The 144,179-nt window shown below is 45.3% G+C and overlaps 3 protein-coding genes across 6 annotated transcripts in view; 2 read left to right on the top strand and 1 right to left on the bottom strand.

Moving 5' to 3' along the window:
- The window catches only part of SGTB (small glutamine rich tetratricopeptide repeat co-chaperone beta), a 59,583-nt gene extending 15,262 nt beyond the window's left edge, over positions 1-44,321 (top strand). The window contains exons 4-12 of the mRNA XM_077286291.1: positions 15,062-15,140; positions 18,627-18,726; positions 23,137-23,241; positions 25,658-25,796; positions 26,370-26,432; positions 26,726-26,763; positions 39,297-39,380; positions 39,771-39,892; positions 43,734-44,321. Coding sequence (XP_077142406.1) covers positions 15,062-15,140; positions 18,627-18,726; positions 23,137-23,241; positions 25,658-25,796; positions 26,370-26,432; positions 26,726-26,763; positions 39,297-39,380; positions 39,771-39,882 — 720 coding nt within the window. The 3' untranslated portion in view covers positions 39,883-39,892; positions 43,734-44,321. The remainder of the gene's footprint in view (positions 1-15,061; positions 15,141-18,626; positions 18,727-23,136; positions 23,242-25,657; positions 25,797-26,369; positions 26,433-26,725; positions 26,764-39,296; positions 39,381-39,770; positions 39,893-43,733) is intronic.
- A 13,769-nt stretch (positions 44,322-58,090) lies between these two features.
- On the bottom strand, positions 58,091-110,333 carry TRAPPC13 (trafficking protein particle complex subunit 13). Of its 4 annotated transcripts, none has more exons than XM_077286232.1 (13): positions 109,995-110,273; positions 94,404-94,472; positions 93,656-93,755; positions 88,030-88,114; positions 87,531-87,658; positions 87,356-87,428; positions 80,508-80,552; positions 77,570-77,587; positions 74,965-75,098; positions 74,591-74,789; positions 74,258-74,358; positions 67,937-68,087; positions 58,091-59,571 (listed from the first exon to the last, which is right to left on the bottom strand). In XM_077286232.1, exons 1-13 carry the CDS (start codon positions 110,038-110,040, stop codon positions 59,464-59,466), a joined length of 1,257 nt encoding a protein of 418 aa, XP_077142347.1. In that variant the 5' UTR covers positions 110,041-110,273; the 3' UTR covers positions 58,091-59,463. The 4 variants fall into 4 exon arrangements, with proteins under 4 accessions (XP_077142347.1, XP_077142357.1, XP_077142367.1 ...); XM_077286242.1 differs by having other exon boundaries at positions 67,937-68,084; XM_077286252.1 differs by lacking the exon at positions 77,570-77,587 and having other exon boundaries at positions 109,995-110,333.
- Positions 110,334-110,553: 220 nt separating this feature from the next.
- On the top strand, positions 110,554-143,290 carry TRIM23 (tripartite motif containing 23). Its single transcript, XM_077286276.1, has 13 exons — positions 110,554-110,706; positions 113,589-113,751; positions 116,269-116,390; positions 127,299-127,577; positions 129,871-130,053; positions 132,419-132,634; positions 133,488-133,622; positions 133,953-134,082; positions 136,132-136,242; positions 137,231-137,355; positions 139,576-140,519; positions 140,562-141,658; positions 141,993-143,290. Exons 1-11 carry the CDS (start codon positions 110,605-110,607, stop codon positions 139,753-139,755), a joined length of 1,746 nt encoding a protein of 581 aa, XP_077142391.1. The 5' UTR covers positions 110,554-110,604; the 3' UTR covers positions 139,756-140,519; positions 140,562-141,658; positions 141,993-143,290.
- The last annotated feature ends 889 nt before the right edge of the window (positions 143,291-144,179 follow it).

Here is a 144,179-nt window from a genome sequence, read left to right as displayed (position 1 = left end):
AACACGTGATGGTGTCTCCGCAGTTATCCTACATGCATTTGCATGTTTCCCATAAGGGATGGGGGCAGTGTTCTGGATCACTGCGTTGAGAAACACGTGATGGTGTCTCCGTGGTGTTGGATGTTTTGGTCTCCCCGAGGCCAATCATCTGTGCCTTTACATCTTTATTTTTCAGTCCTAGAATTTTGCTTACAGGTTGAGGTATAAATTTGTCAAAAAATAATCTAAGTGATAGCAGATGATTCTGTAATGTTGTGTTTAGTTTGCCTTACAGGCATCACAGGGTAGCAGTTGTTGTTGGCAGATTGAATCTATTGTGGTATGTTGATAGATCATATTTATTTTGTCAGCTAATATACTGGTGGAGCACCCCCCACCGTCGCAGGGCCGTGGGGTACCCAGTACCGGGCCTCTCTGTCTCGGTTCTGGGATTGTCGCGGTGGCTAGACCCGGTCCGTGACCCTGCTAAGGGGCGTCCAGTAAAAGTTGAGAGTGATGATGTGTGGTGCAGGGTGCGAGGAATAACGAGGACACAGGGTTGCAGTCTCTTTACCTCTTTACTGAAGGCTTCAGGATCCTCAATCCAGAGTACGGTTAACAGGGCTGGCTGAGACCGGCCGGTCCGATGGCACCTCCAGAGTTCCCTTTGCAGGTGGAAATCTGTGCCTTCCTTCTAGCGCTTGTGTGTTGTAGTCCTTCCCTGCTGAGCACCACGGGATAGTCCTCACAACTGTTGTGTCTGTTCTGATGTTCCCTCACAACTGATTCTGATGTTCTTCTCCGTCCCCCAGATGATATGGCTAGGATGCACCCGTATGACGGGTAGGCCTGGAGTTCTTCCGGGACCCTAGAGTCGCCCCTCTCCCACTGTTGCCCCCTATGTCTGCTTAGGTGATTTAGGTGAGACAGCCCGCCTATAACTGACTGTCCTGCTGTTGGTTTGAAGTCAGGCTTGGAGCCAGTACTTCCTCGGCGTTTCCGGCCACCGGCTACACGCCTCAGTAGGATGTTGCCTCGTCTTACAGCACGACTCCTACTGGTGTTTTCTCCTTGTTGCTTTGATCTCGTTTCTCACTCTTCACAATAAACCTCGCTTCTTGTCCTTTCTTGGGGTACCGCCGCGATGAAGTGCAGGCGCGGTCCCGTAACGTTCTTTCTGTTCGCTAGGCCTCTGTCAGGATCCCACCCCTGACAGGGACTCCCCTGAATCTTCCCCTGCAACACCCTCTGCCACAGGATGTTGCCTGGTTCCAACCCAGTCAGCTTTCTGTCTCACTTTCTATCTAACCCCCAGTTTTACCAGATTGTGAGGAGTAGCCTAATGCATAGTGCCCTTTGCTCCCCCTGGAGGCCAGACTATGAAGTGTATTGGTGTCTGTGATACCTGGTCAGGTGAACTCCTTCAGTGCCATCAGACGTACCATCACTCCCCTTAGCGGCGGAGCGATGTTACTGCAACGACCAGGTCTCTGGGGCGCTGCACTGGCAGATGTTATTTATCATATTAAGGGTTTTATTGACATGATATTTATTATGGTGACTGCTTGTCTTTTGTCATAAATAATTAATGTGCCTACCTCCCAACATTAAAGTATGTAGTGGGGTTGGCAACTATCTTCCCCTATGTGACACTAAAGGCAAGATCTATTTGGACTCATGCTTGAGGAACCAAACTGGCAAACCACAGGCTCCTTGTGCCACAACTTGGTACCTGATAAAGGCATCTAATTCTCCCTTGGAAACAACACTTAACGAGGTTTTGCACTCGTTTTTCATTGATGACCTATCCTTGGGATAGGCTTTCAATGTCTGATCAGGGTCTGACATTGGGCACCCCCACAAATCAGCTATTTTCGGTGTCGGCGGCAGAAATGCTCGATTGCGGAGCTGCTTCCTCTTCTGATAGTGGTCGTGGCAGAGTACTGCACTTTCAGCTACTATTGATTTAAATAGGAGGCGGACATTTAGTACCCTGATGGGCCACTATCAGAAGACGGAGCAGCTTTGTAATCGAGTAGTTCCTGCCGGCGACCACCAACTCAGAGAACAGCTGATCGCCGGGTTTCGAACCCTGACCTGATGATGATATTGATGACCTATCCTAGGAATAGGTCATCAATGAAAAAGTATTGGACAATCTCTTTAAGTAATGCAGAATTCAACTGAGCAAGGGGGTTTTCTTATAGAGAATGTAATGAAGCCAGTCTACGATCCGACCCCTAGTGACGACTTGTTATACCAGGGCTATTTGCAACTCATTCAGGGGTAATGTAGTATTACATTATGGCTATTTAAATAAATATTCATCGATGTAGTACATGGTGGACCAGGTCTAGCAGACCAAAAGGAAATGGAATTCTCCATCTCGTAACTACTGGCACACATTGAATAACATTTCCACTTTATATATTTTACTTGAGTTGAAGCTTCTAATCTTATAATGTTTCATAATGTGTTGTTTGAAATCTGTATGCTATGTTTAGTTTAAATACTTTTAAAGGTTAGCATGTTTGATTGTTGAGTTAATCTTCATCAAGTCCAGAAAGCCTGAGGTTTTAGTCTCCTCCATGAGGTAAACCTTAAGATGTCAGAGTGTGTTTCTGTATTTGAAATGATGAGTGTTTGGACTGTTAACCACTAGAAGCGAAATCTCCACCGAATCAGATATAATCTGTGCAGTCTATATTTGTAATAATATTTTCTCATGCATGCTTGGGGAAATGCAGACAACAGGTTCTGGTTTTCTCTATAGTGGACAGTTACTCTTCTTTTTCAACCGACTTATCATGTTCTCTACGATTTTTGGTTCAGTGTCCCCAAAACTTATGAATCTTTAGCTAAATATTTGTGTATACATCTTTATTTTATCTATGACCCGGACAGCTTTTTATGGTTCTAATATTTATTTAATATGCGTTGCTTGTATAGCCCATCATATCCCACAGCACTGTCTCCACTGGGGCTCTTAATCTTGATTCCCTATCAGTATGTCTTTGGAGTGTGGGACAAATCCAGAGTACTCCGAAGAAACCCACAAAAACACAGGGAGAACATACAAACTCCTTGCAGGTGTTGTCCTTGGTAGGAAACAGTGCTAACCACTGAGCCACCGTGCTACCCATAATATGTTGGGAGACACACTTTGCTTACATAATCATGAAGAGAATGGTCTGCCATGGGTTGACCATGCCTCACTTTTGTTTCAGTGCTTCATTGAGGTTCACATTTGTAACGCAGCATGACTGCAGTCAGGAAAGTTTAGCATCCCTTTTCCTCATGGGTGGTTTGATGAACTCGCACCTCAACAACCCACCCGACGTCACTACTGCGTCAGATGGATCACGTAATGCGGTCTCCCCACTTTCACCAACGTGACGTTCCACACCCCCTGGGGACTCATAAGGTCAGCTTGGTTTGACACAGACACCGTCTGTCCCCACAGACCCAAAGAGGCATGAGGAGTGATAGGATGTGGCCCACGCAGTCACTGACGTGACACCACACTTGCTCATAACCATGACAGGCTGAGAGGCCCCTTTCAATAGCACCTGTTATGATCCTTAGTGGTTGAGGATCACAAATTACTCCAGCTAAGTAACAAACATAGGACAAGCTCTAGGGAGGTGGCAAACTGGACTGACCGCAAATCTGAACCTATCCAAACACACTAGAAGTAGCCGGTGAACGTGCCTAAAAATCCTAGACGTCTCGAGCCAGCCTGAGGAACTAACTACCCCTAGAGAGAAAGAAAGACCTCTCTTGCCTCCAGAGAAATAATCCCCAAAGATATAGAAGCCCCCAACAAATAATAACGGTGAGGTAAGAGGAAGGCACATACACAGGGGTGAAAGCAGATTCAGCAAATGAGGCCCACTAATACTAGATAGCAGAAAATAGAAAAGGGAATCTATGCGGTCAGTAAAAAACCCTTACAAAATATCCACTCTGAGATTTCAAGAACCCCCACACCAACTAACGGTGTGGGGGGAGAAACTCAGTCTCCTAGAGCAACCAGCAAGCGAGGAAATCACATTTTAGCGAGCTGGACTAAAAACATAATGAACGCTGATAATCAAAAAATTATCAAACAAAAACTTAGCTTGTCTTGGAGAGACTGGGAGCAAGGTAGACACAAGGAATCTGAAGAGCACTGAATACATTGATAGCAGGCAAGGAACTGAGTATCCAGGTGAGCTAAATAGGAAACCAACCAAGGATAACGAACCAGCTGATGCTGCAACCTGCAGAAAGACAACACTACACAGTACCGCTTGTGACAACTAGAGGGAGCCCAAAAATAGAGTTCACAACAGTACCCCCCCCTTGAGGAGGGGTCACTGAACCCTCATCAAGACCCCCAGGGCGATCAGGATGAGCCGCGTGGAAGGCACGAACCAAATCGGCCGCATGAACATCAGAGGCGACAACCCAGGAATTATCCTCCTGACCATAGCCCTTCCACTTAACCAAATACTGAAGCCTCTGTCTAGAGATACGAGAATCCAAAATCTTCTCCACCACGTACTCCAATTCGCCCTCGACCAGCACCGGAGCAGGAGGCTCAACAGAAGGAACCACAGGTACCACATACCTCCGCAACAAAGACCTATGGAACACATTATGAATGGCAAACGATGCTGGGAGATCCAAACGAAAAGACACCGGGTTAAGGATTTCCAAGATCTTATAAGGACCGATGAAGCGAGGCTTGAATTTAGGAGAGGAGACCTTCATAGGAACATACCGAGAAGACAGCCACACCAAATCCCCAACACGAGGTCGGGGACCCACACCGCGGCGGCGGTTGGCAAAGCGCTGAGCCTTCTCCTGTGACAACCTCAAATTGTCCACCACATGGTTCCAAATCTGCTGCAACCTATCCACAGAATCCACCCCAGGACAGTCAGAAGGCTCAACCTGACCCGAGGAAAAACGAGGATGGAAACCAGAATTGCAGAAAAAAGGCGAAACCAAAGTAGCAGAACTAGCCCGATTATTAAGGGCAAACTCGGCCAAAGGCAAAAAAGTCACCCAATCATCCTGATCAGCAGAAACAAAACATCTCAAATAAGTTTCCAACGCCTGATTAGTTCGCTCGGTTTGGCCATTAGTCTGAGGATGGAAGGCCGACGAAAAAGACAAATCAATGCCCATCTTAGCACAAAAAGTCCGCCAAAACCTGGACACAAACTGGGATCCTCTATCAGACACAATATTTTCAGGAATGCCGTGCAAGCGAACCACATTCTGAAAAAATAGAGGAACCAAATCGGAGGAAGAAGGCAACTTAGGCAAGGGCACCAAATGGACCATCTTGGAAAAACGATCACACACCACCCAGATGACAGACATTTTCTGAGATACTGGAAGATCCGAAATAAAATCCATGGAAATGTGCGTCCAAGGCCTTTTCGGAACAGGCAAAGGCAAAAGCAAACCGCTGGCACGAGAACAGCAAGGCTTAGCCCGAGCACAAATCCCACAAGACTGCACAAAGGAACGCACATCCCGCGACAAGGAAGGCCACCAGAAGGACCTAGCCACCAAATCTCTGGTACCAAAAATCCCAGGATGACCCGCCAACACCGAAGAATGAACCTCGGAAATAACTCTGCTGGTCCATCTATCCGGGACAAACAGTCTCTCTGGTGGACAACGGTCAGGTCTATCCGCCTGAAATTTCTGCAGCACTCGTCGCAAATCTGGGGAAATGGCAGACAAAATAACTCCCTCTCTGAGAATACCAGCCGGCTCAGAAACTCCCGGAGAATCAGGCACAAAACTCCTAGAAAGTGCATCAGCTTTCACGTTCTTCGAACCAGGCAGGTATGAGACCACGAAGTTGAAACGGGAGAAAAACAACGACCAACGAGCCTGTCTAGGATTCAGGCGCTTGGCAGATTCAAGGTAAATCAGATTTTTGTGATCCGTCAAGACCACCACAGGATGTTTAGCTCCTTCGAGCCAATGTCGCCACTCCTCAAATGCCCACTTCATAGCCAACAACTCCTGATTACCAACATCATAATTCCGCTTGGCACCCAAAAACTTTCTTGAAAAGAAAGCACATGGCTTCATCACAGAGCCATCAGAGCTTCTCTGCGACAAAACAGCCCCTGCTCCAATCTCAGAAGCATCAACCTCGACCTGGAAGGGGAGAGAGACATCTGGCTGACATAAGACTGGAGCTGAAGAAAACCGGTGCTTCAGCTCCTGAAAGGCCTCCACGGCCGCAGGAGACCAATTAGTCACATCAGAACCCTTCTTGGTCAAATCCGTCAAAGGTTTAACCACGCTAGAAAAATTAGCGATGAAACGACGGTAAAAATTAGCAAAACCCAAGAACTTCTGAAGACTCTTAACAGACGTGGGCTGAGTCCAGTCATGAATAGCCTGGACCTTGACTGGGTCCATCTCCACAGTAGAAGGAGAAAAAATAAAACCCAAAAAGGAGACCTTCTGTACTCCGAAGAGGCATTTTGAGCCCTTCACAAATAAAGCATTAGCACGCAGGACCTGAAACACCATCCTGACCTGCTTCACATGGGACTCCCAATCATCAGAAAAGACCAAAATGTCATCCAGATAAACAATCATAAATTTATCCAGATATTCTCGGAAGATGTCATGCATGAAGGACTGAAACACAGAAGGAGCATTAGAGAGTCCAAAAGGCATCACTAAGTACTCAAAATGGCCTTCGGGCGTATTAAATGCTGTTTTCCATTCATCTCCCTGCTTAATGCGCACAAGGTTATACGCACCACGGAGATCTATCTTGATGAACCAACTGGCACCCTTAATCCGAGCAAACAAATCAGACAATAGTGGCAAAGGATACTGAAATTTGACTGTAATTTTATTCAGAAGACGATAATCTATACAAGGTCTCAAAGAACCGTACTTCTTGGCCACAAAAAAAAAATCCTGCACCAAGAGGGGAAGAGGATGGGCGAATATGTCCCTTCTCCAAAGACTCCTTTATATAACTCCGCATCGCGGCATGCTCTGGTATAGACAAATTAAAAAGTCGTCCCTTAGGGAATTTACTACCAGGAATTAAATTTATAGCACAGTCACAATCCCTATGAGGGGGCAGGGCACTGGACCTGGGCTCATCAAATACATCCTGGTAGTCAGACAAAAACTCAGGGACCTCAGAAGGAGTGGAAGAAGCAATAGACACCAACGGAGTATCGCCATGAATTCCCTGACAACCCCAACTTGACACAGACATAGCTTTCCAATCTAAAACTGGATTATGAGCTTGCAGCCATGGCAGACCCAAAACGACAACATCATGCAAATTATGCAGAACAAGAAAGCGAATCACCTCCTGATGTACGGGAGTCATGCACATGGTCATTTGCGTCCAATACTGAGGCTTATTCTCAGCCAATGGCGTAGCATCAATTCCCCTCAGAGGAATAGGAAATTCCAAAGGCTCCAGTACAAAACCACAGCGCCTGGCAAACGACAAATCCATCAGATTCAGGGCAGCACCTGAATCCACAAAAGCCATAACCGGGTAGGACGACAAAGAACAAATCAAAGTAACAGACAAAATAAATTTAGGCTGTATAGTACCAATGGTGACAGGTTTAGCGATTTTTTTTTTTTAAGCGTTTAGAGCATGCTGAGATAACATGAGTAGAATCACCACAGTAAAAGCACAACCCATTTTGACGTCTATGACTTTGTCGCTCAATTCTGGTCAGAGTTCGGTCACATTGCATAGACTCAGGTCTCTGTCCAGAAAATACCGCCAAAGGATGAGCAGATTTGCGCTCCCGCAAACGCCGATCAACCTGAATGGCTAAAGCCATAGAATCACTCAGACTTGTAGGGGTGGGAAACCCCACCATAACATTCTTAACGGCCTCAGAAAAACCTTCTCTGAAATTTGCAGCCAGGGCACACTCATTCCATTGAGTAAGCACCGACCATTTCCGAAATTTTTGACAATACACCTCTGCTTCATCCTGACCTTGAGAGATAGCCAGCAACGCTTTTTCTGCCTGATTTTCAAGATTAGGCTCCTCATAAAGCAGTCCAAGAGCCAGAAAAAATGCATCTACATTAAGCAATGCAGGATCTTCTGGCGCCAGAGAGAAAGCCCAATCTTGAGGGTCGCCACGCAACAAGGAGATAACAATTTTAACTTGCTGAGCGGAATCACCAGAGGAACGAGGTCTCAGAGATAGAAATAACTTACAATTATTCTTAAAATTTAGAAACCTAGATCTATCTCCAGAAAACAACTCAGGGATGGGTATTTTTGGTTCAGACATAGGGCTATGAATAACAAAATCCTGAATACTTTGCACCCGTGCAGTAAGATGATCCACACTAGAAGTCAGAGTCTGAACATTCATGTCTGCAGCTGAGCTCAAAACCACCCAGAGTTCAAGGGGATAAAAGAAGCTAAACAGACTGCAGCAAAGGAAAAGCGGGAGGAAAAAAAAAATGTACTCAGGTCTTCTTTTTATCCCACTTCTGCGATGCATTAAACACTTTTTGGGCCTGCTATACTGTTATGATCCTTAGTGGTTGAGGATCACAAATTACTCCAGCTAAGTAACAAACATAGGACAAGCTCTAGGGAGGTGGCAAACTGGACTGACCGCAAATCTGAACCTATCCAAACACACTAGAAGTAGCCGGTGAACGTGCCTAAAAATCCTAGACGTCTCGAGCCAGCCTGAGGAACTAACTACCCCTAGAGAGAAAGAAAGACCTCTCTTGCCTCCAGAGAAATAATCCCCAAAGATATAGAAGCCCCCAACAAATAATAACGGTGAGGTAAGAGGAAGGCACATACACAGGGGTGAAAGCAGATTCAGCAAATGAGGCCCACTAATACTAGATAGCAGAAAATAGAAAAGGGAATCTATGCGGTCAGTAAAAAACCCTTACAAAATATCCACTCTGAGATTTCAAGAACCCCCACACCAACTAACGGTGTGGGGGGAGAAACTCAGTCTCCTAGAGCAACCAGCAAGCGAGGAAATCACATTTTAGCGAGCTGGACTAAAAACATAATGAACGCTGATAATCAAAAAATTATCAAACAAAAACTTAGCTTGTCTTGGAGAGACTGGGAGCAAGGTAGACACAAGGAATCTGAAGAGCACTGAATACATTGATAGCAGGCAAGGAACTGAGTATCCAGGTGAGCTAAATAGGAAACCAACCAAGGATAATTAACCAGCTGATGCTGCAACCTGCAGAAAGACAACACTACACAGTACCGCTTGTGACCACTAGAGGGAGCCCAAAAATAGAGTTCACAACAAGCACCAGTGAAACAGTGCCTGGTCAGCCCGGTAGGACTTCCACCAGTTCCTCGTTAGATATAAACCCGGTCCATTAACAAGATTATACAGGGACAGAAACCAGCTCTGGTAGCATGGAAAGTTAAGTCGAGAAATGGACGTGTGGATCTAGATAAAAGAGCTATATATATTTAATCATCTTAAGGGCACACTAGACAATACACTATATACATGATAGTTACACATATACACTCACCGGCCACTTTATTAGGTACACCATGCTAGTAACGGGTTGGACCCCCTTTTGCCTTCAGAACTGCCTCAATTCTTCGTGGCATAGATTCAACAAGGTGCTGGAAGCATTCCTCAGAGATTTTGGTCCATAGTGACATGATGGCATCACACAGTTGCCGCAGATTTGTCGGCTGCACATCCCAAAGATGCTCCATACAAGGCAGGATGGATCCATGCTTTCATGTTGTTTACGCCAAATTCTGACCCTACCATCCGAATGTCACAGCAGAAATCGAGACTCATCAGACCAAGCAACGTTTTTCCAATCTTCTACTGTCCAATTTCGATGAGCTTGTACAAATTGTAGCCTCAGTTTCCTGTTCTTAGCTGAAAAGAGTGGTACCCGGTGTGGTCTTCTGCTGCTGTAGCCCATCTGCCTCAAACTTCGACGCACTGTGCGTTCAGAGATGCTCTTAGGCCTACCTTGGTTGTAACGGGTGGCGATTTGAGTCACTGTTGCCTTTCTATCAGCTCGAACCAGTCTGCCCATTCTCCTCTGACCTCTGGCATCAACAAGGCATTTCCGCCCACAGAACTGCCGCTCACTGGATTTTTTTTCTTTTTCGGACCATTCTCTGTAAACCCTAGAGATGGTTGTGCGTGAAAATCCCAGTAGATCAGCAGTTTCTGAAATACTCAGACCAGCCCTTCTGGCACCAACAACCATGCCACGTTCAAAGGCACTCAAATCACCTTTCTTCCCCATACTGATGCTCGGTTTGAACTGCAGGAGATTGTCTTGACCATGTCTACATGCCTAAATGCACTGAGTTGCCGCCATGTGATTGGCTGATTAGAAATTAAGTGTTAACAAGAAGTTGGACAGGTGTACCTAATAAAGTGGCCGGTGAGTGTATAATGGTCAGATATGCAAATACAATGGTGGTAGGACAAAAGATATAAGCAGATGAATCATGTAATTTACCGTTTTGATGTTTGATCATATGTGTGTTGGGCCACAGGGGGCATGGGCTGCCAGCTGGCTCCTAGGTCCTTCACAGCACATTACTCGACACGGCCCCCACTGTCGAAGTGATCCTCAATCATAACAGAGAGAGAGAGACCACACGGCCTTACACTAGGCTTTATCCCCATTGGTCACTCCCCTCCTGCCCTCTAGGCTGAACCTAAACCTAAGATGAGTCATAACTCTTTTATGGACGTTCCTAGCAAGGCAGTTTAGACAACATCGGATGCAGCCAGGCCCCTGCTACGCGTTGAGACTAAACACATTTTTGTTACCTGGTTCCTACTAGCCATTCTACGTATCTCCCCTCCCTGTGGTGTTAGAACGGATGGAGACCCTGGAAGGCGTTCGCCATGTTGTGGAGATCTCAGAAATATACACAATCTACGGCATATGTGTATAGTATCTCCATAACTCTTTATGGAATTATGTTTCTAGAACGTTCTTTGGCAGCATCAGCATGACTCTATATTGCAAGCAAGCCTTTGTCCTGATCTGAGCTGGCTCAAGGTGTGAGGTCTGTCACTCACAGCCTTTGGAGGCTTGACCACCTGCTGAGCTAGATGCCAGCTTTCTCCTTAAGGCTTTGAGATTATTAGTGTGATGGTTCCACCCCTCAGGGTGTCTGGGATGCAGTTACTGACACCTCGGCGGTCCAATCTGGTACAGGGGCGTGCTGAACCTGTCAGTACTTTAATTGACAGCATAACCATTTAGTCTGGTTCAGGGGCGTGCTGAGCTGTCGGTGTGTTTATTGACAGATCAACTAGCCTATCTGTGACTGGGAGGTGTCGACTGTCTCAGGTGTTCACTATCCCAGGTAATTGTCATGCCTACTTAACTGAGCAGCTTCTCCCAGACCATTGCCAGAAGTACATTCATCTTGTGAGGTTTGTGCTTTGTGCTCTCCTGTGCCTTGAGTTCTATATGTTTGATCTGTTTCCTGACCTTGGACTTTGTTCTGACCATTCGCCTGTTTAACCCCTTCAGCTCTGGTCCGTTATCCTCCCGGTACTCTGACCTTGGAACTTTACCTGACTACTCTTTTTTCTCTTCCTTCTGTTTATGACGTACCCTCCTGGCTTCTGACCTTGGACTCCCTGACCACTCTGACTCACGGCTTAGCTGTGAGAAGTGACTAGTGTCACAATTGGACTTCCTTCTGAGTCCCTGATGGACAAAGGAAAATGTTTTTTTTTATAATTCCAAGCCAAATAGGATACAAATGATTGGCATGAAATTATATCTCCATTATTCTTCACAGGTGGGTTTTTATTTTAGCCAACAGCAATGAGGGATATGATATGAGAAATATCGTTTGAACAAGCTCATGATCCATGTTATGTTAGTTGGATCACATAGTGTGGGCAGCCATATAAGGACTCCATTTTGATATTTGTTATGAGACCTTCTATTTTTTCTGAAAACCTATGTAATTATTTGATGGGAAATATATACAAGACTGGACTAACATGCACCCCCCCCTTATTTCCTCTATCCCCATATTTAAGTATTGTAAGGAGGCTAATGGCTGTGTAATCAATGGAAGGTAGGTGTCGCAAGGCGATGGCTGCTCTCTGTGATGTAACCCGGAGTATTTTTGTTAGTGCACGTAAGCACTAAGATGTCGTTGTTGTTTTTTTATTTTAGTTTTATTACAGGAGATCGAGGGCTTTGGTGGAATTAGGCGATGTCGTAAGTATGGTTTAATTAAGATTATTAAAGGAGTCTGTGTCTTTCTTTCAATTAAAGGACTTTATTCTGGCTGTGTCTTTATTTACCATATAACTATAGGATTAGTAATGGATAGGTGTCTTATAGACGCCTCTTCATTACTAAGCCGTGGGCTTGATGTCACCTGACATTACAAAGGTGACATCAACCCCACAAATATTAACCCCACTTGCCACTGCTACAGGGCAAGAGGGAATAGTCAGACAAAGCGCCAGAATTGGCACATCTAATAGATGTGCCTTTTCTGGGCAGCTGCTGGCTGCTATTTTTAGGCTGGGGGAGCTAATATCCATGGCCTCTTACCATCCTGAGAATACCAGCCCCCAGCTGTCTGCTTTAGCAAGGTTGGTTGTCAAAAATGTGATGTAAATAAAAAATACGGCATGGGGACCCCTCTATTCTTGATAACTAGCCTGGGGGTTGCAGCCCCCAGCTGTGAGTTTTGCCTGGCTGGTTAACAAAAATCGAGAGGAACCCACGCCATTTTTTGTTTTTTAAATTATTTATTTACATCGCTGGAGTGACTGATGAATACTCCCATCTGCCGCTCCTGTTCTCACTGTTATTAGTGGCAGCAGGTGTCGGATGATGGGCTCAGTAGTCCCATCAGCTGAGCGCTCATGCTGTCATTTGACAGCGTGGGAAGTGCAGCTCTCTGACCGGTGGGGATGATTTCACCGCCGATGCCGATCAGAAGCGGTGTTTGCCGTGCACATTACAGCGTAGCAAACACTGAATGTTCGAGCCCTCCATTCATCTTTTTTTAACGTGGCCAACCCGCCGTACCCGAACATCCAGGTGTCCGCCCATCTCTACTAAATACAGAGAGGGTGGACAAATGAGGGGATACACTTGGCTTGCGAAGACCACCAAGACATCACACCAGCAATCCTCCAAGAGTACTCCAAGAAGACACTAGCTGACTGCTAATACTTCCAACCAGATATAGGGAAATTGAGCTAACATCAGCACCTTGCTGAAGAGACTGAAGGTATTTAAACCTTCAGCAAAGGTGTGTTAATTAGCAGCAGATGGTGAGGGTAACTGTTGGGTCATAGAGGGAGAAGGATATCACTCTATAACAGAGATGCAAAAATCAAGAAGGTGCTTGTAGATCTAATCGCCACGACCTTCTACAGCTGGATCCAGGATGACTGTTTGTCCTACCTGACACACCCGTAACACATGATGAGAAACATTAGTTTATGTAAGTAATAGTGGTAATTAAGGGGCAAAAAAAGCTGTCAGGTGCCTTAGATGCTTCTTAAGTGGTTAGTGGACCACAATCCTTATAGGGAAGGGGTCCTGGACTGGTGAAATAGGATGGCCCTTTTTCCAGTGTGGGTTCTGTCCCTCCCCCTTCTTTTATTTCCTAGTTGCCTGCTAGTCTTATTTGGCTCGTTTAGGGGTTAATCCCGGCTGTACCATTAGGTGATTTGAAAGGGAGGGTGGTTTGTTGGTTCTTTTCCGATACCCACTGTAAAGGAGCTTCCCTCCCTTTAGTTGATATGTGAACATATCAAGTATTTTTATGAGGTTTAATACTGTTTCTATTGTTTATTATGTCACAGATATTGACAGGTTTTGAGCTTTAAACGAACTGAAGAAGGACTTGCCCATCGGGTGTCCACTGGTCCATACCCTTTCGGCTCGATGATAGTTATAAAAAGAAATACAGTTTGGATAAACATATCTCTTTACAGATAACTTCTCTTCACATATAGTGTTGTCTTAACCTAAGCAGAACTGTACCTTGCTCATGCAGTGAGGTGGGGGGAGAGGGATGAGTCCAGTTCTGTAGCTCTCTCACTTCTATCTTGAAGTAATAACGATGCTCCTGGTTGTCCTCACTGTTTCTATGCTTACCGCAATCACTTCCCAGGAAGAATTGGTCTATACATCTTATATTTAAACAGAAAAAGGTCAGCACTTGGTTTTTATCCGTGAGGTGCTTGTAAGAAGGTTTGATACTGATTTTTAAAGATACAGCACTCTCATTGGTTGATACTCTTTACACTTTTTGTTCAAAAAATATTTCATCCAAATGAAACACAAATATATTACAGGAATAATTGTAACTCAGGAATACTGTGACTCTTTCAATATATAATGTTTTGGCTTTTCCCGAGCCTTGTTCACATATAGTCACAGTGACAAGTAGAAACAGTAAATCTCCAAGAAGAACACCAAAGGCTGCTAGCTCAGGATGCCTAAATACTAACAGCCTTTGGTTTTGCTCTTGGAGATTTCTTTGATCATCTGAAAATAAAAGTGTAAAGAGTATCAACCAATGTAAGTGCTGTATGTGGTCTATTCAGCTTGTCTGATTTCAGTCTGACAGGAGACTCTCTAGCACACACCTTCCTCTTGGATGTCCTAGACACAATAGGAACTTTCCCAGTATCCCCTGGGGCTGCGCTAACCACTCCCTGTCTGCTATAACCATTGTAACCCCCGTAGTTGCTGGATGATTCTGACACTCCAGCTTCTATCTGTCACAATAGTATTGTACATCTCCATTCCTCAGGCGATTTTTCTATTATGGAGGCATTCTCCGCTATATGCATTACCAAAGTGCAGCTTGAAACCCTAAATGACCCACAGGATTAATTTGTTCCTGAGGCCTGATGAGAACTAAATATTTACTAGCCATCATAATCATCTGAATATCTTTGCACTATTACTCACTGCCCTACATTAGGATTCATCATCTTGCTTCACAGAATGCACTTATCTGTAAGTTACATTTGCTGAGTCTAGAAATAATATGTATATTGTCTTTTCCCAACAGAAAGAGCATAGTACACCAGCAGAATCCCCTTTGTCAGCACCACCTGCCATAGAAAAAGCTGAACAGTTGAAAGATGAAGGTAAGTATTGAGTATTGAGTGAAGATGACCTGGTGAGATTTAACAAAAGCCTCCACTTCCCAACATTTTCATGTAAACGTAATACTGAATAGCAGAAAACTGATTAAAGGTGACAACAGAATAATCCATTCCATGAAAATCAATGTTCTCCCGTGTATTTTATACTTAATACCAGTACTAGCATTCATCTTCCAAGACCATTTTACCAAAAAACTGAAATCTCATTTTATTGCAAAACTTACATTAATCTATAGAAATGTGATTTAAGCCAAGTCCCAAGGAGGCATGAGGCTGCTAGACGTTATTCTTTTCTACAGAATGACTAAATTATATATATTGAAGTGGGTTCATCATACAATGGTTGGTCCCTGTCGTTGCCACCTAATGTGGGACGCTCTTAGACATTGTGCCTGTTCCAAATTAAATTGTAAATTCCAAAATCGTGCACGGAAGAGCCACTCTAATACATTAAGAATTAAAGCAGATCTCTCTTTATTAATTGGCTCATCTTATCTCTAAATATCTGCAGGCATTAGCATACATACTTCTAATTTGCGAAGTTAACACCCTGTTTGTGGTCTAGGGGACATACTAGCCTCTAAGTTTTGTTTCTCTCGCTTTTCTATGTTTTTTCTAAGTCCGTTACACAAAGACATTCCAGAGACCCCTTACCTGATCATGGACTCCATCTTGGAAGAAAAGAAATACATTTAGAAAGAAACTAAAATAAAGTCAGGATAGATTAAATATAAATCCTGCCCTCACAGTCCCGGAAAGAGACCTTACAACTGCAGCGCTGGGGTCCGGGGTTCAATCCCACCAAGGACAACATCTGTAAGGAGTTTGTATGTTCTCCCCATGTTTGCGTAGGTTTCCTCCAGGTTCTCTGGTTTCCTCCCACACTCCAAAGACAAAGTAATAGGAAATCTAGATTTCCAGGTCTGGCTAAGACCACCTGCACTCTGAGACTCTTCTATTAGTTTCCCAACTTGCCTTCCTGAGAAGTGATTCTACCGTCCCTGTTGCTTGTCTGTTGTAAGGCTTGCTACTTCTTTGCAATATTAGCTATCTTTCAGCACACACCCGGATACAGCTCTGAGAGTCCGATATTTTCTCTGGTTCACTACCATCTGACTACAAAACCAGGAATTAACACACAGGTCCCTATTACTCTTCCCCAACTATGGACTGGCCCTACACCCCTGACTAACAGGATCTGCAGCCTCCGAAGGATAAAACATGCAATAACATTTTGCATACTATTAAAATAACAGTGGTCTTCAGAGGAGTGTCATGCCATCTTCTCCACCTATACACATAAGTGAATGAAAAAAAGAAATAAAATTATGGCTTAACCTTAAGCATAGACCATTAGTGCTGTCTTTTCTAACAATTAATTACATGGGTTACAAGAAATATGGTTTCATTAGACCTCCATCCCCAGCTCAACCAGATCTGTATTTAATAACCCTGTCTTCTCTGGGGGTTGGAAGCACACACACATACAGTATTAGGTATTTTTTTAGATGGTATACAAATTGGGCATTTTTATCCAATCTAGCAAACTGAGACCCTTGACCTCTTTTCCTAGTTGACTGTTCCTTGAGATTTGATGTTTCAAAAGGACTCCTCCTGAAGTAGGGAGAGATTAAGACCACTATTCCATCGATATCCACTTGAGAAGCTGAGTCAGAAGTCAGTTCTCCAGGGACCAATGAACTATAAGGGTATGTTTCCACGTGGCGTTTTTCCTCAGCGTCCAATCCGCAGCGTCCATATGTTACAGCATAGTGGAGGGGATTTTGTGAAATCCCGTCTCCACTATGCGTACATAGACGCAGGCGGTAGACCTGCATATACGCACATGCGGCGCGTGTTTATAGACCACAGTATGTCTATTTACCTATCGGAGACGTTCTTTCTCCGCAAGATAAATACCACAGTCTATGAATATGATGTGGTGATTCCGCATGTGTTCAATGTACACATCCGGGATCACCGTGCATACAACAGGGAGGGTGCTTTGGGCGGAGCGGGGTATCCGCTGCGTCCACAGCGCAGAACTTCCGGACCGTGGAAACATGCCCTAAGGTTTTTGTCTTATTACACCAATCATCCATCTCTTGTAAATTACAGAAGACCAATCACAAAATTCTTTTTTATACTTTTATCATGAATCCTCTGCCCTCTGTTGGAGGTACAGTAAAGCAAGGGCCAAGTGTACAAGTATTTGGTGGAGTTGGAAAAAAATGTCAAAATGTTGGTCATTCAGTCTTTATAAGTCTACGTTCACATTTGCGGTCTGCGCCGCAGCGTCGGGCGCCGCAGTGTCGCCGCATGCGTCATGCGCCCCTATATTTAACATGGGGGCGCATGGACATGCGTTGCACTTGCGTTTTATGACGCATGCGTCACTGCGGCGCACGCGTCCGGGCGCAGAGGACGCAGCAAGTTGCATTTTTGCTGCGTCCAAAATCAACCAAAAAAAGGACGCATGCGTCGCAAAACGCAGCGTTGTGCATGCGTTTTGCTGCGTTTTTGTTTGCGTTGTGCGTTGCGTCGCCGACGCTGCGGCGCACAACGCAAATGTGAACGTAGCCTAATAGGGTGTGCTTGGAAGCTCTGTGTTTTGTCACTGCCAATGGCTCTTTTATCAGTTCTCCCAGGCTCCCTTCACTGAAGAAAGGACTACGGTGGTCCTTCATGAAGTCAGCATATCATGTCATTCCATGTCATTGGAAAATATCACAAAGCTTCATTTCATTTTCTTCTACTTTCCTCATTTTTAACTGTATAGAAAAATCCAATTGATTTTTTAAGTATGTCATGTTTTCTATGTTTTACTGTCTTTTATTAAAAAAAAAATTGAGCCATAAAGGTAACAAAGGGCTCCTGTTTAATTGCACATGTCCATGACCATGGTATGACTCGATGGTAACACCGCATTGTCCATGAGTAGCAAAAAACTTACACGGCTTGCATGGGTATTTTTTCGCCATGAGAATGATAAAATTTGCTGCATTTCTACTGAGACTCTTGGGCAATGTGGTATTACCACGGAGCTCAAATATTGTAAGTGTGAAACGCACTGTTTTCTGCTAAGTGGAAACTTTTTGAGAAAGGATGAAGAGAAACATTTTTTTTAAGTCCACATGTTATCCTAATGGTCTATGTGCCACTTTTTGTGCCACCTTTTGTTTCTTTTCCAATCACGTTCTGTAAGGTGTGACACAATCATACACCAAATCTCCAAACATCTTAATTGGAAGGATTGGCAGATATTTCTAAGAGTATTGTACAATCTAATTTTTGCACAGACATTAGATTTGGCCATAGTATAGTATATTTGGTTTCCGCATAATTATTGTTTCTTTCAATTCTTGACTGTTTATGTCATTTTGTTGCCCTTTTTGGTGAGTAGCGTCAATTAAATAAAAAAATATATTTTTGCAATTTTATTAAAAATGTGAATTTTTTTAATTTCAGGAAATAATTATATGAAGGAACAGAACTATGAGGCTGCATTGGATTGTTACTCACAGGCTGTAGAACTAGATCCGAACAATGCTGTGTATTACTGCAACAGGTAGTAATCTTTTACATTACTGTAGCTGGGACCCATAAAAAGGTTTGCCTAGGGACCTCCACCGATCTTGATTTAGTGCAGGAGTCCCCAACCTTTCTTACACTGAGAGCCACATGTAACTCTGAGATATGGTTGTTAGCCATATTCCATGCAAATACATTTTGGAAGCCCACTGTGTGCCACTTTTAAGTTTATAATTCCCCAGGTGCCTACTTATTCATTACTAATGTGGCAAATGCTGTTTAATAAAAAATAACAACTTTTTATTTTAATTCTGAAGATTTCTGTACTTATTTGCTTGCATGTATGAGGCCAGTTTCCAGGGTCAGACTGGAGAGTCTGGGGCCCACAGGGGAAATTGAGTCAAGAGGCCCACCCTACAGCTATATGCAAAAATCTGTAAGCCGTTATCACCGTTATAATAGAGCATCGATTGTAAACCACAGGCAGCTCCTGCACATCTATTGTGCGCACCCCATAACTGGGGTGTACAATGACAGTAGTTTACATTAAAGGGCATCTTTGGTTAAAACAAGTTATCATAATAGCACATACAAGGAATAAATACTGCCACACTATGACGACATAGTAACTGAATAATGCTACATACAGAGGAGTAATACCCCCACATCGTTATTAGACCACATATTACTGCCAGTGACCAAATACTACAATACTGATTATAACTAAAAACCACAATACTAAAAACACTGTTATTACCACCAGTGACATTATACACAGAAGCTCTGTATATAGTGTCAGTGTACAGGTAATACAGGGATCACCAGTGACAATATACACAGGAGCTCTGTATGTACAGTAGTTTCAGCGTACAGGTATTACAGGGATCACAAGTGACATTATACACAGGAGCTCTGTATATAGTGTCAGTTTACAGGTAATATAGTAATCACCAGTGGCATTAAACACAGGAGCTCTGTATATAATGTCAGTGTACAGGTATTACAGGGATCACCAGTGACATTATACACAGGAGCTCTGTATATAGTGTCAGTGTACAGGTATTACAGGGATCACCAGTGACATTATACACAGGAGGTCAGTATACAGTATTAGTGTACAGAGATCACCAGTGACATTATACACAGGAGGTCTGTATATAGTGTACAGGAAATGCAGTGATCACAGGAGCTCTGTATATAGTGTATAGTGTACAGGTAATAAAGTGATCACTCATGACATTATACACAGGAGCTCTGTATATAGTGTACAAGTAATGCAGTGATCACAGGAGCTCTGTAAATAGTGTACAGGTAGCACAGTGATCAACAGTGACATAATACACAGGAGCTCTGTATATAGTGTAAAGTGTGCGTGTACATGTGATAGAGTGACTCACCTAGTCCTTCATCTGGCACAGTCCACTATCACTTCTTCCTGTCGGGACTTGTCTTTGCAGAGAATAACACAGTAATTTATAGCTGATCTCTTTTAAAGCACATTCCCCACTTTTTCCCCGATTTCTACACTATGCCAGATGAAGAAAAAAGTGACATAGTGCCTCCCTGCATAGTAAAAGGACCTCCCTTGTGTTCCCTCCAATTGAAAATAGTCTCCTAAAAAGTAAACTATATTGCAGTAGTAATAATATCCCCTAATTGCCCAATACAGTAAATAGGTCCCCAACATGCCACCGTAAACTAATAATGTATGTTCCTCATTCTGGTCCCTGGCCTGGCCTCAGCATCATGCCGCATCCACAGAAGAAAAAAAATATATCTCTTACCTGCCTGCGCTCCCGTGCTGCATGGCGGCCTTTGCTTGCAAATCCAGCCCATTCATGGTAAAATGGACACCAACCTAGCATAGGCCAGTGGTGACTTGAGTGCTCCTGTCGCAGGCAGCGCATGACAGTGATGTCATATGCTGATAACGTCAATGTCATGAGCCGCCTGCAACGTCACTGTCATGTGTTGCCTGACGGTCTTGTTGCCTATTGGGGTGGGGCAATACTTTTCAACAGATGCACATTCAGTTGAAACCATTGGCCCCCTCTACGTCCTGCTCGAGAATCTGACAAGTACCCGGAGCCCACCGGAAAATGCACTGGTATCCCGCTGGGTCAGTCTGATCCTGCTGGTTTCACAGGTGCAATATTCACAGGCCAAGTATGGACCGCGATATCTGGATTGTCCACAGGTCTCGTCTCCCAAACTCAGCAGGCTCATAGGGATATATCTGGTTGCTAAGTTCAGGTCAGGAGACCTGTGTCCAGCCTGGACATCGTGGTTCGTACTCATACATAAACGTAATTTACAGAAATGTGAAACCAACCTCACTCTGCACATCAAAAGGAAGCAGTTATGTTATACAGTGCCTTGCAAAAGTATTCGGCCCCCTGGAACTTTTCAACCTTTTCCCACATATCATGCTTCCAACATAAAAATACCAAATGTAAATTTTAGGTGAAGAATCAACAACAAGTGGAACACAATTGTGAAGTTGAACAAAATTTATTGTTTATTTTACATTTTTGTGAAAAATCAAAAACTGAAAAGTGGGGCATGCAATATTATTCGGCCCTTTACTTTCAGTGCAGCAAACTCGCTCCAGAAGTTCATTGTGGATCTCTGAATGGTCCAATGTTGTCCTAAATGCCTAATGATGATAAATATAATCCACCTGTGTGCAATCAAGTCTCTGTATAAATGTGCCTGCTCTGTGATAGCCTCAGGTTTCTTTTTGAAGCACAGAGAGCATCATGAAGACCAAGGAACACAACAGGCAGGTCCGTGATACTGTTGTGGAGAAGTTTAAAGCCGGATTTGGATACAAAATTATTTTCAAAACTTTAAACATCCCAAGGAGCACTGTGCAAGCGATCATATTGAAATGGAAGGAGTATCATACCACTGCAAATTTATGAACACCCGGCCGTCCCTCTAAACTTTCATCTCAAATAAGGAGAAGACTGATCAGAGATGCAGCCAAGAGGCCCATGATCACTCTGGATGAACTGCAGAGATCTACAGCAGAGGTGGGACAGTCTGTTCATAGGACAACAATCAGTCGCACACTGCACAAATCTGGCCTTTATGGAAGAGTGGCAAGAAGAAAGCCATTTCTCAAAGATATCCATAAACAACAAGCCACCTGGGAGACACACCAAACATGTGGAAGAAGGTGCTCTGGTCAGATGAAACCAAAATCAAACTTTTTGGCAACAATGCCAAACGATATGTTTGGCGTAAAGGCAACACAGCTCATCACCCTGAACACACCTTCCCCACTGTCAAACATGGTGGTGGCAGCATCATGGTTTGGGCATGCTTTTCTTCAGCAGGGACAGGGAAGATGGTTAAAATTGATGGGAAGATGGATGGAGCCAAATACAGGACCATTCTTGAAGAAAACCTGTTGGAGTCTGCAAAAGACCTGAGACTGGGACGGAGATTTGTTTTCCAACAAGACAATGATCCCAAACATAAAGCAAAATCTACAATGGAATGGTTCACAAATAAACTTATCCAGGTGTTAGAATGGCCAAGTCAAAGTCCAGACCTCAATCCAATTGAGAATCTGTGGAAAGAGCTGAAAACTGCTGTTCACAAACGATCTCCATCAAACCTCACTGAGCTCGAGCTGTTTGCCAAGGAAGAATGGGCAAAGAATTTCAGTCTCTCGATGTACAAAACTGATAGAGACATACCCCAAGCGACTTGCAGCTCTAATTGCAGCAAAAGGTGGCGCAACAAAGTATTAAGTTAAAGGGGCCGAATAATATTGCACGCCCCACTTTTCAGTTTTTGAATTTTAAAAAAAATGTAAAATAACCAATAAATTTCGTTCAACTTCACAATTGTGTTCCACTTGTTGATTCTTCACCAAAAATTTACTTTTGGTATCTTTATGTTTGAAGGATGATATGTGGGAAAAGGTTGAAAAGTTCCAGGGGGCCGAATACTTTCGCAAGGCACTGTATGTGCATGTGGCCTCGTTATCCATTTGCACACTCATACGTAGAAGCACACAATTCAGCGAGTGCACTGATGATTTGTCCACTTAATGAAAACACCCCTAACAAGAACAATTATCATAAAACTAGGGCAAATCAGTAACTTTGGCTACAACAGACGATATGCATCCAAAGTTGGCAGTATGGCAATGCTACATAGCAACATAAGGAAAGTATCATTGCTGCAAACGTCAAAACAAATCCAAACCAGATGGACATCTTGCTACCTGCATGTCCTGCTCACGATAACCTGAGGATATTAAAGTGACCATATTTATTTCCTTTCTTTGCAGAGTAGAATTACCATACTGCAATCTGTTGCAGCGCTATGTCTGTTACAGAAAAGTCTCCATATAGCCCAGAGACTAACAAGACTCATCATCATTGTTCGGAGGTCATCTATTTGTCACGTTAACCCATTTATTCATTTTTAGGGCTGCCGCACACAGTCAGTTGGGCCGTCACAGTGATGCAATATCGGACTGTGAGAAAGCGATATATATTGATACTAAATACAGCAAAGCCTATGGGAGAATGGGGTAAGAAATCACTTATTCACAGCTCTGTGCTTTGACCTGTATCTTTTTCAAGGATTTTTTTTTATAGACAGTCAATGCAGTCATTTCATTGGGCAATTCATATTCCATTAGAATCACTAATAGAATCACTCCGGCTCATTTCTTTTGGTTTTGCTGTAGTTTCTTGTACTCTACAAACTAGGACCTGACTCCCCACTTTTTGAGCTAAGCATTTAAGCTACATAGCTTCCCATGGCCAGGTGGCTGAAAAGTTGGGCCCCTGTCCTTCTGACACAAGGTGAGGTTTTAATACTAGAGATAGGTTAGGACCGTCCCCGACTGGATACATCTTGTCGGGGTGGGCTGGCTTTTATGCTTTTTTAATCAAAATAGTGTTAACCAAGTACCCTATGTTATTTACATGTACTATTACTATTTACTTACTACTGGGTATATGCTCATTTTGTTCTTTTCTTCTTTTTTTTTCTCTGTAAAATAGGCCTTGGTGTAAACACATTGCACATACACCAACTTATATTCCCGCTAATTTATTTGGTTTTGTTTTATAGTAACATTAGTACCCTCATTGATTTCTTGCTGCTCCCACACTGATGCTGCCCTGTTCCACCCTTTTTGCTGTGTCTATCACGTCATAGGAGCATGTCACTGCTGCTGCCTATCAGTATACAAAAATGTTTCAAAATCCATGTTAAAGCACATACAGTACAGACCAAAAGTTTGGATACACCTTCTCATTTAAAGATTTTCTAACTATGAATTAACACATGTGGAATTATATACTTAACTATAAAGTGTGAAACAACTGAAAATATGTCTTATATTCTAGGTTCTTCAAAGTAGCCACGTTTTGCTTTGATGACTGCTTTGCACACTCTTGGCATTCTCTTGATGAGCTTCAAGAGGTAGTCACCGGGAATGGTTTTCACTTCACAGGTGTGCCCTGTCAGGTTTAATAAGTGGGATTTCTTGCCTTATAAATGGGGTTGGGACCATCAGTTGTGTTGTGCAGAAGTCTGGTGGAAACACAGCTGATAGTCCTACTGAATAGACTGTTAGCTGCTTTTTTCTTGCCATAATACAAATTCTAAGTAAAAAAAAAATGAGTGGCCATCATTACTTTAAGAAATGAAGGTCAGTCAGTCTGAAAAATTGGGAAAACTTTGAAAGTGTCCCCAAGTTCAGTTGTAAAAACCATCAAGCGCTGCAAAGAAACTGCCTCACATGAGGACCACCCCAGGAAAGGAAGACCAAGAGTCACCTCTGATTCTGAAGATAAGTTTATCCGAGTCACCAGCCTCAGAAATCGCAGGTTAACAGCAGTGCAGATTAGAGACCAGGTCAATGCCACACAGAGTTCTAGCAGCAGACACATCTCTACAACAACTGTTAAGAGGAGACTTTGTGCAGCAGGCCTTCATGGTAAAATAGCTGCTAGGAAACCACTGCTAAGGACAGGAAACAAGCAGAAGAGACTTGTTTGGGCTAAAGAACACAAGGAATGGACATTAGACCAGTGGAAATCTGTGCTTTGGTCTGATGAGTCCAAATTTGAGAACTTTGGTTCCAACCACCGTGTCTTTGTGCGATGTAGAAAAGGTGAACGGATGGACTCTACATGCCTGGTTCCCACCGTGAAGCATGGAGGAGGAGGTGTGATGGTGTGGGGGTGCTTTGCTGGTGACACTGTTGGGGATTCAAAATTGAAGGCATACTGAACCAGCATGGCTACCACAGCATCTTGCAGCGGCATGCTTTTCCATTCGGTTTGCGTTTAGTTGCACCATCATTTATTTTTCAACCTCCAGGCTGTGTAAGGGCTATTTGACCAAGATGGAGAGTGATGGGGTTCTACGCCATATGACCTGACCTCCACAGTCACCAGACCTGAACCCAATCAAGATGGCTTGGGGTGAGCTGGACCACATAGTGAAGGCAAAAGGGCCAACAAGTGCTAAGCATCTCTGGGAACTCCTTCAAGATTGTTGGAAGACCATTCCCGGTGACTACCTCTTGACGCTCATCAAGAGAATGCCAAGAGTGTGCTAAGCAGTCTTTGAAGAACCTAGAATATAAGACACATTTTCAGTTGTTTCACACTTTTTTGTTAAGTATATAATTCCACATGTGTTAATTCATAGTTTTGATGCCTTCAGTATGAATGAACAATTTTCATAGTCATGAAAATACAGAAAAGTATTTAAATGAAGTGTGTCCAAACTTTTGGTCTGTACTGTATATGACAGCCCCATACTTATATGTCATCATTTATAAGCAGTCAATGAAGGGTTGTTTGTACAGTGTGGTGCAGATATACCCTCTGTCTTCATCTCCTCTTACCACAATCCAGTTAGGCCATAATGCATCAATGCTTTCTGTGTAGAATATAATTATGATCTACTGCTATCTCCTTCTGTAGTCGAGCCCTGGCGGCAATGAATAAATATAAAGAGGCAATCAGCAGCTACCACAAGGCCTTGGATCTTGATCCTGAAAACGAGTCCTACAAGTCCTATTTAAAGATTGCAGAACTAAAACTCCGACAAGTTCCCAGTCCTGTAAGTCGGCCTGTTACCAGTTACTGATATTTGTTGGTTTTAGGAAACGCTGTTTTTTTTTCTCCACATCATTTTCTATTCTTCTAGTGGTTGGCTTTAGCCAATGTTCCCATTGTATGTAATTTTCTGATATGTCTGTATTAAAATACACAATAGTAATCTGTTCTGTTTAATTTTGCTTCTTTTTCATGCATTTCCCTTTTTTTATGCAATTTTGGTTTGTATTTGATGCAGTTATTCTATTGCATATTTTTAGTGCAAAAATGCTGCGGTTTCACAATTAATAACATAAGTGCAATTTTACATGTGTTTTTCCAGGGTCCCAATATAAGTTCACGTGGCATAAGGCAGACCCACAAATTCACAGTTCACAGCATCTTTACACACACAATATGCATGAGTTTTTATAAAGTCACGTCCACTTTGCTTCAACTGTTAAGCGCAGATTTCGTGGGAGCGCTGCCCATTCATGAATCTGTTGTGATTTCTGATAACTATGGTATGAGGTAAAGTTGCGTCCAGTTGTATTTTACTTTTTGTCAGCCTTTGATAAATTCCATTTTCCATTTGTAGACGAGTGCAGGATCAGGATTTGACATGGCCAGTCTGATGAATAACCCAGCATTTGTGAGCATGGTGAGACACTCCTTTACTTCAGCCTATCAGGCCGTAGTTGGCTCCACTCGGCACTGCAGGATGTGCGCACACCTCCTCTCATAGGCACCAAATCTGCCCTGTTATTCACCCTTGTTCACTCCTGGCGCACTGCTGGCACAGTTGACATCTTCCCTTTAGCTCTTGCTCTTTTTCTGATGTTAGATTACAAAAAAAAACTTTCAAACTGGCACCAGATCTCGGCCCAACAGTTTTCATGATCCTCATCAGTAACTATGTCATTAACAAACCTTCTCATTTCTCATATCTCCTAGGCAGCTGGCCTAATGCAGGATCCACAAGTACAACAGCTGTGAGTTTCTATTCTAACTTGTTGTTAAAGTGGTTAAAAACACACATGGCCTCTTCCTTCCAAAAATCGATCCTCTCAGACCCATTTGTTTTGTATTGGAGCCTTTCAACTCTTCTTGAATGGGGCTGAGCAGCAAAATCAGACAAAGACCACGGACAAGAGCAAAATTCCTTTCAGGCCGGATTCACACATCCTTGTTCAATGGGCCAACTATGGAGACCCAAACTCAAGTCTCATAGGCATATATGAGGCTTTTGAGTTTGTCTAAGGAGACCTACAGCTGTTCCGTGCATTGCAGTCTGTACTCCGACCACTGAACTCGGATGTGTCAAATTCATCAAGAGACGTCTGCCACTCAATGAATTATGCACATCAACATCTTTCAACTGGCATAAGCCACTGCCAGAAATTTTACTTCAGTAGGGGACCGAAGTACATTTCTGTTGTTTTAGGACAGTGAAAATGTCTATGAAAAACACCTGTCCTAGTCATGTGATGGACACACAGGAGCATGGGTCATTCCAATTATTAGGGTATGTTCACAGTCTTTTAATTAGTGTTTTAGAGTTGGTCTACTTCAAAAAAATGTTTGAAACACTCTATCTACTCATTCCTCATATTCTAAAACCACTTCATATGTTCAGGGTTTTTTTTAGCATTTTTTTCTCCCTCTTCAAGTTTTAACAAATGCTATGTCACATAGTGATAAGGGACTGTGAGCACCTACCCGATCCCTCAAATTAGAGGTACCCTAGGCTGACCTTGATGGTGGAGATGCCAGGGTCTCGTACCTTGCTATGCTCTTATCTTAACCCTTATCTGTTCCTTTCCCCACCCAGAAAGATGTGAGGCCAAAGTGTATTGGAAAACAGTATCCAAACAGACAGGGGTTAACAAACAGGGATAAAAGAAAACCACAATCATATAAATACACTCACAAAACAACAGAGTGGGAAACGGGAGGAATAGGAGGCACAAACCAATGGGAGATGATAAGGATAAACACACAAACCAACTCTACACAGAAATCCTGTGAAAAACTCTCCAACCGCCTACTCCAAATACTGAACTTCTCCTTCAACTCCAAACCAGGAAGTAAGAACTATCACTGGCAACTCCCAAGTGCCAGTGGTGAGCATATATACCAGAGGGGAGTGGCCAACCAAGAACTGTTTGGAGGACTATGTGGTGCCCATTATTCTGTATGGGGGACTATATGGGGCCCATTATACTGTATGGAGGGCTATGTGGGGCCATTATACTGTATGAAAGACAAAGCAGGGCCCATTATACTGTATGGAGGACTATATGGGGCCTTTATTCTGTATAGAGCATTACTTGGGGCCCATTAGACTGTGCGGAGGACTATGTGGGGCCCATTATACTGCGTGGATGACTATATGGGGCTATTATACCCTGTGGAGGACTATGTGGGGCCATTATTCTGTATGGAAGGCAATGCAGGGCCCATTATACTGTATGGAAGGACTATAGTGGCATGTAAAAGTTTGGGCACCCCTGGTCAAAATTACTGTTAAGCAAGTTGAAGATGAAATGATCTCTAAAAGGGCTAAAGTTAAAGATGACAGATTTCCTTGGACTGAGAGGGCCATTGTAAAACCTTCCACTTGCACCTTTTGAGGTAGTCTATTGTGGATTTTGACATTTGGCAAAGTTGAAAAGCCATCATCTTTTCAACTTTGCTGAAATTTCATTGAATCCATTCTTCCTTCTACCTGTGAAATGTTCCCCATGCTATTGTCTGCAACACAACCCCAAATCATGATTGATGCACCCTCATGCTTAATATTTGAAGAAATGTTCTTTTCCTGAAATTCTGTGCCCTTTTTTCTACACACATACCTTTGATCATTGTTCAAAGAGTTCTGTTTTAACCTCATCCTTCCACAGGACTTGTTTCCAAAATGCATCAGGCTTATTTAGATGTTCTTTTGCATTCTTCTTACCCTCAATTTTATGGTGAGGATGAAGGAGAGGCTTTCTTCTGAAGGCTCTTCCATGAAGGCCATATTTCTGTAGGTGTCTCTGAACAGTAGAACAATGTACAACAACTCCAGAGTCTGCTAAATCTTTATGAAGGTTTTTTGCAGCCAAGCGGGGATTCTGATTTGCCTCTCTCCTCTCTAGCCATCCTAGGAGCAGGTCTCACTGAAATTTTGCTTGGTCTTCCAGACCTTACCTTGACCTCCACTGTTCCTGGTAACTGCTATTTCTTAATTACATTTCAAACTGAAGAAAGGGCAACTTGAAAATGCTTTGCCATCTTATAGCCTTCTCCTGCTTTGTGGGCCTTCACCATTTTCATTTTCAGAATGTTAGACAGCTGCATAGGAGAATCCATGGCTGCTGTTTTTGGCACAAGGTTATGTCGAGGGAGGATCTAAATTGATCCTTCACGGTTGACTCAGTGATTTCCAAATTAATCTACAGGGCGTTGCCGGCAACTGAAAATTACCAGACGGAGACGTGTGTCTCTGTTTGGGGGGATCGAGCAGATATCTGGCCCCTGTTTATTGTGTATCACTTTTCATAATCATAGAAATTATACTTCAACCAATCAACATAAGAACATGCTCACAGTTCTTAACCTATAAGAATTCAGGAAAAACTTAACCCATGAGGATACAGAAAAACCAGAAACTACATATATGGTCGTGTCTTCTTGGCATAGAAAAAGCATACCAACAGATGCCTCAGAGTCTTGTATAGCGATACACCCCCAAGTCCCTTATCTGGTTCAAGAGAACACTCTGGCCTTGTAGCAGAACATAAACAATAGCCTAGTTGAATAACAGACTTGTGAACAACAAGATAAAGTTACTTCATTGCAGCTATAACCTTTTACCTAATTAAATAACAGAATTTATCTTTAAGCAACAAGAAAATGGAGTCAAAAGCACAAAATGGAGAATCTTTCTTAATTTGTTCCTTCACAGTTAGAGGAGGCTGCGTTTTTATAAAGCTAGAAAATTTGCATCACCTGGCCTTTCCTAACAATGAAGGTGAACAAGCCATAATATGTCACCTTTAAGTTTAGCCCCTTTTACAGTTCATTTAATCTTAAACTTGCTTTACTGTTCACAATAACAGTAATTTTGACTTAAATGCCACGTCTGGAGGAAAGAAGGTTTAAGCATAATAACAGACGCGGGTTCTTTACTGTAAGAGCAGTGAGACTATGGAACTCTCTGCCGTATGATATTGTAATGAGTGATTAATAACTTAAATTTAAGAGGGGACTGGATGCCTTTCTTGAAAAGCATAATGTTACAGGTTATATATACTAGATTCCTTGATAGGGTGTGGATCCAGGGAACTAGCCTGATTGCCGTATGTGGAGTCAGGAAGGAATTTTTTCCCCAGTGTGGAGCTTACTCTTTGCCACATGTTTTTTTTTGCCTTCCTCTGGATCAACATGTTAGGGCATGTTAGGTTAGGCATAGCTCCCAACAGTCCCTCTATGTGCGGGACTGTCCCGGTTTTGAGCCTTTGCCCCGCACTCCCACAGGGGACGCTCTGATCCCGCAGACAGCAGGAGATTGGAAGCAGCCGACACGCCCCCTTGTGTTAAGCCATGCCCCGGGCCCTTACCCTCCCGTATGGCTGCCTGCTTTCTGCGCACAGGACCTGTGATGAGGTCACAGGAGGGGAGGAGTCAGAGGTCACATGATCGGGACCTCCGTGGATTGCAGGACTCGGCTGTGCTGGTTGCCACATGGTCCTGCACGATGATGAGTGTTATGGACCTGGTGGTTAGGAGCACCCAAAATGACCTGATGAGTAAACTAGTAATCGGAACAAGCTCTGGGAAAGTGGGAACTCTGCTGACCGCAACCCCTACTCCTATCGCACAACCTAGAAATAGCCGTGGAGCGTACCTAACTCTCCCTAGACGCCTCTTCACAGCCTAAGAGCTTACTACCCCTAAAGATAGAAATAGAAGCCTAACCTTGCCTCAGAGAAATTTCCCAAAGGTAAAGGCAGCCCCCACATATATTGACTGTGAGTTAAGAGGAAAGTCACAAACACAGGAATGAAACAGGTTTTAGCAAAGGAGGCCAGACTTCACTAAATAGTCAGAGGATAGAAAAGGAAACTATGCGGTCAGCACAAAAAAACTACAAAAACCACGCAGTGTATGCAAAAAGACCCCCACACCGACTCACGGTGTGGAGGCGCAACACTGCACTCCCAGAGCTTCCAGCTAGCAAGGAAATATCATGATAGCAAGCTGGACTAGAATTAGCAGTACTAAGAAATATATGCAAGCAGCAGTAACAACAAATGAAATAGCAAAGACTTAGCTTCTGCTGGAGTAGACAGGTCTTCAGAAAAGTCCAAGAGAGATCTGAACCAATACTGAACATTGACAGCTGGCATGAAGTAACGATCTGAGTGGAGTTAAATAGGGAAACCAGCATAGCAATAAACGAGGGCAGCTGATAAAGCCAACCTCAGTGACCAGCAGTTCCGCTCGAAGCCACCAGAGGGAGTCCAAGAGCAGAAATGACCAAAGTACAATTCATGACCACAGGAGGGAGTCCGAGAACGGAATTCACAACAGTACCCCCCCCTTGAGGAGGGGTCACCGAACCCTCACCAGGGCCCCCAGGCCGATCAGGACGAGCCAAATGAAAGGCACGAACTAAATCGGCAGCATGGACATCGGAGGCAACAACCCAGGAATTATCCTCCTGACCATAGCCCTTCCACTTAACCAGGTACTGAAGCTTCCGTCTCGAAATACGAGAATCCAAAATTTTTTCCACCACATACTCCAACTCCCCCTCAACCAACACCGGAGCCGGAGGATCAACGGAGGGAACCATAGGCGCCACATACTTCCGCAACAACGACCTATGGAACACATTATGGATGGCAAAAGAAGCTGGAAGGACCAAACGAAATGACACAGGGTTGAGAATTTCAGAAATCTTATAAGGACCAATGAAACAAGGCTTAAACTTAGGAGAAGAAACCTTCATAGGAACATAACGAGAAGACAACCAAACCAAATCCCCAACACGAAGTCGGGGACCAACACGATGACGGCGGTTAGCGAAACGTTGAGCCTTCTCCTGGGACAACGTCAGATTGTCCACTACGTGAGTCCAAATTTGCTGCAACCTGTCCACCACAGAATCCACACCAGGACAGTCAGAAGGCTCAACCTGCCCCGAAGAAAAACGAGGATGAAAACCAGAATTGCAAAAAAAAAAGGCGAAACCAAAGTAGCAGAACTAGCCCGATTATTAAGGGCGAACTCAGCCAATGGCAAGAAGGTCACCTAATCATCCTGATCAGCAGAAACAAAGCATCTCAGATAGGTTTCCAAAGTCTGGTTGGTTCGTTCGGTTTGGCCATTTGTTTGAGGATGGAAAGCCGAAGAAAAAGACAAATCAATGCCCATCTTAGCACAAAAGGACCGCCAAAACCTAGACAAACTGGGAACCTCTGTCCGACACAATGTTCTCCAGAATTCCATGCAAACGAACCACATGTTGAAAAAATAATGGCACCAAATCAGAGGAGGAAGGTAATTTAGGCAAGGGTACCAAATGGACCATCTTAGAAAAGCGATCACAAACCACCCAGATGACAGACATCCTTTGAGAGACAGGAAGATCTGAAATAAAATCCATGGAAACATGCGTCCAAGGCCTTTTCGGGACTGGCAAGGGCAAAAGCAACCCACTGGCACGAGAACAGCAGGGCTTAGCCCGAGCACAAGTCCCACAGGACTGCACAAAAGAACGCACATCCCGTGACAAGGAAGGCCACCAAATCTCTGGTACCAAAAATCCCAGGATGACAGGCCAACACCGAGCAATGAACCTCAGAAATAACTCTGCTAGTCCACCTATCAGGGACAAACAGTTTCTCCGCTGGACAACGGTCAGGTCTATCAGCCTGAAACTCCTGCAGCACCCGCAATCAGGGGAGATGGCAGACAGAATTACCCCCTCTTTGAGAATACCAGCCGGCTCTAGAACTCCTGGAGAATCAGGCACAAAACTCCTAGAAAGGGCATCCGCCTTCACATTCTTAGAACCTGGAAGGTATGAGACCACAAAATCGAAACGGGAGAAAAACAGCGACCATCGAGCCTGTCTAGGATTCAACCGCTTGGCAGACTCGAGATAAGTCAGATTTTTGTGATCCGTCAAGACCACCACGCGGTGCTTGGCTCCCTCAAGCCAATGTCGCCACTCCTCGAATGCCCACTTCATAGCTAGCAGCTCCCAATTGCCAACATCATAATTACGCTCAGCAGGCGAAAACTTTCTAGAAAAGAAGGCACATGGCTTCATCACAGAGCCATCAGAACTTCTTTGAGACAAAACAGCCCCTGCTCCAATCTCAGAAGCATCAACCTCGACCTGAAAAGGGAGCGAAACATCTGGCTGACGCAACACAGGGGCCGAAGAAAAACGACGTTTCAGCTCCTGAAAAGCCTCAACGGCCGCAGAGGACCAATTCACCACATCAGCACCTTTCTTGGTCAAATCAGTCAAAGGTTTAACCACACTAGAAAAATTAGCGATGAAGCGACGGTAAAAATTAGCAAAGCCCAGGAATTTCTGGAGGCTCTTCACAGATGTAGGTTGAGTCCAATCATAAATGGCCTGAACTTTAACAGGATCCATCTCGATAGTAGAAGGGGAAAAAATGAAACCCAAAAAGGAAACCTTCTGTACTCCGAAGAGACATTTAGACCCCTTCACAAACAAGGAATTTGCATGAAGGACCTGAAATACCATTCTGACCTGTTTCACATGAGACTCCCAATCATCCGAAAAGACCAAAATATCATCCAAATATACAATCATGAATCTATCCAGATACTTTCGGAAGATGTCATGCATAAAGGACAAACACAGATGGAGCATTTGAAAGCCCGAATGGCATTACCAGGTACTCAAAATAGCCCTCGGGCGTATTAAATGCTGTTTTCCATTCATCGCCCTGTTTAATACGCACAAGGTTATACGCCCCTCGAAGATCTATCTTGGTGAACCAACTAGCCCCCTTAATCCGAGCAAACAAATCAGACAGCAGAGGCAAAGGGTACTGAAATTTGACCGTAATTTTATTGAGAAGGCGGTAATCTATACAGGGTCTCAGAGAACCATCCTTCTTGGCCACAAAAAAGAACCCTGCTCCCAACGGTGATGAAGACGGGCAAATATGCCTTTTCTCCAAGGACTCCTTTATATAACTCCGCATAGCGGCGTGCTCTGGCACAGATAAATTGAAAAGTCGGCCCTTAGGAAACTTACTACCAGGAATCAAATTTACAGCACAATCACAATCCCTATGAGGGGGTAGGACACTGGATTTGGGCTCATCAAGTACATCCTGGTAATCCGACAAAAACTCAGGGACTTTAGAAGGAGTGGAAGAAGAAATTGACACCAACGGAACATCCCCATGTACCCCTTGACAACCCCAACTAGACACAGACATTGATTTCCAATCCAATACTGGATTATGAACCTGTAGCCATGGCAAACCCAACACGACCACATCATGCAAATTATGCAACACCAAAAAGCGAATATCTTCCTGATGTGCAGGAGCCATGCACATGGTCAACTGAGTCCAGTACTGAGGTTTATTCTTGGCCAACGGCGTGGCATCAATTCCTCTTAATGGAATAGGATACTGCAAAGGCTCCAAGAAAAAACCACAGCGCCTGGCAAACTCCAAGTCCATCAAATTCAGGGCAGCGCCTGAATCCACAAATGCCATAACCGAGTAGGATGACAAAGAGCAAATCAGAGTAACAGACAAAAGAAATTTAGGCTGTACAGTACCAATGGTGACAGACCTAGCGAACCGCTTAGTGCGCTTAGGACAATCAGAGATAGCATGAGCGGGGTCACCACAGTAAAAACACAGCTCATTCTGACGTCTGTGTTCTTGCCGTTCAGTTCTGGTCAAAGTTCTATCACATTTCATAAGCTCAGGCCTCTGCTCAGAGGACACCGCCAAATGGTGCAGAAGCTTGCGCTCACGCAAACGCCGATCAATTTGAATGGCCAAGGACATTGATTCATTCAGACCAGCAGGCGTGGGGAACCCCACCATAACATCCTTAAGGGCTTCAGAAAGACCCTTTCTAAAAATTGCTGCCAAGGCACACTCATTCCATTGAGTAAGCACAGACCATTTTCTAAACTTCTGACAATATACCTCTGCTTCATCCTGACCCTGACACAAAGCTAGCAAGATTTTCTCTGCCTGATCCACTGAATTCGGTTCGTCATAAAGCAATCCAAGCGCCAGAAAAAACGCATCTACATTAAGCAATGCAGGATCTCCTGGCGCAAGGGAGAATGCCCAGTCTTGAGGGTCACCACGTAATAAAGAAATAATAATTTTTTCTTGCTGAATGGGGTCACCAGAGGAGCGGGGTTTCAAAGCAAGAAACAATTTACAATTATTTTTGAAATTCAGAAACTTAGATCTATCCCCAGAAAACAAATCAGGAATTGGAATTCTTGGCTCTAACATCGGATTCTGAACTACATAATCTTGAATGTTTTGGACCCTTGCAGCGAGTTGATCCACACAAGAGGACAGACCTTGAATATCCATATCTACACCTGAGTCCTGAACCACCCAGAGATTAAAGGGAAAAGAGAGACAACACACACTGCAGAGAAAAAAAAAATGGTTTCAGAACTCCTCTTATCCCTCTTTTGAGATGCATTAACACTTTGTGGGCCAGCTGTACTGTTATGGACCTGGTGGTTAGGAGCACCCGGAATGACCTGATGAGTAAACTAGTAATCGGAACAAGCTCTGGGAAAGTGGGAACTCTGCTGACCGCAACCCCTACTCCTATCGCACAACCTAGAAATAGCCATGGAGCGTACCTAACTCTCCCTAGACGCCTCTTCACAGCCTAAGAGCTAACTACCCCTAAAGATAGAAATAGAAGCCTAACCTTGCCTCAGAGAAATTTCCCAAAGGTAATGGCAGCCCCCACATATATTGACTGTGAGTTAAGAGGAAAGTCACAAACACAGGAATGAAACAGGATTTAGCAAAGGAGGCCAGACTTCACTAAATAGTCAGAGGCTAGAAAAGGAAACTATGCGGTCAGCACAAAAAAACTACAAAAACCACGCAGTGTATGCAAAAAGACCCCCACACCGACTCACGGTGTGGAGGCGCAACACTGCACTCCCAGAGCTTCCAGCTAGCAAGGAAATATCATGATAGCAAGCTGGACTAGAATTAGCAGTACTAAGAAATATATGCAAGCAGCAGTAACAACAAATGAAATAGCAAAGACTTAGCTTCTGCTGGAGTAGACAGGTCTTCAGAGAAGTCCAAGAGAGATCTGAACCAATACTGAACATTGACAGCTGGCATGAAGTAACGATCTGAGTGGAGTTAAATAGGGAAACCAGCATAGCAATAAACGAGGGCAGCTGATAAAGCCAACCTCAGTGACCAGCAGTTCCGCTCGAAGCGACTAGAGGGAGTCCAAGAGCAGAACTAACCAAAGTACCATTCATGACCACAGGAGGGAGTGCGAGAACGGAATTCACAACAGATGAGGACCGTAAGTAATGCCTAGTGTGGGGTCAGGAGGTGTACAGTGTGGATGTAGCAGAGCCCTGTGTGTGTGTGTGAGGTGTATGGAGTGGAGCCGTGTGTGTATGAGGTGTATGGAGCGGAGCCGTGTGTGTGCGAGGTGTACGGAGCCGAGCGCGTGTGTACGGAGCGGAGCCGTGTGTGCAAAGTGTACGGAGCACAGCCGCGTGTGTAGGAGTAGCTATGTGTGGCCATTATATGGTACGAAGTATCATGTGCGGCCATTATACAGTATGGAGCATCATGTGCGGTCATTATACAGTATGGAGCATCATGTGTGGTCATTACAGTATGGAGCATCATGTGCAGTCATTATACAGTATGGAGCATCATGTGCGGTCATTATACAGTATGGAGCATCATGTGGGGTCATTATACAGTATGGAGCATCATGTGGGGCCATTATACAGTATGGAGCATCATGTGCAGCCAATATACAGTATGGAGCATCATGTGCGGCCATTATACAGTATGGAGCATCATGTGCAGCCAGTATACAGTATGGAGCATCATGTGCAGTCATTATACAGTATGGAGCATCATGTGCAGTCATTATACAGTATGGAGCATCATGTGCAGCCAGTATACAGTATGGAGCATCATGTGCGGTCATTATACAGTATGGAGCATCATGTGCGGTCATTATACAGTATTGAGCATCATGTTGGGTCATTATACAGTATGGAGCATCATGTGTGGTCATTATACAGTATGGAGCATCATGTGCGGTCATTATACAGTATGGAGCATCATGTGTGGTCATCATACAGTATGGAGCATCATGTGTGGTCATTATACAGTATGGAAAATCATGCGGGGCCATTATACAGTATGGAGCATCATGTGCAGCCAATATACAGTATGGAGCATCATGTGTGGCCATTATACAGTATATAGCACTGTGTGGCCATATTTTTTTGTTTAGAATTATTGTATATGAAACAGTGTGATCAGCAGTGCTAAATGGGTATGGTTGGGACGTGGATATGGGTGTGACTAATTATGAATGGGTGTGGTCAGAGGCGTGGCCTAAAATTTGCCGCGGCGCACGTTGCGTGCCGCAAACTATGTGGAGTCCATTATAATATATGGAGGGATATGCGGGGCCCATTATACTTTGTAGAGGCTGTGTGGGGATCACAGTTGGGGAGTCATACTGTGATGGTGTCACCATACTTTTCTGGGGTTACAGGGTTGTACAGTAGGGTCATCATACTTTGAGTGTGGAGGGTACTGTGGAGGAATTCACTGTGGGGTATCTTACTATGTTTGGCAGGCACTTTAATTAGCATTATATTTTATTATCTGTATTATTCAAGGTTTTTATCCTTTGTTACTACCTATTTAAATTAGGCCATTTGCTTTTACAGCTCTTACATAACGTATAATATTCCAGTATGCCTCATTTGTGTTTAGGTGTTTATTTTAGTCTAAGATCTTTTAATTAAAATGTACTTTGTCTATAGGCCAACCCCTGTAAGTTTATTTCCATATAAAAAGGTTCATCGTTATATTTGATGACAAGGCAAAACATCCTCAATCGTAGACATTTTATTTAATAAATCTCAAAGTTGGCCCGCGACTTTGTCCAAGTTTTTAATTTTGGTGCTCTGTGTATTTGAGTTTGACATCCCTGAAGTATTATATTAATTCTTCTGGCGTTTTCTGCTAGGAAGATGCTCAGTACTTTACAATACAAGTCAATGGGAAGACTAAAAAACAGTTCCCAAAATACTGGAAAAAAAACAACAAAAAAACTCAGGAAAAAACCTGTCGTCTTTGACAACTGAGAAAAGATGCAGTGTGAACATACCCATAGAGTTGTGTCTTGTAACCTGGCCGGCCGATGTGTGACCATCACATGATCAAAACAGACTTACCGTATGTCAATGGGAAGTAAACAGTGAATGACTACATTGTTGCAGAAAGTGTATTAGAAGTTCAATAACCCCTGGTCCCAACATATCACATGCATTTACATTATATTTGTTTGTGCTATGTAATCTGAGGACAGTGATAGGTTGGGGATAAAACACAAAATTCAATCATGTGTCACTTATCAGGCTGTGTGTTGTTTACTTACAGTAAAAGTTATATCATCAGAACATTATCATTCATTATCAGTAGCGACTGCTATCCTGACTCCACCCTCTCCTGTGACAAGGCCTGGTGTGGGCGGGGTTAGCTTTCTCAGCTCTGCTTCATTCTCAATCCAAAAGCTCTGATTGTGTCAGAACGGCTGCACACTGTAATCTAAGTGACACACCGTTGGATTCAGCTTCTCTTTGTCTACATCATGCTGCTCTCAGATGAGGTGGCAAAAACCTGCAGGCAGATTCCTTTTAACTTATATTCATAAATTTGTATGGTCAAATGTATTATGGATCTGTCTTCAGATTTTACATTACAGACAATATACATTATTAAATAGAATTTGTATCCCTGACAAGGCTGGTGTACTTACTTAATAAAAAAGAAAACAATCCATGTCAAAACGGCTGTATTATCATTATCATTTTAATAACAACCAGGAAAACTTTCATAAAGGATTATACCAATGTTCTGACATGGATTCTTTTTCAATGTAATTGCACCAGCCTCCTCAGGTCTAATATCTATTTAATAATGTATAGCGTTCGTAATGTAAACTACTCTTAAAATTACAAGAAAGAATCCCCCCCCCCTTAATTTATCCAGTTTTCTCCAACATGAAACTTATAAGGCTCCGGTTCTCACCTAGTAGCACATTAACCACCCCCCCCCCCCAATGTACCCTCCATCTATTATAATGTCGGCCAGTTCTGTGTGCACAGGGCTTTTCGAACAGCAGATGCATAGTGCTATACGAAACGTCTTAGGCAGAACATGATTTTATCCTGAAACCTTTGTTTCCTACCTTGCAGCATGTCTGGTATGATGTCCAATGCTGGCGGGGGCCCAGCTGCAGGAGTCGGGGGCCTTACAGACCTTTCAGGTCTCATACAAGCGTGAGTATGTTAGCTCAGCTTATACATTTATGACACGATCCACAGGTTTTGCCCTTTGGTGCCAGGTAGCAGGGGAATAACTATAGTGGTTGGAAGGGTGTAGCCATGACCCCTTTGGTCCATATGAGAAGACCAGCACTATAAAGGACCCATTATCATTGGGGGCTATGTTTGAGATTTTGCACTATGGCGCACAAGCTTCATGTTACGCCACTGCCTGATAGGTGTGGGCCACTGGATTCTCACCAGCAAAGTAAAGGTTGCATGATACCCAGGGGTAGCTATTGGGGGGTGCAGTTTTATATTTTGCACTGTGGCCCACCCTTTATGAGATCCAGTTATGACAGCTCTAGCTATAGAGGTGCAATGGAGAATCTGTGTCTCTTGCAGCGGACAGCAGTTTGCACAACAGATCCAGCAGCAGAATCCCGAGCTCATCCAACAACTGCGAAATCATGTGCGGAGCAGATCTTTTAGTGGAACCACTGAGGAACATTCGTGACGCATAACAGGTATGTACCCCGTCATTCATGTGCACTCGGCGTCTTGTGACAAGTCTATTAGAGCCGGTCGCAGGGCTGCCACTAGGAATTTCGGGGCCCCATACTGGCAAAAGTTTCAGCCCCCCCGAGATTCCATCCAGGCTCCACCCCAGCCCCTCCTCCACCCCTCGAACTGTTCACAGCCCCACCACTCTCTCTTGGAAAAACTCCACTTCTCACCTATCACACATTAACAGTTCCCATCAACAGCTCACACATATAGCCAGCAGCTTTTGTTTTGGCCAAAAGATTTTTTAAGCCGCCACCATGACAAGGTACTCTTTTGACCGAGCTCTGCTCTACTCTATCCTATTAATCATTTGTTAAAATATACAATACAATTTAGATATATTTTTATTTATTTTTCAAATGACCAATAATATCAAATACAAGGGACAAATACCACCACACCATGACCAGACACTATATTACCACCAAATAGAGACCAGTAATACCACATATATGGAATAAATACCGCTACACCATGTCCAGACCACATATTACCACCACAGTTACCAAATAATATCACATACAAGGAACAAATACCACCGCTCCATGGCCACACCACATATTACCACCACATGGTGACCAAATAATAGCACATACAAGGAACAAATACCGCCACACCATGACCAACAACATATTACCGCCACATAGTGACTGAATAATACAATACTGATCATTAATAAAAAAAACCCACAGTACTAATATCACCATAATTGCCATTATACACAGATCTGTACTTAGTATGCAGCGTCTGTGTAGAGGTAATACAGTGATTACTGGTGACATTATACACAGGAGCTCTGTATATAGTGTCAGTGTACAGATAATACAGTGACCACCAGTGACATTATACACAGGAGCTCTGGATGTAGTGTCAGTGTACAGGTAATACAGTGATCACCGGTGACATTATACACAGAAGCTCTGTATATAGTGTCAGTGTACAGATAATACAGTGACCACCAGTGACATTATACACAGGAGCTCTGTATATAGTGTCAGTGTAAAAGTAATACAGTGATCACTGGTGACATTGTACACAGGACCGCTGTATATAGAATACAGTGTCAGTGTACAGGTAACACACTGACTCACCATTGATGTCTCTAGGTGAAGTCCTTCATCTTTGCTTTTCATATTCATCCAGCACAGACCACCATCACTTCCAGCCAGGGTTCGTCTCTGCAGGAAATAACACAGCTAGAGCACCGCTTGCATAACACATTACTTCTAAACTACACCAGATAAAGAAAAAAAGGCAACTTAGTGTCGCTCTGCACAGTAAGAGGACCGCCTCCCGCATTTACAACAGTATCCTCAAAAAATAAAATAAATACATCACTGCAGTAATAATATCCCTTAATTAGCCCTTATGGTAATATCCCCCATCCTGGTCCCCGTGTGTCTCATTCCTGGCTCCAGCCATATGTTCTCCCATCTTGACCTCATGAGTATCCATTCTGCCCCATGTGATGTCCATGATTCTGCCCCATCTGTCCCATGATCTTGCCTCATCTGTCTCAATTGTCTCCATCCTGCCCATGATCCTGAACCATTTGTCTCCATCCTGCACCATGATCCTGCACCATGTGTCTCCATCCTGCCCCATGATCCTGCACCATGTGTCTCCATCCTGCCCGATGATCCTGCACCATGTGTCTCCATCCTGCCCCATGATCCTGCCCCATCTATCTCCATCCTGCCCCATGATCCTGCCCCATCTGTTTCCATTCTGCCCCATGATCCTGCCCCCTGTGTCTCCATCCTGCCCCATGATCCTGCTTCATCTGTCTCCATCCTGCCCCCTGTGTCTCCATCCTGCCCCCTGTCTCCATCCTGCCATCAAAGCATATTGCGGCTTGCCACTTTCAATTACCTGACCACACCATCTCTCTCCATCCTGCCCCCTGTGTCTCCCATCCTGCCCCGTGTCTCCCATCCTGTCCTGTTTCTCCCATCCTGCCCCCTGTGACTCTCATCCTGCCCCCTGTGACTCCCATCCTGCCCCCTGTGTCTCCAAACTGCGCGATGTGACTCCATCCTGTCCCCTGTGTCTCCCATTCTGCCCCCTGTGTCTCCCATCCTGCCCCCTGTGTCTCCCATCCTGCTCTCTGTGTCTCCATTCTGTCCCCTCCTGTCCCCTGTGTCTCCCATTCTGCCCCCTGTGTCTCCCATCCTGCCCCCTGTGTCTACATCCTGCCCCGTGTCTCCCATCCTGCCCCGTGTCTCCCATCCTGCCCCCTATGTCTCCCATCCTGCCCCCTGTGTCTCCCATCCTGCCCCCTGTGTATCCCATCCTGCCCCCTGTGTATCCCATCCTGCCCCCTGTGTCTCCCATCCTGCTCCTGTGTCTCCCATCCTGCCCCTGTGTCTCCCATCCTGCCCCTGTCTCCCATCCTGCTCCCTGTGTCTCCCATCCTGCTCCCTGTGTCTCCCATCCTGCTCCCTGTGTCTCCCATCCTGCTCCCTGTGTCTCCCATCCTGCCCGTGTCTCCAATCCTATCCCGTGTCTCCCATCCTGTCCTGTGTCTCCCATCCTGCACCACGTCTCCCATCCTGCACCTTGTGTCTCCCATCCTGCCCCCTGTGTCTCCCATCCTGCACCCTGTGTTTCCCATCCTGCCCCGTGTCTCCATCCTGCACCCAGTGTCTCCATCCTGCCCCGTGTCTCCCATCCTGCCCAGTGTCTCCAATCCTATCCCCTGTGTCTCCCATCCTGTCCTGTGTCTCCCATCCTGTCCTGTGTCTCCCATCCTGCACCATGTCTCCCATCCTGCACCCTGTGTCTCCCATCCTGCCCCTGTGTCTCCCATCCTGCACCCTGTGCCTCCCATCCAGCCCCGTGTCTCTCATCCTGCCCCCTGTGCCTCCCATCCAGCCCTCTGTGTCTCCCATCCTGCCCCCTGTGTCTCCCATCCTGCCCCCTGTGTCTCCCATCCTGCCCCCTGTGTCTCCCATCCTGCCCCCTGTGTCTCCCATCCTGCCCCCTGTGTCTCCCATCCTGCCCCTGTGTCTCCCATCCTGCCCGTGTCTCCATCCTGTCCCCTGTGTCTCCCATCCTGCACCCTGTGTCTCCCATCCTGCCGCGTTTCTCCCATACTGCCCCCCGTGTCTCCCATCCTGCACCCTGTGTCTCCCATCCAGCCCCCATGCTGCTTTCAATAGAAATAAAAAAATCTTTCTTCTTACCTGGTTGCGCTCATGTGGTAAAGTTCCCTCAACGCAGTCCAGGCGCGCACTCTCAGGCGAATGACAATGACGTCATACGTCGGTGACGTGCACGCTGACGTCAGCTGCCAGCCTCCGATTGACTGGCAGCTTTTAACTACTGACGTGTGGGCCCAGGCCTGCATAGCAATAGAGTTTAACTGAAAGTGAATCTCGGACGCAGGTTCAGTTACTGCATCGGCAGAATCCTGCCGCTGGGGCCCGATGACCAGAAGAAAGAGGGCCGATGTGGTGGTTCTCTTGATATGTGCTTTTTTGCGGTCATTGCGTTTGGATGATAACTGAGTGCAGTCCGATTTTCCTCAGAATAGCACAATGGAGAAGATGGAGACCTTTTTTTTTTCCTTCACCTTCTCCTCATCAAAGAGATCACTCTATGATCACATTCTAATCAAACTCTGATTTGAGTGTGATTTGCATAATTTACCCAATTTTATCAGATGTGAGAATACACGGTCATGTGACCCTAGCCTCAAGAAGTGAATATAGGACTTTCTTAACCTATTTTCTGCGTGTGGCCACATTTTTCCAAATCCTAAACAAACCCCCTTTAACACTGACTTTTTCACTTTTTCAGCTGGACAGACAGATGACTGAAACCTAACCAACCACTGCGCACGTGTTAACGGGAGGAGCTGGAGTGGCGGGACTCCCATCAGACTGCATTACTCCAGTACGCTCCATTGTCACCCTCATGTAACTACGGCAGAACATGGGTACATGCCACATGGTGTAACGCGGCTCATGATGTGTAGGACGGAATTCAACCCCACTTGCATCCTATCGTCACATTTATGTATCTATTGATAAGGAAGGAGAATTGTACTGAGCTAGAGCTTATGGAAGCACTTTGACACGACCTAGGACTCATTACTACATCTATGGACTGGATCACTATGGGCAATGCAGAAAGTCGTTATAAAAAGAACTTCTGGGAATGGATTTGCCCATGTTTCGTCACCCCTCGGCGCAGAGGTCATTACATAGTGGGGGATGGGCACTTTATGACTTTATATTAAGTTTACTCCTTTTGCAGAATAACGTTGTGTTAAAATCGTAACTATCTTTTGTGATTTTACGTAGGTTTATCATATCATTAGTTGTTTTGTGGCAAGTTTAATTGTCTTCTGCTTTGCTTCTGTATTAATATACCTTTTCCACTCTGTATTACTATAAAACTGTATCGCCCCCACCCACACACAACAACTGAATTATGTCTAGTAGCCCAGGACTGAAATGTCTCACTACTCACTCTGAACATCATCCTTGGATGATAAATATTTGACCCCATCACTGTACCCTTTCCCATTTATTACATTGGAATCCAGCGCTGCACTTACATCTTTGTCTGTAGGCATAAGTTATTTGGTGCCCATCTTGTAGGCCACACCACGTCCATCACCCTCTGCAGCCGTCCCCAGGTTGCTCCTCGGGGTCCTGCTTTCACTCACGCAATATTCTGAGTCCCTAACATAAACACAAGCAACATTCAATCATTTTATTTTCAGTAAATTTTACCTTCACCAGATCCACCTATAGGCACATACATGTATAGGAAGTGGCGTACTGTCCTTAACAGGAGACCACGCGACTGCTTCGGGCCTATCCCTCGCCTCCTTGTCACAATTTTAACAATATTTTCATCCCCGTGATGAAGATACCATTGAACAGAATGGTGTAACAGAGAGCTGTCTACTCATTGTCCCACCATTGATTCTGTACGCAACTGGCATGATGACGTTGCTAGACTAAAGTGGGTCCTCAGTCCACACACTGCACAGACGAGGGCAGCATGTCAGGGGAACGGGGCAAGGTGAGATCATTTCTGACATTATTAAAATAAAATTAAAGGCCTGTGGGGACTCTGATATTGTGTGTGGGGTTAAGGGGGCATCATACTGTGTGGGGGCCATGATGTGGTGGCAATGATGCTGTGTGTGGTGGATATATGGAACATCATACTGTGTGGGGGGAGATTGTGGGGGCCATCATGCTTAATAGGGGCCATTATTCTGTGTGTATGGGGCTATAGGGACCATAATATAGGGCAGCACGGTGGCTCAGTGGTTGACACTGCAGCCTTACAGCGCTGGGATCCTGGGTTCAAATCCCACCAAAGACAACATCTGCAAGGAGTTTGTATGTTCTCCCTGTGTTTGCTTGGGTTTCCTCCAGGTTCTCCAGTTTTCTCCCACATTCCAAAGACATACTGATAGGGAATTTAGACTGTGATACACAAGTGAGTAAAATAAACAAAATACTGTAAATACTCGAGTATAAGCTAAGCCGAGACCCCTAATTTTGCCACAAAAAAATGGGAAAACTTATTGACTCGAGTATAAGCCTAGGGTGGAAAATGCAGCAGCTACTGGTAATTTCAAAAATAAAAATATATACCAATAAAAGTAAAATTAATTGAGACATCAGTAGGTTAAATGTTTTTGAATATCCATATTGAATCAGGAGCCCCATATAATGCTCCATACAGTTCATGATGGGCCCCATAAGATGCTCCATACAATATATGCCCCATATAATCCTGCATAAAGGTTAATGATGGTCCCATAAGATGCTCCATAGAATAATATGCCCCATATAATGCTGCATAAAAGGTTGATGGCCTCATAAAATGCTCCATTGAATAATATGCCCCATGTGCCGCTCCATAAATGTTGATGGCCCCATAAGATGCTCCATAGAATAATATAACCCCATATGCTGCTCAATAAAAGTTGATGGCCCCATAAGCTGCTCCATAGAATATAACCCCATATGCTGCTCCATAAAGGGTGATGATGGCCCCACAAGATGCTCCATAGCATAATATGCCCCATATGCTGCTCCATAAAGGTTGATGGCCCCATAAGATGCTCCATAGAATTATATAACCCCATATGCTGCTCCATAAAGGTTGATGGCCCCATAAGATGCTCCATAGCATAATATGCCCCATATGCTGCTCCATAAAGGTTGATGGCCCCATAAGATGCTCCATAGAATAATATAACCCCATATAATGCTGCCCAAAGGTTAATGATGGCCCCATAAGATGCTCCATAGAATAATATGCCCCGTATGCTGCTGCTGCGATTTAAAAAAAAAAATGACATACTCCCCTCTCGTTGCTGGGGGAGAGGTGCCGGGGTCCTGAGCAGGCGGGGACCAGGTGCGGGAGTCGCCTCTGACTCAGGAAACCGGCACTTGCGATATTCACCTGTCCCCGTTCCACCGCCGCGCAGCTGTGTCTTCTGAGTCTCTGCAGTGACTGTTCAGGCAGAGGGCATGCACTAAACACATCATCGCACCCTCTGACCTGAACGTCACAGCGTTCACAGCGGTGGAGCGGGGACAGGTGAGTATCGCATGGCTCACCCTCCACCATCATACTCACCCTCCCGGTGCAGTCTCTGCAAGTCCCTGCTTCTCCGATGGTCTCCGGCACGCACCGGCAGCTTGTTCCTATGTTCAGCGGTCACATGGTACAGCTCATTAAAGTAATGAATATGCGCGCCACGCCTATGGGAGTGGAGGCGCGTCCATATTAATTACTTTAATGAGCGGTACCACGTGACCACTGAACACAGGAACAAGCTGCCTGTGCTGAGACCATCTGAGAAGCAGGGATGTGCAGAGACCGTGTCAGGAGGGTGAGTATGATGTGACAGCCGCCGCTCCCCCTCCCCGCCGACCCCCTGGGACAATGACTCGAGTATAAGCCGAGAGGGGCACTTTCAGCCCATAAAAATGGGCTGAAAATCTCGGCTTATGCGTGAGTATATACGGCAAATACTATGGAACATTATAGTGTGTCGAGGGTATTTTAGGGGCATCATACTGTGTTGTAGACACTCTAGCAACATCATAATGTGTGGGTGGGAACTGTGGGGGAATTCACTGTGGGGATATACTGTGTAACTGTGTATGTGCAGAGGGGGCATTTTGTAGCTCATCATACTCAGTGGGGGTATGAAAGGGGTATTGTAGAGGGTGGTTCATAATTACTTTGTATATGTTGCAATATATGTCCCTCCCCCTGTTTTTAAAAGTTGGGAGGTATAAGCCTGCATTTTTGGGGGGTGTGTGAAGAGGCAGGGGGGCCCAATTAGTACTTGTGCTATAGGGCCCCTTTATGTCTACGTGCGCCCATGCCTCGCTCTGTGTGTGAAGCAATCAGTGTCATAGCCTCTTCCTTGTGCAGCTAGACACCATAAAGTTACCATGTTTTTTTTTATAGAACGTCCAAGGAACAATGCAGAATTTTTACATGGGGATTTTCCTTTAATTTCTGGTGCTCGAGAAGGGGATGGCAAAATGGTCATCCATTATATTCTGCCGACTTTCTACATTTAGAAGAGTGTTTTACATAGGGTAGCTTTATTATTGGTAAAATCCCTACTGGTCTATGGTTTGATACCTTTAATCTCCGATGGTCCATGGTGGTGAAAGGGTTAATGGTGTTACCCATAGTGCTCCATCCTGTTAGAGAGCTCCAAATCTCCTGTCTCCCCTCAAACAGCCATGGATAGGTGATGATTTGCTGATCGCTGGGTGCCCCACTGCTGGGACCCACACTGAATGGCAGAACGGAAAACTGTTATCCCTGCTATAAAATGGAGGAGAGGGTTGGCCGCCCCTCCATTTTTTCTCTTTATGGAGCTGTGGGAAAAAGCCGAGCACAGCTTTTGGCAGCCCCATAGTGAATGAATGGAGCAGCGATCAAGTATACGCAGTGCCGCTGTATTATAACAGGGATAAAAGTGCCGCATTGTGCAAAGCGGTGCAGTTCCCATGGATGGGTGATAACTAGGGAAGAGCGAATAGCTTCAGATATCTCCTTATCCGAATAGCTATAGCGCTTACTGAATAGATGCATCGGAAACCGGATGTCTGGAGAGCTCCCGATAATCAGCTGTCCGGCACCACAGGAATTTGAAATACAATCTTGCTGCCATCGGGCATCACAGTGAGTGGAGCCTCAGATGCATGCTGCCAGGCACGGCCTGCACAATTGTGCTCGCTGAGCAATGCACGGCAGAATTATCGCAGAAATTGTGGTATGCGGTGGTGTGTGCCAGATTTACTCAGTGTACAGGTTTGAAAATTGTCTAGAGAAGTGTATGGAGTGAGAGGAGTGATGAAAGGAGGCAGTTTTTGTGTTGTAATGAAGCTCCTCTAAAGTAGCAGTGTGTACACTGTAAATGGAACAATCAGACACAAAGTGACTTCTCAAGAGTGTAAATGTGTATGGACGACTGCTGTGTACTGTGGAGATTAGCAAAACTATTAAAAAGGCACGATTCACTAAATGATTGTTCAAAAGATTGATCTTCAGGAGCGCACTGCTCCTCTACCTCTCTGCTTCCTGCTGGTTAGTTCACTCCTGATGTCCGACAGTCGGGGTTGGTGGCATTGATTGAGCCACTGGATTGTGCGCCCCCAGATAATGCCAGCACAGGCAAATTTACCACTACAGTATTGGAGGAACACAAGGGAACTGAAGCTGGCAGGATCCAGCCAGCTTCTGAGCAGCGCTTACAAGCTGTACAGTAAAGAGTTTGCAAGCGTTGTGCTCCTTCTTGAGAACACAGAGGACTTGGTAAACTGCAAAGCTGCTAGCTTTCACAATTTTCTCAGTTATCACGTTGAGATAATTACTTTAATGATTCCATTGTACTATTATTATGCATTTTACTCATTTATATAGCGCCATTAACGTCCACAGCACTTTACAGACATCATCACTGTTCCCATTGGGGCTCACAGTGTAAACTCCCAGATTGACTTTTGCGATGTGGTAGGAAACTGGAAAAGCTGGAGGAAACACACACAAATACGGGGAGAACATACAAACTCCTTGCTAAGATCTAAACCCAGAATCCCAGCGCTGTAAAGCCACAGTACCAACACAAGCCCCAGCGCTAACACTAACACCGAGCCACAGCACTAACGCTAACACCTAGCCACAGCGCTAACACCTAGCCACAGCGATAACACTAACACCTAGCCACAGTGCTAACACCGAGCCACAGCGCTAACACTAATACCGAGCCACAGCGCTAACACTAATACCGAGCCACAGTACTAACATTGAGCCACAGCGCTAACACTAACACCGAGCCACAGCGCTAACTGAGCCACAGTGCTAACATTGAGCCACAGCGTTAACACTAACACCGAGCCACAGCGCTAACATTTGAGCCACAGCACTAACGCTAACACCAAGCCTCAGCGCTGCCCTACTAAACTCTAACCCAATAAAATAAGGACGGCTCTTTTTCTTTGAGTTCAGTCTTCATTAGATTGTCACCTTCTAGAGTAGTCCTCTATATCACAACCTCCCATTATATTTAGCTATCAAGGCACTTTTGTGTCCCCCAATTTTTATTTTTAACAAGCTCTGGTTTTGATCTAAATGAGATCAGTTTCTGAAGCCGAGACGATTAACTCCAGCAAGGATTATATGTTGAGGAGACCAAAGTGGAGTGGAAGAGAGCAAATTTTACATTCCTAACTTTTGCTATTTCTGTGGGCCCATAGATCCAGAAATTGGCAAGGCGCATGGGTGTCCAACACTGCAGTTCTTGAGTGAGCAGGAGTGAGGAGCTTTGGACTCTTAGCACTCGCTCGCACAAGCTTATTAATCAGACGAGTGCAATCTGATAAAAAAGGAATTGCACACGGACAAATGTTTTTGTACGAGGCCGTGCAGATCTGCGGTTTTTTTCCCTCAGCTGGATGCGGAGCATTTCAGAACCCAGTTTGGTAGCGGTCCCAGTTGTCGGCCCCCCATGGATCCTGCAGATTAGTGATATCTTGCCAGTTTAGGACAACACTTTTAATTTAATAATTAAGTAGTGGCCATATGGGAATAAGTACTGTTACCGAATCCCGAAAAGGACTGACTGGTGCAGTACACTTTGTTACTTGATGTTGGATTGTTGTGGCGTTTCGTTATGTTTTGTAAAAATAGCGCTCATCAATGTTATTTCCATGAATGCCCATCTCGTTTTGGCAAATGTTTGACTTTTTTTCCATTATCTGTGCCAAATTAAATATACATTACAGTTCTGATGTTTGCCAATTTATTCACAATTCTATAGAAATGTACACTGAGATGGTTGTTTTTGTTGTTATTTTTCTAAGGGAATCTGCCACCAGGTTTTTTGATACCTATTCTGTTCACAGTAGAATATAGAGACAGGGACCCTGAGGCCGGGTGCCCACGATCCAGAAATAGCAGAGTAACATCCAAAGTGCTGCTGTCTACTGAACGCAGGTGAATCCGCACGTGTTCACAGAACCATGCAGATTTACCAAGTCAAATACATTCTATTGATGCAATTTCTCTTGGGGGAGACTCGCGCCTCTGCAAGATAAATAGACATACTGCAGTCTGGAAAGACGCGCCGCATGTTAGTGTCCACCGGTGATCCGCAGGCATCTGTAGACATGGGATTTCACTATGCTGTAACATCTGGACGCTGCCGGTTTCATGCTACATAAATACACAGCGTCATACCCGCAGCAGTACCTGATCGGGGGCACCTACCCTATTTCCAGCGAACTATCACTTACTGAGCTGTTTGCTGAAGTTGGGTGACACATCGCTGGCATCGGACTCTCAGCCTCTACGTTATGCTGCTCTCGGATGGAGTAGCAAAAATCTGGTGATAGATTCCCTTTAAGAAACCAAAATTATTTTAAACAATAGAAAACGATTGATGTTCATAATCTGCAATGTGTTACAGAAGCTCAACCAGCAAATTTTTTGTACTCTTAATATATTGCAATTATTATATTATACAGCACTGTGTACTTACAATTGCTCATTTCGCCATTCTACTCAGCTAATGCTTTGCTCATCTCTGCTCTATGTAGAAACAGGAAGTCTCTTGTCCCTGCTTTTATCATTCCTCTCTTAAACCCAGCTACTCCCACCTCCCCCTCCCCACCATGGACACTTGCAGTGACCTACAGTTGTGCTCAACAGGTTACATACCCAGCCGAATTTTTGCTTTCTTGGCCTTTTTTCAGAGAATCTGAATGATAACACCAAAACTTTTTCTCCACTCATGGTTAATGGTTGAGTGAAGCCATTTATTGTCAAACTGTGTTTTCTCTTTTTAAATCATAATGACAACCCAAAACATCCAAATGAACCTGATCAAAAGTTTCCATACCCTGGTGATTTTGGCCTGATCACATGCACAGAAGTTGACACAAATGGGTTTGAATAGCTACTAAAGGTAACATCCTCACCTGTGACCTGTTTGCTTGTAATCCATGTGTGCATAAATGCTGAGCGAGTTTCTGGGATCCAGACAGACTCTTGCATCTGTCATCCAGCCACTGACATTTCTGGATTTTGAGTGATGGGGAAAGCAAAAGAATTGTCAACGGATCTACGGGAAAAAGTAGCTGAACTGTATAGAAATAGGAAAGGGATACAAAAAGATATCCAAGGAATTGATAATGCCAGTCAGCAGCGTTCAAACTGTGATTAACAAATGGAAAATCAGGGGCTCTGAAAAAACAAAACCATGGTCAGGTAGACCAACAAAAATGTCGTCCACAACTGCCAGGAAAATTGTTCAGGATGCAAAGAAAAACCCACAAATAACATCAGCTGAAATACAGGACTCTCTGAAAACTAGCGGTGTGGCTGATTCAAGATGCACAATAAGGAGGCACTTGAAGAAAAATGGGCTGCATGGTCGAGTCACCAGAAGAAAGCCATTACTGCGCAAATGCCACAAAGTAGATCACCTACAAAATACAAAACAGGACAAAGACAAGCCTCAAAAATTCTGGAGCAAGGTAATTTGACATGATGAGTCCAAAATTGAACTTTTTGGCCACAAACATAAATGTTACATTTGGAGAGAGGTCAACAAGGCCTATGATGAAAGGAACACCATTCCTACTGTAAAGCACGGAGGTGGATCGCTGATGTTTTGGGGATGTGTGAGCTATAAAAGGCACAGGAAACTTGGTCAAAGCTGAAGGAAAGATGAATGCAGCACGTTATCAGCAAATACTGGAGGCAAATTTGCTCTCATCAGCCCGGAAGCTGCGCATGGGACATACTTGGACATTCCAACATGACAACGATCCAAAACACAAAGCCAAGTTGAGTGTCTTTGGCTACAGTAGTATAAAGTGAAGGTTCTGGAGTGGCCATCTCAGTCTCCTGACCTCAATATCATTGAGCCACTCTGGGGAGATCTCAAGCGCGCAGTTCATGCTAGACAGCCCAAGAATTTACAGGAACTGGAGGCTTTTTGCCAAGAAGAGTGGGCAGCTTTACCATCTGAGAAAATACAGAACCTCATCCACAACTACCACAAAAGACTTCAAATGGTCATTGATGCTAGAGGGTGAATACACGGTATTAAGAATTGGGGCATGTGAACTTTTGATCATGATCATTTGGATGTTTTGGGTTACGATTTTAAAAGAGAACACACAGTAGTAGGTCGCTAAGGGGTTAAATATATTGATGATCTCTATGCCAGTTTTCATTCTGTAATGCATCTCCCAAACTACCCTAAGAGACAGGGAGAAAGGAGGGGGGGGGAAGTGAGCAAGAGTAGTGGAGGTGGGGATGAGGGGTCATGCAGAACAACAACAGGGCTACTCTCGCCTGTCCCAAAGAACCAAAATCCAATCTTCTGCTCCATACAAACACGTGTACAATGTGGGAGCAGACGAGCAAGAGCTAGCCGACTTGAGGACTGTTGCCCCAGTATGGGACCAGACAGTGTTAAGGTACTCTGGTCCGGCCATACTGATGCAAGAGGATACAGACTGCACAATTACAGCCTGTACCCTCCATCACAGTGTGGGTGGAACAAAGCTCAATTACACCCTATTATCCTGAACACGATATAGTTGGCAAAAAAAATTAGAGACATTTAGTGCCTAATGACCAAGATAGGTCTGAGACAGAACTTACCTCCAACTGACACTACACAAAACTAAGTGAACCTGAGCCTAACAGGCGAGGTATAGTCTGCTAGGGAAGAGCCAATGTTATTTAGAATGTAATAATAGCGTTAGTCTCCGGTGGCAGCTGGCTGTCCTCATGCTCAGTAAGTAGGGAGGACAGGAGCTTGAAGCTGTGAAAACACAGGAATCGTGGCAGGCAAATAAAGCCAAAAAATTCAAGAGATGAAAGGGTGATTCCACCAACACATCCACTCGGGTAAAATAAAATCTTTTATTACAACAGTTTAAAAATGTTTAAAATAAGAGGGGAAAACCCTCCAAGCCTTACACTTTAGCACCCTTATTCATAGGATGAAATGCCCCAGAAATGTGTAAGGCTTGGAGGGTTTTCCCTCTTATTTTAAACTGTTCTAATAAAAGAAGATTTTATTTTACCTGAGTGATGTGCTGGAATCACCCTTTTATTTCTTCTATCCCCATGATACTCTGTGTCCCCACAATGAAGCGGCAGAGAAATATTAATTTTGCATCACCATGATCACACTATGTACTAATCCATTCTGGAACGAGTCCACCTGAATATATAATTCACTTAATATTACTGTATTTAATTGTTCCATTCTATATGGGAATCTATGACTTTCTCATGGGATATCATGGAGACCTCGTGGAAATTACTGTACATGATTTTATGATCTCATGTCAGTCAACAGAACTTGGTGCATAATAAAACTACATTGAATAAATACCATAAGTTCTCCACAGGGGAAAGGTCAGAAACTTCTATCACAGTTACTGATGATAATAATAATAATCTTTATATAGCGCCAACATATTCCACAGTGCTTTACACTTTAACAGTTTCAAACATAACAGTCATAAGTAACAACATTAACAATACAATAATTAAAGCAACATAAGACCCTGCTCGTGAGAGCTTACGATCTACAATGAGGTGGGGGAGATACAAAGTACAGGTGTGTATTTACAATGATGTATTTACAATGAGGGTCCAGCCATCTTCAGGGAGAGGGGGATAGATGGAAGTAGTGAATTGGCTACACACAAACATAAAATGACTGATTAGTGAACGTGGTAGGCCGCTCTGAACAAATGTGTTTTGAGGGAGCGCCTAAAACTATGCAAATTGTGAATGGTCCTAATATCTCGGGGTAGAGCATTCCAGAGGATTGGCGCAGCACGGCAGAAGTCTTGGAGTCAGGAGTGGGAGGTACGGATTAGTGCAGAGGTTAGTCGAAAGAGTAGAGGTCGGTTAGGCCGATAGATAGAAAAGAGGGAGGACATGTAAGGGGGTGCCGCATTGTGAAGAGCTTTGTAGGTGAGAACAAGTACTTTGAATTGGATTCTATAATGAATGGGCAGCCAGTGTAATGACTGGTGAAGAGCGGAGGTGTCCGAGTAACGATTAGCTAGTTAGCTAGATAGACAACCCTGGCTGCTGCATTAAGGATAGACTGGAGAGAGGAAAGTCGAGTAAGGGGAGGCCAATTAATAGAGTGTGGCAGTAGTCCAGGCGGGAGTGGATCAGGGCAACTGAGTGTTTTTGTTGTTTCCATAGTGAGAAAAGGGCGGATTCTGGAGATGTTCTTTAGGTCTAAGCGGTACGAGCGGGCAAGAGATATGTATATGGGATATGAAGGAGAGATTGGAGTCAAACGTAACACCCAGACAGCGCGCCTGCTGCCGGGGTGTTATTATGGTGCCACCCACGGAGAGGAAAACATCAGGTTTAGGGAGGTTGGTAGATGGCGGGAGCAAAAGAAGTTCAGTTTTGGAGAGGTTGAGTTTCAGATAGAGAGCGGACATGATGTCGGAGACTGCGGACAGTCACTGGTGTTCTGTAGTACAGCGGGAGTAAGGTCAGGGGATGACGTGTATAGTTGTGTGTCGTCTGCATAAAGATGGTACTGAAAGCCAAATCAGCTGATGATCTGTCCAATTGGGGCTGTGTAGAGAGAGAAGAGAAGGGGGCCAAGGACTGAGCCCTGAGGTACCCCAACAGTGAGAGGAAGAGGAGACGAAGTGGAGCCAGAGAACAGAACACTGAAGGAGCGGTCAGAAAGGTAGGAGAACCAGGAGAGGGCAGTGTCCTTAATGCCTAGTGACTGGAGCCTAGAGAGTAGGAGAGGGTGGTCAACAGTGTCAAAAGCTGCAGAAAGGTCGAGAAGAATGAGCAGAGTGGTCACCGTTACATTTTGTTGTCAGAAGGTCGTTGGTCACTTTGATGAGTGCAGTTTGTCGAGTGTAGGGGGCGGAAGCCGGACTGTGAAGGGTCTAGGAGGGAATGAGTGGAGAGGTAATGGGTAAGGCGGGAGTAGACTAGGCGCTCCAAGAGTGTAGAGATTGAGAGGTTGGAGACCGGTCTGTAGTTATTTGTGCAGGATGGGTCGAGGGCGGGTTTCTTTAGTAATGGAGTAATGATAGTGTGTTTGAAGGAGGACGGGAAAATGCCTGAGGAGAGGGAGAGATTAAAGATTGTAGTTAGGTGAGTAGCGACAACTGGAGAGACTGGAGGAGATGAGAGGGAATGGGGTTGGTAGTGCATGTAGTCGGACGAGAAGAAGAGGAGCCTGGAGACTTCTTCTGTGATGGGATCAAATGTGGAGAGTGAGCCAGGGGAGATGCAGGGAGGGATGGGAGTCACTGAACTTGGTGACTGTCCTGACGGATATTGTCTATTTTCTCTATAAAGTGGGAGGCCAGATCATCAGCACAAATGTCTGTGATAGGGGCTTGTGCTTTTGGCCTGAGGGGGGAGTGAAAGGTGTCAAAAAGTTTCTTGGGGTTGTTGGATAGTGAGGAGATCAGGGTGGTAGGTCTGTTTGGCAAGGTGAAGGGCAGAGTTATAGGTTTTTAACATAAATTTGAAGTGTATGAAGTCTTCTGGTGTGCGAGTTTGCCCCCATAAGCGTTCAGCACTCCTAGAGCATTGCTGGAGAAATCGGGTTTGCGATGTGAGCCAGGGCTGTTTTACTCTGTGTTTGGAGGTTCTGATGGTGAGAGGAGCTACTTGGTCCAGGGTGCTTCGAAGAGTGTCATTGTAGTGATGTACCACCAGATCAGGACAGGAAAAAAGAGGAGATTGGGGACAGTGATGAGTGTAAGGAGTCTGAAAGTGTATGAGGGTTAATGGCTTGTAGGTTTCTGACTGAATGGTAGGTAGGAGGGTGATGGGGTGAGCGAGGATTTGTGAGCATGGAGAGAATGTTGTGGTCAGAGAGGGGAAGCGGCGAGTTATTTAGGTAGGAGATTGAACACAGCCGGACAAAGACCAGGTCAAGGGTGTTACCGTCCTTGTGTGTCTCAGAGGTTGAGAGCTGTGATAGGCCGAGCAAAGTGGTTAGTGATAGAAGCTGGGATGCAGATGTAGAAGTGGGGCTGTTAATGGGGATGTTGAAGTCTCCCAGGATAAGGGTTGGGTGTTCTGAGGACATAAAGTGCGGCAGCCAGGCAGAGAAATGGTCCAGGAAGTGCGTGGGTGACCCTGGGGCCGGTATATGACCGCTACTCTAAGGGAGAGGGGATGGAAGAGCCTGATGTGTGGACCTCAAAAAGGAGGGAATGAGAGTGATGGAGCTTGGGGGGGGGGGGGATGACCTGGAAGGTGCATTGTGGGGAGAGGAGTATGCTGACTCCACCACCAGGTCTGTTTGTGGGTCTCGGGGAATAGGAGAATTGTAGGCCACCATGGGAAATGGCAGCAGGGGAGACAGTGTCAGAATCCTGGATCCAGGTTTCAGTGAGGGCCAATAGATTTAGAGAGTTGTTCAGAAAGTAGTTGTGCAGGAAAGGAAGCTTGTTACATACAGACTGTGGATTCCAAAGGGCACAATTAAAAGAAGGAGATGAGGGAGTGCAAGTAATATTAATAAGGTTAGAATGGTTTTGATGTGAGGTAGGGTAGCAGTTGAAGTTGTGGGATGGTGGACCAGGGTTGGGGGGAGATGTCTCCTGAAATCAGTAGGAGTAGGAAGATAAAAAGCAAGACGTTTTTGGAATTGTAAGAAGTTTTTTTGTGCAGTGCGTTTGGGCAAGACGGGCTGAGGTTTTTCAGGGCATGAGAAGTGCATGGGAGCGGGAAGGAAAGATGAGCTGATGTATATGAGTGATGATGGATGGGGGATTGGGTGGTGGATGTGGATAGTAAGGGTATATAGGATAGGAATAAAGCACATGGATAGAAGGGAGAGCAGAGTGTGGGTTACCTGACTCCTTACCTGACTAACTGCCATGGAATAACTGCCCTATAACTTAGCTAATGCGATGCTTTGCTGAATGCGTGCGACCCCACACATGAATGCAGCCCTAAGAATGAGTCTAAATTTATAGGCCCCCAGTGCAGGGAGAGGACAGCGGGATTATGGGAGCTGGTTAGTTATAAATTAGGGACAGGTGCTCAACACATCCTGGTGTGGATAGATGATCAAAGATGCAGTCCTGATTACATCTCTATACTAAACAACTCTCCTGTGATAAACATCTACAGAGACCCCCCCCTGGAGCTACAACAGTGAGTACTGAAAACCATGTAACTAAAGGAGTTGAATGACACGAAATTACCATTCAGGGTGCTTGCTGACACACAGAAAATCATTGCAATATACAAAGACATTCAGGATCCAGGGAGAGCTGATGATGACTAGACAGCTCCTGTAGCAAAGTCATAATGAAGATCACAATTCAGCCTCCTGGCTGTATATTTCTAATGTATTCGCTTACTTCAGAAACTATATACTAGAGAAGAAACATCTCAACAGACAGAGATGGTACTGACTCTAGCCTGTCATGTAATGCAATATGGGTTTATGGCAGATGATATTGGAAGACAGTTGGGTAGAAAGCAAAGCTGGTCAACAGGGAAGAGCGTAAACAATATATCAATTAGGGAGGGTTAGAAAAACAAACATTTAACTGCTTCTTGGAATGCAGTCTGAAACAACACAAATCCAATAAATTGTAAGAAAATTGATTGTTTGAATCCTTTATTTACAGATAAAATAACATAATTACAAATTCTTTAGCTTGGAGGGATAAATTGTTTTTTGCCCTGACAATATAAATAACTGGTTCACAACAGGCATTGGTATTCAGAATTAAGTGGGCGAGTTTGATGTGAAATATTGGAAGCTCAGCAAAAATAATGAAATAACCAATACTTTCCAGTAAATATAAATAAAATGGGGAAAGAGAAAAGCATTGCAGTCGAGGTGACAACATTGTTGACAGTTACAAAAATGTTATAAACTTTTTTCCTCCCTAGAACATTTGTTTTTCAGAAACAGCGCCACATCTGTCCACAGGTTAGGTCTGGTATTGCAGATCAGTCTAGTTTAAAAGTGTTTTTTTCAAAACTAGAAAAATAGGTCTCGCTTTTCATTCCAAAGGCAATGCCAAATCTGCTCATAGCTGTGAGATATTGCCTATAGAAAGTCAACCGGTCTAACCGAAAATGGTACTGATCTGCAGGCGGGATGTTATAGAGCAGGAGGACGGAGCAAAATAATGGACTTTTTTCTGCCAAAAGTTTTATTTTATTCATTGACATCCCTGGTGTTTGTATGCATACGAGTCCAATGGGTGTTCATACTCAATGATTGACAGTCTTCCCCGTGTGACTACAGATAGCTGTCAATCACTACACCTATTACATGACAGGTTCCCTTTAAGTGAATAATCAGGTGAATGAGGCTGAGCTGCAATACCCAATACAGAACATGGACAAATGTAGCAAGATTTTTGGAGATGGGCAAAGAGAACAAAACAAGACATTTTATCCTAATCTTCAACACTTAACTGAATAGGAGCATTGCAGATGGGGTAGGGGTTGGGGGCTGCAATTCTGACACAGACAATTGACAAAAATTGCATTAATTTTTATATTTAAAGAACCCCATAGATCTTTTCTGACTCTTTATAAGTATTTACAATGTGAAATGGATTAAAACAAGAAAAAAAATATGATTGGATTTTACAAGTAGACCATAATAAATGTAACTATACAGCATAAAATTATCACGTGACCACCAACCGACCCCAGTGATATACCTGGTGCCAAAATATGGGATCACCAATTATTTTTTTTATTTATTTATTTTTGGCTGACCTGTCATATAAAATAAATAAATGGATATGTACACTTTATTTCCTGGAACGCGACATAAAATACAGTATAAGCAGACACAATATTTCATTTTCAAAATGAAAATGGAACAGACTGCGGAAAATGCTCAACAATAAAAGGGGCCTCATATTTGGGAAGGTACGACCCGGGCTCACTCAGCTTGTGAATTTGGAAATATTGGTCTTCAAAGTTGAGAAAAAAAAAAGTCTCAAATGAATCAACTTTCAACCTGGATGGTTGAAGACACTACGCAGACTTGTGCGATATCGTCGTATTCATAGGTCCTCTTCAGAAACGTGTCCGTCAGCCGCAGGCCAGAAACGCTCTGGTGAAATGAAGCAGATGCAGAAGAGAACGTGTTACGCTGCACAACAGATTTTCTTTAGGGGATTTTTAATTTCAGTTATATCTGTAAGGTACGTTCTCACCAGTGTTATTGGTTGCCACTATGTTTAGGTCAAGACCAGGCATCAACCCTTATCTAAAATCTCAGGACCCCAATGGAAGCCTCATGGACCCTAAAATAAGTAATTGGGTAAACCAGGATGTCTGTCTGTATTCTATTCTGAAAAGCGTCCAATAGCGCAGTCATGATGTCTTTGGCACGTAAAGCCATGCCATTACAGTGAGCAGAGCCTTAAAGCGAGGAGTCTGTCAGAACAGAATGACTGTTCAAACCAGGTACAGGCGCTCGGTGCACCCTTGGTGTGGCCAAACATAAGTGCACGTTCCAAACCTACCGTATATACTCGAGTATAAGCCGACCCGAGTATAAGCCGACCCCCCTAATTTTGCCACAAAAAACTGGGAAAACACCGGATTACGTACCGGTAATGCTCTTTTATAGAGCCACGACAGCACCCACTGAGAGAGGGGATCCGCCCCTAGGAACAGGAAACCCTACGGAGAGATAAAAGGGGCGGTCCCCCTCACTCCCACAGTTTGGGTTACAGAGATTGCGAGGAACCGCCCAACAGTTTTAGTAGGTAATTCTTATACCATCATTTATCTTAACGTAATTACGTATATTTACAAGAACCAATCACCCTTAACAGTGCTTATATGCAAACTAATATATATAAGGGAGGGAAGTGAAGGGGTGCTGTCGTGGCTCTATAAAAGAGCATTACCGGTACGTAATCCGGTGTTTTCTCTTCGCCACGACAGCACCCACTGAGAGACTTTCAGAGATAGCTATTTGAGGGGGATTATCGTGTTAAGAACTGATCTACCGAAACACAAGTCAGTAGAGGCAGATAAATCTAGTCTATAGTGACTATAGAAGGTAGTAGGAGAAGACCAGGTTGCGGCCTTACATATGAGTTCTATTGGAACCTCTGCTCGTTCAGCCCAAGATGATGCTATCGCCCGGGTGGAATGTGCCTTTACAGTCTCAGGTGGATTCTCCCCTTTAGACGAATAGGCCAGGTATATCGCTTCCCGAATCCATCGGGATAATGTGCCTTTTGAAACACCAGCTCCTTTTCTTTGACCCTGGAAGGAAACAAAGAGAGCCCTGCTCTTCCTCCAGGGACTAGTCCTGACTAGATAAGGCTACGTTCACATTTGCGTTGTGCGCCGCAGCGTCGGCGCCGCAACGCACAACGCAAACAAAAACGCAGCAAAACGCATGCACAACGCTGCATTTTGCGCCGCATGCGTCCTTTTTTTCATTGATTTTGGACGCAGCAAAAATGCAACTTGCTGCGTCCTCTGCGCCCGGACGCGGGCGCCGCAGGGACGCATGCGGCGCAAAACACAAGTGCGACGCATGTCCATGCGCCCCCATGTTAAATATAGGGGCGCATGACGCATGCGGCGACGCTGCGGCGCCGACCGCAAATGTGAACATAGCCTAAGTTATTACAGCCCTTCTCACATCTAAAGTATGGTACTTTTCTTCTTCCTGATTTGTAGGGTTATTATAGAAGGTAGGAAGAAGAATTTCTTGAGATCTATGGAATTTAGTACACATTTTAGGTAGGTAGGATGGGTCTGTTTTCAGGACAATTCTATCTGGAACTATTGACATAAAGGGAGGATCTACTGATAGTGCCTGCATGTCACTTACTCTTCTTGCCGATACTAAAGCGACAAGAAGAGCAGTCTTGAGGGAAACGTGTTTAATGTGAGCCGAGTGTAGAGGCTCGAAAGGGTGATCTGTCAAGGCTTCAAGGACTAAATTAACATCCCAAGGAGGTAAGCGGGGAATTTGAACTGGTTCTGATCTTTTGCAGGCTGAAATAAATCTGCCTATCCACCTATCACCCGCAACGTTGTGACTATACAGGGCCCCTAGTGCAGAGACTTGTACTTTTAAGGTACTAACTGAAAGGCCTAAATCACGTCCTTTCTGGAGAAACTCTAAAATAGTAGAGACTGGAATTTCATTCGACAGGGCCGATGGATAGAGGCTTAGGAATTTTCTCCACACTCTTACATAGATAGATGTAGTGGATTTTTTCCTACTTAATAATAAGGTATTGATCACGTTATCAGAGAAGCCTCTTAATTTTAACAGCTGCCTCTCAAATTCCAGGCTGTCAACCGTAGTCCCTTCACATGAGGGTGGTTGAAGGGCCCCTGGAAGAGAAGAGCCTGATCCTCTGGGAGAATCCATGGATCTGAGATGGACATGGCTCTGAGCAGGGAGAACCATGGTCTTTTCGGCCAAAACGGAGCAATAAGGATTATATTCGCTCTGTCCTCCCTTATCTTCCTGATCACTGTTGGAAGAAGTATCAGCGGAGGAAAGGCATATGCTTTCTGAAATGTCCATGGAACCTGGAGAGCATCGAGAATATCGGGATTGTCGGTTCGGAACACTGAAGCGAATCTTTTTAACTGCCTGTTGTCTCTTGTAGCGAAGAGATCTATTTCGGGTATGCCCCATTTCACGGCTATCATTCTGAAAATCCGATGATTTAGAACCCACTCGCCCTGGTGGAGGGTATGACGACTGAGGAAGTCTGCTTTTGAGTTGTCCACTCCTCTGACATGAAGCGCTGATAGGGACGGAAGATGTTCTTCGGCCATAGTTAGGATGTCTTCGGCTATAGACATGAGAGTGCCTGATCTTGTTCCTCCTTGATGATTGATATAAGCTACTGATGTCATGTTGTCTGATAGAATTCTGGTATGTGTTCCGTGTAGCTGCGGACGGAATTCACATAGGGCATGATAGATAGCTTTTAGCTCTCTTTTATTAGATGAGTCGTCTGACTCCGTAATTGACCATAGTCCTTGGACTAACTGGTCCCCTAAGTGTGCTCCCCAACCACTAGGACTGGCGTCTGTAAATATTGTGTTCCAGGGTTTGATTACCCAGGGAACTCCAGTAACCAGATGATTTGGTTCTAGCCACCAGTTTAGAGATTGGATTACTTCACTAGAAAGGGAGATTTTACCGTCCAAATGACCCTGTAATTTTACCTCTTCATGTAAAATTGCATATTGTAAACGCCTCGAATGGAACTGAGCCCAAGGAACAGCTGGGATACATGATGTGAAGGAGCCAAGAAGGGACATGCCTTCCCGCAAGGAAATTAAAGGTTTATTTATTACCGACTGAACCTTATTTCTAACCGTTATTTGTTTAGTTTCTGGGAGAAAACATCTCTGGCTTATAGAGTCTAATATAATCCCCAGAAATGTTTGCCGAGTTGTTGGGAATAGCCTAGATTTTTCCCAATTTATTAGCCACCCTAATCTCTGTAGAGTTGAAATCATATCACTCAATCGTTGCCGACATTGAGAAGGGGAATTTCCCACTACCAAAAGGTCGTCTAGGTATGGGATTATTAGGGTGTCTTTTAATCTTAGATATGACATTACCTCCGACATTAGTTTAGTGAATATTCTTGGGGCTATTGATAGTCCAAAGGGCATTGCTGTATACTGAAAGTGCCGGATACATCCCTTCAATACAATTGCCATGCGGAGATATTGTTGGTGTTCCATAAAGATTGGTAGATGATAATACGCATCTTTAAGGTCAAGAACCGTCATAAAGCAATGGGGAAACAGGAGTTTTATGGTGGATCGGATAGACTCCATCTTAAAGGTTTTGATCCATCCGGTTTTGGTATTAAAAATAAAGGGGAATAAAACCCTTTACCCTCCTGAAGAAATGGAACTTCCACCAAAACCCCCTTGGATAGAAGATTCATTACTTCTTGCTCCAATGCCTCCTGTTGCAATTGAGATTTTAATGAAGTCAATAGAAATGAGTCCGGAGGGACTCGGGAAAATTTTAATTTTAAGCCAGAGGTGACGAGATTATTTGCCCAACTATTTGATGTTATCTGCCGCCATTTATCTGAGAAGGAGGACAATCTACCTCCCACAGGTAGATCCGCTCTAACGGGGTTTGTCCTCAGGTTTGAAAGGGCGCTTCCCAAAGAATGCACCTCTTTGTTTGGTGTCTCTAGTGGCCCAGCGGTCTTGGTTTTTAAAATCTTTCCTTCTATTAAACACGGGCTTCCGGAACGCTCTCCTATAGGACGGAAGGTAATTAACATTAGGGAAGCCCTTCTTTCTCTCTCCCGCTTTGGTTAAGATCTCGTCCAGTTTAGTACCAAACAGGTACTCACCCTGACATGGGAGGCCACACAATTTGGATTTTGTCTGGGGATCACCCTTCCATCCTTTAAGCCACAGGGCTCTACGTGCTGCATTCGTGAGGCCCGCTGACTTGGCTGCCAAGCGTATGGAGTCAGCAGATGAGTCCGCCAGGAAGGCTGTAGCCCCTCTGATCAGGGGTATAGAGGACATTAATTTGTCTCTAGAGAGACCGCTTTTTAGTCCTTCCTCCAAGTCATTCAGCCAGACTAGCATGGACCTGGCGGTGCATGTAGCCGATATTGCCGGCCTAAAGGCTCCCGTACATGACTCCCAGGCTCTTTTTAAAAGAGAGTCAGTTTTACGGTCCAGTGCGTCTTGCAATGAGCCCGAATCCTCCACAGGCAGTGAGGATTTTTTGGATGTGGATGCCACTGCTGCATCCACCTTCGGGGCTTTTGACCATGATGAGAATTCTTCATCATTGAAGGGATAACGCCTTTTTGAGGTTGGTGGTAAACCCCTTTGCCCCTGGCTTTCCCACTCTTTTTTTTATTAGATCTTTTACCGCTGCTATTACAGGAAAGGAGGGCCTTTTCTTTTCTGACAGACCAGCGAACATAATATCTTGCTGCGTTCTAGGGACCTTAGAATCTTCAATGCCCATGGTGTTGCAAACAGATTTTACCAGGTTATCGATGCTATCGGTGGGAAAGCATGTATCTTGATCCTCATCTGAGGAAACGTATTCGCGGGAAATGTCAGAGTCTGCATTTTCTCTATCAGAAGATTGGTCAGAGATAGGGGAAACGTACCCCTTTCTTCCCTTAGTACGCGGCTCTTTGTCAGAACCACGTAGGGCTTGTAATTCCTCCCTGATCATGACTAATGTCTTCTGATTTAACCAAGGCTTCTTCCCGTAAGGTAGAGTCAATACACGGTTTACAAAGCCTCTTTTTGTGACTATCCGGAAGGGGCTGGAGACATAACGCACACTGCCTGTGTTTCGTTTTTTCAGTTCTTTTGGCCTAGGGTGTATAGAGGGAGAGGGAACAATAATCAGCCTAATAGGGTAGATATACACTCACCCCAGTGAAGCTGTCTGTGGAGGTACCGGCTGATGAGGAGGAGACTGAGGCACAGGTTGAGGAATAGCTCAATCCGACTTGCTCCTCCTAGAAGATCCGCTCTGTTTAGAGTGGCTGGTACTGGCATGGCTGCGTGGAGTGGATGCGGTGGCTTCAATGGAAGACATCACAGGGTCCTGCGCAAAATCCATAGTGGACGCCGGAGCGATATTGCCGGCGTCTTTTCACATGGGGGCCGCCATCTTCTTCCGGTTGAACCCGGAAGTGCTAATCACCTCCGGGTCACGGCCATACTCTATGCGCCTGCGCTGCCACCGGTATCAGCGCAGGCGCCGTCCTCCTCCTCCATAACCCCGGAAGCTTACCTGTACTTCCGGGGGAATACATTGGGGCTCCACGCGGTCTATGCGCCCGCCGAGGACGGCGCGACGCTGACCGTACCACAGCGCTTGCTCCCGCAGACGATTCCGGATGGCACTTCGTGAGCCAGCAACCGCCCGTCCTGGCCTCACGACGTCTGCCAGCAGAGGGGGGAAACTGAGCCAGGACCCCCGACGCTGCTTCCAGCTCTGGAGCCCTTGCCGTCCTCAAAGGTAAACTTGCGCAAGCGGCATCCAGGCTGGGTATCCTCTTCTCTCCGTGGATTCCCGTAGGAACAGGAAACCAAACTGTGGGAGCGAGGGGGACCGCCCCTTTTATCTCTCCGTAGGGTTTCCTGTTCCTAGGGGCGGATCCCCTCTCTCAGTGGGTGCTGTCGTGGCGAAGAGAAAACTTATTGACTCGAGTATAAGCCTAGGGTGGAAAATGCAGCACCTACCGGTGAATTTCAATAATAAAAATAGATGCTCCATACCGTTCATTATGGCCCCATAGCTGTGCCATATAGTGCTCTGCACCGTTCATTATTGCCCCATAGCAGTGCCATATAGTGCTCTGCACCGTTCATTATTGCCCCATAGCTGTGCCATATAGTGCTCTGCACCGTTCATTATTGCCCCATAGCTGTGCCATAGAAAGCTGTGCCATTGCTGCTGCTGCAATAAAAAAAAAAATGACATACTCACCTCTCTTGCTTGCAGCTCCTCAGCGTCCCATCCCGGCGTCTCTCTGCACCGACTGATCAGGCAGAGGGCGGCGCGCACACTATATGCGTCATCGCGCCCTCTGACCTGCACAGTCAGTGCGGAGAGACGCCGGGAAGATGGAGCGGTGCCCGGCGTGTGGAACGCGGACAGGTGAATATGTAATACTTACCTGCTCCCGGCGTCCCGCTCCTTCCCCCGGACAGCTGGCCTTCGGTGCCGCAGCCTCTTCCTCTATCAGCGGTCACCGTTACCGCTCATTAGAGAAATGAATATGCGGCTCCACCCCTATGGGAGTGGAGTCCATATTCATTTCTCTAATGAGCGGTCCCACGTGACCGCTGAACAGGGGAAGAGCTGCGGCACCCGGAGACTGTGGGACTGCAGGGACAGCGCCAGGAGCCCCGGAAGCAGGTAAGGATGCCTCAGCGCCCTCTCCCCCTCACCCCCCGACCCTGCCGCCGACCGTGACTCGAGTATAAGCCGAGAGGGGCACTTTCAGCCCAAAAATTTGGGCTGAAAATCTCGGCTTATACTCGAGTATATACGGTACTTGTTTTCCTTGTTTTTGCCATTCGTTAGCTGTATAAAGTTAGAGCTGTCAATCAAAAAAAAAAAAAAAGGGCGAGATAGATGGAAAACTAGTAGGTGCGAAGGTGTACCAAATTGTTTGGCCACACCCAGGGTGCACCGAGCACCTGTACTTGGTTTGAAGTGTCATTCTGTGCCAAGACTCCTTTTAATCTATGACAATAAATATATGCTGCTATAGAAAAATACTCGGGCATCTGTAAATTTATACACATTTTATGTAAGGATAGAAGTATTAGGATACACCGCTTTATAATTGAACTTTGGTTTTCCATTCCCCAGTATATGACATTCAGCCCTAGTGTGCAGTCTGGCTTTACTAACATTTGTGGTAGATCTCACTGATCCCAGTGCGGTCCTGTAATAGGACGTCACCAATGTAAGTCAGTTCATTACATTTTGTCCCTCCTATATATTCCACCATCACCTGAGTAGTACTGTTGAAAAGCGGAAGCTTTTAGGAACCGCAGCTACCATATTACAAAGTGGGGTCACCGAGGTCTGCAGTGGCTGGTGCATGAATGTCACCAAGTGCTTACTCTATTACTGCGGAGTCCAGACTTCCTCTCAGCACAAAAACTGTCAGGAGCTGTATTTCCAGCCGAGCAGCTGCATGCAAGTCTTACATCACCAAGCACAAGCGTCATACGTAGTGGTGTAAGGCATGAAGGCGCCACTGGACTCTGGAGCAATGGACTGGAAATGTGCTCTGTGCAGTGAGGTGTCCTACTTCATTATCTGTGGAAATGAGTTCTGTGAAAGTCTGATAGAGAAGTGTTTGGTGAATCCCAGGAGAAGGTACCAGGCCTCACTACACTCTGCCATCTGTAAAGTTTGGTGGAGGCAGAATAATGCTATGTGGGTTTGTTTTTTTTAGGGGTCACCCTTTACCTCCCTAGTTCCACTGAAGGGAAATCAATCTTAATACTTCAGCATACAAGACACTGTGGACCATTGTAGCTTCCAACTTTGTGGGAATAGTTTGGGGAAGGCCTTTTCTGTTCCACGATGACTGCGCCCAGTGCACAAAGATCCATAAGGCATGGATTGGGGAGAATGAAATGGATTGCCTGCACAGAGTCTTGTAGCAAGCCTGTGGGAGATATCATAGCTGCAAAGTGGGGAGCAACTTCTTACTAATAGAAAGGTAGGCATCATAGGTCCCGTATGTGTATGTGTAGTGTCCCAATACTATGCTCCATACAGTGTATGTCTTATTAATCAGCACTGGGACGCGCTGTATGTTTAGTAATTGACTCAAACCCAGGCTTTCAGATCCGAGCTGCACATTATAACTTTGCCAAGTGTAACGGTGTTTCCCACCCAGCTAGAAGCCTGCAAAGCTTTTCATTGTGGCCTCAATCCTCACCTGCAATCCTTGCACCGATGACAGCAGTGTTAGTGTTAGAAACATGGATGAGCTGGGGTGCAGTTTTCCGAGCTCTCGCCCCGATACGCCGCACCAGTGGATGGAGTTTGTGTTGCACATTTCCAGAATCAGGTCCATAGTCCTCTCACTGCTGGAGGGGATGGAGAAGGACGGGTCACTTACCAAAATGTCACTTTATCATCACTTTATCTTTATTTCTCTAATCATTTTTTGATCTAGTTCATTCACCTTCACTATTATCTTTCAGTCATATTTGAAATTTCCCTTTTATTTCATATACCAACATTTTCCCCATGGTCCACTTTTTCCCACTCCATCCATACCATTACTTTCCCCTTCTTGCCTCACCCATGGCATTCTGCTTCTGTGCGCTGATGCCTGCGTCACTGTCTCATTGACGCTTCCTAGCGTTCTACTGCGCATGCGCGCAAAGCGCTTTGCAACCCTACATACTGCGCAGGCTCCCACCGCTCCCAGTCCTCCTACTGCGCATGCGCACCTCCCCCCGCTCCCCTGCATTTCCGGTCTCAGCGCTACATTAACCCACTGACCACCAATGTCGGCGCTCATCCCCACAGGCGTCTCCATGCTCCAGACCCGCAGGTACACTTCATGGCACTACTACCCCGGCAATTTTGGTCACATTCTGAGGCTTTATCCAGTATCCATTAATTTTATATATATATATATATATATATATATATATATATATATATATATATATATATATATATATATATACTAGCTGTACTACCCGGCTTCGCCCGGGTTAATGACTGCTGTTAGCAAAATAGAATGTGTTAACAAAAATTTATTCTGCACACAAAAACCACAAAACAAATAGATAGAAATGTAATTATTAAAAGGCAAAAACTAAGCAAATAGAAGCATTTCACAACATATATTAGCTTTGTTATACTGAGAATGTCTTTGTTGCCTATATTAACCAATCAGAGCTCAGGTTAATTAACTGTAGCAAAATAGAAGCTGAGCTGTGATTGGTTGCTATTGGCAGCCTGATAAATCCCCAGCCAACAGGAAGCCCTCCCCCCTGGCAGTATATATTAGCTCACACATACACATAATAGACAGGTCATGTGACTGACAGCTGCCGTATTTCCTATATGGTACATTTGTTGCTCTTGTAGTTTGCTTATTAATCAGATTTTTATTTTTGAAGGACAATACCAGACTTGTGTGTGTTTTAGGGCGAGTTTTATGTGTCAAGTTGTGTGTGTTGAGTTGCGTGTGGCGACATGCATGTAGCGACTTTTGTGAGATGAGTTTTGTGTGGCGACATGCGTGTAGCAACATTTTGTGTGTTGAGTTGCATGTGACAGGTTAGTGTAGCAAGTTGTGTGCAGCAAGATTTGTGCATGGCGAGTTTTGCGCGTGGCGAGTTTTATGTGTGGTGCATTTTGAGTATGTGCAAGTTTTGTGTGAGGCAACTTTTGCATGTGGTGCAACTTTTGTACATGTGGCAATTTTTCTGTGTGTGCAAGTTTTGCATGAGGTGAGTTTTCCATGAGGTGAGTTTTGCACGTGTGGCGAGTTTTGCGTGAGCCTAGTTTTGCATATGGCGAGTTTTGCATGTAGCGAGTTTTGAGTGGTGACTTTTGTGTTTCGACTTTTATGTGGCGAGGTTGGTGTGTGTGTGTGGTGAAATGTGTGCTGAGGGTGGTATATGTGTTCAAGCACGTGGTAGTGTGTGGCGCATTTTGTGTTTGTGTTCATATCCCCGTGTGTGGTGAGTATCCCATGTCGGGGCCCCACCTTAGCAACTGTACGGTATATACTCTTTGTCGCCATCGCTCTCATTCTTTAAGTCCTCATTGTTCACATCTGGCAGCTGTCAATTTTCCTCCAACACTTTTCCCTTCACTTTTTCCCCATTATGTAGATAGGAGCAAAATTGTTTGGTGAATTGGAACGCGCGGGGTTAAAATTTCACCTCACAACATAGCCTATGACGCTCTCGGGGTCCAGACGTGTGACTGTGCAAAATTTTGTGGCTGTAGCTGCGACGGTACAGATGCCAATCCCGGACATACACACATACATACATACACACATTCAGCTTTATATATTAGATATACCTGTATGTAATCTCCTGTATATAGTATATACCTGTGTGTCATCTCACCTATATATAGTATATATCTGTGTGTCATCTCCTGTATATAGTATATACCTGTATGTCATCTCCTCCTATACATAGCATATACCTGTGTCATCTCCTCCTGTATATACTATATACCTGTAGGTAATCTGCTCCTGTATATAGTATATACCTGTGTGTCATCTCCTCCTGTATATAGTATATACCTGTATGTCATCTCCTCCTGTATGTAGTATGTACCTGTATGTCATCTCCTCCTCTATATAGTATATACCTGTGTGTCATCTCTCCTGTATATAGTATATATCTGTGTGTCATCTCCTCCTGTATATAGTATATACCTGTGTCTCATCTCCCCTGTAAATAGTATATACCTGTGTGTCATCTCCTGTATATAGTATATAGCTGTATGCCATCTCCTCCTGTATTAGCCCTCGTTCACACGTTATTTGGTCAGTATTTTTACCTCAGTATTTGTAAGCTAAAATGGCAGCCTGATAAATCCCCAGCCAACAGTAAGCCCACCCCCTGGCAGTATATATTAGCTCACACATACACATAATAGACTGGTCATGTGACTGACAGCTGCCGGATTCCTATATGGTACATTTGTTGCTCTTGTAGTTTGTCTGCTTATTAATCAGATTTTTATTTTTGAAGGATACCAGACTTGTGTGTGTTTTAGGGCGAGTTTCGTGTGTCAAGTTGTGTGTGTTGAGTTGCGTGTGGCGACATGCATGTAGGGACTTTTGTGAGATGAGTTTTGTGTGGCGACATGCGTGTAGCAACTTTTTGTGTGTCGAGTTGCATGTGACAGGTTAGTGTAGCAAGTTGTGTGCAGCAAGTTTTGCGCATGGCGAGTTTTGCGCGTGGCGAGTTTTATGTGTGGTGCCTTTTGAGTATGTGCAAGTTTTGTGTGAGGCAACTTTTGCATGTGTTGCAACTTTTGTGCATGTGGCAATTTTTCTGCGTGTGGCAATTTTTCTGCGTGTGCAAGTTTTGCGTGTGGCGAGTTTTGCACGTGTGGCGAGTTTTGCATGTGGAGAGTTTTGCGCGTGGCGAGTTTTGAGCGGCGACTTTTGTGTTTCTACTTTTATGTGGCGAGGTTGGTGTGTGTGTGGTGAAATGTGCACTGAGGGTGGTATATGTGTTCGAGCACGTGGTAGTGTGTGGCGCATTTTGTGTGTGTGTTCATATCCCCGTGGTGGTGTGATTATCCCATGTTGGGGCCCCACCTTAGCAACTGTACAGTATATACTCTTTGGTGCCATCGCTGTCATTCTTTAAGTCCCCCTTGTTCACATCTGGCAGCTGTTAATTTGCCTCCAACACTTTTCCTTTCATTTTTTCCCCATTATGTAGATAGGGGCAAAATTGTTTGGTGACTTGGAAAGCGCGGGGTTAAAATTTCACCTCACAATATAGCTTTGACGCTCTCAGGGTCCAGACGTGTGACTGTGCAAAATTTTGTGCCTGTAGCTGCGACGCCTCCAACACTTTTCCTTTCACTTTTTCCCCATTATGTAGATAGGGGCAAAATTGTTTGGTGAATTGGAAAGCGCGGGGTTAAAATTTCACCTCACAACATAGCCTATGACGCTCTCGGGGTCCAGACGTGTGACTGTGCAAAATTTTGTGGCTGTAGCTGCTACGGTTCAGATGCCAATCCCGGACATACATACATACATACATACATACACACACACACACATTCAGCTTTATATATTAGATATATATATATATATATATATATATATATATATATATATATATACACACACACACACACACACACACACACACACACGTGTTCTTCCAGCTCTTACTGGGACCATGGTCCCTCCCCGTGCTCTGACGGACTCTTGCATTCAATACCTATAGGTATGTCCCCTTATCCCCTCCCCCACCCACAGTATTGTTTTCTGCTTACATTCAGTATACTTCCTTCCTCCACAGCTATCTAGGAGCCCCTACAGTTTTTCTACTGCGGTGTCTTCTCCCCTTAATTCCCTCTACCTTGAAGGTCAGTCTCCATGTTTACACCTCCCCTATATCAATGAGACAAAGTGTTTTTTTCCTATGTCTTATACTATACACGTTGCTGACCATTTTCGTTTTTGCCGTGTCAAACCTGTACCTGCACTTTAAAACGCAGCCTTGTGAAAAAGTTTTCTCTACAGGCATGGTGTATATATTTTTTGTATATTTCTGTATATATCTCTATATGTATCTCAGTAATTTTGTATTTGACATATTTTGTGTTATCACTGGGATGCCTTTAAGTAATGACTCCATGTGCTTTACATATTTCTTGTGTAACAATCTTTCTTTCCATTGGTTCTAATTTATTGTATGTTTATGATTTTTTTCAGTGAGTTTTGACAAAGACCCATTACGGGGTCGAAACGTTACCTCGACACATGAATATTGCTGTGGTGACTTCAATAAATTTAATTTATGCTATGCATTTGAAAATCCATATTTGGAGTGCGGCTGTTTCTTCAACCATATGATTTGCCGGGATCCACTCCAGGTTCGGCCTGCACCTGCCCTATCCAGCAGAGTGCACGCCATTTCTCTATGTATAGCACAAGGGTTCAGCATGAAGCACATGTCTGACGGCTTCTGGTGGCAGTGCCGCTCCTGTCCGCCAGCTGCGTATAGGATTGCTGACAATCACGTAAATTGGATTGTTGCAAAGCTACATGGCCGTACCCTAATGGGTTACTGGAGGAAATGGTGGATGTGCCAAACACATAGTCAACTTGGAGGCCAAGGAATAAGAGCAAACTGTAAAAAGCTACAAACCATTTACTCTTTAAAGGGAATCTGCCACCAGGTTATTGCTATGCAATCTGAGAGCAGCATGATGTAGGGGCTGAGAGCCCGATTCCAGCAATGTATCACTTGCTGGTCTGCATGTTGTCATTTTGATACAGTCACAGTTTTCTCTGCGGCAGATCTAGCGGAGCTCAGAATGCCGAGCCGTGTATACCCTGCCCACACCACCGATTGGCAGCTTAATGTGTACACTGTATAGTAACAGAAAGCTGCCAATCAGTGTTAGGGGTGGGGTTATAGAGAGCAGCTGACTAGGAGGCACAAGACACCTAGTCCTGTAGTGATAATCTCCTGCTGATAAAAACACTTTTTACTGAAAAAGCAAGCCAGCTTACTAAGTGACTTAGCTGGAATTAGGGTCTCTGCCCTACAACATGCTGTTCTCAGATTGCACATCAAAAACCTGCCGATATATATGCCCTTAAAGGGAATCAAACCACACAATTATATACACAGGATAGAGAAGAAATAACTACGCACTATGAATTATAGGTCACCATCCAAAATCATGACATTATGCGCGATAGCTGTATTCTTAAAGGGTTTGTCTGGCCTTAGGATACAAGTCTGCAGTCACACTGCGACTGCAGACTTGTAAATCCTCACATTGCACATACTGTGAGAATTCCCTGGTGTCGGAAGCGGGCATGTATGTGATTCGCATACTCCGAGCAGCCACATTCCGACTAGACATGTCTGGCCTCGTTCAGTACACCTGTATTAAGTGAGGCCATGCACATCTAGTCTGCATAGGACTACAAAAGGCATACTTACGTCACCCGCCAACCACTCTTGGCACCAAATAATGCGAATGGTGTGCAGTGCGCGTGACGTGAGGATTCATAAGTCTGCAGTCACAGAGTCACAAACTTGTACCCATAAGGCCGGACAAAATCTTTAATAACAAGCGATAGCTCATGTTAGAGCTGAGGAATGGGACTGCCAAGCCCAACTCTTCTATCATATCATATTAAACGTATAGCTACACTAGAAATATCAATGACCTTTCATGAAGAACGCAGAACAGAGTTCACCATAGGCGTAACTGGAGAGGAGTAAGCACCAAAAAGGCGTATGGCTAGGTGATCAAACTAAAGGCACACTATCTGGGCAGAAATCCCAGCACACAGCCGTGATCCATGACAAGGTTTTAAGCTTCAGAAAAGAGGAGATCAGCTGTCAAGTAGTTCAGCCAATTGTAGGCCTTAATAAAATTACCTTTAAAGGTTTGTCGTGGTGCTTAGGGAGGGGCACAGATGACATGGCGTCTAACATACGTGCCGAGATACAAGTATGAGACCTGAAACTAAGCTGCTTGTGAACAGGGGTGGGGGGCTTACCTGCAGTTAGTGATTTTACATGTGATCTCAAATGGTTCCTCCAGACTGACTGTATCCGGAATGGTCTCCAATGAAAGCCTCACGTCGCCATATCCTGGAGCCTGAAGAACAGAATGTAGCACAAGTTTGGCATTAGTTTGTGATCACACACTAAAAAAAGTTTCTTACAAGTGGGAACAGAAATATTAACATTCTCCACAAGGTCACGCAAGAACATACAGTATGGAACAGATCACTGGATTGTCTATGAGGCTTTATATTAGTCTGCAGAGTAACCAAGGTTTAGGTGCGAGAAGCTTAGTGCAGATATTGGGCTCTGGAGCCAGGCTATACCATTCTTTGCAGCTGGCTGGTCTGAAGTCGTCCTCTTTCCCCTAGGTTGGTTTTCCATACGATGTCCAACTTGCCGATCACGGTGACCCCTTTGATGACACCGGCTTTCTCAGCAAACTCAGGCTTAGGTTTCAGGCAATACAAATACTGCCGTGTGTCCAGAGGCTGCAAGTAAGTCTTCAATCCAAATGTAGATAACCTGCATGACAGAGATTATTCTTAGTCCGAATGTGGAAAAAAATAGGCTAAAATAAATATATTTGTATATATCTGTATATCGAGAGCTGAGAAGTATCTGGCGTGGGTTTATAAATGTTAATAAGTACCGTATGTCCAATCTGAGCGTTATACGGCATTACTGTGGCAGTCCTTACCCCTCGCCATTGTTGACCACGCTGTTCAGCTCAGACACATTGTACATCATGGACGGCTCCAGAGAAACCTTCTCCATGAACATCGGGGACGTGGTAATATTCTGAATCTGCGCTTCCAGAAACACTTCATCTGTCTGCAAAACCAAACCGGTGTTAGACACCAAACCCTCGCCCGCTACAGTCAGCCATAATGGAATCAGACCATTAGCAGCGGCACTATTACTGAAGGTGATTAGTGTCATGCCTGGAAAATCAAAGTTACCACAATTAAAATGGACGTTCCAACCGGCATCCCAAACGCAAGAATCAGAAGCAAAGTTAGTTATATGGTGTATTGGAGCAAGCGATGGATGCGGGATAGGATTCTAATAGTTCCAGAAAATCCTAAAGTATAAATATGACCACTGCAGCCAATCACTAGGCTCAGCGGTCCCGTGCTGTATACGTTGGCATGACTGCTGCAGCCAATCACTGTGCTCAGCAGTCAGGCTGAAGTGGACATGCTGTTGACCTTTCTACACACTTGTAGGCCATGACATACACTTTTAGGTCTCATGCACACAGTTGTACAATGAATCCAATTTTAAAATTCTTTAAAAAAAAAAAAAGAAGAAAAAAAAACGTGACATCTTAAGTCATATGTTTAGCAATCTCTAGAATATAGTGGACAGAAGCCTATGGAACTACACATGAGCCCTTTGATGCTATAAAGGTCCTTTTACATTAACCAACCGGTTGTAATAAACTAAGACCAATCGATGGTCATTTAATAACCGGATCACACTGGCAGACAGCTCTTAGGCTACGTTCACATTTGCGTTGTGCGCCGCAGCGTCGGCGATGCAACGCACAACGCAAACAAAACCGCAACAAAACGCACGCTAAAACGCTGCGTTTTGCGACGCATGCGTCCTTTTTGGCCGAAAGTTGGACGCAAAAAAAAATGCAACTTGTTGCATTATCTGCGCCCAACGCTTGCGGCCAAAAGAACGCATGCGTCGCAAAAAGCAGCACAACGCATGTCCATGCGCCCCCATGTTAAATATAGGGGCGCATGACGCATGCGGCGACGCTGCGGCGCCCAACGCTGCGGCGCCGAACGCTAATGTGAACGTAGACTTAAACTGCACTGAATGATCTGTAATGGACTGTCCCTGTGCACATAGGCTGCCATGGTTCTCGGCAGCGCGGTCCTGTTATACAGGATGATGTGCTGCCGAGAACAATGATTTTTCTGTGGTGCACAAAAGATCGCTTCATTCATCAGCGAGCTATTAATACTTAAAGGATTATTGTGGAACGAGCAGTCTTCAGAACACTCACAATAATCAGTCAGCTCGAGACATGTGTCTACACGGGAAACACGTTTTACGCCAGATACAAAAGAACATCCAAACGAGTTGAAGGTAACACAGTGGCCTGGTGCCAAGTGCCTAAATTTGGCTAATTATTTGCAAATTATACCACAAACTTGTAACGATGGCTAAAAAATATCCAACACAATATTGGGTTGTTTGTCATTTTTGAGCAATTGTTGCCTGAAATACTCAAAATTGGTACAGACAAAGGTTTATCAACAAATTTGGCAAATCATTGCACCCAGTCTGTGGGATCTCATTATGAGCACTTTATTTTTCCTACAAAAAAAAAACAAACAAAAAAAAAACAAAAAAAAACACAAGACGGGCTTGTGAGGATTTTTTTTTAAATTTAGTATAAAGCGTTGAAAAGAAGAATGCAGTCGGGTTATAACAGCAGATGAGGAATCAACTCAAAATTAATGCATGTGTTTTTTTTTTTTTTAAATGGGTTGTATTCCTCATGGTAATAATCCACGACCATCTAAGTTTTTCTCTTTCCCATGCCATTATTAATGGATAAAGTTATTTCCAAAAATTGGCATGTCCAAACACTGCTTACTATCCCACCATCCATTGCTTTGATAATTGTTGAACCAAATTTGGGGTGAATCTCAATGAAGCGATTTTCAGCGTAAAGTGAAAGGGCTTAGTGGCGCTTTAAAAAAGTGGCGTTAACAATAAGCATCGACATGGAAAAGCAGGGTCCCCAACAAAACGTGTAGGTGCCACCAATCCTGGGGTCTTCGGATATCGTTTTGGATTTAGCACTTGATCCCGATTGAATCAAGTCATTCTAAAAACAGAGCCGTTTTCACACGGGCACAATATGGGCAAAATATGGGCACAGGTTATGGATGAGCGTTCCAGATAACTCTGGGTTTAGTGTCTCGAACTGCCAGTGTCACAGATCCTTACAAACTGCCAAGCTTTTAGTTAATTAAACCCAGTCAGAACAGAAATGTTCATCCATAACATGGTTATAGAACGGCAAAAATATATATATTGTAGGAACATGGGCAGTTTCTAATAAAACCACTCCACAAAAATATAACATTAACCATAAGAAAATATAACGCAGCGCATTAGTGTCTGCTGGCGAACGGCAACAAATTTGGTTGTGACCTTGCTTTTCCATTAAGCGGCAATTTCAGGATGAGATTTATTTGTTAGACAGGCACAAACGTCAGATTTAGGTAGCGCTTCAGAATTAAATAAAATGATGGAGAAAAAAAAAAAAAAATTACCACAGAACTGAGGTCACTCTAATGGGGGAAATAAAACAAAAAAAATAAATTAGAGAAAGAAATGAGGGTTAAATGTTAACGAACAGGAATGCTAGAACGAAATAAACATATTAAAGTACGGCGTCACATAGCATTAGTACAAGCTAGAACGTGTCCCGTCTGTGCGACTCAAGCCCAGAACTGCCGGGAGGCGGCCGCCTGCGCACAACCAGCTCAGGATTAGATCTCTTCTGAACGAAGGGTGAATTCACAATTCACAAATGGTTATCCAGGACCTTTTTTTTTTTTTCTAATTATGGGCCTAAAAATTAATAGGCAGGTTTTTGCTACCCACCTACCTGTTGTGCCCAGCGCCAATCTCTGTCAGCACAGAGCGGCCACAGGCAGTTTCAGCGGCTTCTGCTGACGTCATATTGACAGCGCAGCAGCTTCTCTTCCGCTCCGATGGGGTCAGTGACTGCTGACGTCATACTGATTAACAGCTAGCTCCCCACTGCCTAACTGCAGGGAGCCGGCTGTCAATAAGCATGATGTCAGCAGTCAGTCGACAGAGCAGAACGGAAGAGGAAGATATGCTCTGTTGACATTGTGCAGCTAAATCGCCGGCAGGAGCGGTCAGTGACTACTCTGAACAGTCACCGGGTAGAACGGGCAAGTAGTTAGCAAGTACCTGCTAGTTTTTAGGCCCATAGTTACAAAAAAAAAAAAATAATTAAGTTCTGGATAAACCCTTCAAAGATATGGGCATCCAATAATTCTACTGCTTTCAGGTGGATAAAAAAAACAAACAAAAACTAACAGATGCATCCCTGGGAATAAAATGGGGCTCGGGTATAGTCGTTTCCTTTCACCACATAGCAGAATTAATCTTTCCTGTGTAAAGTAGAAAGAAAAAAAATCTCTAAAAATTCCAAACGAGGAGAGGCTTGTTGACTTCCTGAGAAGCCATTTAAGGTCCCACATTTTGGAAACCTTAAGGCATGTGTGTGTTTAAATCCCCCATATAAAAAAAATAGAACATATAACATTGGCTGTTCCCATAGGCGATGGTACGCACAGCATTAAAGGGAACCTGACAGCTGACGCCCTAACCACGGGCAATAGGGATCAGAGTCCGGCTCTGTTATTGCAGCCATGTATATATAAAGGCCTCATTCACATGTCAGTGATTGTTATATGAAAATAAACTGAGATTGTCAGCAGGGTTTCGGATCGGTTTTTCATCAGTGTCAAGTTTAAGGGTATGTGCACACGATGCAGATTTAGTGCAGAATTGGTGCAGAACTGCAGCAGATTTTTCTGCTGCAGAAACGCTGCAGAACTGCACTGTGATTTACAGTACAATGTAAATCAATGGGGAAAAAAAAAAGCTGTGCACATGGTGCAGAAAAATCTGCGCAGAAACGCTGCAGATTTCAAAGAAGTGCACGTCGCTTCTTTTGTGCAGTTCTGCAGCGTTTCTGCTGCAGATTTTTCTGCACCATGTGCACAGCTTTTTTTTTTCCCCATTGATTTACATTGTACTGCACAGAAACTGCACAGAAACTGCATAGAAACTGCATAGAAACTGCATAGAAACTGCACAGAAACTGCATAGAATCTGCGCAGAAACTGCATAGAATCTGCGCAGAAACTGCATAGAATCTGCGCAGAAACTGCATAGAATCTGCATAGAATCTGCATAGAAACTGCACAGAAACTGCATAGAAACTGCATCAAATCTGCATAGAAACTGCATCAAATCTGCAGATGCAGATTTAGTGCAGAAAATTCTGCACCACATTTCCTACGTGTGCACATAGCCTTACTATTGCTCCCCTAGACTGACAGTGGGACCAGCCTCTTGGACTAGTCATCCCCGGCTGCAGATGTCCTCTCTGAAATGATCCAGAGCTTCAGAGTAAAACATGTGGCCACAATAACTCAGCCAGACTGATCCTTACTGTGTGGTTTGGGCAGCGTCAATCAGACACCCTCTAAGTAGCCACCAAACACCTCACCCCATCAGATACTGATCGGATATACCATCGCTGTCTGAGTAGGGACCAAAGTGCTAGGTACCATACTGGCCTCCTTCCACCCCGAAGGTGGGGGGCCTGGGAGGTCGTAGACTAGTGAGGTGGGACGCCACCTATCAGACATTTATGTAAGTCAAAAATAGAATGGTCACTGGACTGCCTAAATTAGTAGTAACCCACCACCACATTTACATACAAAAGCAGGTTACTAACAGTCACTTAGTGGCTTACATACCCCGCTGCAAAAGTAAAGGATGCTACTCCATTAGTAAAGAGACAAGCATGCATTCATAATATACAGAGTGAGGAGCCATAAAGACATACATGTGATATCACAGAACTGCTGATACACCTGTATAGGATTAGCCCCGCTGGAAGCACGAGGGCTGCAGGGTCCTTACATTAGTCACATTTCCAGTACTAGCTGGGGGTAATATATAGATGGATCTGGTAGAATATGGCCACAGTGAGGTATGTTGAGCACAGAGGGGTGAGAAAGGGATCTGTACACTTTATAAATGGAGCCCTGCATGGTATGTGATCAGATTTACTACCTGCGCCAAGTATCTAAATCCTGGATGTATTGGTATTCTGCACTTGAAAATCACATTACAAAGAGAAACATGGAAACATGGCACCTGCCATCAAGTTGTGAGGACTCTTACGGTATTCATAGACTTCTATGGGCAGCTGCAATAACTCCAGATGCCACTGCTATAAGAAAGCATGCAGAGTTTTTGGACTCCATATTGCGGAGCTAATCTCCTCTAATGAATCGATTTGGCGCTATACTGGTGTAATTTTATGCCACGCTGTACCGCCATGGAGCTCAGTTTTGCTCAGTTGAGGATGTCATTGATGTCTGCTATAAAGTCACCGCTCCTTACAATTATACGTCAGACTATACGGCGCTCACTCACCTCTGCATTATAAAATTTGGTCTTGACGTCGAGAGGTTTAAGAACCTGTGATAAGACAGAAGACGTGTTATAAAGTGATCACTCCCCCATATCATGGAAGGAACCCGGACGTCCATGTCTGTAGGCAGCTTTATACAATCCCTACATGTGTGTCTCCTAATAGGGGATATGGATAAAATGGAGGGGAATCCTCACTGGAGACATCTCTATGGAGGACCCCCCAACTAAAGCCCAGAGAAAAGGTTTATTTCTTCTTTAGGAAGAGGACTCATGTGAAAAGCCTTAAAGGGCCACTGTCACCCCCCTCCAGCCGCTATAAACTAAAAGAGCCACCTTGTGCAGCAGTAATGCTGCATTCTAACAAGGTGGCTCTTTTAGTTTTTGGTTCAAGTATTCCCAAAATAAAGTGTTTTGAAAGTTAGCCAAAATACCTGTCGTTAGCCAGGGAGGCGGGTCCTCACTCCCCAGCTTGAACCGCTACTCTGCCGTCACTCCAATCTTCAGTGGCTTTCGGCGCCGCCCCCTCCGCGCTTTTTTCTCTTCAAAACCGGCGCCTGCGCTGTGTGTAAGCTCTGGCCGTGTGACGTCCCAGCCAGGCTTGCACACTGCGCCTGTGCGGGCATTGCGGCCACCCACCTTGGGAATCCCGGCCCCGCAGTGTGTTATGCATTATGCACAGTGCGGGGCTAGGATTCCTGGGCATGCGCATTGCGTGTGTCAGCCTGTCACCCAGGTCCCCAGCCTTACAGCGTCTGTATACTGTACTGTATACTGTACGAGGAGGCACGATCAGCTGAATGCATTACTGCTGCACAAGGTGGCTCTTTTAGTTTATAACGGCTGGAGGGGGTGACAGTGGCCCTTTAAAGGAATGGTCTACTTCAAAATGATTGCCTGTAGTAGCGCTCTGAATAAAGATAAGGAGATTTTTGTGTACTCACCGTAAAATCTTTTTCTCCGAGCCACTCATTGGGGGACACAGGTCCATGGGTGTTATGCTGCTGCCACTAGGAGGACACTAAGTAAACAGAAAGATTAACTCCTCCTCTGCAGTATACACCCCTTCACTGGATACAATTTCAACCAGTTCGGTAGTAAAGCAGTAGGAGCATGAACAAAGACAAACTATGTCAAAACCAAAGAAGTAACAACAAGCCAAAACAGGCTAACAGGGTGGGTGCTGTGTCCCCCAATGAGTGGCTCGGAGAAAAAGATTTTACGGTGAGTACACAAAAATCTCCTTTTCTCCTACGCCTCATTGGGGGACACAGGACCATGGGACGTACAAAAGCAGTCCCTGGGTGGGGAGCAATATGCTAATACCCCATGTACCACCAGCTTACTGAGGTACCGATGTGTGCAGAATGCGCCTGCCGAGGGCAGCGTCTGCCGAAGCCTGAGTATGGATGAGGTAGTGCTTCGTGAAAGTATGCAGACTGGACTAAGTCGTAGCTTTACAAGCTGATGTGCGGACGCCTGGTGCCGAATGGCCCAAGAAGCACCGACCGACCGGGTGGAATGCGCCTGAATCCCAGGTGGGACAGGAGTGTTCCTGACACGATAGGATTCCTGAATAGCGGAACAAATCTACTTGGCTAGAGTGGCCTTTGAGGCAGGTAAACCCTTCCTATGTCCCTCCGGAAGCACGAAGAGGACATCCGACTTACGGAAGGGAGCCGTGCGAGATATGTACCTCCGAAGAGCTCAAACCAGATCCAGAGTATGGAGAGCTTTCTCGATACAATGAGTAGGTGCAGGACAGAAAGACGGCAAGACAATGTCCTCGGGAGGGGTTCTCAAAACCACCTTATCTGGGTAAAAAATTCAGAAAAGGGGGGGGGGGGGAGGTCAGCAAGAGAGCCGCCAACTCAGAAACTCTCCTAATTGCCACTAGAAAGACCACCTTCGATGAGAGGAGGGTGAGAGAGATGTCCTGCAATGGTTCGAAAGAGGCCTCCTGAAGAACTCCGAGAACCAAGTTAAGATCCCATGACGCCAAAGGCAGTCTATAGGGAGGGACCACCCGGGAGACTCCTTGGATGAACGTCTTAACCGGCAGTCTGGAAGCGATCCTTCGTTGGAATAGAACAGACAAGGTGGACACTTGTCCCTTGAGCGAGCTTAGGGCAAGGCCTGACTCTAAACTTGATTGGAGAAACTCCAGAATGGATGGAATGGAAAAGACTAAGGGCAAACGTCCATGGGTATTGCACTATGAAAAGAAGATACGCCAGGTGCGATGATAAATGCGCATGGATACGGGTTTCCTAGCGCGAATCATGGTAGAAGGACCCCCGGAGAGAATCCGGCTTGGGCTAAAATCCAGGATTCAACGGCCACGCCGTCAAAGACAGGGTCCCAGAGTTCTGATGGCAAATTGAGCCCTGGAAGAGAAGGTCCGTGCGATCTGGAAGGCGCCAGGGGGTGTCGGCGACCATTTGGACGAGTTCCGCGTACCATGCTCGGCGCGGCCAGTCGGGCGCGACGAGAATCACCGGTCTCCCCTCTGCTCTGATCTTTTTGATGACTCTCGGAAGCAGAGGAAGGGGCGGAAAAATGTATGGCAGCTGGAACGGATGCCACGACAGAACCAGGGCATCTACCCCGATGGCGCGAGGATCGTGGGAACGGGCAATGAACTGGGGAACCTGGTTGTTGAACCTCAAGGTCATGAGATCCACATCCGGCGTCAGCCAGCGAAGGCAAATCTGCTGGAAAACTTCCGGATGGAGGGACCACTCGCCCGAAGCAAGACTTTGGCGACTGAGGAAGTCCGCTTCCCAATTCTCCACGCCCGATATGTGGATCGCCGATATGAGCGAGTGATTGGTCTCTGCCAAGCGCAGGATGTGGGAGACTTCGCGCATGGCTGCTCTGCTGCGGGTTCCCCCTTGTGGTTGATGTACGCCACGGCTGTGGCGTTGTGGGATTGAATTCTGATGGGATGACCTGCGAGAAGGTTGGTGAAAGTTGTGTAAAGCGAGAATGATCGCTCAAATTTTCAGGATATTGATTGGGAGACGTGACTATCTCGTGGACCAACGACCCTGTGCCGTGTGGTGAATAAAAATTGCACCCCAGCCAAAAAGGCTGGCATCGGTAGTCACCACTAACCAGCGCACAGGAAGAAAGGATTTCCCTTGGTTCAAGGAAGACGGTAGTGTCCACCACCTGAGGGTCTGCCTGACCTGTGGGGGTAGATGAAAGCGACGGTCGAGAGGAACCGGGCTTCTGTCTCAGGCTAAAAGGAGCGCCTGTTGCAAGGGACGGGGATGGCACTGCGCAAACAGAATGGCTTCCATCGCCGCAACCATTTTTTTTTTTTATGATGCGCATCGCAAAGCGAATGGAGTGAGGGACTGGGCGGAAGAGCCTGCGCGCTGCCTGTTGTAAGGATAGAACCTTCTCTGGAGGGAGAATGACCAGACCGCGGGAAGAGTTCAAAATCATGCCCAGGAAGCAGATTTGCTGGGCCGGCACTGGAGATGATTTCTCGAAGTTGATCTTACAACCCAGGCGAGAAGGAGAATCCACCGTGATGCTCACCGACTCCTCGCAGGTAGACTGGGACGGACCTTTGATTAATAGGTCATCCAGATATGGCAGGACTACCACTCCCCGAGCATGAAGAATGGCCATGACAGCCGCCATGACCTTTGTGAAGACTCTGGGGGCGGTGGCAAGTCCGAAGGGCAAGGCCACAGACTGGAAGTGTACTTCTTGGGCTGCAAAGAGCAGGAACTGCTGATGAGAGGGAAAAATTGGGATGTGTAGATAGGCATCTTTTGATGTCTATGAATGCAAGGCACTCTCCTTTTTCCAGGGACGCGACAACGGAACGGAGGCGGTCCATCCTGAAGTGTCGGACCTGTACGAATTTGTTTTAGCAGTTTGAGATCCAGTATGGGCCGTAGAGTCCCGTCCTTCTTTGGGACCACGAAAAGGTTGGAGTAAAACCACGTGAACCTTTGGTCACGAGGGACTGGAGTGATGACACCGTCCTTTTGAAGCGCCTGTATGGCGTGAAGAGAAAAAACTCGATTTTGTATCCGGAAGACACGAGCTCTCTGACCCACTCGTCGTGAACGACCGAGAGCCACTGTTGACGGAACGAAAGAAGGCGTCAGCCTACGTTGTCGGTGTCAGCCGGACACGCCAACGAGTCATTGTGAAGGTTTAAGGGATGCGGACGGCTCAGGGGCAGAGGGCCTGGGTCCGGGTTTCCAGGAACGGTTTGGTCTGTATGAGACCTGGGAAGTTCTGTTGTCCCGACGTCCCGAACCAGGGGAAGAGTACGACAAACTGGAGTTGTTACAAAATGACTGGAATCGAAACTGCTGCTGATTCCGTGCTGGGGAAGAAATTCACTTTTTTTTTTTTTTTTTTTTTTAAATCTGGTAGCGTCAGAAATGATTTGGTCTAGGTTTTCCCCCAAATTAAACGACCCGCTTGGTAAGGAAGAGAGGTCAGCGACTTTTTGGAAGCAGAGTCTGCTCGCCAATCGCGGAGCCATAGGGCCCCCCCGATGGAAATTGCGTTAGCAGCCGCTTGCGCTGCGCAATTAGCCGCATCTATGGAGGCGCTAACGACAAAATCTCCGGCCTGAGCAAACTGGTTAGCTAGTCTGGCCGTCTCTGGGGGAAGATTACTCAACACCTCAGCCCAGGTCACCATTGCCTTAGCTACCCAGGTAGCTGCAAAGGATGGAAGGAGGGCTGCTCCTGAGACTTCAAAGACTGAGCGAGCCAAATAATCAATCTGGCGGTCAGAAGGGTTTTTGACTGATGAATCGTCTGACAGAGAGAAGATTGTTTTGGATGCAAGCCGCGACACGGCAGGATCCAGAAGGAGAAAGAAGTAAGCCCTTCACCAGATCCCTTGAGAAAGGATATTTAGCTTCCGTGGCTTTTTGAGCCGTAAAGCGCTTTTCTGCTCCCTGTGTTTTGGATAATATCCTGAAACTCAGGGTGATTATGGAGACTTCTTAAAAGATACAACGTGTTCCTGAGAGGAAGCAGATTCATCGTCCACCATTAATGCCTGACCAATAGAGGAGTCTGGGTTAAAGATTCCTCCGACTCATATACTGAGCCCTGTACGCTGCGACCCTCAGGGGAGGGGGAGCGAGAAAAAGAGCTTGCAGAAGCTGAAGCGTGTACGGGAGACGGGGAAAAGGTCTTTTCCTGGAACCCTGGGAGTCCCGTACAACGGTGCGCCCCCTGTGGTCGGACAGCCCCGCGCCGTTATCAGATTCCGTCGCAGCCGACGGAGGTGAATTCTGGTTTAAGGAGGACCCAGGATTCCACTGAACGTGCGCGGCCCACTCAGGAGACGACATAGGAAGTGGCGGCAGAAGGCGGCTGCGCACTGGCCAGGTCACAGTTCTGGCACAAGGGGGGACTGTGGGTACTTGGCAAGGCAGACTTGCAAGTGGCACAAATGGTAAAAAATACAGTGTGCTTTTTTTGTCCCCTTTTTTCCATAGATTGAGACATAGTGAATGTCTATCTCCGATAAACCGCAGTAGCAGTTATGTGAGCAGGGAAGGGGTTAAGCTTTTCCCTATGCAGCGGAGCAGCTTACCCACGGTCCTGAACTGGTGTCCCCAGGGAGGAAGAGAGGGAGGTAGCATTTTCGGCTGTATTTCCCTGTAGCAGTGGAGTCCCAAGATGGCGCCCGAGATTTGCAGGGCTCTTCTCATTCAAAACGAGAAGCGCCTGAACAGTGGGCGGGGCTCCGGCGTGGGCAGGTTTTTTTTTTGAACTGCGGCCTAGTCCGGCTGGAGAAGCCGGGGACTAAATTAGTGGAGCCGGCCGACGAAGCGCTCTGGCGGCCGCGACGCCGCGCCTAACGATCGTCGCTGGCATCTAGCCAGCGGTACCTCTCCCCAGGGACCCGGACCGCTTCTTCCCACGCCGGTAGCGTGAGGAAGATAGTACTCACCAAAGGAGGGACCACCTCCAGCTCAATCGATCCTCCCTGTGTCGGGGGACGGAGAGCCTCCTGAAGCATGCTTGCCTTCTCAGGGGACTTACAGCTGTGCCTGCCGCATGGAGATTTTTGCAGGGTTCTTCTGCACCTGCCACAGGGGGCTTACGGCTACTGTGGGGACTATGAGACGCCAAGATGAGGGCTTGAGTGCGGTGGAGCCCGGGAGATGCACATAAGAGGTAAACTCCATGTGCTCGCCATCTTACAGGGGGGAGATCGGGACCGTATATGAACCGTCGCTCTAGCGTAGATTAGGCGTGCCCCATACGTCTCAGGAGAGGGACGGGGAGGTATACTCGCCGTGCTCGCCTGTTGATGGTTCGGGGGAGAGCGGACCCTATAAAAAAAAAGGAACCCGTCGCCCCCTTCACTCCGTTAAGTAAAAAATTAAAAATTTACAGAAAACTAAAAACTTTAAAATTAAAATAAGAAAGTTGGGGCCTGAAAACAGACCCAAGTGCCTCCTACAGACACTAAGCAAGAACTGGTTGAAATTGTATCCAGTGAAGGGGTGTATACTGCAGAGGAGGAGTTAATCTTTCTGTTTACTTAGTGTCCTCCTAGTGGCAGCAGCATAACACCATGGTCCTGTGTCCCCAAATGAGGCGTAGGAGAAATCCAGTTTATTAGCATATATATTCCCAAAGGTGCCCCAAAGTACTAGGCATAAAGGGGGCTGGGTAACTCATTTCAATAGCTAAGCCAGACCCCCTTTTTTATCCCTTACTGCAATGGTCACAGAGAAGGGGTCTGGCCCAGCTTCCGAAATGATCCAGTATGTCAGCCCTCTTTCTGTTCAACACACTCCTGTGTTGAGCAGAAGCACATTCAGAATTAGGCATTTTTGGACTCCTCACCTGGAACTTGAAGAACTTCCTAAAGTACATCTTCTCCCCGGTCTGTGTGGTATAGCTGACGGCACACACCAATCTGAAACACGGAGAGCAGAGAAGAGCATGGATGCGGCTCCCATCACTGACGCACACCTTTTCGAGCAGGGCGCCTGCCCTCGGGCCGTTCCCCTATACCCACATGTGTGTGCCTATTTCCTTCACTTCATGGTGGATGACGTCATCTATACAGCTGTCCTGTTTGAGCTCAGACACCACCGCACTGGACGCAGACAGGTTTAACCTCTGGGAGCTCGTCTGGAGGTCCGCCTGTAAGGAACGAGAAGTGAAGTACTACAGCGCGGCTTCCCTAGTTTATAGCAAGGCTTCATATGCAACAGGGGGCCCCTACCAGAACAGCTACAACCTAGGATCCCCCTAGAATAATACCAGGCAATGGGATCTATACTCACTTGTAGATATTTATGAACAACATTTATACTAGATTCTTAGCACTTTTTGGTTATGGTTTTTACAAATCGGGTTGTGTGCATTCCTATAAAACGTCGCCATCTGAGATTGACAGCGGCCCTTAGCTGCGGCGAGAGACAGATGCTGGCTATCCAATACAGCCAGCATCTGCCATGTCTGGCTATCCGCGTCCACAACTCATCAGTCACACGGGGGAAGGAGCGACTTACCTTGACTTGGATGTCTTTCACCGTTTGGTTGCTGTCATTGTGTACACTGATGTAGCTTGAAAAGGTTTCGCCCAGAAAAATATTTCTGTTACAAGTAGAATATCGTATCAGACACAATGATAAGAAGCTCCAAAACCCCATATGTAAAAATATAGGTGTGGTTCCCTTTATAAAAGCAGGATAAAAAATTAAAATAAATATTTTGAATTAGATTAATGCAAACAAAAATGATAGAAAAGGGTTCGATCAGGAACCCAGAAGGAGCCATTCACTGCAATGAAGCCGTGGGAGTCACTGCCTGGCTCCATCCTGGCAGGATTCGTCTTTTTCAGACATTATCAAAAACAAATCTAATCCTATTTTGGGGGCTTCTGACAAACCCCGGCATGGTACGGAGCGGTGGGCACTGTATTAAATGTGAACCTAGCATGTCTATTTCTCCTTTAGTTGTGTTGTGGGCATCTAGTCTATTTAATGAACTACATTGTGAAATGACACAAATCAGTTTTCTTAAAATCCCAATCTATCTAATAAATTACATTAAAAAGGAGATTTTTGTGTACTCACCGTAAAATCTCTTAGCCTCTAATTGGGGGACACAGGACCATGGGTGTTATGCTGCTGTCCACTAGGAGGCGACACTATGCATAATCTGAAAAAGATTAACTGTGGCTCCTCCTCTGCAGTATACACCCCTGGACGGCATCAGCCTTCTCCAGTTTTGTGCAAAAGCAGTAGGAGGAACGTAACATGAATAACATAATTATGCCTGTAAGAAGGCAACTATGTACGAGCTCAAGTAAACAATATGAGAACTCAACAGTTACAACGGCCCGGAAAGGGCAACAGGGTGGGAGCTGTGTCCCCCAATTAGAGGCTAAGAGAAAGATTTTACGGTGAGTACACAAAAATCTCCTTTACTCTGTCGCCTCATTGGGGGACACAGGACCATGGGACGTCCTAAAGCAGTCCCTGGGTGGGAAGCAATGGACGAATATTGTGCAGACAGGCCCCTATACTTAGGGCACCGCCGCCTGCAGGACACATCTACCCAGGCTCACGTCCGCTGAGGACTGGGTATGATCCCTGTAGTGTTTAGTAAACGTGTGTAAGCTAGTCCAAGTGACCGCCTTACACACTTGTTGTGCCGAAGCCTGGTGCCGAATGGCCCAGGAGGCCCCTACCGCCCGTGTAGAGTGTGCCGTAATACCGGCTGGAAGAGGAGAATTCTTAAGGCGGTAGGCCTCTTGTATGGTGGATTTGATCCACCTGGCAAGGGTAGCTTTGGAAGCTGGCAGACCCTTGTGGCCGCCTTCCGGAAGGAGGAAAAGAGAATCAGACCTCCGGAAGGACCCAGTCCTAGACACGTATATACGCAATGCCTTGACGAGGTCAAGCGTATGCAGAGCCTTCTCCACTCTATGAACCGGAACCGGACAAAGGGATGGTAGTGAAATTTCCTCATTGAGGTGGAAGTTGGACACAACCTTCGGGAGGAAGGATGGTACCGTACGAAGAACTACCTTGTCCTGGTGAAAAGCCAGGAAGGGCCGTCTGCAGGAGAGTGCTGTCAGTTCAGACACCCTGCGTAGCGAGGTGACTGCCACCAGGAAAACCACCTTCTGGGAAAGAAGGCAGAGCGGGACCTCCTTAAGAGGTTCGAAGGGTGGTTCCTGCAATGCTGTCAGGACCAGGTTGAGGTCCCACGTTCCTAGTGGTCGTCTGTAGGGGGGAACCAATCGGAAAACCCCCTGAAGGAAAGTCCTTACTTGCGGCTTGGTAGCAATGCGCCTTTGAAAAAGCACTGAGAGGGCTGGCACCTGGCTCTTAAGTGAGCCCAATGACAGCCTGGCCTCCAGACCCGATTGGAGAAAACCCAAGTACTTTGGGTAGGGAATAAGGGAGTGGGATCTGGCCACGAGATTCGCACCAGGTAAAGAAAGCTTTCCAGGTACGGTAATAAATCTTGGCAGAGGCTGGTTTCCGTGCCCTGATCATGGTTCCAATGACGTCCGTCGAGAGCCCTGCCTGGGTTAGAACCCAGGTCTCAAGGGCCACGCCGTAAATTGAGAGCCCCTGAGTTCTGGTGGAAGAACGGGCCTTGTGATAGAAGATCGTGGTGGTCGGGGAGACGCCAGGGGGCGTCTGCTGTGAGTTGTACGACGTCGGCGTACCATGTGCGTCTGGGCCAGTCCGGTGCAATTAGGATGGTTGGAACTCCCTCTTGTTTGATCTTCCTCACCACTCTGGATATCAGGGGGAGAGGTGGAAAAATATACAGAAGCTGGAACTGGGTCCAGTCCTGAACCAGAGCGTCTGCTCCGAGCGACCACGGATCGTGTGTTCTGGCCATGAAGTTGGAGACCTTGGCATTGAAGTGGGATGCCATTAGGTCCACATCCGGGGTCCCCCAGCGGAGACAGATCTGGTGAAAAATTTCGGGATGGAGAGACCACTCTCCCGAGTCTATTCCTTGTCGGCTGAGGAAGTCTGCTTCCCAGTTGTCCACACCCGGAATGTGGACCGCCGAAAGAACCGACCCTGTGTCCTCCGCCCAGCGGAGGATGGGTGACACTTCTCGCATCGCCTGGGTACTGCGGGTCCCCCCTTGGTGATTCACATATGCCACAGCCGTGGCATTGTCCGACTGTATTCTGATGTGAGAGGCTGTCAGTAAGTGATGGAAGGCCCTGAATGCCAGAAGGATGGCACGAATTTCCAGGATGTTGATGGGCGTGGTCGCTTTCACTGGGGACCACTTGCCCTGTGGTGTAGGTGCACCGCACCCCAACCCGTCAGGCTCGCGTCGGTGGTCAGAAACTTCCATTGACCTGTGAGGAAGGATTTCCCCTTTGCTAGCGAGGTTGGCTTGAGCCACCAGTGCAGGGAGCTCCTGGTTGACGACGTTAGCTGGAACTCCCTGTCGAGAGAAAAGGGATTCCTGTCCCAGGACTTGAGAATGGCTAGTTGGAGAGGTCTGAGGTGAAACTGGGCAAATGGGACAGCTTCTATTGCTGCTGCCATCTTGCCGAGGACTCTCATGGCAAACCGTAGAGATCGAGGGGGTTTGCGGAGGAGGGTGCGAACTGCTAGTCGGAGAGCCAGTGCCTTGTCCTTGAGAAGGAGCACTAGACCCCTGGAGGTGTTGAATAACATTCCCAGGAAGTTCAGGGACTGACTTGGGGTTGGTGATGACTTTTGTAGGTTGATTAACCAGCCCATGCGACTGAGAGTATCGGTTGTGATTGAGACGCTGAGCTCGCAGTCCTTGAAGGTGGGAGCCTTGATGAGTAGATCGTCCAGGTATGGAACGACTACTATGCCTCTGGAGTGCAGGACATCCATGGTGGCTGCCATGACCTTGGTGAACACTCTGGGAGCCGTGGCGAGTCCGAAAGGGAGAGCCACGAATTGGTAGTGGTCCTGGCCTATTGCGAACCTGAGAAACCTCTGATGGGCAGGTGCAATGGGTATATGCAGGTATGCGTCTTGTATGTCTATAGAGGCGAGATATTCTCCCTTCTCCATGGACGCAATGATGGACCAAAGGGACTCCATGCAGAAATGACGGACCCGTACATATTTGTTTTAGGTCTAGTATGGGCCGTACGCTGCCTCCTTTCTTGGGAACTACAAACAGATTGGAGTAGAACCCTCGGAAGCGGTCGGTCGTGGGTACCGGTGCTATGACTCCTGCTTGAAAAAGCGAGGAGACCGCTTGGTGGTAGGCACGAGCCTTGGCTGTCGGTTTTGTGGCATTAGACACCGAGGCATTGGCAGGGGCATCTTGGGGCTCTGACACATTAGTTTGTATACAGTTCTGACAATGCGGGTACGTGCTACTACTGGGGAGAGCGGTCCCGCAGGCTGTGCAGAATGCATAATAGCAGTTCTGCCTGGTTCTCTTGGACCTTGAGCCCGGCATAGTGCACAGAGTGCAGAAGGGCTGCCAGCAGAGGACCTTACAGGGGTAGAGAAACCTATAGGGGAGCCTTATAGGTAATATGGATTCACAGCTGAGTAAAAAACCCAGCTGTGATCTTACCCCACCAGTGTGCCCCTAGGTCCAGCGCCAAAGATCCACAGTCCTGTGCCCCCCGGAGACTGGCTGCCTGGCCCTGCAGACCGGGAGATGCAGGGTTAATCTGCAGCAGAAAAATGGCTGCTGAGAAGGGAGAAGGGGGCGGAGAGCTGGAAAAAGGCGGCAAGGCTGTGTAAAAACGCGCCCTTTCTGTCTCGGTCCACCCCCTTTATGACACTGTAGAGTGTCATATTTGTCATCCGGGGGGCGGAGAGGAGGCAGCGGCTTCAGCTAGGCCGAAGCCGGGGCCTAAATTAGATGCCTGAGGCCCAGAAGGGCTCCAGGCCGGCGCGAAAGTCCGGGAGGGGGTCGGATCTGAACCGGACCCCTCCGGATTTAAAGGCAGGATGGCGGTGGGGCTATAAGCGGAAGGGGGAGCCCGGTTGGGGTCTCCCTGAGGCAATATAGAGCTGGTGCTGCCGCAGAGACAGGGGTGCAGGGGACCCTGTGTCTGTATGTGCCATGCCTGCCTGCACTCCCCCCGGCCCCAACAGGAGCCCGCAGCTGGGCTGGGGTCCCTGGATGCAGGCGCAGTGTGCTGGCCCATTGCTGGGAGCTGTAGAATGCTGCCTGTACAGGCCCTACTCAAAGGAGAAAAATCCAGAGCATTGATTTTTTATCACAAATTTTTATTCCATATATAGTACAAAAAACGTGTAAATAACAAATTACATTAATTAATGACTGAAACACAGGATGAATGCCCGAAAAATGCTGATACAGCCCCCATCCCCACACTCCCCCAGATGTCACTGCCGATGTGTGGGCATACCAAAAACCACTGCACCCACCCCCTATACCATAAGTATAAGAACCGGGGAGAGCGCAATGGAATACTAAGTAAAGGCAAAACAAGGGCCACAATGTGCCAAGCCTTAAAAAAGACACCTATATGTCCAACAGAGATCTCCCAAATGGGATTCTACAATAACGCCATTAAATATGGTGGTTGGAGAAGGTGCTTACACTTACCAGTAAGGGAGGTAGTGGGGAGACAGTCGGGAGGTAATCCCCTCTGTACAGGCCCTACCTGAGGTGTCTCAACCTAATACCCCCAGAGGGGGATTAGGGAGGGTGCTGTTGTCACCTTCAGGGGCCTTTATCCTCACCTCGACCTCAACCCAGAAACCAAAAGGAATTGGGGAAGGAGGGGGGGGGGGGGGGGTCTCGACTTCGAACCAGCACCTGAGGGACTGGGGAAGGAGCAACATGGGGAATAGCCATCTCTACTTCAACTGGGCACCCCGTAATAGGGGGCCGAGGAAGGAGCCATGCCGGGAGTCTCACAGGAGACCCTCTTTTCTTCATCTGTAATCCCGTTGGAAAAAACGTAGTAAAAATCTTTTAGGTGTGCCTGCTATGCGACACTAAGCAAAAACTGGAGAAGGCTGATGCCGTCCAGGGGTGTATACTGCATAGGAGGAGCCACAGTTAATCTTTTTTAGATTATGCATAGTGTCGCCTCCTAGTGGACAGCAGCATAACACCCATGGTCCTGTGTCCCCCAATGAGGCGACAGAGTAAACAAACAAAAAAAAGTTTTACCCAAAGTTCTGCGGTAACGTCAGCATTTCCCCCAGCATTAGGATCTCCGCTCCTTTCACTGTGGAAGGATCTTCCTTCATGAGATTATTAAAAAGATCACCTACGAGCCGAAAGATCAGAAAAATCATCAGAATACAGATGGCGCAATCACTGGACTGTAGAACGCGTGGGAAGTGTTGTTAGGGTATGTGCACACGTTCAGGAATGTTCGCTTTTTTTAGCTATAAAAACGCATACATATGCATCCTATCATTTAGAATGCTTTCTGCAATTTTTGTGCATATGATGCATTTTTTTTCCACGAAAAACGCATGCAGATTTCTGGCAGAAATGTCTGTTTTTTTTGTCAGGAAATTTCTGCAAGAAATCCTGACGTGTGCACATAGCCTTAGAGCCGAGGCCGTGATAGACGAGCCGCGTAGAAGGGCAACTAACATTTTCTATTCCCGCATGAAGGGGACCTGCAATAACGACTTGGAAATTATCTGATAGATAAGATTTAACCCAAAACATACCCAGAGGACCTGATACAGCGCATGGATAGGAGGATATTAGTAGCACTGTCACCCATGTTTGTTTTTAGATCACCCCATGCACACAAATGGGGCATCGCTTGGGGACAGCACTGAAGAGGCGCACGGTGTGGGCATGTACGTTATTCATTCCAGCAAGCTTTCAATGATCCAGATCCAAATTACCCAATTCCCCTGGTACCATCAGCCAAGACAAAACACGAAGTATCGCTTACCGGGAAGGTCCCGCCCTTCACAGGTCACCGGGATATTGGTGAATAAGGTCGGTTTCGTAAGACGCATCACTGAAGTGAAACAAACAAAACATGGTTTACGCTTCTAGGTTTAACGCCAAACTCATTAAAGCAATTTAATAAGTTGAGAACACCCCTTTAAATCTGTAGCAACCTAAAGAGAGCCATACACAAAACAAAGGTGAATGATTTGTGATCGGTTGGACAAATGGCGATTTACTGGTGTAGAAAAGGATCTCACACTACAATGGCCGTCTTAGATATTTATATTAAGCCAATGATGCAGCCAGAGCTCATCATTGACCACCAAAAAAACCCCCAACATGCCCGATCAGGGTTTTGGATGGAAATGATCAATGATTAGTCAAATATCAGTCGAAATGAACGATTGTTACAGTCATTTTACTTATGTTTTTTTGGGATCTTAAAATTAGATTTAATTTCACAATCATAAATGTATGCTGCCTTATGTGATCACTTCTAGCAAAACTTTAATAAACTATTCAAAGTTGTTAAAACACAAAACCAAAAATACCAAATATCTTTATAGGTTTACCTTGTTATTTCTTTATGTTTAATGGGCGAAAAGAAAGGCAAATGAACCTTTAGGGTATGTGCACACGTTGCGTATCGGCCTGCGGAATTTTCCTTATGTTTACTCTATTTTTAGTCTCTTTAAGGGACTTGAACCTGCCATAATCCGTTTATTTTATATTTTCTGCAATGCCACAGTGTTGCAGTCTATAATGAAAAAGATGTTCTCCTATGAAGTTCCCCCATAGGATAAGCTTCACAGGAGCATCAAGTTGGTGGTGACAAGGTCTTTCAGCAGGCCCCCAGATGCTATTAAAAAAGAACAACGCTCAAAGCCTCCCCAGAAACGTTTCGCCAGACCAGTGTCTTCAGGCAATAACACAACAATTAATGCTTGATTGTAAACTCATTTATATACATAAGTTCTGAAAAAAATGTAACCAGCCAAACATTTGAGTATGTAGTAAATGCTTTTGAATTATTATTATTAATAAGATTCAATGACAGCCCCCTCAATCTGCACCAGATCATCATGTTTTCAGGATTTTCTTAGTATTGTACATGTGAGGGAACCTGTGGCAATACCTGATGCCTTAATAATAATTCCCTCACCTGTGCAATACTAAGGAAATCCTTAAAAAAAAATAAAAAAAATTACATGTTGGTGGCCGTGAGGACTGGAGTTTGGGAAACACTTGACTAGAGGGACCCTTTAAACGACAAATATTCAAGAAAGGTAAAAATTAAGCCAATACACCATGTAGGTAATATCTTGTGAATTTCTTTTTTTTATTTGATAAAAAAATATAGGCATTACAGAATTCATATGTATTGTTAGAAGTGCAATTCATAAACTGAGCAATGCATCATAGAAGGAAATACAAGTGTAACTAAAAAAGGCAAAAATTATTTCCTAAACAGTCCTGGTTACTCCTACCGTCATGTCTATTTTAATAAATTCCTACATTCTTCATTACAATACAGTCCTGGAATATTCTGCTTTGTGCTGTTCCACTGTTATACCTCCTACAAATGTATGAATAATTTGACAACTGGGTGTTACCAGCTAGGGTTGTGCCCATGCACAGTCTAACCTCAACCAATCAGAACTCATCTACTATGTAGGGACACGCCCCTGAGCAGCTTGTAATCTAATGCACAGTTATGAGAAAGTATTCTGAAGAATTAGGATGATGAATGCAAATATTTACTAGAACAGACATGACCTCTTTGAAAGGAATGTGTCATCAGAAAATGTCTATGGTTTTAAAATCTTTTTTTGTGTTACACATATTAAAATAAAAAAGGCCTTTTTTATAATTCTGTGATCTTTAATCTAAAAACAAAAATTATTAATCTTGCAATTTTCACACTGACTACTGGGACTTTGTTAGACTCATAATTCCTGTCCTTTCAGGAAGGGTTTTCAGCAAGCTCGCTATCACAGCCAGGATTACAGTGACTAACACCTCTATACTCCACCAATCGCAATAGACGATGTTACAGCTCCTCCTGCCTCATAACCTCTTGAACATCCTGGTTACACACTTCAATACAAGAGACAGGGTCAGGGTCTGACCATTTCTGGTAATGGCCATGTGGATTTCCTGAAACAACAAGTTACTGTCTAAAAAATCTCCAGTTGCAGTGTGAACAAAATTGTTTTTAATATATAGAATGTTGAAAAGAAACTGCCATTTTTCATTATTACAATTAACACAAAAATCTGATTTAAACAATGGCTCACTTTTTGATGCCATTTCCTTTAAGTGTCGCCTAGGCCATAAATAGCAATAGGAAATCGGTCCCCAATCATCCAGGGTTCCTCCATATTTCACAGGTTAGACAGGATTACTGTTGGAATGATTTTTCTCTAGTAAACTGGACATATTGTGATATGAACAGAGACGCGGGTGAACTTGAAATATAAGAAACAAAAGGATCGGTTCCCACTAGTATCACGGCCTTAGTTTATACCTGACACCTGCAAGGAAAGCTGGATCCATTACCGAAATAAAACCAAAACACTAGCCAGGTATAAAATGTTCACCACCGAGTGCACAAAAAAAAAAAAAAATAATAATACCAGAAGGCCTGGCACTGGGCACAAATGAAGAGATTTCTTGGCAAATATAATTGGCAATAAACGAGCTCTTCATGTTGTGCAATTCATGAGGCAGCAAGTGGCAGAAGTCAATGGCACTGGGCCGGACCAGCTCCATGACAAGTCATGGAGAACAGCAGAAATCTGATGGATTGGACCTTTGACGTCAGGAGGAATAGAGCATAAAAACTGCTCTCTCTTTTTTCTGTGTGTCGATGTTGGATAAAAAGCATATGGACATATGATCGATAAAATGCATGAATTATGCGATTAATAGTATTAAAATATTTCATGTTAAATTATAACCTACTTAAAAGGACTTTCTAGTTTGGAAAACCTGGCACCCGGCTGCAATTTGATTTGAAAACCAAAAACTGTGCTTCGGGTCAAGTGTCGACGTTACACAGCTGCTCCATGTGTCTGTAGTGCGGACGTCACATCGACAGCGCTGCAGCCCGTAACGGAGCTCAATGGCTCTTTGCCGTCATCTCGGGCCGTTCACCAATTGGTTGCAGTGCTCTTGTCATGAAGTCAGCGCTGCAGACAATAACACACACTAGAAGCAGCAACAGAGGCATAGTGCTGGACCTGGGGAGGGCAAGTAAGGCTTTATAAATAAATAAAAACAGTAGCCATTGGGGAGGAGTCATTCTGGGCTCAGGAGTCCTGTGGGCGGTCCTACTAAACAACTGAGTCACTCGATGTATGGGTGTACATACAGAAATAAGGGTAGGTTTTGTATTTAACAAATGTCTAGGGAAAAAAAAGAAGCTTTGCTGCTCACTGAGAGCAGAGTTCCTTCAAGAGAAAAGTAAAAAGATGACAAACCGGCTGCTGAGGGCAAAAGTAAATTAAAGGGGACCTGTTAACAGGAAAATACGGTCCAATCTGCATGCACCATGTTATACCGCAGGAGGAGCTGAGCACATTGATCTATAGTTTTGTGAGATGAGATTCAGTATACCTGTGTTTTATTCATTTAACCCTCTGCTCTTTCTGGGGTTTTCAGTCCAGTGGGTGGTCCTATCAGTGACTGACAGCTTTCTCCCTATGCACACATACACAGAAAGCTGTCAGTCACTGAGTCCAGTGAGCGGTCCTAACAATCCCACAAAGACCAGAGGACACAATGAATAAAACACAATTATATATGAATCTCTTCTCATAAAACTATCAATCTGTTCATTTCCCACAGCTATATAACATGGGGCCTTAAGATTGGAAGCGTTTTCCCTGTGGCAGGTTCCCTTTAAAGTAGCTTTTATACATGAAGTCAATTGGGCCCAAATTTATTGAAGCCACATATTAAAAATATAAGCAATAAACACAGAACATGCAAGTGGTTCAGGCTGACCTTATTTCGAGCCAACGTTCAAAAGCAGATGGTGGGCAAATAGAAGGATCAGGCATGTTGGATTTCAACATGCCCAACCAACTGCTCCAGTGGAGCAAAAATCACCATCTGAGGGTGGTGGTCAGTCTCTTTTTCACCAATAAAAACCCCTGAAAGCCTTGGTGGAGAGTGCATGTTTATGAGAGAGATGGTAGGAATAGATGCCAGCTGAACATACGTCTGACAGAGGCATCTGTATGAGGACCCTTATTCTTGGGCACATCTCTATTTATCCACCATAGTAAAGCGGTATCCTGGTAATGGTGGTACATCCACTTTTTGGTTAGCACTAGATTTCATACATTACCCTAAATGTCTGCACGGTTAGTGAGATTTTACTGTATACAATTCAGGAAAAGTCACATACGTAATATAACCCCATGTTTGCGAACAGTGAAGTCGATTTTGCCAGTCGGTTGTAAGTGCGACCTCACTAACTGGCCAATATGCTCGCAGTAGCGCAGGTCACAGAATATCCAGATCTCCCCGATGTCCCGCTGCACTGTGGCGTTACAGCTTGGGAGGACGCCACGTCTGGTCATTCGGCTCACCTTATCCCAGACATCTTCTAAACTCCGACTGCCACAACCTGAAGGCAGAATCGTCCATCTTCCCCTATGATACAGATTCAGCTGGAGCTTATCCAAGATGGATTTCAGCTCCGGGGAGGAAGGAACGACTGAATCTTTGCTCCCACCTCTACGGCTACACACGCTCCATGATCGCACATACGTGTTCTCCGCGACACATACAATGCTGTCCTTTTCTGCCTCCTTGTCATCATTACTATGTGTATTTGCCTTAAACTCTAACAGATTCGCAGTAGGATCAGAACATATAAAAGGATCCACATTGACCGGATCAAAGGAGGCATGACCAGCTAGGGTAGACGGATCCACTGGAATAAGCGGAGGACATTTTTGAGGTTTTAGGGTAAATGTTGACAAATGATTGGGAAACCATGGAACAAATTTTGGCAAAAGGCGGAGAGGAAATTCTTCCAGTGAGCCGGTGGCTAGCTTCTGCAAACTCTCAGAGGCGATTTGCTCAGGCTGGTAATGTAAAATGACTTCCATTTGTAGTATATCCACTGAGCACGACGTTACTGCCGATGCACAAGGCCACTAATTTCCAAGTCAGAGTCACAAAGTTTGCCGGAGTGCATAATATCCACACAACTGTCGGTAGGACTTCTCGGGCCAGCCGCAGCTCACCGTCTTCCACGTCTTCGAGGACCTGAAGCAGAAGCATGGCACAAAGTAGTTGGGATAATGGTCAGCGCCGCTTTACCCATGGCACTGCAGGGGCAGGTACTACTAATACTAAATATGTATACAAATTTACACATAAAAGGATACAAACGGAAAGTTAAGGAATAAAACAGAAGTAATTATTGAAAATGCTCGAGATATCAGGCTCTTTTCAGATGAGGATGTATATTTAGAAGCGGCAAGTGCATGGCCTGGCTTCCTTTATCAAAGAACATGACCCATCTAGTTACACCATGGCCTCCTCAGACCCTGCTAATAGAGAAGCCTTGTCCACACCAGTGAGTTTGTACTCATTCCTGTCTTGGCTGTGCAGCAAAACATGCAAGACTGAAGACTGGCAGGATCTCGTCATTGCAGTGGCTTTACTCTGCAGAGAAAAAAGTTAAAGGGGTTGTCCCCTTGCTGAAAAGTTTGTCCTTTTATAACAGTAGTAAAAAACAAACAAACAAAAAAAAACTAAAACCTTTATTCACTCTCCCCAGGTAGAGTTGGGCATCACTGCCGCTGCCCTTGTCTGTTTGCAACAGCCGTGATATAATGTTGACAGCGCTGCAGCCAATCAGTGAGCTTGGTTATTGCCTGCAGCGCTGTCAACGTGTCGTCAGCTTTGCAGACAGATGCTGTACTAGAGAGGGCAACTAAGGCTACGTTCACATTTGCGGTCAGCGCCGCAGCGTCGGGCGCCGCAGCGGCGCCGCATGCGTCATGCGCCCCTATATTTAACATGGGGGCGCATGGACATGCGTTGTGCTGCGTTTAGCGCCGCATGGCCGCAAGCGTTGGACGCAAGAAACGCATCAAGTTGCATTTTTTTTGCGTCCAACTTGCGGCCAAAAACGACGCATGCGGCGCAAAACGCAGCGTTTTAGCGTGCGTTTTGCCGCGGTTTTGTTTGCGTTGTGCGCTGCGGCGCCGACGCTGCGGCGCACAACGCAAATGTGAACGTAGCCTAAGCCCTGGACCCAATGAGGGAGAGTTAAGGTCAGGTTTTTTTTACTACTAAAAAGGAGCTTATAAGGAAAACATGTGAATGAGAACAACCCCTTTAAATAACTGTGTAACCACAATACATTACTTGATCCTAAGTTACAGCCTTTATTATAGCCCAGAGCTGCAGGTACCGGTCTGCAGGCAGTTTACAGGCACTCCAATACCAGCTCACTAATGTTGGGGCTGATCGCTTTCTTGGAGCTGAAGGGTTAAGGCCAATTTACACGAGTTGCCTGCAGCCATTAAAGGCCCTTTGATCAGCAGTCGTATACTGGCCTGTTTAGGCGGGCGGCCCCAAATTCTAAGAACACAGAACAATCGTGGAAAACTAGACCGGAGACTAGCCCTAGCCGCATGGTGAGTCCAAGAGGCAGCTCCACACCCCAATCCATTTGACTGATAGGTCTCTCCCTATTTACGCACACGTTGCTTGGGCAGCATGCACCAGATAACAATTTCCTTTAAAGAAGCGCTCCCATCAAAATTTGTATCCCCATAATGTATTGCATACATCATATTGCACTGTGTTCTTACAATTGCTCATTTTGCCTTTCTACCTTTCTAAGCTCTATATAGAAACAGGAGGTCAATTTTCCCTGTATGAGTCATGAGTTACCCAAAAGTCTCTGGCAGGAGGAGGAGGGAGCAGCTGGGTCAGGAGGTGAAGAGGGGAATGATAAATGCAGGGACAACAGACTTCCTGTTTCTATATAGGAGCAGAGAAAAACGGTAATTAGACATACCGGTAATTGTATTTCCAGGAATCCATCCTGACAGCACCATTGGAGGACGTCCTTCTTACCCTCAGTGGGACAGGAACAACAAGCGGTTAAAAGGATCCTCCCCACTCCACCCGTGATTTTCCAAGTACCACATCTGGATGGATGCAAAAAAAGAGTTTATTCAACAAATTTATACCAATGTTACATCACATTAGTTTATTAATACATCTTTGCAGTGGGAGGGAACTAGTAGTGCTGTCAGGATGGATTCCTGGAAATACAATTACCGGTATGTCTAATTACCGTTTCCAGTTCACCACCTGACAGCACCATTGGAGGAATACCAAAGAATGGAAAACTACGGTGGGACTACTGCATGTAATACTTTTCTACCAAAAGCTAATTGCTCTGACGAAAGATCTAGTTTATAATGTTTGGCAAAAGTAGAAAGTAGTCCAAGTTGCAGCCCTACAGATCTGCTCTGCTGAAGCTCCCCCTTTCTCTGCCCATGATGTAGCAATAGCTTGGGTCGAGTGGGCTCTAAGGGTATCTGGGGGATCCTTCCCCTGGACTGTATACGCTAGTTTTACAGTAGCCTTAATCCACCTAGCAATGGTTGACTTGGCTGCCTTACAACCTTAATTTGGTCCCCCATAAAAGGCTGGATTAAGTCTTAAGACTATTCTGTCGTCAAAGAACCGGAGGTACGGATCCTGAATGGATAGAGCCTGCATTTCCCCTAATCTCTTAGCTGAAGTGATGGCCACTAGAAAGGCTGTTTTAAAAGAGATTGGCTATGTCCATGTCCTCTGATAGTAAATATGGGGATCTGCACAGAGCATTAAGGACCAAATTTAGGTCCCAAGGAGGAGACAATTTCCTCACAAGAAGCCTCATTCTTTGTATGGCCCTAACAAATCTTGCTATCCATGGATGTGAGGCTAATGATGAGTCAAAAAACAAACTAAGGGCCAAAATCTGTTTAAATCCAAGCTGTAAAAAGTCAAGGATTTTAGGAATGTCTGGTTTTGAGGTATCTATAGGAGTCTCTCCTAGAAAGGAACAATACCGCTTCCAGATCTTGTTATAGATCGCTGGGGTTACCGGTTTCCTGCTTGCCTGCAGTGTGGTGATAACCTCTTCTGACAGGCCTCTGGCTCTTACAGTCAGGCGTTCAGGATGCAGGCAGAGAGCTGTAGTGAATCCGGATTGCTGTGTAAAACTGGACCTTGGGCACAGAAGGTCCTGCCTCTTCGGCAGGAGGATAGGTGTTTCTGTCGTCATTCTGGATAGAAGAGAAAACCAGCTCCTCTTGGGCCAAAATGGAACCACCAGGATTACAGTTGCTCTTGTATCTTCCTGAGTGTTCTTGGGATCAGAGGCAGGGGTGGAAAGGCGTACAGAAGACCTTCTCCCCAATGTTGAGACAGTGCGTCGACTCCCGCTGCTCCCTCTAGAGGATTGAGAGAGAAAAATGCTCTGGCGGCAAAGAGATCCACTAGAGGTGTCCCCCACCGCTGGCACAGATTGCTGAACACTTCTGGATTTAATTCCCATTCTCTGGGATCTACTGTAGTTCTGCTTAGGAAATCTGCTACCTGGTTTCTGGCACCCTCCAGGTGAACTGCTGAGATGGACCTGACGGATTTTTCTGCCCATCTGAAAATCTGGTCTGCCAAGTGTTGTAGAGATGGATGTCTTGGCCCTCCCTGGTGCCTTAGAAATGCCACTGCTGTTACATTGTCGGACAGAATCCTCACGTGTCTGTCTCTGACCAGAGACTGGGCCTGGTAGAGCACTTTCCAAATTGCACACAGTTCTCTGAAGTTTGATGACTTGGCTGATACTTCTGGACTCCACTTCCCCTGGTAGTATGTCCTTCCTATGTGCCCGCCCCATCCGTACTGACTGGCGTCTGTGGTAACAGTGACACAGGGATAGAGGATCCATGGAACTCCCACCTTCAGGTTTTCCGGGACGGTCCACCAGGTTAGGGACTTCTTTACCGAAGGAGAAAGAACCGTCTTCTTCTCCAGAGAATTTTGCCTTCTGTTCCAAGATTTCAAGATTTGCTTTTGTAACCCCCGTGAGTGAAATTGGCTCCATTTCACACAGGGAATACAGGCCGTCATTAAGCCTAGGATTCTTATTGCTTCCCTTATAGAGGGAGTGCTTTTCCTGAACTGGTATATGTTCTTGATTAGCGACATCTGTCTTTCCTCTGGTAAAAAAGATGTTCTGGTGTTGGAATCTAATATGACCTCCAAAAATTTTATTCTGGAATTTGGAACTAGGCATGACTTTTCGTAATTCACAATCCACCCCAGATCTTGTAGAATGGAGAGTGTGAAGTCGCGGTCGATTTTGAGAAGTTTCTCGGACCTCGCCATTATCAAAAAGTCGTCCAGGTATGGTACTATGGCAATACCTTGATTCCTTAGATAGGCGACTACTTCTGACATTAGTTTGGTAAATAGCCCTGGGGCCGAGGCTAGGCCGAATGGGAGACACTTGAATTGAAAGTGATAAACTACCTCTCTGTTCGTCAGGGCGAATCTCAGGAATTTTTGGTAACAAGCGTGTATTGGGACATGGTAGTATGCACTCTTTAGATCCAAGGTGCACATCACCATGTTCTTGTCTATGAGAGGAATTGTGGACTTTATGGACTCCATCCTGAATTTCCTGAACCTTAGCCATTTGTTCAGGGGTTTCAGATATATAATCGTCCGGGAGTCCCGATGGTTTTTTTTTTATTGAAAATGTGAATAATGGCCCTAGCCTTTCTCTGAAATGGGTACTGGGACAATTGCTTCTATTTCTAACAACTCCTGGATGTCTGGCCACAGAGTTTAAGAGGGGAGAAGATCTGGTTATTACGAACCTTTCTGGAGGAGGACTAGTGAATTCTAATTTGTAACCGTGAGCAATCACCTGCAGAATCCAAGGGTTTTTGGATATTTTCTGCCAACCCCCAGAAACCTTGTAATCGACCTCCCACTCTAATGTCATATATTCGGTTTCCCTGAGCCTGATCCTTGGAAGATGGAGTCTCTACCTTTTCCACCTTTGGGATAGGACCATCTCCCAGTCTTCCCTTTCCCCCTGTAGTCTGTCTTCTGACTAGGCCGGGATCTACGAAAGGGCTGGTATTTTTTAGTATTTTCCTCAGGGAACCCTTTCTTTTTGTCTGAGGCTTTTTCTAATATGTCGTCTAGAATAGGCCCAAACACTTTACCCCCTGAAAACGGAATACCACAAAGTTTATTCTTTGACTGAATATCGCCTGCCAAGTTTTTAGCCAGATTGCTCTTCTGGCTGCATTGGATAAAGATTCACTTCTGGCGGCAAATCGTACTGATTCCGCCAAAGCGTCCGCCATAAAGCCTGTTGCCAGCTTTAGTAATGGTAGGGATTTGAGGATAACATCTCTAGAAGTTTTAGCCCTGAGATGTTCTTCCAGATCGTCCATCCACAAATGCATGGACCGGGCTACTGAGGTTGCTGCTATATAGCGCGTATTATTGCAGCCGAGGATTCCCAAGTTCTCCTCAACAGTCCATCTGCTTTGCGATCCATCGGATCCTTCAGAGAGGAGTCTTCGAACGGAATCGCCGTCTTCTTTGCCACTTTTGCTAATGGCACATCTATCTTAGGAACTTCATCCCAAACCTTTATATCATCTGGATTATAAGGTAAACGGAGTCTAAAGTCTCTAGGTACCACTAGCCTTTTCTCCGCCTCCTGCCGTTCCTCTAATATCATGGAACGGATATGATTATTAACCGGGAAAACTTTTGTGAGTTGAGCATGCAGACCGCCAAACATCTCATCTTGGATTGAGGTTTCCTCCTGAGTGTCCTGTAACTGCATGGTATTACGTACTGCATGTAGGAGTTCATCCGTATCTGCTGCCGAGAAGAGATATTTCTTTCCTCTTCCTAATGGTTCTTCCCTTTCTTCTTGATCTGACCCTTCCGTATCTTCTTGGTCAGAAGAAGGGCTGGACTCCCTTGGTCTTTTCCGCGATGTTTGCGGTTCTGTCTGGCTGGTCTGGGGAAGATTCAGGCTCGAGATGGATGCCTGAACCTCCTGACGTATCATTGCTCTCATATTAGTTAATAACGAAGTCTGTTCTTCGCAGACAATCTTAGATGTGCATGATTTGCAGAGCCGTTTCCGACAGTTCTCAGGAAATCTAGCTGTGCAAATGGGACATTTATTCTTCCCAGCCTTTTTCTTTTCAGGTGCGGGGTTGGGAGGCTCTCCCCAAAATATACAGAAATCACCGAATTGGGGGGGGGGTTAGGGAATAGTCAGGAGGCATTGTAGCATGGCTTTAAATAGCCTACTCACTTGCCCCTGTGACAGCTCTGGCGGATTCCTCCATTATAACAGTACAATAGCCGGGTGCTCCTTATCAGGATGGCCGGCGGCACCTAATCCATATACCTTTTATATTGTTTTTTACCTGGTTGATCCTGCCCTCCTTACCGCGTCCCACGCGGTCTGACCGTGCTGGAAGGCCTCTCCTGAGGCCGTCGCCGTTGCTGGCATCCTCTGTCCGGCGCTCGTCGCAACCGGAAGTGACACGGCCGTCGGCCGGAAGGGACGCGGCTGCAGGTCCTGGAGCCAGCAGCGGCTGCCGCGCTGAGAGCACTCGCCGGGAATGGACGTGGCCGCGTTGCTGGGATCGACCGCCGTCTGGTGATGGTCCCCGCATACACCCCCCAGCAAACAGGTGCCCGGACCGAGAGCCCCCAGTATGGAGGAACGGATCCGATCCCAGGAGCAGCGCTACACTGGGGAGGCTGAGGGACCCCCCATCGCAGGTATCAGCCGCAAATGTCTTGCGGCAGGGAAGGGAAAGGCTGGGCCCCCCAATCCCTACCATCTGCACAGCACCATGGGAGGGATACGCTTGCCGTTCCTATCCACAGTGGGACAGGAAAAACACTGGTGGGTGGAGTGGGGAGGGTCCTTTTAACCGCTTGTTGTTCCTGTCCCACTGACGGTAAGAAGGATGTCCTCCAATGGTGCTGTCAGGCGGTGAACTGGAAAGAAGAATTATCTGGGTAGAAAGGCAAAATGAGCAGTTGCAAGTACACAGTGCTATATAATATGATGACTGCAATATATTAAGAGGGTAAAACTTTGATGGAGGAGGAGGGCTTCTATAAATGCTACAGACCTATGGTGACTAAGTTGCAAGTGACTTATTGTACAGCAAAGTACAACATATTTCTACTGAATGTTAGTACATAACGGAAGAGACCCCAGGACATAGGCAGAGATTGTATGAGATTAGAAGAAAAAGGTGCGGCTCTTATTTTACCATCACCCCTTTTCCCGTAGGCGGTCCCAGGTACTCTAACTCTGCCTTTAATCACATTTAGTTGCATAAGGTCAAAGGTCAGTTTACATGGACCGACTGGCATGACCATGAATTTTACTGATCAGCGGTCATTATCCTGATTACACAGGAAGAGCAGAGTCACTGACGCACACTGAGCTAGCTGTACTCGCTGGCTGTGCACACAGGCTGCCATAGTTCTCCACAGTGCGAATCCCACCTACTCACAATGATGCACTGCCCAGAACGATCACCTTTTGCACTACACAAAAGATCATTTCATCTTTTCAAAGAGTGTTTTGGTGCACCCTTGGCCAAAATAGTCCATTGCCCCTTCCTGCAAGTTATCTCTGGCCTCCTTCTCCATGATTGACAGCTCGGCATTACAGGAAGGGCAGAGATAGATGGAAAACAAGTAGGTGGGAAGGCTGCAGTGAACGGCTTGGCCCTGCCAATGGTGCACAAAGCGCATGTGCTTGCTGTGAACAGTCATTTTGTACTGAGAGTCCAATCACACATCAGTATTTGGTCAGGATTTTTCATCAACGTTTATATGCCAACACCAGGAGTGGACGTTACAGAGAAAAACTATTCTTGAAAGACTGACCCCGTCCTGTGTTTTGAAGACACCCCTGGTTTTGGCACACAAATACTGATGTGTGTATAAAGCCCAAGACTAAGGATAAGTGGTGTCTCCGGATGAGCCATGCCGCTCCTCAGATAAGGAACGTGACCACATTCATTAATGAAACTTGCTTTCTTGCAATTATTTCAGAACTGTAATTTTTTATTTTTTTTTTTAAATCCAAACCAAACCTATCACCGGGTTACATGCAAGTAATACTGAAGCCATTGCAGGGAAAGCCGTGTGTGACTGGCAACCAAACATCCGACACGGATGGATTCTTCACAAAAAAAAAAAAAACATTCGATGCCAATAGATGTGAAGTTTCAATTCAACACCGTGATCAATAGGATGCGAGACACAGGACGCCGTGTATCCTGCAGCACAGTGAGAAAAACACTAGGGATTCAGCGAATTACATCAAATAGAACGTCAAACTAAGGAACTGTCACACAACCCCAATATTACAAGTCCCGCAAATTATGCAAAAGTGTTTTATCACATGCATTCCTTTTTTGCTACTTAGGATAAAAATGTGACAGGATTAGAGACTTCTCGGTAGAGTTGGACTCAGACAAATGACCGAATAACTTGGACAAGTGCTTCCTGTTTAGACCAATAGCACTTATCTCTATGTTATTTTATGGGGTTGTACAAGTCTTAATTTTTTTTATTCTTCACATGTGGGACACTTCGACCACACTCCGACCATTTCTCAAATGTGGAGAAAACCGTTGTCTACACTTGCACTTAGATGCTGCAACGTTCTGATCTAGTGCGATTTGCATTAGCACAATTTATTGCTGCGATACCTGATGGGCGACAGCTGTCTCCAGACTCACAGGACCATTACGGTGTCTGTTCCCGTGTTCTCTATGGGGAGAGCAGTGTAACGCCCGCCATACACATTAGATGGCTGTCGTCCGGCTCTCCCATACACAGGAGTGTTCATTCGGCCGAGTGCTCCTGTGTGCTCTATGGGAGTCGCTGCCTGACAAGTCTAGCAGTGGCTCATCTCAGGAAAAAGATTGGCGGTCCGAAATCAGACATACCAGATCGATATTTCCACCTACAATAAATTGTATGAGGCTCTCACAGCATCAGCAATATCTGCAAGCTCGGGTGACTTAGTCTAATGCAGCGTTTCCAAAACTCCAGGCCTCACGGCCCACCAACATATTTTCAGGATTCCCTTAGCATTGCACAGGTCGGAGAACCTGCAGCAGTTTCTGATACCTTGATAGTAATTTCATAACCAATGCAAAACTAAGGAAATCCTGAAAACATGACATGTTGGGGGCCGTGAGGACTGGAGTTTGGGAAACACTGATCCAATGATCCAGAGAGAACAAGCGCTCTGCCGTACACCTACTGGAGGTAGACTTAATAGACTATACCTGGGTGTCTGCCTCCAGCAGGCGCATACACCCAAAAATGATACTCGCCAGAGCCCACATTAGCTCTATCCACATCATTATAGTCTACAGCCCCATGTGTCCGAATTCTGGTTTGCGGGGCGTTCGGATGTAAACTCCATCGGGACCATAGAATGGCTGCCTGAGCACAATGTATGATGCACAGCGCACACTCTGTCGCACCATTATAGTCTGTGGCCCCGTTGCTGCGTACGTCTGACTCACGTTTTGTGAGGAGGTTCGGATGCAGGCTCTGATGGGACCATAGAATGGCTGCCTGAGCACAATGTGAAAGCACCGAGCGTCTGCCCCCAGTAGGCGCATGCGCCTTAAAATGATGCACAGCAGAGCGCACACTCACTCTGTCGCACCATTATAGTCTGTAGCCCCGTCGGCGCGTACGTCTGACTCGCAGTTTGTGAGGAGGTTCGGATGCAGGCTCTGATGGGACCATAGAATGGCTGCCTGAGCACAATGTGAAAGCACCGAGCGTCTGCCCCCAGTAGGCGCTTGCGCCTTAAAATGATGCACAGCAGAGCGCACACTCACTCTGTCGCACCATTATAGTCTGTGGCCCCGTCGGCGCGTACGTCTGACTCACGTTTTGTGAGGATGTTCGGATGCAGGCTCCGACAGGCCCCCGAGCGCGTACTAGATGCAATGTGAACGCACCCGGACATATACAAGATGCTTAAAGGGTTGTCCAGGATTTTAAAACCATGGCCGATTTCCTTCTCACACAGCGCCACTCCTGCTGTGAAGTTTGTCTGGTATTGTGATTCATCTCCATTGAAGTGAATGGAGCAGAGCTGCAGCACTCCACACCCAGCACGGTCAGGCTGACAGAAAGCAGCCATGTTCTTCTAGTCCTGGAAAACCCCTTTCAATATTATTACAGTCCTGGACAACTCCCAGCCTCCTGCTGACTGGGGAAGGAGGATGGGAGCTGTCATTTATGAAAATTAGTCAAAAAATGTATCTGGCTTCTCCACAGCAACCACCGCAGTGCCTGACAGAAGAGGCTCCAGCTGCTCCCATCTCCTAGCATTTGCTTCATGCCCAATATTCAAGAGTCATAACAACTACAGGAAGTGGACTCCAGACCGACCCCGGCTCAGCCTGCGCCCACCCAAGTGCTCAGACCTCCCCCCCACCCGCCTCTGTACCTTTAAGGGCTAGTAAGTGCTCCTGTTTAGGCTGGTTGACGTCCATGGCGCCTACAACGTCTATAACCACGGCTAACACTCCTAGACGGCTTCTCTACGGGTCCTCTCAGGGAACAAAATTATTTCCTCCGCAAGATGAGACTCCGGCGTGTGACGTCACCAGTGCGGCGCTCGGATCACGTGACCTTCCTTTTCCTTATAATAAAATATTAAACAGCCGTCAAATCACGTACAATACTGTAACAGCCATCACATGACACACCGGCGACATGTAAGCGCAACAAAGGCAGCATTACATCCCCTATATAACTGACGTTGCTTATTGCCCACACTAAAGATGGCCGCCACTCGGTGCCGTCTATTTTATATAGTTGTGCAATCACTGGCAGAATTTGGATCGAACCATCACTACATGGGGGGCGGGAGGTAATTCATTGTAATTTCGCTTATACCTTTTGGAAAATAAAATTACATTACTTCTTAGATAAAATTATTTTACAGGGAGGTGATTTATTTTCATAGTTAGCTGTAAATTTTACATATGTATCTCTCGGTGTTCTCCGTTACCCTCCCCCCCCCCGCCGGTGCGTTGGAACTGCCAGCTGCCACTATGGCCGTGGCTGCAGCCGCAGCAGCAAACAGACACGGCTCAGCAGGCAGGATGGAAGGTAGCAGCAGGCAGAGCCGGGTGGGCCCCGGAGGAGCAGTGAAGGTGAGCGGGGGCCGGAGGGACGGGTGTGCGGTGTGACGGCCTCCTGCTGGGGGGATGGCGACCACAGGGGCCGGAGCGCGTCTGCCCTGCAGCGCCCACACTGCGCCTGTGTGTACGGTGCTGACACCGGCGGATGTGGCTGCACCGGAGCCGGGAGGCTGCAGAGTCCCCTCAGTGTGCGACATAACCCCCGGGTGTGATGTGACCCTTCATTTCTCATCACTGCTGTCTCCTCCATCCCATTAGGTCCCTCCGGGTGCTGCTGCAGTCACGCTTGTGCCCTGGCCTCTGCTTGTGCCCTGGCCTCTGCTTGTGCCTCTGCACATTTCACCAGCTCCAATAAAGCCAGCATTGGCTCTTAAGTTAAACCTGCTGTTCTGCAGAGTATTTTTCTTCCAAACATATAGGGCCTCTTATTACTTTTTAGTTTGTCTTAGAGGAGGTGTACATGACAGGCTAATAGGGTACAGCAGCCTAGAGACCTGCACCTCCATGAAAATTAAGTTAATCTGCCGGTAGGATCAAACCCCCCCCCCCCCCCAAGCCATCTATATGGGCATGTAGGTTATAGGCAGATAAATATAATAATTTAATATCTGTGACGTCTTTTTTCATAGAAATCCATGTTTCTTACTATGTAAATGAGCTGTTAACACCATGTTGCGGCCAGCTTCTGTGTGCGTCGGTACAATTGTGCAGACACCAAACATGTGTAGTGGTTTTCCTTCTTCTGTATTTAGTAGCCCTTTAGGTGACTTGAGCTGTGCCCGTCTGTGCTGTACATGGAGTATCAGCGCTTTATAGTGACAATCGCAAATGCCTGATAAACATTGTCTTTTACAAGGGTATCTTAGTGACAGGCATGGGAGTCTTCAGCAGACCCTCGGTTGTCTGCAACCCATCAGCGCTTTGTGATCACATCATGTGTGCTGATTGCATGGAATGACTCCCCTCTTGCCAATGCAGGTGTCAATGACTGCGGGCTCTGCTCCGCCTGCTCTTGTTAAAAGCACGTGACGGATGATTAAGGCTATGTGCACACGTTGCAGATTAGGCTTAGGAATTTCTGGTGCGGATTCTGTCTCTCCTGGCAGAAAACGCACCTGCGTTTTTTTTGTGTGTTTTTGCTGCGGTTTTCTTGCAGATTTGCTGCATTTTTTACCCCTGCGGTTTTCTATAATGGAATGGGTACAAAAAAACGCTGCAGATTCACAAAAAAGTGACATGCTACTTTTAAACCGCAGCGGATTTTCCGCAAACTGTGCACAGCATTTTTTTTTCTCATTGATTTACATTGTACTGTAAATCAATTGTGGATCTGCAGCGTTTCTGCACCTCAAAAAAACGCTGCGGATCCGCAGAGAATCCGCAATGTGTGCACATACCCTAAACCAGCCATTACCTGCTGGGAGAGATGCAGGCTCGGTGTACGAGCCCGTTTCTGAGGCAGGGAGTAAGACACATGAGGGGTTATGTTGTGAAGGGGTTAAGATCTATATCCGGGCACAGTTGTCCCAGAGAATCTGCCTCCAGAGCTTTTCATAGAAAGGTGGCACTACTAGTGTGATATGTAACGGCTGCTCTCTGATCTCAGTGCAGAGCTGTGTGTGATAATACCTGACATCTGCAGCTTCCATCTCACAGGCAGACAGGGCTGTATAATACAGCAGAGCTGTGGGAGCTGCAGCAAATGTGTTTGTAAAAAGACAAAGTTCAGTTCTGTAAGGCGATGTGCACACACTGCGGATTTGCCTGCGGATCCACAGTGGATTGGCCGCTGCAGATTCGCAGCAATCTTCCTTCAGGTTTACAGTACCATGTAAATCTATGGAAACCAAATCTGCTGTGCCCATGCTGCTGAAAATACTCCCAGAAACACTGCATTGTATTTTCCGCAGCATGTCAATTCTTGGTGAGGATTCCGCAGTGTTTTACACCTGTTCCTCAATAGGAATCTGCAGGTGTAAAACCGCAGGTGAAATCTGTGTAAAATGCAGTGCATGTTTTGCCTGTGGATTTTTCAAAAACGGTGCGGAGAAATCCACACACGAATCTGCAACGTGTGAACATAGCCTTAGTTACAGGTCTCACACTGGTAACTCCTCCTTTCATTTAAAATAATCTCTGGAGGCTGATTCTCAAGGAGATCAGTGTCCAGGCCATAGTCAACAAACAAAGAACAAAGAAAAACCTGGATTTCTCTGGAATTAAACATTGGACAGCAGATATCACGGTATCATTTTACTCAGCTTCCTATGACCTACATACCCATATAGACAGCTTGGGAGGGCTGATTGTACTGCCAAATGCCCCTCAACATGAAATAAGGTCCCAGATCCCTGGACTGAAGGGGGGGGGGGGGGGGAGGAGGGGGGGTGAATAACCCAAAATACTCAGAGCAGAGGGAATAAAACAAGGTTAAAAAAAAAATGATTCTTCCTAAGAGGTTGACTGAGGTCTCCTGACTTTCTGCTGGTATCTGCATTGTGGTGATCGGTGCATTCTCTGGTCCTGTACAGGCAGCTCCTGGCTACAGAAGATGGCTAGACTCGGCAATCTCCCCAGCTTCAGAGCAGCATTTATCGGGAAGGGATCATAAGCACATTTTTGGCCACCTCTGGCCGGCAATAGTGGCTGGCTTATTGGGTAATGAGCAGAAAACTAAACTCTCTATTCTTGAGGGGTGTTAAAAACTTTTAAGATGCAAAATATCTATATAGCTCCCCTCTTGGTTCAGCTTGATATTGGGACATTTGACTCCCATATAGTAATGTGGATAAATTGCTGCCTTGGATTATTTCCTACTGTGACTAATATTCCAATGGCCCCCCCCTTCACCTCCGATCTCTTCACTATTTGAGTTTGTCGTCTGGTTTCTTTAGGTTCTGGAGTGTGGAGTCTGTGAAGATGTCTTCAGTCTGCAAGGGGACAAGGTGCCGCGTTTGCTTCTGTGTGGCCACACGGTCTGCCATGACTGCCTGACACGTCTGCCTCTACACGGCAGAGCGATACGCTGCCCATTTGACCGGCAGGTTACTGAGCTAGGTAAATAAAATGCATCCTGTTCTAATCACCTGCAGAATGGCTGCTTCGTTGTGGATCTATCACCAGACTTCAGAATACAAACTACCATAAATACATTTAAATTCTTAGACCTGATAAGGCTGGTATACTAACTTTGCAAATCCATGTCAGAATTCCTAAAAAAAACAAAACCCTGATCTAGTATGAATGTCATGTGTGGGTACAGTATAGACAGCGAGGTATATTCTACTTACCAGTGGCTGATGGTGCTGAGCCCACAAGGAGTGTTTGCATTATGGTTCTGTCTGGTTAGTAATGCCTTCCTGTATGATGGGAAGGTTTCCCGCCTGGTCAGGGGGCATCAGGGGGAACCCATGTGCTAATGGGCGAGGGTATAGTGGCAGAGGCTTGTACTGTGGATGCGCTACATGGACAGGATCTGCTAGATGTTACTTTGAATTTTTAGCCAAACTCAATAAGGTCCCTCTGGACCTGCCCTCTACCTCCGAGGCAAGGAGCGATTGCCATTTTTGGATGCAATAATGGTAACCTGGGTATCCAGATGTAGAGAAAATCCAGTGGCGATTCCAACGGGCTAGTATTTTGGTTCTGTAAAAACTGCATAGTCTTTCAGACTGTAGTCACGGCGGTCAGCGATCACTGTCAATCAGAAGTGTAGAAGGGGCCCAATATGCACGTCCGCAAAGAATGACAAGTCTGCCACTCTGTGACTCATGGCCGGCCAATCGCTTACATACACCGTCCCACCTGTTTGTTCCCCCCATTTGATTGACAGCTCTGGCTTTGTAGAACCAGAGAAGGGTGGAGATGGCGGTGGGGGAAGAGACAAGCCAATGAGAAGCTTTATATAAATGATTGGCCCCACATGATGCGCCTGTACTTGGATTGGACCTTTATTCTGTGATGACAGTTTCAAATAATGAAACCATTTAAAAAAAATAAATAAATTTGGAATCATACCCTCTTAAACTAGGACAAGTACCTAAAGGAGGACTAACCCTTTAAGAAGCAGGATGGGGAGCAACTTTTTTTTTTTTTAATATAGAACTTTCACTTTTTTGATTGTCTGCACCTTCTAATAAATATTGGCCCATCTCTTCATCCATGAGGCAGGCCCTCTGCCCAGACCCACAGGTCACATACAGGACTGGTAAGTGCACATTCCCTGTAATGCCCCTAGGGAAAGCCCGTTCTCTCCTCACCAGGCTTGAGGTGATGTCCTGGAGGGAGACGCTCATGAAGATGTACACACTTATCAGGAGCGGCTAACAAGTGGTGACCATCGGTGGAGTTACTCTCGCTGCGTCCCCCCGTTCCTGCTCCTTCCACTTTGGTGGGAGAAACATAGGTGAAAATGGCAAGCCGCAAGATCTTATAACTTCTCAGTTGCACACACATTTTGTGACACTTTTAATGCCATTTATGCAAAAATCCTGGATATTGCTCTGAATCAGGACCATAATGTATTACATACATTCCTGTCAAAATTGGAGCTTGGGATCTTAAAGGTGCAGATGTGCTCAATAAAAGGCCACCTGACCACTTATTTACATCAATGCAAGATTTCCTGCCATGGATCGGTGCTCGGCCTCTGCTCCCCGCCTGACACCTGACCCTGGTTCTGCACTTGATCTCAATCTGAGTTTGCAGCTTCTCTATGATGTGAGACATGGAGGGGCTATGACTGATAAAGAAGGAAATTAGCAGGCATGGATCCCAAGGGGAGGGCAGGAAGAACACAGGTGGCATGACTATAGCCGTGCCCCCTGACCGCAAACCAAATAGAAGATGGTATCAGGGTGGTGGTTGTCAAAAGCAAGCTTCAGATGCCCCCCCCCCCCCATAACAAATGTGAAACTTTCATTATTGCATTCATAAAACTCCAGTGTAACAAAATTTAACTTTAATCGGTAAGCCATGCAATGAAATTTAAAGAACGTATTCTAATCTGCTCTACACTTAGTTTTTCAGTCACTGCAAACTTGCAGAAAATACAATAAGAAGCAATCATATTTACCTGAAGATGGTACCATAGCAGTTAGCCATGCTAGAAAACTTTTTTGAAGGGGGAAGAATTTCTATCCCAACATGTGGCAAGTGTAAGAATGTTAGCAAATGCCTCCAATTAGAAATGTAGTATAGTTCTTCTGATTTGCGATGTCGCTTTCCTCATGTGCAGGCATTGCAGGACCTTGGGTATCACCATGGTGACGACCACTGATATAGTGACAGTTAGCTAGTTGCTAGTGGTTGTAACCATGGATAGCGAAGGTCCTGCAATGCCTGCACAAGAGGAAATAGACATGGTGAATCAGAAGAACTATACTACATTTGTAAATGGAGGCATTTGCTAATAATCTTAAACTTGCCATGTGTTGGCATAGGATCTTGGAGATGGGAATGGCCCTTTTTAAGCCATTACATTATAAGAATATGTTGTCTAGTGCTCATTGACAAATTCTCTGAATTTCAGGTTTCTAGTTGAGATTCTAACTTTTCTTTCTACTTTATGAACAGGAGACTCTGGCGTTTGGGGACTAAAGAAAAACTTTGCTCTCTTGGAACTGCTGGAACGACTCCAAAATGGTGCAAGTGGCCAGAGTGGAGCCTCCGAAGAGGCGGTAGGAGGGTATGGAGAGGTAGGCCTCACCTACTGCTGTCACAAAATTATTACTTATTATTTTTTTTAAACACTCTTCCACAAAATGTCATCTTATGTCCAGACTACTAGTGTTGGCCATAATCTGCTGTATTGTAACACCAGTGATGGCAGGAGCACAAGGCTAGGCTGGACCATGTTCTCATCACATCACTCTTGCTTGGCGCATACTGCTGTGAATGACGGAGATCACCCCTATCCTGCTGCATAATCACTGGGTGTCAGACGGCTGCCTGTTTCCTTTTTGTAAAATAACATAATACATACTGCCTAGTGGTGCCATTCAGTGATACTCCCAGTGATCATGTGCCAGAGCAATCAGCGCTGGCTTCTCTCCTTCCTCCTGATCTGTGCAATCTGTCCATGGGCGAAGAAGGCCAGCGCTGTTTGTCCTGGTGTATGATCCATGTGGACAGTGTTATTCAATCCACCTGAATGGCAGCAAGTATGTTATTTTACAAAAGGGGAAACCTAGGGAGTTGTCGGGTGGGGAAGCAAATCGCTGCAAAAAAAAAATTGGTATCTGTCCAATTTGATCAATAATGCATGCTAGATTTGCCCTGCACAGTATGTGTAAAAAAAAATAAATAAATAAGTATGTGTGTGTATATATGTGTATCTGTATCCTACAATACTACTCCAGTTGTGGTTGGTACAAAAAAAATTCAGCTTGTTACACAAACGAGGCCACATACATCCCTGTACCTGGAAGAACAAGAGGTGGTGTAATGTAAGCTCTTGGTACGGTCACACCCGCTGTCCTACAGAGTAAAGGTAAGGCCCCGTCTCACATAGCGATTTACCAACGATCACAACCAGCGATACGACCTGGCCGTGATCGTTGGTAAGTTGTTGTGTGGTCGCTGGGGAGCTGTCACACAGACAGCTCTCTCCAGCGACCAACGATCAGGGGAACGACTTCGGCATCATTGAAACTGTCTTCAACGATGCCGAAGTCCCCCTGCAGCACCCGGGTAACCAGGGTAAACATCGGGTTACTAAGTGCAGGGCCGCGCTTAGTAACCCGATGTTTACCCTGGTTACCAAAAAAAACAAACAGTACATACTCGCCTTTCGGTGTCCCTCGCCGTCTGCTTCCTGCTCTGACTGAGCCGCCGTACAGTGAGAGCAGAGCGCAGCGGTGACGTCACTGCTGTAATCTGCTCTCACTTTCCGGCCGGCAGTCAGTCAGAGCAGGAAGCAGACGCCGGGGGACCTGACGGACATCAGATGGTGAGTATGTACTGTTTGTTTTTTTTTTTACATTTACGCTGGTAACCAGGGTAAACATCGGGTTACTAAGCGTGGCCCTGCGCTTAGTAACCCGATGTTTACCCTGGTTACCAGTGAAGACATCGCTGGATCGGTGTCACACACACCGATTCAGCGATGTCAGCGGGACCTCAACGACCAAAAAAAGGTCCAGGCCATTCCGACACGACCAGTGATCTCACAGCAGGGGCCTGATCGCTGGTACGTGTCACACATAGCGAGATCGCTACTGAGGTCGCTGTTGCGTCACAAAACTAGTGACTCAGCAGCGATATCGCTAGCTATCTCGCTATGTGTGACGGGGCCTTTAGTTATCACTTTGCATTGTAAACTTTCCGCCTCTCACCATGTTGCACAAATTTACACTGATAGAACTGCCATTTGTTTACTTTCAAGTAAAGAATCAATACATTTAAGTTCCAATGTGTCCACCCCTCCCCACCAAAGAAAAATCCCAATCCGCTTTAAAATACAACTCTTGGCAAAAATACGACTGCATCAATGATAAGTTCTGGGTCTTGGGATTGGAAGGGCCCACCGAATACAGGAAAATGGTGACTGCCTCTGCCCCCTGACATCCATTTGCTGTGTCCCAGCATGCACTAGGGATTCTCAGGCCAAGCGTCAGTGTGTGGTTAAAGTAGGGAACGGTGGGGAATTTAATTGGAATATAGTAGAAAAGTGATTTTTGATTGGTTGAATAGACCTTTAGCATGACATTTACCTGTGGTTCCGGACCATCCTGGAGATGACTGGTAAAGGGGTCTTTACTGCAGTGTCACAGGGGCAACTTATCGCTGGAGGTGCCCCAGAGCGGCTTCTCTCATAGACAACTATTGGGCTGCTAAGGGCTCACACACTGTTCTTGCACATGGGCCTTCTTCTGTCTGTGTCCACCACTGGTCTATGGCAGGAATGTGAGAAGCCACAGATCAGAGAATCACGGTTGACTTAACAGTTAGAAGATTTTTTTATTTTTTTTTCCTTTTAAATGCAGTAAAAAAAAATCCTAAACATTTCTTGGGAAGGCAGCGTTTCCCAAAGTCTTCCTCTTGGAAAAATTTCCTGTGCACATAACCTGTTACAAAAAATAACATCTTAAGGAAAGGCCAGCGGCTCTAGACTGAATATACAAAGTTATAATGTGATATGAAGACCAAACAAAGGTTCTGTCCTAAAATCAAAACGGATCAGACACTGATTCTTCTTCTTTCTACAAGAATTTGTACTTAACAAGTTCTATAGACCATGGCCAAGAAGTAGGTAGCCAATACTAGAGGTCTGCATCACGGTACACTTATGAAAACTGCAAGTTGTAATCGTGATATTTTTTTGGAAGAGCATGTGATGGGCCGCATGTGTTTTCTGTCCTATTGTTTGCACAGTTTCAATTGCCCTATTGTCTGTGATACAGAACTTTCCATTGTGCGTCCAGTAAACTAGGCTAATAGAACCAATGCCAAGACTACATCCCTGTGTTCAATAAATCACATGTCCCTTTTCCCGTAACTGAAAAGAAATGCACCTTGCATGCATTAATCCCTTCATGACCTTGCAATTTTCCATTGCACTTCTTCCCAGAGCCATAACTTTTTTTTTTTTTTTTTTTTTTTTTTAATCTTTTGGCTGCAGACACCGGGTTGGGTTGCAGTCAGGCCAGCACACACTAAGGCTACTTTCACACTAGCGTTAACTGCATTCCGTCACAATGCGTCGTTTTGCCGAAAACACGCATCCTGCAAAAGTGTTTGCAGGATGCGTTTTTTTGCCATTGATTAACATTAAGCGACGCATTGTGACGGATTGCCACACGTCGCACTCGTCGTGCGACGGATGCTCTGTGCAGTGGCGGACCGTCATGAGCAAAAAACGCTACATGTAACGTTTTTTTGCTCACGACGGTCCGCTTTTTCCGACCACGCATGCGCGGCCGGAACTCCGCCCCCACCTCCCCGCACCTCACAATGGGGCAGCGGATGCGCTGGAAAAATGCATCCGCTGCCCCCGTTGTGCGGCGGAGACAACGCTAGCGTTGGGAACGTCGGCCCGACGCTAGTGTGAAAGTAGCCTAAGTCTGCATGTACCAGGGCTTATTCACTGAACACCCACTCTAGTTCTATGGTGGGCATACTACACAGACAACAAAGTTTGAGGGTAAAACAAGTGTGGCAATACTTCTATTGAACCATGTACAGACAAGAAGATTTAGTACAGTCCCAGAACAATACCCAAGATGGTGCAAAATTGGAGTCTTCCCCTTCCGGAGGCTCACTGAGATTAAGACAGCTGCAACTCCGGGGCTTCCAAGACAGACTACCCCACGAGTGGCACCCTGCTTTGAGTAGGCACCCACAGAGGAGGTAACAAGCTTCGGAAGCTGACCCAGAGCAATGATGTATGTGACCTGATTGTGCCAACCTGGATTCTTCAATACGTCTGTGTTCAGCGATGGTCAGTAGAGACAACTGTGTTCTCCTAAGCTGAGATCCTGTAGATTGTTCTGGCTGAGGTTTTGTAAGGTCTCTAATTCTCCTTACAGAACAATAGAAATCTTTTTTTTAGATCCACATCTGTTTCAGGTCATCACCCACAGGTCAGGGGAGCGGTGTTATGAATTTCTAACATTGTTTGATAATTTAATCACTTTGCATAGTTTATCCTCATGTTTTGCAAGTCGACAAGCCACAGGGTCTCACACAATGGTCAAGCCACATATTGTCAAACATCGATTGTTCTATGACCCTGCATCCTTGTCTTGCAAAGATGGCAGACAATATGCTATAGGAACTGTTGGAATATTCAAACAGCAGCCATTGAAAAATCAATGTTTAAGACTCGTATGACAACAATCTATGGTTCTTGACCAACTGAAAATGAATACCGGGATATTTAAGATTAAATGCTGTTTGCAGGGGGAGAGAATTTTCCATGTCGCCTGTTTTCGTTAGGTGAGGGATTGCATTTTTGCACCCCCAACTTTTTTTTTTTTTTTTTGGCAACGACTGCATTTAACAGCTGTAGGTGGATTTCAGATCCACCTGTAGCTATTAAATGCATGACTGATCAGATCAGCTGTCACGTGTGGGGAAAGATGAGGGCTCAGTGCCAAAGCCCACATCAAAAGGCAGGGACCCAACCTTTGCCATGCCTAGACATCCAAAGTCGTGAATTCTAGTGTGGCTTATCTTTACTCTAAGGCATGGGATGGTATAAAATGGCAAATTAAGGCACTTATTACCACCCATTGTGATTCCAGCACTCAGTGAGGTCTCTGGGTATCACTGGATTGAAGTCTGACTGACTGGAACAATAGATCATTGTATTTTTCGCCCTCTACTGCATCCAGGGCCAACTTGCATAAAATCATAAAGTCTTTCCTTTGCAAAAAGCATGGGTTTAATGCCAAACAAACCTTCACTGTTGTATAACAGTAGTTCAAACCGACTTGTCATTCTGTAAAAGAATGGCTGTGTGCTGGGTCTTTTTTTTTTTTTTTTTTTTTTTTTTTTTTTTTATGGATGGTGAACTTCAGAAGTAATCGCCTTACTTACCATGGGACACGCTCTCATCCAACCTCCTCTATTTTAATCTACTCCAACTTTACAAAAGAATATAGAGGCATTTCTATTCCAGTTGGCAATCTTTTATAAATCACTAGTAAGTCTTATGAATTTGCTAAAGAGGGAACCTGAACCAGCCAGTGTCCCATCACTGAAGACTCACCAATATCTAGGACACACTGTATGTGCCAAGAATGCAGCCAACTCTTCCCGAATCACAATGCCAGCAGCGAGCCACATGGCCAGCGTGACTGGAGAGGATTTGCAGGCTAGCAATAGTAAGTACTCTTCTATCATTTCAATAATTACATTGTTTTAGTTCTAAATTGCTGCGATTTTAAGAAATAACTGATTTTAAGGGATTGTCTAAGACTTTAATATTGCTGGCCTCACCATAGAATGAGTCATTGGTAAGCGATTGTGGGGTCCAACAAATGGGCGCCCTTACGGATTAGCTGATGGCAGGTCCTGCTGTGGTCAGGCATATCCAGGGACCAGCACAGATCCGTACACCCTGTTTCCAGGGAATATACAATGTGAAAAGCAGTTCTATATATATATATATATATATATATATATATATATAAAATTTCGTTTAGGGTATGTGCACACGATGCGGTTTTTACTGCGGATCCACAGCGTTTTTGACGCTGTGGATCTGCAGCAGTTATCCATGCAGTGTACAGTACCATGTTAACCTATGGAAAATAAAAACTGCTGTGCACATGCTGCAGAAAAAACCACGCGGAAACGCTGCGGTTTATTTTCTGCAGCATGTCAATTCTTTGTGTGGAATCCGCAGTGGTTTGACACCTGCTCCATATTGAAGAAAAACCAAAAAACCGCAGGTGTAAAACCGCAGTAGAATCCGCACAAAACTGAGGTAAATCTGCAGGAAAAACGCAGTGTTTTTGCCCTGCGGATTTATCAAAATCGGTGCATAAAAATCCGCACACCAGTCCGCAGCGTGTGCACACAGCCTAACTGTACAACCATGCATTATTTTATTACAGGGAGACAAATCCAGATACAGCGGAGATGGCGTTGTGACTGTTTCAGAAGGTAGTGCCCCCATGAAGAGAATAGACTTCCTCACACTTCAGTATCTTCTATGACCATGGTATGCTCACATTTCTAGGTAGGACAGCAGCATTTTCTAAATTTATCTTGTGTATTTTATCTAAAGCATTTGCTAACTTCTATATTCTTTCCATCAGGAAAGACCTGAAGAGATTCACAAGACTAGCACTTGGAGGCACACAATATCAGGATTGGACATGGTTTCAGACAAGTCACCTGGCAGTTTGAGGGCAGTCACTTACATTCCACTAGTTCAGATTTTTCCAGTTAAATCTGTGGGCCCCCCAACTCTTCATCCCCATCCCTGTACCCCTTTCCTATAACCTAACCTTTCAATACTTATTCACTGCCACACTGTACTCTGCCATCTTTGCAATGCTTTCAATCATCATGGCCACTTCATTTTGCCACCCAACATGCCTAAGTGAACTTGTCTTTCTCACCAACAAATCTTTGTTTTTTTTTTTTGCACTTTAAATAAATATTTAATACTTAAATGTATTGTGTGTGTGTGGTTCTTTCAGCTGCCTAGTAGTCATTTAATTATATATCCACAACATGATTATCTCTATGAAAAGGTTATTGCCAGTTTTGCAAGTTCACTCACTGAGTATAAGCATCATGCAGGAAATGATTGGGCCTCCCTATCCAGAATTGAACAGACAAATATCACTGTAAAAATTATTGAATGTTAGAGTTGGAAGGGACCTCCCAGGGTCATCGCGTCCAACCTCCTGCTCAATGCAGGATTCCCGAATCCATCTCAGGCAGATGTCTGTCCAGCCTTTGTCTGAAGACTTCCATTGAAGGCAAACTCGACACTAGAGATAGGTGAACTCTATCAGTAAAGTTCAGCATCCATACCAAACGCCTATTGTTCGGGCACCAGGAAGTCAGTGTTAGGCTGCTGTCACACTAGCAATATTTGGTCAGGAGTGGGTGATAAATACAGAAGTGGAGCATATGTTTCTATTATACTTTTCCTCTAATTGTTCCACTCCTGGTTTTGGCTTCCAAATACTGAGGTAAAATACTGACCAAATACTGCTAGTGTGACGGCAGGTTTGGCTGCCTGAACAGAGTTTGTCACAGTCATGTACATGACAGCGCAGCAAACATGGTTTCTGGTCAGCGGTGAAATTGTCCACACCAGTCAGAGCCACGGTTCCCACGCTGTCAAAAGCCAGCAAGAGAACACTTGGCTTTGATCGGCAGTATAAAGTTTACTTCAGGTCACTGGTGTCAGTTAATGGGACTACGGCTCCCATAATCCAACACCTGCTGTCACTAATGACAGCGAGTGCAGGAGCAACTGATGGGGGGGGGGGGGGGGGGGGGGGGTAGTATTCATTAGCTGGCTCCTACGCTGTAAATAAAAAAACAAAAAAAACAAAACCATTGTGGGTTCCCCTGTATTTTTGATAACCAACCAGGCAAACTCACAAACCAAGACTAGAGGGTTCCCCATGTTGTCTTCAGTGGAATTAGGCAGTAGTTGAGTAAAGTACGAAGATGACATCAACCCCACAAATATGAATTTCTACTCGCCACCGCTACAGGGCAAGTGGGAAGAGCCAGGCAAAGCACCAAAATTGGCGTATTTAATAGATGTGCCTTTTCTGGGCTGCTGCGGGCTACTATTTTTAGGTTGGTTGGGGGGGCAATATCCATGGCCCCTTACCAGCATGAGAATACCAGCCCACAGCTGTCTGCTTTGGCAAGGCTGGTTGTCAAATGGGGGGGACCCCACACTTAAAACAAATAAAAAAAAAAAAAAAAAATTAAATAAATACAGCAAGAGGACCCATCTTTTTTTGATGATTAGCCTTGCTGAGGGCTGTAACCCTCAGCTATCAGCAAGGCTGGTTATGAAAAATACAGGGGGACCCATGCTGGATTTTTTTATGTGGTACTTAGAACTGGACACAGTATACCAGATGATGTCTGACCAAGGAGTAGAGGAGGATAATCACATGAAGTAATGTAGGCTCTATGCTTCTCTGAATACATTCTAGAACTGTTTGCTTTTTTTTTTTTTTGGGGGGGGGGGGGGCTGCATCACTCTATTGACTCATGTTCAGTCTGATCTATTAGTATACCCTACTCTTTCACATTTGCTGTTGCTTAGTTCTATTCTACCTATTTCTTGACCAGATGTAGAATCTAGAATTTCTCCCTGTTAAATATCATTCTACTAGTTGCTGTCCATTGTTCAAGCTTATCTAGATCCTTCTGAATCCTTTCTCAGTCTTCTTTAGTGTCAGCTATCCCTTCTAACTTTGCATCGTCTGCAAATTTGAACAGTCTAACTACAGTTCCCTTATCTAGAGCATTTATAAATATGAGAATCATATAAAGAAACAAAGCACCAAGAAGAACCAATTTACTAAGTCATCGGATGGGAAAGTCTACATCACTCGGCCACGCCCACAAGAGAACACGTGAGCAGGACCAAGGACACAAGCCTGCCGAGAGAAGACACCGTTGGCAATGCCAAGCAACGGAGCGCCAGTGCGCATGCACACAGAGCAGCATAACGCAAGGAAACCTATCGTGAAGGGGAAACAAATTGTGATGGAATGTGGGATTACAATAAGTGAACAGGAGATCAAGTATCAGTAAGTGATATTCAAATCAATAAATAAACACCCCACAATTATAAATAGAAAGAGGGGGAGATAAATGACAACAAAAATAAGACAGTTTTATGGGTAAAAAAACCTAAATACACAAACATTAAAAATGCAAGGAGAGTGTATATTGTGAAATACACTGCTCAAAAACATTAAGGGAACACTAAAATCCCACATCCTAGATATCACTGAATGAAATATTCCAGTTGTAAATCTGTAGTCCTTACATAGTGGAATGTGTTGAGAACAATAAAACCTAAAAATGGTCAACGTAAATCACAACTAATATCCCACAGAGGTCTGGAGTTGGAATACTGCTCAAAATCAAAGTGGAAAATAAAGTTACAGGCTGATCCAACTTAAGTGGAAATGCCTCAACACAAGGAAATGATGCTCAATAGTGTGTGTGGCCTCCACGTGCCTGTATGATCTCCCTACAAGGCCTGGGTATGCTCCTGATGAGGCGGTGGATGGTCTCCTGAGTGATCTCCTCCCAGACCTGGACTAAAGCATTCGCCAACTCCTGGACAGTCTGTGGTGCAACGTGACATTGGTGGATGGTGCGAAACATGGTGTCCCAGATGTGTTCAATCTGATTCAGGTCTGGGGAACGGGCGGGCCAGTCCATAGCTTCAATGCCTTCATCTTGCAGGAACTGCTGACACACTCCAGCCACATGAGGTCTGGCATTGTCCTGCATTAGGAGGAACCCAGGGCCAACCGCACCAGCATATGGTCTCACAAGGGGTCTGAGGGTCTCATCTCGGTTCCTAATGGCAGTCAGGCTACCTCTGGCGAGCACATGGAGGGCTGTGCGGCCCTCCAAAGAAATGCTACCCCACACCATTACTGACCCACTGCCAAACCGGTCATGCTGAAGGATGTTGCAGGTAGCAGATCGCTCTCCACGGTGTCTTCAGACTCTGTCACGTCTGTCACATGTGCTCAGTGTGAACCTGCTTTCATCTATGAAGAGCACAGGGTGCCAGTGGCGAATTTGCCCATTCTGGTGTTCTTTGGCAAATTCCAAGCGTCCTGCGTGGTGTTGGCCTGTGAGCACAACCCCCATCTGTGGACGTCGGGCACTCAGACCATCCTCATGGACTCGGTTTCTAACAGTTTGTGCAGACACATGCACATTTGTGGCCTGCTGGAGGTCATTTTGCAGGGCTCTGGCAGTGCTCCTCCTGTTCCTCCTTGCACAAAGGCAGAGATAGCGGTCCTGCTGCTGGGTTGTTGCCCTCCTACGGCCCCCTCCACGTCTCCTGGTGTACTGGCCTGTCTCCTGGTAGCGCCTCCAGCCTCTGGACTCTACGCAGACAGACACAGCAAACCTTCTTGCCACAGCTCGCATTGCTGTGCCATCCTGGATGAGCTGCACTGCCTGAGCCACTTGTGTGTGAATTTTGGTCTGTTCCACTAAATGTATGGACTTTATTTCCTATTTCTTTTATACCTCATACATGTCTCGTGGTACACACGGTTCATACTATCTTTTATATTTGCATGTTGATATTTCTAATAAAGATTGTTTTTTTTTTTTATTAATTATTTCTTTGTGAAGTGGTGTCGTTTGGGAACATTTTTTTAATCCCTTTTCTGATGTACATCATACATAGCAGCTGATGGAAGATGGTGTCTTGTATTTCATATAATTACGTACAAGTATCAGGATCAGTCCTGGCTTGAACAGGGGTGTATCTAATTCACCCAAACCTTATTTGATGCTTCTTCACTGTAGATGGCTTTGGCCCCGAAACACTGCCGCAGATGCAATCGCTTACCTCCATCCAACTGCACATCCATTTCATTAGCCCAAGCCAGAATTAATACAATGCACCAAGAAAGATTTGGCCGAGCATCATCGGGGAAGATGTTGAGCTCCTGGTCACGTCTGAGCTCTAGACTATTTATTTAGCGGCCTATTTCTTTAAATACTGGGCAAAGCATAATGGCACCAGATAAATAATGCCGTAAAACTGTAAAAGCATTACCTCTAAGCAGCCAGATGCACAGTACTTTGTAGCACCTGGATAAGGATTGTAAGCACTTTTGAAGTTTGTATGTGAATTGTCTGTTTATTATTTTATAGTTGCAATTTGGCGAAAAAATAAAAATAAATCCCAGGCAGAGATAAATTAATATCGTATTTGATCGGTGGGCATCCGCCTGATTCTGCAGCTCCACCTCCATAACTTTGGATGCACTGCAATGAACACCACCCACATCTGTATGGGCTACTGGGCCTGGATAGATATTGCATGGGCCACAGGGCTCTTATTTAGTTATTCTTTTCCTTTAGTTTTTAGATATCTCCACTAATTTGATGATTATTTTCTGCAGAGTATTGTGCGCTGTGATGAAGATGAGGCCCACGTGGCGTCCGTATACTGCACTGTATGCGCAACCCATCTGTGTGCCGACTGCTCCCTGCACACCCACTCCACAAAGACACTAGCCAAGCACAGACGTGTGCCCTTGGCCGACAAACCTTACGAGAAGACCCTCTGCACCCAACATCAGGTTCACGCCATAGAGTTTGTGTGCTTAGAAGATGGCTGCCAGCCCAGCCCATTGATGTGCTGTGTCTGCAAAGAGTATGGAAAACATCAGGGCCACAAGGTAACCTGGGCTTACCGGGGCGGATTTTATGTGACATTGATACCTGGAGGGAACGTGCTAATAATTGATAATATCAGGGATTTAGCAGAGCATAGATGGCTAGATCCTATACTGTACAGTGACCGATGAGACCTCCAAACATCATGGCTGCTGCAATGGGTGATCGGTGGATAATCCTTCACAAGAACCTCGAAATAAGTCTGTGTGGGGCAATACTTCACATCTCTGAAAAGAAAAAGAAAAATACCCCCATCTTGTTTAAGATGAAACAACCCTTAACAAGGCTATCCAACCCCTCAAATATTTTATTTATTTTTAACCAAAAACTTAAAATGGTATAAAATAACAAACTGAGTAATACCCATGTGGCCATTCCCTCGGCGCTCCCGTGCCTTTTCTTCCCAGTTCCATGTCAGTCTCTGTATCATGGCCTCCAACAATGATGTTTGAGCGTGGACATGTGACGCTACGGTGGAATGAACTGAGATCACCAGTGATTGGCTGCAGCGTTACATGACTGTGTAGCCGTATCATCACTGGAGGTTAAAATACAGAAAGCAGCAGAGGGTATGGGGTCTGAAATACGTGTATGTGTGTATATATATATATAGACTTTCAGCTTTCATTTGAGGGTATCCACATTAAAATCGGATGAAGGGTTTAAGAGTTTCAGCTCCTTAACATGTGCCACTCTGTTTTTAAAAGGACCAAAAGTAATTGGACAGATTCAATAATTTTAAATAAAATGTTCATTTTTAGTACTTGGTTGAAAACCCTTTGTTGGCAATGACTGCCTGAAGTCTTGAACTCATGGACATCACCAGACGCTGTGTTTCCTCCTTTTTGATGCTCTGCCAGGCCTTCACTGCGGTGGTTTTCAGCTGCTGTTTGTTTGTGGGCCTTTCTGTCTGAAGTTTAGTCTTTAACAAGTGAAATGCTGCTCAATTGGGTTGAGATCAGGTGACTGACTTGGCCATTCAAGAATATTCCACTTCTTTGCTTTAATAGACTCCTGGGTTGCTTTGGCTTTATGTTTTGTGTCATTGTCCATCTGTAGTATGACACGACGACCAATCAGTTTGGCTGCATTTGGCTGGATCTGAGCACACAGTGTGGCTCTGAAGACCTCAGAATTCATTCTGCTGCTTCTGTCCTGTGTCACATCATCAATAAACACTAGTGACCCAGTGCCACTGGCAGCCATGCATGCCCAAGCCATCACACTGCCTCCACCATGTTTTACAGATGATGTGGTATGCTTTGGATCATGAGCTGTACCACGCCTTCGCCATACTTTTCTCTTTCCATCATTCTGGTAGAGGTTGATCTTGGTTTCATCTGTCCAAAGAATGTTCTTCCAGAACTGTGCTGGCTTATTTAGATGTTTTTTAGCAAAGTCCAGTCTAGCCTTTTTATTCTTGACACTTATGAGTGGCTTGCACCGTGCAGTGAACCCTCTGTATTTACTTTCATGCAGTCTTCTCTTTATGGTAGATTTGGATATTGATACGCCGACCTCCTGGAGAGTGTTGTTCACTTGGTTGGCTGTTGTGAAGGGGTTTCTCTTCACCATGGAGATTATTCTGCGATCATCCCCCACTGTTGTCTTCCGTGGACGCCCAGGTCTTTTTGCATTGATGAGTTCACCAGTGCTTTCTTTCTTTCTCAGGATGTACCAAACTGTAGATTTTGCCACTCCTAATATTGTAGCAATTTCTCGGCTTGTTTTTTTCTGTTTTCGCAGCTTAAGGATGGCTTGTTTCACCTTCATGGAGAGCTTCTTTGACCGCATGTTTACTTCACAGCAAAACCTTCCAAATGCAAGCACCACACCTCAAATCAACTCCAGGCCTTTTATCTGCTTAATTGAGAATGACATAACGAAGGGATTGCCCACCCCTGTTCATGAAATAGCCTTGGAGTCAATTGTCCAATTACTTTTGGTCCCTTTAAAAACAGGGTCGCACATGTTAAGGAGCTGAAACTCCTAAACCCTTCATCCAATTTTATTGTGGATACCCTCAAATGAAAGCTGAAAGTCTGAACTTCAACTGCATCTGAATTGTTTTGTTTAAAATTCATTGTGGTAATGTCTATAACCAAAATTAGAAAAATGTTGTCTCTGTCCAAATATATATGGACCTAACAGTATATATAGTTAAACTTTTGGTAATAAAAAAAAAATTATCCCTGTAGCCGAATATTCACCTGACCCTCAGTGCTTTGATTACATATTGCGGAAGGATTATATTTCATTGATTAATTAATAGTTTTTCCCGCTCTCTTTATAAAGCATGCTGTTCTGGAAACTGAAGCTAGCCAGATCCGTGCCTCCATATTGGACATGGCGCACTGTATAAGAAGCTTCACAGAGGAGATCTCGGAGTATTCCAGAAAGCTCACCGGTATCGTCCAACAGATCGAAGGTGGAGAGCAGATTGTGGAAGATGGAGTTGGAATGGCCCACACTGAGCATGTAGGAGTCAGATAATGGGGTGTTACTTGTTATAGTCATTATTTGTTTTATTACTATGCATTGATTATATATTTCTGGCCATCATATTCCGCAGCACTTTAGACATTATCATCGCTGTCCCCATTGGGGCTCACAATCTAGATTACCTGTCAGTATGGAGAGTGGGAGGAAACTGGAGAACCTGAAGGAAACCCACAGATGTAATCTTTGGCAGGATTTGAACCCAGAACTGCAGCGCTGCAAAGCTGCAGGGCTAACCACTGAGCCACCGTGCTGCCCCATATAGATAGTATATGGATTTTATATCGATTAGGAGTGGGCAACTCATTTTTCCATAGAGCCATATGAGAGACCGTGACTGTTGTGGAGGGCCCAACCAACAGGCCTAACTTAACTCTACTCATTAGTATTGTTTCAGCAGAATTAAGACCAGTGACTCACTGCTACTATTAACACATATTACGATAGGTCTTATTCTAATGTGTATTCTTACCTATAGCAGCTAATCACAATCATATAATTTAATGTGTTTTTTTTTATAAAGTTTAATAAGCAGTAAATCATACTCCTGTTAGTCAGCCCTTGTACCTTGATCAACAGCTCCCAACATAATATGACAGCCCCCAGTCCTCCCACACAGTTTGATGTCCCCTCAAACAGTATGATGTGTCCAATACGCCCACCCTCATAGTATATCTCCACAAATTCCCCACGTAGTATGATGTCCTTACAAAGCCCTGCGCACAGTATAATGTCCCCACAAAGCCTCTCACACAATATGTCCCATCACACAACCCCCAACGTATTGTGATGTCCCCACACAGCTTCTCACACATTATGATTAGTGATGAGCGAGTGTACTCGTTGCTCAGGTTTTCCCGAGCACGCTCGGGTGGTCTCCGAGTATTTGTAACTTCTCGGAGATTTAGTTTTTGTTACCGCAGCTGCATGATTTACAGCTGATAGACAGCTTGAATACATGTGGGGATTCCCTAGCAACCAGGCAACCCCCACATGTACTCAGGCTGGCTAGCAGATGTAAATCATTCAGCTGAGGCAACGAAAACTAAATTGCAGTTACAAATACTCGGAGACCACTCGAGCGTGTTCGGGAAAACCCGAGCAACGAGTACATTCGCTCATCACTAATTATGATGTCCCCACAAAGCCCCTCATGCAGTTTGAGGTCTCCAGTTTCCCGTAAGTAAAGACAATTAAAAAAAAATAAAACTGCTCGCCTAACCCTGTTCCCCCGATGCGTTGCTTTGGTCTGTGCAGTGTACTCAGCACAGCTGGCACAATAAAGTACCGTCCTTACACCTGCTGCTGGCAGCTCACCACTCCCTGTCCCATCATTGTAGTCACCGATGCTGGGCAGAGGGCAGCTGTGTATTGCGGGGCACCACTGGTCCCAGCCATATGGCTGTTGCATGGGCTGAACAGGAACAGCCAAAGGGCCACATGTGGCGCACAGGCCACACATTACCCAAGTTTGCTATAGATGATAGGTGCTAACGATCGGCGGAGAGCTGAGTTTTGAGACCCTCATTGATCTGATCAGAAACTGCAGTACAGACTCATGGACTTTCTATTAAGCCCGTACTCCGCTTTGTGCGCATACTCATGAAAGAGCTGCCGACTTCTGGGAGACGAGCTGCAGCCTCAGAGTGGATTTTGAGCAATAAGAAAAAAAAGGAGTATGCTGTATAAAAAAGTGAAATGATAGGTGTACTTTACAGTCATACAAAACAGGTAGTTTACTTTAGCTCGTTGGTTGGTTTATCATTATTTTTTTTCATTTTTTTCCCTTTGCCGTCTTTTTCACACCATGTTGTTTGTGGGTCTGACGTTCTGTGACAATTAATTTTTTTAATCATTTTTTAGATATATTGCTGCATTCTCGTTACCTGCAGTCACCACTAGGGAGCGCTCACTGTATACAGTTAGAAGATTGAGAGCAATGCATAACCTGTAGGCATTAAAGGGATTGTCCAGTGAAAAAAAGTTATTGTCTATCCACAGGATAAATTGGTGGTGGTCTGTCTCCTGGGACCCCCACTCAGCATCAGAAGAGGGCACTTTTATCCCTGGTATAGTTGAATGGGAGTGTGGACGTCCTACAACCACTCCATTCATTCTTTATGGGGCTGCCAGAAAAGAGCTCAGCAGCCCAATAGAGAATGAATGGGCGTCCACACTACTGCTCCATCCTAAAAGGGGTAAAGTGCCCCGTTCTGCCAATCGGTACAGATCCCCACCGGTCTATACGTTCTCACCTAACCATGATTTTCTGTATTATCCATTAACTAAAGTGAAGTATCTCCAAACCTGCATAGCGTCATGTTTCCTTCTCCCCATCTGACAGGTCCCCGGGACAGCAGAGAATGCCCGCTCTTGTGTCCGGGCATATTTTTCAGATCTGCACGAAACTCTCTGCCGTCAGGAAGAAATGGCGCTGAGTGTAGTTGACGCTCATGTGCGAGAACAGCTGATCTGGCTGCGGCAGCAGCAGGAGAACATGACCATCCTGTTATCCGAGGTGTCCACCGCTTGTCTGCACTGTGAGAAGGCCTTGCAGCAGGTATGTGCTTTCCAGATTTTGGATGGATTTTTTTTATATTAATTTACATTTAATTAATTAATTAATTAATTAATTTACATTTGTTTTTTTTTTGTTTTACTACTTATAATAAAAATGGGAAAATTTGCAAGAAACAAATGGATTCAGTTTCCGTATTCTGAAGGTTTTACTTTTTTATTTTTCAGTCAACAGTTGTACGAGGACTTTGTTTTTTGTTTTTGTGGGGTTTCATTCTCCTTTGTGGGGGAAGGTTACTTGTAATTGTCATTTTTCTTTTTTCTTTCGGCGTTTACCATATGGGATACATTTTTTTTTAGTTGTTATAATAATGCCTGCGTTGATACTAGTTTAGGTACTTTTTTTAATTTTTTTTTTTAGATTTTTCAATTTTCATTACAGGACAAAGGGGATGATTTAAACTTTTATATTTGATTAATGTATTATTTTTTTTTTTTACATTAATTATCCGCTCTAGTGGACTTGATCCTGGGACTGCTTGATCGCCTATGCAATACCCTGCAATAATGTAGTATTGCAGTGCACTGCACAATTTCTGGTCCCCTACGAAGCCCATAAAAGTGGCTGAACTGTGCCAATCAGACATAGCTTCCATAGCAGTAGTTATAGTTATTCTCAAGTGCCAGCTGTGTAGCACGGCTAATGCCAGCGCTGTATGGAGCAAAGCTCCGGAGACTGCTATATACGTCTCACATCTGCAGTAAATGTAGGGTGGACGTCGCCTATCTGTTAAAGGGGTTGTCCAAAATGTAGCTTTCTAACTTAAGAACTCGGTATCATTGTCTTGCGTGGTGTATTCGGGGCTTCGTTGCTAATGAGACCGCGTGTTACGCAGGATGACTGCCGAGTGGTGCTGGCCAAGCAAGAGATCACACGACTGCTGGAGACCCTTCAGAAACAGCAGCAGCAGTTCACAGAGCTGGCGGATCACATCCAGCTGGACGCCAGCATTCCTGTTACATTCACTAAGGTACGGAGGTGGCTTGTTAGATGGCGCGTGGGTTGTCCTATTTGAACAGTTGGCGTCCTTATCCCCCTACGGATCACAGTATATAAATATCATATATTGGGGTCCACTTCTTGGGACCCATCTTTTACCCACAGTGGAAAGCTACAGCAAGGTGCACCGTACTCGCTGGAGGAGCGGGCACAACCACGAGTTCATTCATTTGATGGGGTTGTCTGTCCGCTAATTCCCCCAGACATGGCGGCTGATCGCAGAGGATGACGGCACCTGGATCTATAGGGTAGTGTTTGCATATGGGCTTCCTACGGTAATGTACTTATCTTTGTTTTCCAGGACAATAGAGTTCACATCGGTCCAAAAATGGAAATCCGCGTTGTGACGTTGGGTCTGGACGGAGCGGGAAAAACAACCATCTTATTTAAACTGAAGCAGGATGAGTTCATGCAGCCAATCCCTACCATTGGTGAGTAATAATTTATTGTGGCAGCGCTCTTAGAGTCAGCCTTAAAGGCCCATTCCCATCCTATGGCACATTGCTGGTCTGCTATGTCACAGCATTCTGGGACCAACTCATTAAGGTGAACGGAGATGTGCTGCAGGTCCTTCTTTCTGTGGGAGTTCTGGTAGTAGGACTCCCATCAGTTAGTAAGGTATGGTGTATCCTAGCAATAAGCTGTCACTTTTAACACCTTCATGAAATATGACGTATAGTTACGTCATATGTCGTGTCCCTGACTCTGGGGGCTGAGAGGCCGAGCCCACATCTTTCTACAGCTCTTAACCTGTTAAATGCCGCTGTCAATCTCTGCGGCATTGAACATGTATCTGCGGGGCCCAAAGGCGCACCCATGATGTGTTTGTGGGGCGCCGATGGGTTGCTATTGAGTCGTCCGCCAGGGCCGTGAGGTACTCGGTACCGGGTCCGATGTTTCACAGGGGGATGTCACGGTGGCTGCCACCCGGTCCGTGGCCCTGGGTGCCCATGTAAAAGGGAAAGGTCTTTAAAGGGAATAAAGTTTGTGTTCGTGACGCCACCTGTGGTATTCGGTCAGTGGGGACCGACGCTGCTTTAAGGGGTCCTCTGGGGTGATGTTATGGCAGCTAGATGGTATAACTTCCCACAGGTGAAGCTGGGTCCCCCCAGGGCTCCCGGTGTGTGGATGGAAGATGGTGAATGGCGCAGTAAAGAACGAGGACACAGGTTTGCAGTTTCTTTACCTTGGTTTACTGAAGACTTCAGCATCCGCAGTCCAGAGCACCAGATCACAGGGCAGGCAGGGTCCGGCCGTTTTGGAGGCAAGTTAGGAGTACCCTTATACAGGTGCAAATCAAAAGCCTTCCTCTAGCGCCGTGGTGTTGTATTCCCTTACTGCTTAGGGCTTCATATAAGGTCCTCACAGGTGTTATCTCTCTCTCTCTGTCCCCCGGATAGGATAGGACATAACCCGTATGACTGGTGGCTTGAGGCTGTTTATAGGGACTCTAGCACGCCCCGGCCTCGGAGGGTGCCACCGAGTCTCCTGGGTGTTAGGTCGGACAGGTAACTTGGAGTTCAGCTGTCCTGCCGGTCTCTGATGTAAGTCATAGAGGTCCCTACAACCTCGGTGTTCCGGCTATCGGTCTCTGGGCCTCAGAAGGAGGCAGCCTGCTCAGGGCTGGTCTCCCCCTGGTATTCTCGCTTGTGCTTTGCTCTCCTGCATGCTCTCTGCAATGTATTCGGCTTTCTTAATGTCTCTTTCCAGGAGCTGCTGCACTGTGGCTACACAGCTCCGTAAACCCTCTGTTGCCTCAGACTGATCCAGTCTGTTTCCTGGAAAGAACTGTTTTCTCTTTTCCCTCCAAAACTACCAGTTATATGTATATGGGGAGTCACCTAGCGAATAGGATCAAAAGCTCCCCCTGGTGGCCTAGAGTGTGAATGTGTTGCATGTTTGTGATACCTGGTTACAGTTATCCCTTCTTGCGCCACACTATGACAACCACTGAATACCCCCCATCAGTCATTATGATCCTCCTGTGAAAGCCAGCATTTAGCGGTCATTCATAGGAGATTGTGATCATCACTATACATAGCAGAGCTGAAGCCCTGCTATGTATAGTACAAGCGATCTGACTATCACAGATTCAAGCAAATTTATTTATTTATTTATTTTTTTTTTACAAATTTCCAAATTTTTTTTCACTAGTTTTTTTTTTTTTTTTCAAAGAAAAAAAGAAAAAGCTAAAAATGTTTGGTACCTGCGTACTCGTACTGACCTGATGAATCATATTGCCAATTCATTTTTTTCTGTATAGTGAACATAGTAAATACCGGTAATTAAAACAAAAATTGTCAAGTTATGGCTCTTGGTAGAAAAGGAGGAATAGACAAAAATGGAAAATTGTTCGGTTGTGGAGGGGTTAATGGAGGAAAATCCCTTTAAATGTGTCTATACATGTAATGAAAACTGTCTTCATTCAGTTCAGACTGGACGGACTCTTCACCTTGATTTTTCTGTTTTACCTTTTAAAGGTTTTAATGTTGAAACGGTTGAATATAAAAACTTAAAGTTTACGATTTGGGATGTTGGAGGCAAACACAAGCTCCGGCCTCTATGGAAGCATTACTACCTGAATACTCAAGGTGAGGGAAACCTGGATCTACCCTAAGCAACCCCACAACAAACTTTTGTCATTGATAATCAAGGGTTATTTTCGGCATGATAAATGGTTAAAAAAAATCAACCATGATGTCGGGCGAACTGTGAGTCTTCTGGAGTGCACCGCCAATGCTCAGGAGCGCACCGCCACTCCCGGCAAGCAGGAAGCTAGGAGGCAGGGAAATGGTGCGCCCATGAAGATTGATTTTGTGAAAACATGATATAGTCAATTGTCTTGTTAATGGATCATTGAGTTTAAGCCCTGACAGGGATCCACTCCAGACTGCACACTTAAAGGGGATGATCCTCCACTTTTTGAATAACATTGATTATACAGGGTGGGCCATTTATATGGATACACCTAAATAAAATGGGAATGGTTGGTGATGTCAACTTCCTGTTTGTGGCACATTAGTATATGGGAGGGGGAAAACGTTTCAAGATGGGTGGTGACCATGGCGGCCATTTTGGATCCAACTTTATTTTTTCAATGGGAAGGGGGTCATGTGACACATCAAACCTATTGAGAATTTCAGAAGAAAAATAATGGTTTGCTTGGTTTTAATGTAACTTTATTCTTTCATGAATTATTTACAAGTTTGTGACCACTTATAAAATGTGTTTAAAGTGCTGCCCATTGTGTTGGATTGTCAATGCAACCCTCTTCTCCCACTCTTGACAAACTGATAGCAACACCACAGAATAAATGGTAGCACAGGCTTCCAGTATCCGTTGTTTCAGATGCTGCACATCTCGTATCTTCACAGCATAGACAATTGCCTTCAGATGACCCCAAAGATAAAAGTCTAAGGGGGTCAGATCAGGAGACCTTGGTGGCCATTCAACTGGCCTACAATGACCAATCCACTTTCCAGGAAACTGTTAATGTAGGAATGCTCGGACCTGTCACCCAAGATGGTGCACCACGCTGCCTTGTCAGTATCACGTACTTTTATATTACGTTTTTTCCAGCGGTAATATTCGTTATCGACAGCAGTCATCGAGATCGGGTCACTGAAGCTCATAGTGAACTGGCAAAACTGCTGACCGAGAAGGAACTGCGCGATGCCCTGCTCTTAATATTCGCCAATAAACAGGTAAGTCTTCTGTCTTTAGTGCCATATTTGCAGCTGTGATATCGCTGTGCTACTTAAAGGGAACCTGTCACCCCCCAAGGCGTTTGTAACTAAAAGAGCCACCTTGTGCAGCACTAATGCTGCATTCTGACAAGCTGGTTCTTTTAGTTATGCTCCTTGCACACTCTGAAATAAACACTTATAAAATGTGCCCTCTCATACCGTGAAATCACCAGGGCGGCGGGTCTTTCCCCCCTAATTAGACGCAGCACAGCCGTCATTCTTACCCCCTTGGCGCCGTGCGCCGCCTCCTCAGCGTTGTTTGAATCTGTCCCGGAGCCTGCGCTGTTATGTTATCCCTTGGGCATGCGCAGTTAACGCAGCCCGTCCTCTGTCCTCATTTGCAGTCTAGCTGACTGCCTGTGCGGCCGCGCTGCCCGAGATTCCGTCCCGCAGTGTCTTCTGATTTATTCACACTGTGGGGCTGGGATTCCTGGGCATGCGCAGTGCATATCTTCGCCTCTCACTCATCTCTTTCCGGCTTCTTCAGACTGTGCGGCGTCACGGCCGTGGCATGCTATTAGGGATCAGCTGACGCCGCACAGTCTGAAGAAGGCGGAGGGAGATGAGTGAGAGGCGAAGATATGCACTGCGCATGCCTATGGATCCCAGGCCTGCAGTGGGATTACATTGGACGACACTGCGAGGTGGGATCTTGGCCAGCGCGGCCGCACAGGCGCAGTCAGCCTGACACCAAATGATGTCAGAAGACGGGCAGCGCAAAATGTGTGCATGGCCAAGGGCTAACCTAACAGCGCAGGCTCCGGGACAGATTCAAACAACGCTGAGGAGGCGGCGCACATCGCCAAGGGGTAAGAATGACAGCTGTGCTGCGTCTAATTAGGGGGGAAAGACCCGCCGCCCTGGCGATTTCACGGTATGAGGGGGCACATTTTATAAGTGTTTATTTCAGCGTGTGCAAGGAGCATAACTAAAAGAACCACCTTGTCAGAATGCAGCATTAGTGCTGCACAAGGTGGCTCTTTTAGTTACAAACGCCTTGGGGGGGGGGGGGGGGGGTGACAGGTTCCCTTTAACAGCACATACTCGTTAAAGGGATTGTCCACTACTTGGATATTGATGACCTATAGTTCTGCTTGATCAGTCTCTGAGTGATGGCAATTAGACACACTGCCCCCCACGATCAGCAGGGCCACCACTGATTGGGTGTAAGCAGTGTATCGAGCAGGAGAAGCATTGCTCAGTACACCTTGTAGTGGCTGTTCTTGGGTACTGCAGCTTCACTCCTTTTATAGAGCAGTAGCTGAACGCTGCCACTACAGAGTGCATGAATCTGCGCCGTTGTTCACTATTTACAAGCACCCGCTGCTGATGCTGCAAACATCAGATCATGGGAGTGCCAAACCTCCCCCACCCCCACCCCACCCCACCCCCACTGAATTGATATACTATACTACAGGTAGGTCATTCATATCTAAGTAGTGAACAATCCCTTTGTCACCTTACCTGCCTGTTTGGTGCAACTGCATGGACTTTACCAATGTAATTCTCCACAGAGATAAAACAGAATCTTATATCAAAGATAATGATGATGACTGCACAGCTCCTTTCACACAGATATAATGTAGGAGATCGCGATTTTAATTTTATTGTATACTGATCTATTAGTTTATTTCTGAGTCTATAGAGGGAAGGATAATCACAGTGTCAGTAATGGCTCTAGCTGCTTACAAATAAGATGCAGGATAAGAGCTAGGAATAACAGTGAAAAGGGAGAAAACAAGGCTAAACTACAGGGAAATAAGTGCACTGTATATGATAGAAGTGCAGAGTGTGACAGTCAGGTGCAAAGTGCATTTATGGAAGAAAAAAACTGGTAATTGGGGTAGTTTCCACACAATGATATACCAATAGGATTTTCGGCAGGAGTCTAGCTGGAATGGTCGGCAAGGAAATCGGGCACGGGCATAATGTAGGCACCATTTCCGAGCCCCCTACTGTATCACATCACAGACATCTTTTTGATCAGCACATTATATGTCATCTGTCCTGTACCATAATCCTGGCTAAAATGGGTCACATGGGCTCCGAATCGGCAATGTATATGGTCATTCTGCCCGTGACATAGGGCGGGGTATGAAATGCACTTGGTGATATTTGCCTACAATATTTTCCCATTTTCAGTATACTTAGAAATGTCATTTTTGTGTTTCCTTGCAGGACGTGGCAGGCGCCCTATCAGTGGAAGAAATGACCGAGCTCCTTAGTCTTCACAAACTGTGCTGTGGCCGCAGCTGGTATATCCAGGGCTGCGATGCCAGGAGTGGCATGGGCCTATATGACGGCCTTGATTGGTTATCCCGGCAGCTGGTAGCTGCGGGCGTCCTGGATGTGGCTTAAATGTGAGCAGCGATGAGCAAGTGGTTCTCAATCTGATGAATATCTGTGTCATTTCAGTAACTTGCTTCTTCCAGAACGTCGTGCTGCTCCAGCGTAGGTTACGGCTAACGCCATATGGGCTTATGTGTCCGTGTAGTTCAAGCAATGTGACAGTCTATGAGTAACCATCATTACATGCTACTAAGTCTGAAGAGGCTCAGTGCTCGGCCGCCACCTCTGCCTACATATAATACAAAATGACGGGGGGAGGTCGTGTCTCGTAGGTCATTTTAGGAATGCTGCAGGCGGCATTTATTGGGCGGGATGGAAAGGGTTACTTATATACAAGGGCAGGTTACCTATGCCGGCAGAAGGGCTTGACTGGTCTTATATCATAATAGGCTTACTCCATGTATAGTAATACATATATACATTTGTCTTTCAATTCCTTGCGATTTTCAAGATTTCTGCTTGCTGTCAGTGAATGAGAACATTTTAGACTTACATCTTGTGAGTAAAAAGCTTAGGTTAGGTTCACATGTGCATTTCTTGGTTTATCTCTTTTTTTTTTTTAAACAAAAAAAAGAAAAGAAAATAATGTAAGAACTGGAACCATCACATGAGCCAACACCATCGGTGCCAGACATACCCCAACACCATCCATGCCAGACATACCCCAACACCATCCATGCCAGACATACCATCCATGCCAGACATACCACAACACCATCCATGCCAGACATACCATCCATGCCAGACATACCCCAACACCATCCATGCCAGACGTACGCCAACACCATCCATGCCAGACATGCCATCCATGCCAGACATACCCCGACACCATCAGTGTCATAACCTAACCTATTTCTGTTCTGATGTCATCATTTTATTTTTAAAAACTGCACTATTTTTTTTCCCAGACTTTCTGTTGCTTCTCTTTACATACCTAATTCACAGATGAGTTTGCTATGCTGTATCAGTTTGGGCAAGCTAAGTAGCCCAGCAGCACAAGCCTGGTTTGGTACAATGTTTTTGTGTAGGTAGGACAGGAATAATGTCTATAGTGATATGTTTTTTAAGGCCCCGTGTACATGGCCGTATTTTCAGTCCGAGTGCTGTCCGTTAAAAGAAGGTATCACACTTGGCCAATTTTTGTCATTGGGGCCGTGCAGATCATCGGTTTTTATTATTTTGTTTTTTCACTGACTGACTGCATGTGAAGAGATCGCAGCAGGCACGAATTTCCTCCAATAAACGGATGAGACTCCCCAATACAAGTCTATGGATGTGAGAATAAAATGGCGGATGCCACACAGAGCCACAGTACAGCATCCGATCATTACGGATACATTACAATCCTGTAAATGATTAATTGCTGCTGAGTGAGAAATCGGAATGTATACAAAGGACAAGTGAGAAAATAATCATCCCACTTTTCTGGCTGAAAAGCGGACCTATTTTATTTTTTTTAGAGTGTTGTGTGAACCTTCCCTAACAAGCCTCCACCTGTGCAGAATTAGTTCTGTAAAGTGTTTTCGCCTTTAGATGTAACACGAATGTTTCCGTTCACTGACATGTGGAAAATGGCCAAGTGATCGAAAGACCAATTCACAAAATTGCATTTTTTTTTTCATTATACGAGAATCTGAAAGGGGTTGTCTTATTACTGTGCGGGGAAGGTGTATGCTCCTGATAAATGACAATTTGGGCCACTGGCCTGATCGAAGCAGTCTCCAATGTTGTCAGCAGAGGCACCATTACATCTGCTGCATTGGAGGAACACACGGGCACTACAGCTGGTCGCATCCAGCCATCTGGGCAGCTTCGGTACAGCACTTACAAGCTCTATAGCAAAGAGTTTGTAAGCGCTGCACTCCTTGCCTTGGCCACCTCTGACATCCATTCACAATAGAAGTAAAAATCTGTCCATTGTTGAGAACAGGTAAATTGCAGAGATTTTTTTTACTTGCTCTTTGCAATTTTATCCACTTGTGATGATGAGGTAACCCCTTTAATGTTGACCTTTTACTACCACATTGTCTTTAGGTGCAATATTCTGTGCTAATCTCTTAATATCCCTTGATGTTAGCCCTGCTGTACACTTCCCTGCATAGCCAGAGTTGAGTGTTTCCAATGTCTGAAGCCACCACTAGGGGGAGCTCACTGTACTGATTTCAATACATTACCAGTATTCAGTCAGCTCACAAGTTCCCCCTAGTGGTGGTTCCTGGCAGACATTTTATCATTAAGCCCTGAAGGAGGGATGGAGCTTTATATCACAACAATGGGGCTCTCACCAATGGGAATAATAAAACAATCAGTACAGATTTTTTTTTTACTTATTCAGATTAATTAACATTAACTGCATGCTGTAATTCCATAAAACCAGTAACCCTTCAACCTCTGTGAATGAAAATGCAGCGGGCTAATGTATCACTGTAGTAGCGGTAGAAATAAGCTCTTTTTTGGTACTTCTCCTGACTTTAGCACACGTTGTGCTTCGACCAGTTGTGACGTCAGACTGTGAAGATTTCTCATCGGTCCAATGTTTACACTACAGTCACAGTATTAATGGGTGTGATGGGCGGTGGTCACTTATGGCATCGGACCCCCTTCAGCCTCATCATGTCACCTATCCACTCGTCCATACTGATATTCCCACCGCCCATCAGCCGGGACCTGTTACATTACCTGGTGATCCCAGTACGGCGCTGGTTCCCAGTACGGCTGCGCAGGTGACTCATTGACGTGAATTAATTTAATATTTAACTATTCCATGCCTGGGGTGCTTTACTCAGTACGTCTATAGAATTAGTGATGTAATTAATGACTTCTTCAAAAAGGCATGGGTGTCTCACCGGCCCCTTGATTGGCCTTGTTCTTGACCGAGTTTTTGTTTCTGCTGGTGAGGGGTCTAGTTGTTTTTTTTTTTTTTTAAAGTTTGCTGCAGTGTCTGCTGGTTCTTGTAGTGTTTCAGTCTGCTTTAGTTTAATGGACACTAGTCCTAGACATTAGGATGCAGAGTATATAGTATTTTGGCTTGGTATTATCATGGTGAACCTGGCGGGGGCCATTCAGTGGTCTCTCTGCTGTTGGTGGGCTACAACACTACAGCCTTTCCCAACGATACGTGATAACCTGTATTAACCAGCCACATATCTGTATATACCAGCCATAATGTCTCAGAATATGCACAATTGCTTTGTCCATCCAAACCCTGATCTATTTTTTGACATATGTGTTGGTGTATTTCCACATGGGACTGAAAGGCTACTGATTTTCTGTGCGGATTTGTTCCCAGAAACTCTGGAGTATTGGGCAAGGTTCAGACAGACTGACCGTGGGGTCTCCCAACCCAATCTTACCCCCTCACATATGCCTACGTGAGTTCGGGTCGGGAGTCCCGCGGTCGGTGCGTATAATGAAATACAGTCTGAACCCGGCCTTATAGTAACAGTCAAGTGGATGAGATTTTAATTAAAAAAAACACTTTTTGCAATAGTTTTATTTTTCTTTATCAATTCTTTTTGCATAAAGAAAATTTTGGTTACCCCTTTTCCAGCTGACTTCAAAAGTAATCAAATATATTTGATACAGATTTTGCAGCAGAAGTGCAACTGGAAAGTGTATAAAAAAAACCCATAAACTCCACAAACTTCATTATACTGCTAATATCCAGTACTGAGGTGTCAGTGGTGAAGTCCGGGAAACGAGGAACGCTTACCATAACAGTGCCAGGAATTTGCAAAGTGAGCGTAGCCTGTTTTTCTTCTTTAAATTCATTTTAAGGGCAGATCAGCTGTTTGTGCAGACTTTGTTTCATGTGCAAATCCGGTGTGGGTTTTCCCAGCAAAATTTTCCATAGCAGATCTGTTATGTTTTATGAGACAAGAAAAACATAGCTACTTTCTTTCTATAAAATCGCACCTCTTTTCCGAAGGCTTTTCTAGAATTCGAGCAGCCATTTTTGTCGCACCTGATACATGCCCTGTTACAGATGTTTTATAGACTAATAGACTTATAGAGTTTTTTTCAAGGCAGATTCAGTAACACACTAGTTTCTTACAGTCATGGCCAAAAGTATTCACACCCCTGCAATTCTGTCAGATAATACTCAGTTTCTTCCTGAAAGTGATTGCAAACACAAATTCTTTGGTATTATTATCTTCATTTAATTTGTCTTAAATGAAAAAACACAAAAGAGAATGAAGCAAAAAGCAAAACATTGATCATTTCACACAAAACTCCAAAAATGGGCCAGACAAAAGTATTGGCACCCTCAGCCTAATAATTGGTTGCACAACCTTTAGCCAAAATAACTACGACCAACCGCTTCCGATAACCATCAGTGAGTTTCTTACAATGCTCTGCTGGAATTTTAGACCATTCTTCTTTGGCAAACTGCTCCAGGTCCCTGATATTTGAAGGGTGCCTTCTCCAAACTG

This window comes from Ranitomeya variabilis, chromosome 1 (genome assembly GCF_051348905.1).
Source record: "Ranitomeya variabilis isolate aRanVar5 chromosome 1, aRanVar5.hap1, whole genome shotgun sequence".
In the NCBI taxonomy this organism is placed as follows: domain Eukaryota; kingdom Metazoa; phylum Chordata; class Amphibia; order Anura; family Dendrobatidae; genus Ranitomeya; species Ranitomeya variabilis.
This window is presented reverse-complemented; position numbering and strand designations above follow the sequence as displayed.

Excerpts from the sequence above, each read along its gene's own strand:
- TRAPPC13 (XM_077286232.1), bottom strand. The coding sequence starts at position 110,040 with ATGGACGTCAACCAGCCTAAACAGGAGCACTTACTAGCCCTTAAAG. Across the intron at positions 87,659-88,029 it reads TGAAAGACATCCAAGTCAAG|GCGGACCTCCAGACGAGCTC; the intron begins GTAAGTCGCTCC and ends CGTTCCTTACAG. Across the intron at positions 74,790-74,964 it reads GTGGTCAACAATGGCGAGGG|GTTATCTACATTTGGATTGA; the intron begins GTAAGGACTGCC and ends TCTGTCATGCAG.
- TRIM23 (XM_077286276.1), top strand. The coding sequence starts at position 110,605 with ATGGCCGTGGCTGCAGCCGCAGCAGCAAACAGACACGGCTCAGCAGGC. Across the intron at positions 110,707-113,588 it reads GCCCCGGAGGAGCAGTGAAG|GTTCTGGAGTGTGGAGTCTG; the intron begins GTGAGCGGGGGC and ends TGGTTTCTTTAG. Across the intron at positions 134,083-136,131 it reads GCAGCCAATCCCTACCATTG|GTTTTAATGTTGAAACGGTT; the intron begins GTGAGTAATAAT and ends TACCTTTTAAAG.